Here is a 144179-nt window from a genome sequence, read left to right on the forward strand (position 1 = left end):
ATAACTGTTATGACTTAGACACAACCCACACCATGTGTAAACAGCTGTACTAACTGGAAGACTCTGTTCATTAACAATTCCCAAATTTTCTCCTTTGAACTGTGTAACTAAAGTATTGAAAATTTCATCTTTAATATGTCTATTTGATGAAAATAATTCCTATAAACCTCTCATTTGTTATAAAGATAATATTTTCTTGTAAAACTGCATTTTTATATGAATTCTCCTATTTTTTTGTTCAGGAAGTTCTATTATAGTTGGAATAAATAGTAAGTTGTTTTATGATATAGAGGTAGTAAATCCAAGTAGTGAATACAAAAGTCATGTTTGTTTCTTTTTTATTTAATTTTAGTTTGGTTTAGTTTAGTTTAGCTTAGCTTAACTTATATTTTGCTGAGACAGCGTCACCTATAACCCAGGTGAGAGTCGAGTTCCCTGTGTCACTAAGGCTACTCTTGAGCTCTGATCTTCCTGCGTTGACCTCTCAATTGTAGGGATTACAGGCTTGCGTCATTGCCATCCTGTTTTTTGTTTTTTAGGATTTGTTCTTGCTGGCTCTGCTTTTTTCCTAACCAGCTACATTTCAACTGGAAGAAGATAAAGCTAATCTTTTGGTGCAACAATATCAGCTGATCTTCTAGGCTAGGCTGATTTCGTGTCTGGTTGTGAAATCAAATGTGGAATTTTTGGAATGGACTGGGCCTGATGCACTTTGCAAAAGTGCTCATTAAGGAAGAAAACTTCCAAATACAGAGGACACGCTTATTACCTTCAACTATTGGAAGACATTCCACAAACACAAAGGAGAATTGTTCCGTCACTAAGAGAGTACAATGTGAATTAATTGGTAGAAGTTTTACAAAGTCGGTTTTTTTAGAGAATATTTACGGGATTTCCCGGTAGGAGTGACTTCCCGCTGACAGAGTGAAATTCCTGTCACTTGATGTGCTCAGGTAGAAGTTTAAGGATTATGCGCTCCTGATAACCAAAGAGATCTCTTTGTTGTTCTGAACGTTGACCTGAAAATGTTTAAAGTGGCTTCTGCCTTTGAGACTTTGAGACTCTAGTCTAAATCTTCCCTCAGTGGAATTTGTCCCAAAGGATCAGAAGTTATAGAGTAACACACAACTTGGACAAAGGCTTTTTTTTTTTTTGACTGACTATGATAGACAGGGTTCTTTACTCCTTCTTTAAAATATATGGATACTGCAAGATATGGTACTCATCTGACTCTGAGGCAAATCACTTGTCTTGTGATGAAATTTCAGCAATATTCCTTCTTTTTTCTTTTTCTTTTTTTAATTTTTCCATTCAAAAATTTACATTTCCTCCCTTCCTCCCATTCCCCTCCAGCTACCCCACTCAGCCTCCTCCTCCTCTCTTCCTCCTTAAGAGAGGACAGGGTACCCTGCCCTGTGGGAAGTCCAAGGCCCTCCCCCCTCCATCCAGGTCTAGGAAGGTGTGCATCCATTTGGATAGACTAGGGTCCCAAAAAGCCAGCACATGCAGTAGAAACAGGTCCCAGTGCTATTATCGATGGCTTCTCAGTCTGCCCCCATTGGCAGCCACATTCAGTGAGTCTGGTTTGATCAGAATATCTCCATAGAATCTTCATCCGGTGATGGATGGAGATAGAGATAGAGACCCTCATCAGAGCAACGGACTGAGCTCTCAAGGTCCAGTTGAAGAGCAGAAGGAGGGAGAAGATGAGCAAGGAAGTCAGGACCGTGAGGGGTTGGTCCACCCACTGAGACAGTGTTCCTGACCTAATGGGAGCCCAGCAATATTCCTTCTTAAAACAATTCTGTGTTACCGTTAGTGTTCAAGTACTGTGCAAAGTCAACTCTCCAAACTACACCAGATCAGACATCCTCCCCACCACTGTGAGGTGACGAATGTAAAACTGAAGGACAATTATTTTATTAAGTAGACTTGTAAAACTGACTAGAGACTAGACTTCATCTAAATATTTAATAAGAGTCTTTCTGTTGGGTGGAAGACCCAATCCACCATCTTAGTTACCAACAGGTTACATTAGTTTCAATAGGAAATTGAAGTGCACCTATAATTTTAATACTGTTATGAATTGTAATGTAAATATTGTTGGAGAAAGAAGTTTGGCAAACGGGTTGTAACCCACAAGATGAGAACCACTGACCTAGGGGATGAGGATATGGCTCAGCTCTGACTTTGGTTCCCCAGAACCTACATACAAAGCCAACAAACCAGGTCTACCATGTGCCTGTGGTCTCAGTTCCAAGAAGGCAGAGCCAGGTGGATCTTTGGAGCTCATAGACTATTCAGCCTAGTAGAATTGATAAACTTCAGGCTCAATGGAAAAGCCTATCTCAAAAATTAAAGGGGACATAGTTAACCTGAAGTTGACCTTTGGCCTCCGCATGTATACACATATACACATGCATGTACACATGCACACACATATGCACATACCCACACAATCACAAACATACATGGCATAGGCAAGAATAAAATAAAACTAAAGAAGCTCCATGCATTAATACTTACTAATGGTTTATTTATTTATTTACTTATGGGGGGATTGTTTGTTGTAGACAGTCTCACTTTGTAGCCCATATTGTCCTCAAACTAGCAGCAATCCTCCTGCCCCTGGTCCTAACTGTCGGGCTTTAGGCCTTGAGCCACTATATTTGGCTTATCTGTGATATTTTCATGTATAATCGTCTTATTACATAGCAACCAGTAACCCAATTATTGTGGTAGGTACATTACTTAGTGACAGTTTTATCTGTGGATTATTGTTATGGGTGTTATGTGTGTGCTATTTAAGCATTGTTTTTCTTTCCAGGATGCTGAATAATAAATTAAGAAGGTGTGGAAGTTTCTCTATAAATAATATTTTTAATTTATTACTTGAAAATTTCCCACGATTTTACAGTGTATTTTTATTATGTCCCTCTACAATTACCTCTCTTCAGCTCTCCATAATGCCTGTCCCCTTCTCTCTCAAAGGTGCTGTGTATCTATGTTAGTTCCCTTGGTTTTTTTTCTTTTGTTTTCTTGTACAATGTTTGGGGTTGAACTCAGAGCCTCGTTCATGCTTTGCACGTGCTCTACCACTGAGCTACATCTAGACTGATGTGTTACATTTAATAGAATTGTAATGGTCCTTGTCACAGGGGACATTGCTGTAGATTCTGTGAGCATAGGTGCTTCACTCTAATACAGAGTACTTTCTGATTTTTTGAAAGCACCAAACAGATTTTGATTTATGAGTAACAGTTCAGTCTGGGGTCGTTGCCATGGTGGTTATGAGGTAGTCACTTCTGCCAGAAGAACTGGAAATCTCCAGGGTATAGAAGACTTCAGCATTTAAAAGAAACTTAAATTTTAGGATGTTCATCTTCAAATGCAAAGGCTGATGCGAGTAAGGGAAGTTTTTAATATCATGATAAATATTAAGTGTAAGAGAAACCTAAAATCACAGAAAATGAAATAGTCACTACTTTAAACTTCAATACAAAGCTTCTCTGAGTATGATATGAGAAGAACTTACATTAAATTCACTTGAGTAAACAGCCACTCTATCTAAAAAAATAACAAAACAAATCAACAACAACAAAACAAGACCAAAATGAAAGGACCAGATATGAGAAATCCTTTTTGAAGGTGTTAATTAAGGGAGTCCAACATACTCCCCAAACAATATAGGCTGTTGCCGCTGCCCTTGGTAGCTTTCTAGAACTTGAAGGTAAGCCCCTATTGCTGAAGATATTATGCACTTCAGACATAGGGCTTAAAGAATCCACCTAGATACACCCTGAGGACTAGCTTACAGAGTACCAAAAGGTCCTGTTCTACCAATGAGCTACAACTCTAGTTGGTAAGTGTTGCATTTAATAGAATTATGTAGTGGCATTTAGATCTTGATGGTGACAAACAGCTGTTTAATATAGTTAAGGCTAATTTAATAGGAGAGGATTCATGCTATGTACTGTAAAATCAGTTGGTGAAGCCATAGAACCTGGAGCTAAATCTTGTACTGCCATTTTCCTAAAACTAAATTTTAAAGTATTCCTACTGTATACTCACAGTAAGTGTAACTCTCAACCTTCACATGCAAAACAATTCTTTTTGCAACAGTTGGAGGCCAGACAGAAATCCATACTAGTCAAAATGCCTAGAATTATTGACAACAATACCTCTATACCTAAGGCTCAGGGAACATTGCAGCAAAGGCGCAGAAAGGTGGTAAGAGCCAGACTACACCACCAGTTGACATGCTAAGAGGGTAAATCTCATCAAGGGACCAACCCCTTGATGAAGAACTAAAAGAAATTAATGACTACAGAGAGAGAAGGTCAATCAGTTGTCCCCATGACTGAGATCCCTAATTGGTTATCCAGTACCAGTGATCGTCCCTGAAAATGCATACACATGAGCAATGTGAATTGAATCTTAACAAATTGTATTAACAGATTAATTCATATGTATATGTAATCATATATACTTAATTATATTTACATATACTTAGTTATATTTACATAACTATATATGATTGAATGCATACATAAAATATTTCATATAATTTAAATATTATGTATATAATGAAAGAAAAAGGGCATGAATTTTAAAGATTCAGCAGAGTTCAAGGGAGGAGAGGATGGGAGAGAAATGATGCAAATATGGTAAGTATATGAAATAATAAATAGTAAGTCCTTGCACTGAAAAAAAATTTGGTAAATTTTATTACTGGAGAAAAAAAAAGCACAATAAATTCTAGACAAAGGTTGTCAGAATCTTTAGGAATGAGGTTCAAGATCTGATATTTCAAGTGAACAGCTCCTTACATGATTTCTTTTAAAAATTATTTTACTTTTTGACATTATAATACAATGTAATCTTTTCCCTCTTCCATTTCTGTACTCCAGACCCCCTCCCCTTGCTCTTTTTCAAATTTACAGTCTCTCTTTTTTTCCATTAGTTGTTGTTACATTTGACTTTGAGAATCGTTGCTTTAAAGAGGTAGCTTCTAGCTCAGTAAAGTGCTATTTTGTGATCCAGTATAATGGAAAACACCTGGATCTGGTAGGAGAACCCCAAGGTCTAGTCTTAGTTTCCCCGTCTGTAATCTGGGATACCTTGGGAAAATGCTATCAATATCTCTTTGAGCACCAGTTTCTTTCTTGGTATAATTCTCACAGATTTGATCCAGAAAAACACTAGACTATTTGTCAGTGTTAACACTGTATAAATCTACAAAAAGAAAAATAACCAAACATTCTAAGTCGTCATAGGACTTAGCATCCATCTCTATAACTGGCACATTATATGAACACTGTTATGAACTAGAAACAGGTAGAAATTCAATAGTGTCTAGTGATGAATAAGTAATTATATATAAGTAATTATATAATTATGAACCTAAGGAAAGCTAGTATGTGGACCTTTAAACCTGTGAAGATAATCATAAGTTCAATTCATAACCCCTCTTTGTGGACATCAGTGATTCGTCTGAGTAGCTGTAGTTGAATCCAATCCAATTCAAATTTATATTTTACATCAAGTGACTACCCCTTATTAAGTTTCCCTCCCATTAACTCCCCACCAATCCATTTTAGAAACCAGTCTATAATATAATTTGTTGTATGCATTTTATACATTTTATATTATGTTTTTAACTCTAAATTTCTAAGTTATGTCAAACTCTAGGAGATTAGAGAATATATTCCTTTTTTTTTGTGGCCTCAAAGCCCCTATAGTTTTGACTGCACAGGTGGTCAACTGGTAGTTTTAATCTTTTACATTTGAAAGAGACTTTTAAGTGATAAAGTTCTTTACAACTTGTTTCTTTCATTCCCATAGTCAGTGTGCTAGGCTTCCAGAGGAGGTATTCTTATTACCATTTTATAGATTAAGAAACTGAAGCTTAAAGCATATTCTTACCTGAGATTACAGTTACTTCTTCCTACATGCCCAACCCCTCCCCTAAATTGCATGCAATTCTTCCCCAGGTGCATATGGTTTCATGGTATTGGTAAGTGATAGAGTATATAGTGTGTAGAAGGTTAATTGAAATCGGGACTCCATCTACACAGCTATGGGGAAGTCATCCTTGCTGGAGTAAGAATTTTTAGGAATGCTGCTGTTTTGAGATCACCCATTCTCCTGTAAGTTATCCCCTCTCTCATGTGCTAGTAATTATTTTTGTCAAGTTAACACAAACTAGAGTCACTTGAGAAGAGGGCACCTGAGTTGAAGGATTGCTTCCATTAAATTGTTTTGCAGACATATCTATGGGACATTTTCTAGCCTGATAGTTGATGTGAGATTGCCTAGACCAATGGGGACAGTGCCATGTATACACATATACTACACATGTACCAGGAGTATACAGGTACTCTTGAGCCGTATAGAAAAGCAGGTTGAGAAAGAAATGGGGAACAAGCCAGGAATCCTTGTTCCTCCGTGGCCTCTGTTTTCAGTTCTGGCTTCCAGGTTCTTGTTTTGAGTTCCTATTATTCTGACTTGCTTTCATGATGAACTGTAAGCTCTAAAATGAAATGCCACACTGCCAATTTGAATTTGTTTATGGTATTTATCACAGCAACAGAAAGGAAACTAGGATGCTCAAATTCTGTAAGTAAGCCCAATAAACACATCAGTTCACCAACATACACATGGATGGAATTGTTAGTTTGGTCTGTTATTGCTGCCTTGTCTGGGATCAGTAGACACTTGTTCACATTTTTCCAGGAAGAGTTCATGCAAAAGCACACATACCAACACTCCTCATATCCCCAGCATCCTCATATCCCCAGCAGAGTCCCTGCCTCTTTTTTTTTTTTTTTGGAGACAGACATTAACTCTGTAGCCAGGGTGTCCTGAAAGTCACTATGGACAAGCTGGCCTGAAACTTGAAGCCTTCTGCACTCACCGCTGGTGCTGAGATTACAGGCATGAACAACCATGCTTAGTGCTCCAACGATTTTTGTTATATATAATACCACACCGTATGGATTCTTATTGGAGAAATGATAGGTTGCGGGATTGCTTTTACATTCTAGGAATTTTCCATTATCAGAAATTTCATCCCCTTCTACTAAAAATGTTTGCATCACTTAAAAAAAGAGAGAAAACAAGAATATAGTTTAGATTATTTGCAACATTTGTCCTTAGGTACTGGTTTTATTATTACATTTCAAATGGCATTGTCTTGGTTAAAGGTGTTCTAATTTTATGCACCTGAACTCTTATTTTCTTTTCTGGTTTTTAATGATCATTTGTATTCAACTATATTAATGTTTATTTTGAATGAACTTGGGGGTTCTTAGCCTTTTGTTATTGTTTTTCCAATTAAGATGTCTGATAATTATCTGAAAATAGAAGACACAAAGGTCCGGACATTGAATAAGAATAAATCCTTTAAAGTATTTAATTTATCCAGAGCCTCTTTTATGTCTAGAAAAATAGCTTGTGTACACTAAACAGGCTTTGCAAGTGACCCTTTCTTCTGACCCACTGCGTCAGAGGGGATAACAGGTTGTACAAATCTTCATACGGGGCTGACTATTTGAATGATATGCAATAAGAAAGAACACATTTAGAGAGCAAAGTGTGTGTTTGTGAATAAACTAGAAAGAAGAAAGAGCGTGTAAATATCAAACATGCAGTTAGAAAAACAATGATGCAGATGCCCATGAGAAATAAAACATGCTGAACAAAGTATGCTACTTTGCTTTAGAACCAGTAATAGCTGGGTAAAATTTACTCAGTAGGAAACATAACAAAGTATGACAAAATGACTGCACTCCAATTTCTGTAGGTCATTTAAAAAATCAGTTTCAGAAATTTACCAGCACTTGTACATGCATTAGAGACTAACATTTGATAAAATGAAATTTTAAAGAAATAGCTTTTCTACAGTGAGTCTGATTTATGCAATTTTATTAAAAGTGTACAGATACCTATAGATAATGGAGCAGTAAAAGTGGAGGAAATATGTTACAAGGCATCAATACTTCATTCAGTGCAAAGCAAGAAGCCCATTGACCCTGTTCCTAGCTGCTAGAGGTAAGGAAAACACGGGGAGGAGGGACTCTAAGAGAACCATGCTGCCTTTTGAGCGTGACACCTGTACTAGTGAGATTCTATATGTAGGCGAAGTTTTCCAATTGTGCATAGATCCATTTCTAACCAAGGCCAGATTCTTAGGTCATAGTTGTTCTTTATTTCTGTCTCTCTGTTTTTGGAAAACAAAAAATATTTGTATTGACTAACATCCTAAATGTTTTCTGTGTATGAGGCATTGTGCTAAGTACTATATGATAGGTTATTGCATTCTCATTACTACTTACATACTATCATTATGCTGTCTGCTTTATAGACAGTTCAAATACCTCATCACCTCTGCACTGAACTTTTATTTTTAAAGATTATTTATTTACTATATGTATGAATATTAGCTTTTGAGAATTTATGTGCAACACATGCATACAGGAGCCTACAGTAGATAGAAGGTGTTTGATACCCAGAACTAGAGGTAAGATGATTGTGAACTACCTTGTAGGTGCTAGGAATGGAATCTAGCTAGGTCCTCTGCAAGAACAAGTACTCTTTTTAAAATTCTTTATTGAGCTCTACATTTTTCTCTGCTCCCGTCCTTGACTCTCCCCTCCCCTTTAGCCCTCTTGTCTTTTTCTACTTCCCAAGTCTAAGTTCTCTGGGATTGTGATTTATGGGCTGATTTTCTTTGCTTTATGTTTAAAAAACACGTATGAGTCAGCACATATGATAATTGTCTTTCTGTGTTTGGGTTGCCTCACTTAAAATTATGTTTTCTAGCTCCATCCATTTGCCTGCAAAATTCAAGATGTTGTTATTTTTTCCTGCTGTGTAGTACTCCATTGTTTAAATGTGCTACATTTTCTTTATACATTCTTTAGTCAAGGGGAATTTAGGTTGTTTCCAGGTTCTGGCTATGACAAACAATGCTGCTATGAACATAGTTGAGCACATGTCTTTGTGGCACAATTGAGCATGCTTTGAAAGTGATATTACTGGGTCTCGAGGAAGGTTGTTTCCTAATTTTCTAAGAAATCGCCATACTGACATCCAAAGGGGCTATACCAGCAATGCAGGAGTGTTCTCTTTACCCTACAGCCTGTCCAGCATAAGTTGTCATCAGTGTTTTTGATCTTGGCCATTCTTGGTGTAAGATGGAATCTCAGAGTTTTTTGATTTGCATTTCTCTGATGACTAGGAACATTTCCCTAAGTGTCTTTCAACCATTTTAGATTCCTCTGTTGAGAGTTCTCTGTTTAGGTCTGTACTCCATTTTTTTTTATTGGATTATTTGTTCCTTTGATAACCAATTTCTTGAGTTCTTTGTATATTTTGGAGATCAGATCTCTGTCTGATGTGGGGTTAGTGAAGATATTTTCCCATTCCGTAGGCTGTTGTTTGTCTTGTTGACCATGTCCTTTGCTTAACAGAAGCTTTTCAGTTTCAGGAGGTCCCATTTATTAATTGTTTTTCTCAGTGTCTGTGCTACTGGGGTTATATTTAGGAAATGGTCTTCTGCGCCCATGCATTCAAGTGTACTTCCCACTTTCTCTTCTATGAGGTTCAGTGCGGTTGGCTTTATGTTGAGGTCTTTGATCCATTTGGATTTGAGTTTTGTGCATGGTGATAGATAAGAACAAGTACTCTTAACCACCAAGCCATGTCTCTAGCCTTTTACACTGTTTTAAATTGTGTGTATGTTTGGTAATGTGTACACACGTGTACAGGTTACCCACAGAGTTCAAAGAACTTATCAAATCTCCTACAGCTAAAGTTACAAAGGGTTATAATCCATCCATTGTGGGTGTGGGGACCAAATCCCAGTCTTCTGCAAGAGTAGTACATGCTTTTAACAGCTAAGCTACCTCTGAAGCCCTACATCCTCACATCTTAATTCCTATAATATCTACTCCAAACACTTATTCAATTTTAGCTATCAAGCATTATACACACTATGGATTCTGCATCTTCAATTCCTCTCACTCTTGTGCACCACTCATTTACTGTCTTACTGTCATCTATTACAATGATTCTATCAAGACTTTTTAGGAGTTCTTTATTCAAGCATCTTCAGTTTTAACCACTAACTACCCCAACTATCAATATCTCAGAACCCTAGCCCTTGAGTCAAATAGTGTAGAGAATGCAGTTAATTAAACAAATACCATTATATGAATACCAGATAGGAACCTTTACCTTTGGACAGGGATGACTGCATTATTGCAAACTATCTCCAAAGAATGACAACTAATAAACTTCCCACAGAGGAATGTAGTAGAAAAGAAAATATAAGAGAGCCTTCTCAACATTCAACATTTTATTGATTGAAGTAACATATAAGATTGACTATACTGTCTATTGATCCTATGTGATTAGTGACAGACTATAAGACAAGACCTGAATAGAAATACATTATTGGTGTAGGAGTTCCTTCTGTTTATGTGTTGCTTTCATTGGTTAATGAATAAAGAAACTACCTTGGCCTAGTCAATAGGGCAGAACTTAGGTAGGCAGAGAAAACAGTACTGAATGCTGGAAGGAAAAAAGGCAGAGTCAGAGAAGCCACAGATCCTCCACCTCAGAAGGATGACAGTTAGAATCTTGCTGGTAAGCCACAGCCATGTGGTGATACACAGATTAATGGAGATGGGTTAAACTAATATGTAAGAGTTAGCCAATAAGAATTTATAGCCAATGCCCAAGCAGTGTTTAAATCGATACAGTTTCTGTGTGGTTATTTTGGGTATAAGCAGGCCAGGCAGCTGGGATGAACAAGGGGCCCTTTCCACACAATACATTATGACCCTAAAACATTATAGTAGAGGATTTTTTTTTATTCTTTTTTACTTAAAATTTCCAACTGCTCCCCGTTTCCCATTTCCCTCCCCTCCTCCCACATATTGCCCCCTCCCCCCGCTCCCCTCCCCCTATCCCCACTCCACTTCTCCTCCCCCTAGTCCACTCCCCCTCCCTCTCGATACTGAAGAGCAGTCCAAATTCCCTGCTCTACATGAAGACCAAGGTCCTCCCACTTCTATCTAGGTCCAGGAAGGTGAGCATCCAAACAGGCTCCGCTCCCACAAAGCCAGTTCATGTATTAGGATCGAAACCTAGTGCCATTGTCCTTGGCTTCTCATCAGCCTTCATTGTCCGCCTTGTTCAGAGAGTCCAGTTTCAACCCATGCTTATTCAGTCCCAGTCCAGCTGGCCTTGGAGAGCTCCCAATAGATCAGTTCCACTGTCACAGTGGGTGGGTGCACCCCTCGTGGTCCTGATTTCCTTGCTCATGTTCTCCCTCCTTCTGTTCCTCATTTGGACCTTAAGAGCTCAGACGGTGGATCCAAATTGGGTCTCTGTCTCTCTCTCGATCCATCGCCAGATGAAAGTTCCTGTGCCATTCTCCTTGGCCTCTCGTCAGCTCTCATTGTCCACCACATTAAGAGAGTCCGGTTTTATCCCATGTTTTTTTCAGTAGCAGTCCAGCTGGCCTTGGTGAGCTCCCAATAGATCGGCCCCCCTGTCTCAGTGGTTGGGTGCACCCCTCCTGGTCCTGACTTCCTTGTTCATGTTCTCTCTCCTTCTGCTCCTCATTATAACCTTGGGAGCTCAGTCCGGTGCTCCAGTGTGGGTCTCTGTCTCTATCTCCATCCATCGCTAGATGACGGTTCTTGCTTGATGCAGGCAGGCTGGAGAGACAAAGGAAGTCTCGTCTGTCTACTTGCCCTGAGGATTTGCCCCCAGCGCCAGACAGACTGAGCTGGATGGTGTTATGTGCCCAAAGAGGAAAGGGGGCAGAAGGAAGAAGGGTTCTGGATGCAAGCTGGGTGGGACAAGAAGAGAGAGGCAGTATGCAGGGTGTAGAGCCCCTGCAGGGAACCCAGGGAGTATAGGGTGGGGGATGAGGAACTTCAGAGTTCCCTGTCCAGGGCTGCCGAGGATTTTTTTTTGTATAAAAATATTAAATGATATTCAAAGTTTTGTGCTAGGTATTAGAGCTATGAGCTATACAATTTAACCAAACAAACAATATTGATACAACGTCCAACATTATTGGAGACATGGACAGAGACAGCCTCTTAATAGCTTGAAATAAGTATTTCTAAAGGTATAACACTTTTTGTTTTCATCCCTACAATTTCTATTACATTTGAGCTGGGCATGGTTGTGTTCCTATAATCCCAGAATTTGAGAGAACAAATACCAGCATTGCTATAAATTTGAGGCTCACCAGGACAATAAAGCAAGATCCTGTCTCAAAAACAAAGCAATAGCTGAAGAGATGGCTCAGCAGTTAAGAGTTCCTGCTGCTCTTTCAGAGGACTTTGATTTGATTCTCAGCATCTACATGGTAGCTCACAAGCACCTAAACTCCAGTTCCAGAAAATCTGACACCTTCTTCTGAGCTCTGTGAGTACCAAGTGTACATGCTCTACACAGGCATACAAATAGGCAAAACACACATGTACATAAAGTAAAAGTTAAAAACAAAGTCTGTTTTTATAAACAAGACATTAACAAAAATGTTAAAACTCCTTTAGCTTCAAAGAATGTGAAAAATATCACCCAGTTTAATGAATATATTTAGCCAAAAATTTGTCTTTTAAAGAAATATATGATGATTTTCCTTCATTTTTATGAAATGAAAAAATTTTACCATCTTAATTCTTTTCCAGATTTTGGAAAGACCCAAGTCATTTGAAGTGAATGTTTGTGTGTGCAATTTCTCCTTACAACAGTTTTAAAATTTTATCAGCTGAGAAGGAAAGCTGTGTATGTGCTAATACAAACTCACACTTTGCCCTCCTCTGTTTCTCCAGTAGTTAGGCAACATAAAGTGTTTTAATTGGTACCAGGCTTTAACAAAGGAGTCATAGGTCTATTTCATCCAAATTCAAAGCATGCCAAATTAGTGTCAAAGGGAGACAAGAAAAGTTAGACACCATGCTATTGGGGGCAAACCTGTTGCCTGTTAGAGCACATTCACTTCATTCATTGGTTCTGACTTTGTACTTATATGTAAAGCTCATTAGAATGATATACATGTGAGCTTAAGATGTTAAGCAAATTTTCACTTAAATATTCTGTGAAATCCAAATACCTTGTTGTTTTTATCCTTTCCAGAACCTTATTTGGGAAAAAATTCCACTTTTAAGAAGAAAAGCACAATGCAAAGAAAAATGAACTTTAAAAGAGGTCTGTTAGTTGGAAATCATTTATTGCCTCTATAAAAGTTTAAATAAAAACTCTACAAAAATTCACATTACAATCTGATATGGTTTTAAGGAGATAATATGCTTCAGAGGTAGTACCAGTAAAATGGGATGCAGAATTGCTAGAGCGATTACTCAGTATGTTAATGCAAAATAAAATTTCAATGAGGAACAATATATACCCCGTATACAATTTAATGAAACAATCATAATTATATCAGCATGAAAATATTCCTTTTCTTCTTTCCTCCTTGGCAAATGTGTTCTTAATAAAGATTTGTTTATGTCAACTGCAGGTTCACAAGTTAGTAGGCTATTTTATTAGAGCATTACAAAGCATAGCTTGGTGACGGGCGTGGCACAGTGATATCTGTCAAGGTTAACACAACTTCAGAAAGAAATTAACTATCAATTTGATACACAGCAATGGTAACTCTTCAAAAAAACAATACCTTTTTTTTTTAATTTTGGGAATTTGAATTAAAAAAAAATTGACTATAAGATCACACCATTCCTGGCATTTTATCACTACCTTATGGACAAAAGGCAGCAGATAAAGATTTCAAAATTTCTTTCAAAGGTGAATACAATCAGGCTAAGAGAGGGGCTGAAAATCCCTCCACAAAAAAGGAAACTAGTCATTTTTATCATCCAGTGTCTGTTTATATCTACCACTTAGCTTTTCTCCTATAAACTGATAAGACTGCCCAATGTAAGGGCCTTAAAAGTAGATGTTTCTGTTTTTGCAAAAATGAACTCTTGGTCATCTTTTGAGGTCTGGGTATTAACTGTATACTGAACTGTATACTGTGACTGGGCCAAAGTCTTTTTTCTCCAATAGTAACAAACATTTCTATCACTAATTACAGTTGCAGTGTAAAAGTCCTGTTGGTAGCTGACCTTACAACAAAACATCCCCCAGGTTCTCTAAACAGACCAATTTTCCTTTAACATTTTCTTTGCCTGTGTTAATTTTCCTATTCTCCAGGGCAACTGCAATTCTCATTTTCTTCTAACTAATTTTAGCTTCGCTGAATGGGGAAGGTGCCTTCTTTTTGTTGTTATTGTTGTTTCAGGGTTTGTTTTTAACTAACGTTTTAGAAGGTAAGTGCTCTCAGATATACATTATGTGCTTTGAAATTGCTTGGTATCCTAAGCTTAAAGTAAACATTTAAATGCAGTTCAGTAGGGAAAATATCCCATTTACATTTGCTTCTCTGAATGATACTTCTGATAGTATAATATGCTCTAATATTGTCAAAGCCCTAAAGAAAACAATACTACTTAGATGATTTTCACTATGATCCACAGTCACGTTCATGAAAACAGTCAAAAACTGTCATTTTTCTTGTTTAAAAAATCCCAAAACCAAACATGTATGTGAAAAATGTATGTGAAAAATGTTTCCATTATAGTAGCTTCGTATTGGTCCTCCTGAAGTACTTGGGATTGAACCTGTGGCCCTGTGCAAGTGCCAAGCTAGCTCCCCAGTTTTATAACAGTTTTTTTTTTTTAAAAATACTTCATCTTCTTCAAGGTCTGTGTTATGTCTGTGTTATGTATTCAATCTGCCAAAATATGGTTGTTTTGCCATTGCTGTAACTATTTCTTTTGGGTATGGCTATAGATAACCCCACTAATATTTTTAAAATGTTTTAATTCCTATGTTCATAAAAGATATAATTCTGTGGCTGAGGGAAAAACACCAGGATAAAAGTAGTCCTAAGTAGACTGTTAGGACATATAGCTTCTAGGTTAATGAAACTTTAGGAATAAAAGTATAAGTTAAATGTCTTCCCAAAATTATAGATATAATATTCCTTCTAAGTATCACATCTATTAAAAATTTTAAATCAATTACAACTGATAGTTGAACACCTTTGATTAATATCCATGAAAAGGTGGACAGGGAAACATTTCTTTGTATTTTGAAGCCCAGCTTTCCTTAGTCTACCCAATGTGAGGTTATCAGTGTTGTGCCATTGTACTTAGCTAAAAATCATTCTTTTTGTAATCCATAGATTGATAAGAAATCCACTGTCTGATTCAGTGTCTTTTCTATAGTAAGAGCGCCATGAATGTTTTCTTTTATTTAGTGACAAATCTTTAAGTGTAAAAAATAAAATTACGAGTGTTAAAACACATAGGAAAGACTCACTCTCAATGAAGGCTGACTAAGAAGAGTTTTAAACTCAAGTTCAAAGATAAATTCAACCATACTGAAGAAGATTGTAGTAAAGATTTGAGACTAGAAATTCGTTCATGCTATGGTATAACCATAGCATATCTGACCCCAGAAATTTCTTCATACCAGGATCTCATGGTATAACCTTAGCACACCTGACCCCAGAAACTTGTGCATACTAAAAGAAATAGAATGGTGAAGCTAAAAGAAACTAAAAGAAATCTTATGGTGAAACACAGCTGTCATCCTAGAGTTTTGGAAACAGAAGAAGGAGCAGTAGGATTCAAAAGCATCCTCAGCTACATTGGGAATTAAAGGCTGGCCTGGGCTATAGGAGACCTTGTCTAAATCCTCCATATCACAAAATAATGGTTTCTGTATTTTTTGTATACAGGGGGCGGGGGACTCTTTATCTCCTGAATAAATTTATGTGACTGAAAAATTTAACCCGAATGTTTGAGGTTCAGTTGCTCAATGGTCTTTTCCCTGAATGGAATTTGATTTGTCAGCAAGGAATACCAAAAGTTGTTTGCAAAGAATCACATGACGGTCAGCTAAAGAGCATGTAGCTGACTACTGAAATATTTCTGCTGACAAAGAAGCCATAGAAACTGTGTGGAAGCAATGTAAAATCAAATAGTCGATAAACGAATGACCATCAATGAACTTTACTTGTATATATTGGGGAGAAGGGACATTTCCAAGTTAAAGACATTTGTGACTGCCTTTCTGCATTCCGAAATTGGTATCAGGGAATACTGAGATCAGAATCAGCCACAGTTAAAAAAACTTAAAAATATTTAAAGCTTGACAACTAGAACAGTTATCTAGCTGCTTCAATCATGTAATTTAGTTCCACAAACGAGGTCACAAATATATGACAGTGAGCTTAGGGAGAAACTAGTGTTTTCCCATCTATGAATCTTAGTATTCCCATCTGGTATTCTGGAAGGGAAGATCTGCAAAGGGATGTCTATAGTGTGCTACCATCTGGTTCCAACTAACAGTAACAACTGGGTGTTCATAGAATAGCATCCAGGAAATTCAGAGGACTTTAATTTACAATCAAAGTAGTATAACTCTTTTTTGATATTGTTGTTGGCTGATGGCTCTGTACAGGCCTCGTATGGAAATGAGGTAAATTTTGTGGCAAAGTTGTATGGCTAGAATACAAAAGAAAACCAATATGAGTGGCATACTTTGATTTCCTGCTTCACAAAATTCATGATGTGAAAGAATACTATGAAATTGTTGGTAAACTTGAAGTATTTGTGCAATATTTTCTCTAAATGAATTATATAAATTTACTATATAGTAGAGTGTAAATCATTAATACTGATCATTTTCAGTATACAAGAATTGAGATTAAAACTGTCTTTTATAAAGTACCGTTTTTGTATACTTAAATGTTTTGGCTTTTGTTGGTTAATTTACTTTCCAGAGTATTTTCCACTCTCCCCAGTTTTAGGTTTAGACAGAAGAATACCAATAACTTAAATTACATTCTAGTAATTGTCTCAATTTCTAACCATTATCTTAGGTCAAATTCTCATAGGAGTTAAAAATAAATCCTAGAATTCATCCAGGTTAAACATACATTTAGGTTTTGTTTTTTTAACTTTCAGCCCACTTTCCTGAGTACAAATGTATATGGATGATAAGAAAATGAGAGGAGACGGAAGCTGCAGTGGCTACAAAAGTAAGACTAATAAAGCTTTAGCAACCTAGTAATGTTGAAATATGATTATTTTTATGTCTCTGGTTGAAACTACTACTAATATTCTTCTTAAACAATAAGCAAAAATCTTTCAAAAATCAGATATAATAGATTTCATGGCTGAATTGCTTAAAATTAAATATAAATTTTCTAGGATTTTATAGAAGTTTTAAAAACACATTTCAAGTATTTTTACACTTAACATGCATTTTTATTGTAGCCATTATTTCTTGTCCTTCCTTTACAGAATATGCCTGTTTTAACAATGTGTTTTTCCAGTTGAAGATTATTGGGGAAAAATATAGTTATCTTGAAATGCACACCTGTTAGTCAACCAACAGAATACATCATATCCCCCACCCCTAATCACAAACTGTCTGAGGCATTTTTCTCTGATAATGAAGACACACTGAATGAGGTATCATCAGGATCCGGTGAGGCGTGACTGAAATCCATCTCTTCTAATTCAGGAGGTAAATCTGACAGCAGTGCCTTATCAGAAAAAAAAAATCAATTGTCGTGGATTAGTATGCAGACAGATATTTTTCCAACTTTATGTTAATAGTTGTAATTCTCTTGTTTTAATTTACTCCAATGGATTTAAAGAAAGAAACATTTATTTTTAAGGATCTTACACAATTCCTTATCTAAAACAGTAAGTTTTCATATCATGCTATGAAAGAACTACGTATTAGATGCCAAGTATGTGGATTATGTGGAGTAGAATCTTAAACAAAGGAGAAATCAAGAGGGAAATGAACATGCATTCTGACGAGACCTGCAGCATTCAGAGTGGTTTAGAGTGGCATGGGTGAAGCCATAAGCAACTATCCCAAACCAAGGATTTTTTAACCATAGGCTTTTAAACGGTTGTAGTAAGTGGTTTTCATACTAGTTTTGTGTGTTGACTGCTCACTGCTAAAGGGCTTTAAAATTTCATTTTTTAATTAAAATAGTCATGCCTAGTTATAATATCATTTAACGAAACCCGCATTTCAACAAAGACCTATTTTGTTCTTTGTTAAAAGAATGAATTTAGCAGTTAGGGGGAAACTCTTCTATTGTACTTTAGATAAAATTTTAACAATTTGAAACTATTGTGTGGAGTTTTTGTTTGTTTCCTTTCCTTAGACTATGTCCATACAGGTGACGAAGCACCTAGCAGGGTCTGTTCAATTATGGCTGTTGTAACAAGGTATCTATCTGCTCATTTCTTTGCTGTGACAATTAGGATATGCCAACATTCTTGAGCTAAGCTTGACCATATTCTAATTGTTTCATTTGTATTCGTAGAAAATGTATCTATACTAGAGAAATACACAACCAAGATTTATGTGCTCGACAGTGCTCATGCCCATTTAACTTTAAGAAATCAGAAGTAAAACAGCATAGTCTGTCTGGAAAATTTTCAACAGCATTACTTGTATTGTGGGTTTGGGGAGTATTAGTAAACAAGAACCAAGGCAATAGGAACAAATGTAAGCTGGCCATTGTCCAATTAAGGAACAGAAAGACGGGGTATGCTGGGGAAAAATACACTGTCAAAATAAGACATGATTCTCCTCAAAAAAACAGTGAGTTACACATCCTTTAATTTTTGCCTTGCAGCACACAAATGACAAGAAAACATTTTGTTTTTTGTCAGGCTATGTAATGAAAAACTAACTTATATGTGGAGAAAGTTATTATTTATTTTGTACCACTAAATTACCCATAGATTTCTTGCTGAAACTAAGTGCACTTCCATATGAACGTACCATAAAGATACCACTTGCTTTCTGAGGTACTAAGCTGCAGTAATATGGCCCACGCCATTTTCTTCTAGAACAGTAAGCTACTGCTGATCCAGTTCAGGTACAATGGGGCCTTTGCTAATGTTGGTGTTCAGAATGTGAGTGGGTACATCAATCACTTGATTGAGCTTGCTCTACAATTTTGAACATGCCATATTAAGAATGGAAAGGCGTTCAAATTGACACTCATTGTATATGGGAAATTCAAGTGGCTTAGAAAATTTCATACCGTAAATTCTAGTGGAGAGATGTACAAACTAGAAAAACATTGCTATTTATCTTTTCTTTGTTGTATTGCATATAGTTGGCTGACTAAAATAAGAATAGAATTTAAAATGTTCAGTAAATGAGGTAGTTCATAACACTTTTGATATATAGATTGCACCTCAAAATTCTTTCAATATCTTACTGGACTGCAATATCAGGGCATTAAACAAGTCTCTGCTGATGATTAGAATTGTCTTTTCCACAGAGATATAAGTAAGCACAGTTAAATTTCCTCTATTCTCCCATCCCCCGTGTGGCAGATTGAACCCAGGATCTAATTTACTCTGGAAAAAACACTCTGACAATGACTCACATCTACAGCCTCAATATTTTTTATTGCATGTTCTTCATCAGTAACAACTATTTTCAAGGTCTGACCAAGTGCCATTTTTTCCCAAGAGATCATTAACACTTTTGCCAAATATACGCTCAGTGTCTGTAATACTTATTCTAGGCTGTAAGATGTGAATGTAAAATTGATAATCATTCTTATCCTCCTTGCAGAGTGGAGAAATTGAAGTTTAAGAAAGGCAATCGATCTGGCTAGGATCACACAGTGAATTATCAGGGGAAGAAAGACTATAACTAATGACTTAGAGCAATGTTGGCAACATTATCTGGATGTTAAAATGGCTATTATTGATTTTAAAAAGACAACCTTTAGGTAATCTAATGTTTCAGTAAGAAAGTACCATATCTAGTTTTTAAACCCTGGACTTCTTTATTTGGGCAAAATAGTCCCTAGATCGCTCATCTCATTCAACTTATCCATGTCAAGATTAATGAAAGAAATACTGTATATTTTTTAAAAATAAGAAAGTAAGGCAAATGTTTCTATTTTACTAGGTAGAATATAATATATTTCCAGAAATAAACTTCTGAATATTTCAAAGTTTGAACATAAGAGAAAACTTGGATTATTTTTGTGAATCACTACTAGTATCATATATGTAATCGTATGGATAATTCATTAGTTTTCTGCGTCAGAGGCAGAGTCCAGGCTGTACGCATGACCTTTCTGCTTTAAATTTCCAAGTAATTACAGGTGTCTATCACCACCGTATCCAGTATAATTTATGCTTAGGGAATGTATTTTAAAAATCATTATACTCAATCTTGTGCATGAAAAATAATCACAGGTTCTATTTAAGCTGCTGATTCTATAGGCTGTGGCATTTAGTATTATTTTTGTATCATTCTCTACTTCAGCCCACACTGTGTTCATGTCTTACTTCAGTAGTCTTTTATCAGAAGAAAACTAGAAAAGGAAAAACAAAAGCATGTTAGTTACTTTTCTTATTTGTTAGTAATCATTGGGAAAGACAAGATATCCTGAGTGAATTGGGAGCATGGGGACCTTGTGGGAGGATTGAAGGGGAGGGAAGAGGCAGGGAGGAGAGCGGAGAAAAATGTAGAGCTCAAGAAAGAACCAAAGCAAAGCTATGAGCTTATTTTCAGATGTCAAGATACAAAGACATTTACTAGTTAGCTGGTTATGAAGCTGAATTCAAAATTGATACTGGATTTTTCGGACAAGAAAAACTTTCTAATTTAGCCTAAAGTTGGAGCTGTTTGTGTGTGTTTGTGTGTGTGTGTGTGCGCGTGCGCGCGCGTGCGGGTGTGTATAGTATGTGTTCTACAGTTATTTGAAATCTATTATTCTATTGAAATTGTGCTCAATACTATTGCTCTTATTAATTTAAAAATCTGTATTTTAGGTTCATATAAGTCAAACATACTCTTTTTTTGCTGTCCTTTGCCTGTTTTAAGGTAAGGTCTTAGTTTATGGCCATGCGGAACTCAAACTCAAAACAGTTCACTACCTAAGCTTCACTAGTGCTTGAGTGGTGGCATAAGCCACTGTACCTAGCCTATTAACACATTTTCAATATGCCTTGAAATGTGCAAACCATGCATAATAAAGCAATACACTTAAATAAAGGTATCCAAGGCAACTAAGGTCATTTGTATTGTGCTCTCCATGTATCGTCGGAGTTGAAAGAGTAAATTCATAAATGTGGGCAAATAATACTCATGCTGGTTTTAGTCCCATGAATGAACTCTCCTATTTTAAATTTTGTAGCTCAGTATATCAGTTAAATATATGGAGACCTTGTTCTTTGTAAGAAAGGAGAATTATGGGATGTTCAGACATTAAACTTTTCCCTGGAAATGTCTGAGACGGGCTATATATGCATAACCTTCTTGGAGTACAAGACATCAGTGATTTTATTTTTGACAATTTTTGCTGAATAAAATCTTCTAAGACTATTTACTAAATTATAGTTACCTGTATCTCATACTACTCATGGAACTTTTCTTATAAGGAGTTAGCATGGTGATAAATAACAGCAGCAAATTTGGAATCATTTAGTGTTAAACATAATATTTTATATTGGGCTAAATGAATGTGTGTATTTTTCTTGAGACTATATTTATATAGTCTTGAGACTATACATCAGGTTTTTCTTGAGACTATATGTATATATAGAAAAACCTGAGGGATAAATGCAATTTGGAAGGAATCTATAAACAAATATCCATAGCAAAAACAAGCCATTTCATTTTTGGAGTGGAAGTTTCAAACATTCTTACTTACATTGCAAAATATTATACACCATGCTCACAAAGAATTTCACAAATAATTTCATGCTTTCTCAGTGAGAAGCAACACATCATAGAACAGACTGTCCAAACATTTGTGAGCTCCGGCAGCTGCTACTGAATAAAGAAATGCCCACATTTTCATTCAGAAAAAGCTTCCCAAACATGCTATCTACTTATGGGTCTACAACATTTTTGAGGAATTCTTTAAAATGAACTTTAAAATTTGATTTTCTCTACTTATAGGCTATCCTGAAATTAAGAAAATATTCTAATTAGCTATTTTGACTTTGTACTCTAGTAGCATATAAAAAAATCTGAACACCTATTCTTAAGAAAACTATGTTTTAAAAGATCATAAAAAGAACCATTTGCTCCATGAAACTCCAAGCCAGAATGGAGAATACAAGTGGAGAGATATGAAGCGTCCAATAGGACATGCCATTTTTCAACTTGACACATTGTGGCTTACTGGTCTCTCATGGGACTTACCTGCTGTTGCTCCTTATCATCAGCTTTCATAGCCAGAATCAGGTTTCTAACAAAAGTCTGGAGCTTAAAGTATTTTTGCTTTTGAATCTCAAGCTCATTTTCAATGAATCTGACTTCTTCATTCTAAAGGAGAAAACACCAAACAATAAAATTACCCCATGTAAATTCAAGCCTGTGTATGTTTGATGAATAGGAAAACTAAAAAGCAATCAGAGTATAGAAACATTAAAAAACAACTTTAACCATAAAAGAATATAAAATACAGCAGGAAATTATCGTGGTATTCAAAGGTTGCTGTTTAAACAAACCATCAATAGAAAACAATTTACAAATAGATTCCAGGAAGAGAAAAACAAGAAAGACTTATCTTCTTGGAAACAAATTTCCTATATCAAACTCAATTAGAAGATGCGAGTCATTGGAGACTAGCCTTAATGTGTGATAACTTCTGGTCTTCTATCTGCTTGTGGATGCAATGTGACCAAGCACCTCACACTTCTGCCCTCATGCCTTTCTTGCCCTAAGAGGCTGTGTTCCTTTGAACTTGGAAAGTTCCCAAACAAAACCTTCCGGTAAACTGCTTCTTGTCTGGTATTTGATTACAGCAATGATAAAAGTAATGAATTCATAAATGAATAAAAATATTGTCAATTTTATTTAATTGTACATTAATTTTAAGAGGTGAATTTCACTGTGGAGACTTTTTTACTCTTTGGAAGTTATGTAATATAGTACAACTGATTAAATAAAAACATACACAATATCTCTAATAATAATTATAACAACATTAATAAAATTTAAGCTGGACATTGTGGTACATTCCTATTAATACCAGTACTCGAGAGTTTGAAGCCAGTTTGGGATACATACTGAGATGCTGATTCAAATCCCAACCAAACAAAGGAAACTTAATTCCTTTCATCTAATAGAAGCTTGGCACCATTTGCCCATCAATCATCTCCCAATCCTCTCACCATGCAGCCTTGGGTGGCCACCATTCTATCCTGTTTCTTTGAGTTCAATTGTTTTACATTTCAAATATAAGTGAAAAAATGTCATACTTATGTTTCTATACCTGGTTTATTTCACTTCTAAAATTCTATTTATGCTTCCACAGATGGCAAATAATCACTTTTGTTTAATAGTATATGTGGAAATTATAAATAATGTACATTCCCACAACTATTTGAAAGGCAAAACTTAAGGTTCTTACCATAGAAAATAAGCATTTGAAGTGATGGATATGTTGATTAGGTTGATTTAATTGCTTTCCACTGTATTCATATATCATACCTTAACCTTGTACCTCATGAATATATAAAGCTACAATTGGTCAGTTTACAATTGAAATATACATTATGAAAAAATAAAAATAAATGAAACCAAATATCAATCAGCCTCTTTGACAAGAACTGTAGAAGTAGACAGAATCTTCTTTTTACTGGAGACCTGGTCTCAGAGTACAGGAGGACTTTAAACAGCATTTGTTCAAAGAGCTTCCTAAAGACATATTAAAATTAGTTGATTGTATGGGTATTTTAGAATTTTGGTCAAGTGGATGTTGTGGTATTAATCACATCCAATCTGTGAACATGTTTACTATATCACTTATTAGCTCAATTTAAACCTTAATTTATGTGATGAAACTGCTTCCTTCCAGACCACTTAATAAGTGAAACATCTGTCCAAGCGAAATTTCTATTCAGTCACTAACACAACTAAGTTAAAAGTAAGCATTCTAGAGAAATTCAACATGTTTCTGCCATGATATGGTTTTACTTTTATTAGAAGTCATTGTCAGAGATTTGTATTAATAAAATGCTGGCCAGAAAATGATTTTCTTCTGTTTTGTTTGCTTCATATTTGATGCACATATATGTGGTATATGTATGTGTGGTATTTGTGTGCACATGCACATGTGTGAGTCTTTCTCACTCTGTCTGTGTGTGTGTGTATGTGTGTGAGTGCGTGCGTATAAGTCACAGGTTGATATCAAGCATTTTCTTCAGTTGTGCTCCAACTTCTTTTCTGAAACAGGGTCTCTCGCTGAACATGAAGCCCACTATTTCAGCTAGGCACAGTTAGCCCTTTGTCTCTGCCTTTCCAGCACTGGGCTTCCACGTATGTTTCACAAGCCAGGCTTTTCACATGGGTGCTGGAAATCCCAACTCAGGTATGTACGCTTCCTTAGCAAGCCCTTTACCAATTCAGCCATCTTTCCAGTCCTTGTTTTGCTTTTGCTGTTGTTGAGGTTTTTGAATTGTTATTGTCCTATTTCATTTTCTTCGAGACACAATCTCATATAACTAGGATATCCTTGAACTTGCTGTGCAGTTGAGGGTACCCTTGACTTGCGCTCCACTTCCTAAGTTCTTGGTGTACAGGTGTGTACCAGCACACTAGGCAGAAAGTCATTTGAATACGGGCTCTATGTATCATTATTTAATAATGACTCATTTGCATTCAGTCTGCTTGAGCTGTACTCATAGTCCATCAGAAAACATTTTAGAAACATTAGTTCATATTTGCAAAAGTCACGAAAGCATCTTTTCATAGGAGGATCTCTAATTTTTCATGCAAATATTTCCCTTCTTCAGTATTTATGAAATGTTTGAAAAGCATAAACAACTTTAAGATAATTTAATATTGTAGACATTTTCTTCTCAGAAGTGCTTTTTGCAAGCCTATTAAATGCTTCCTAGATTACAGGCAGTAATTTATGTGTGCGTTAGAGATTTTCTTAAGTCAGTGGAGTACTTAGGAAAGCAACTAATAAGACAATAGCAGACACCAACTTTTACAAAATAAGGCCTAGTTTATTTTTGCTAAAAAGCCTTCTCCACATTTCCAGCAAACTGTTCATAATTTTGCAGAATGATTGCTGTGAGACACAAGGTTGCAAATATGCCAGAGCTTTGATCTCTGGGAAGGCTATTAACAGCTACCATGCCCTATTTTATGATATAGTTACTCATGCCACAGGTATTGCATCCATCAGCTTTCCTCATAAGGATTTGGGATTAGTTAACCCCCAGAAATATGAATTTCTACCGATGCATCTCAATCAGAATGCTATAACAACTAAACTTTATATTAATAAAATGCACTATAGAGAACATTCTTTTAGTTTGTTATAATAAATCCCAAGCACAGAAGATGAATTCAGTATGGGAAAGTTTAAAATGCTGGAGCTTCTAATAGTAATTGAATTTATACAAATAAACACTTGGGAGACTATTAAAATTATTTCCAGAGACAAATTAATTTATTCAATTACTTTCTAAGCAACTGCTTACTAAACATCTATGTGCCAGGGCTCCCCATCCAAATAACACATAGGTGATTAAAATACATTTCTGCCTTCAAGAAACTTATTATGAATATACTTAAGAAATGAAAAAAATAACTTTCACCCCTAAACAAAGAACACTAGTGTGTTTATTTAAATAGAGTATAGCAACTTTATTCAAGGTATTAAATTTCTAAACTGATATGTTTTACAGCAATGCTCAAAATATGCAATGGCAACTCCAGGCCCAAAGTTCACAGATGGTAAATGGAAGCATATGAAAATAATGTATAGAAAAATAGATTTTTGCTATATATGTGTACAAATATTGTGAATTCAAAGAAAGAAGCTTAAATGTGATGGAGGTAATTATAAAGAATGACCCATTATGGGATCTCCTGCTCCCACATTGGAAAACATTGGATTACTAAACTGTCTATTAGAGTTCAATGCAAGCATTCACTGCCTATTCTGCTCTTCCCTCCCCGGTCTTTAGCTGCAAACTTTCTCAAGTGAACTGCCACTGAAAAGGGGAGAGGTATGTCCTGGAAAAGAATCCTCTATGTTTCAGTCCAACCCTGTTTGACCTGTTCAGGAGTGCTAAGTGGGGCACACTTAACAGCTGTGCAATCCAGTCCTCTCGCCTGCACTTTCCACAGCCCGTGCCAAGCAGTGACCTGGTCTGCAAAGTCATTTTAATCCTGAACTCAGTAGTTAGAAGTATTATATGACCACAAGGGAGTATTAGTATGATCTCTTCAAACTGAAAACCAGCAACTTTATAATTCAGCTAGTTGGGAATACAGTTTATTTTTATTGAAAATTTATTTGTTTTTAAGATAAGATCACTTATATATTCTAGGCTGGCCTTGAATTAATGGAGCTCCTCCTGCCTCAGACTGGTGAGCGCTGGGAAAACAAGTAGGACCTACTATATCTACACATAAATACAGTTTAAATACATAATTTTATTGTGTTCTTTGACCACTCAGAAATAAATTTCAAGAGACAATTTCCCTTTGTGTCTATAACACTCAATATTTTAAAGCTTGTAATGCTATGAACATTAGGAAAACAAAATGTACAATGGTCTAAAATTCAGTTAAACTAGTCTAAAACTGCAAGGATTTTTTTTTGATGAAAGTGAAAGCTGTTTTCTAATTAAATGGTGGTCTTTGTTACTATCATAAGCTTTAAATTCTGATTATACTCCACAAAAAGAAACTTGGTATTTAGAAAGAAACACTGTGTGCCAAAATTTCAGAAAACCCAAAGTTTCCTAGCAAGATAGGCTGCTGAGTAACAAGGGGAGAGCACTTGTACACAAAAAACAAATTGACAAACAGATTGATAACTTATGTCAAAATTGAGTAAAAACAAAATTATGCGTGACACGGTATCAGAGGATGCCTTCCAATTTAGTAACAAGTGGCATTAAGAAAAGGTCATCTCTATTCATATTCACCCTGTATTTTCGTTGGGAAGTGTTTTTCAAATTCTTAAAAAATGATATCAGGTATAGTCTTAAAGACAGTCTTGGAAGAAACCGTAATCCAATATAAAATTAGCAATGGACACTGGAAAAGAAATTCTCCCATTTCCTAACATATTCTTGTTACTGTTGTGTTTATTTTGTTTGAGGGAGGGTCTTTCAATGTTGTCCAGCCTGGTTTTAAATTGCTGAGCTAAAGTGATGCTCCTGCTTCATCACCACATATACCTGGGACTTCATGTACACACCACCACCTCTCTCAACTCTACCATAAATTTCACATTTACCCCCACTATATGTTATTCCCACTTGAACACAATCAATGCCAATTTTTAAGCCAGTAAACACTTGTTTTTAAAAACCATTACAACCAAACAAGCCAGCAGTATTAAAATGTCCAACATTTTGACTAATTTTCAAGTTGCCTGAGATAATCAGGACAGAGACTCAGATTGCCTAGTCTATCAGATGGGGAAATCAGAGGCACTATAAATCTTTTCCACTCAATAGCTCCCCTTAATGAGTTCAGAACTTGAAATTCCCTTTACCTTATAATCCAGGAGAGAATTCACTTGTTCTACCTCGGAATTGCTTATCATGTCACTTTCTTCATCATCGATAATTTCTATTTTCTGTAACATAGGCAACAAATATATATCAGATCACTATACACAATGTGTCCATCATACCTATTTAATATTTAGTTTTGGTGACAGAGAGATTTAGGTTATCTGGATTAAACTTTGATGGTTGGCTCCTTGGTGTTACACACAGGACGTGTCTGTGTTACCCCTTATGTCTTTAATTGGTGATTGATACGGCCCTTCTTGGATAAGGAACTAACTTTTAATCTTTCTCTCTCTCTTTTTTTTTTTTTTTGGTTTTTCGAGACAGGGTTTCTCTGTGGTTTTGGAGCCTGTCCTGGAACTAGCTCTTGTAGACCAGGCTGGTCTCGAACTCACAGAGATCCGCCTGCCTCTGCCTCCCGAGTGCTGGGATTAAATAATCTTTCTCTTTCTTTCTTTCTTTCTTTCTTTCTTTCTTTCTTTCTTTCTTTCTTTCTTTCTTTCTTTCTTTCTTTCTTTCTTTCTTTCTCTCTCTCTCTCTCTCTCTCTCTCTCTCTCTCTCTCTCTCTCTCTCTCTCACACACACACACACACACACACACACACACACACTAGAAACGGGTTCCTTTACTGTCTCAACATGACCCTTCCTTCTAATGAAAATGTTAACATATGGCATGTATCCCAAAGGAAAATACAAGGTCTAAAAATTCACATATTTAATGTGCTCCATTAGCTAGACATTTGAAGCAGACATCTATGATAGAATGCTGAAAATTGCATGGGGATTTGTTTTCTTCATTGGACAGTAACAAAGAGAGCAAGGAGAGGACAGAGACAAGAGAGGTTCCCCTAGCTTCAGAATTAAGGCACAACAAAAAAGGCTTGTGAAGTATCTTGTGTACCATAGATAATAAGTAAATATCTGTCAAAAAGTAAACAATACATCTCAGTGCTGATTAAAAGAATTACCAATAAGCTCCAATTGGAAGGATAAAACAAATTATTTAATAAGAAAACCTTTTAAAAAATAAAGAAAAAACCAATAAAAATCAGTTTAAATATTATCCTTTGCATGTAAAACAATGTAGTTAAGGGGAAACAAACTGTACCTTAAAACATTTAAACACTGTTAACCAAAAGTGAGGTTTAAAAAGAGGGAAGATAAACCAGATTTAGTCAGTAGTCAGTATTTTAAGAACAAGCACATTAACAGCAGCATGTCGTAGGCAGAATATGAAATTAGACTTTCTACCTGGAATTTATATTATATATCTATATTCCATATATATGATTAAAATATATGTGATTAAAAGTCACAAACTTCGAATCATCGTACTTGATATACTGCCATTGAGGAAATGATATCATCACAGGGCTTTTGACCTGCTTTCTGTGAGTCAGGGACAGCTGCAGTGAAATTGCCTTCTACCACTGCGTGGAGATGTGTCTAATTCTTTTTTTTCTATTAGAATCAGGATAAAGTTGAGTCTTAATCATATCAGTCTTCTCTAGGCTTTACACTTCATACTTCTTGTTCTAAGGTTTTTAGATTTGCTACCTGTTTGGATTGATTCTGGAAAAATAGAGGTAGGCATTTAAGAAAAGTAGGTACCAACAGCCACTGTATGGAGTTGTGCATATAAGTGGGTCTTATATGTCTCTGGGATTTGTAATCCATGAATAATTGGGGGCACTCAAAAGTTACAGGGAGAGAAGATCAACATTTGAAAGTTTGAAGTTTTGTCTCTGAAAATCAATTGTTCTTGAAAAATTAGGTGCTGAAATGACTGAGTCATAGCATGCCACGACTTCATTTATTATTTTTAGTTGTCTGCTACTGGGGAGATTCAATGTAGAGAAATTCAGGCTAGAAGTGAACATATCTTTGGGGGAAAAGATCTTTCAATTGTAAATAATTATATTTAATATGTTATAATTAAAATCTAGAACAGAAGGAGATATTTGGCAAGATTTAAAATATTAGGAGAGTTCACTGTGGAAAACAATGATTGTAAGTCATTTGATAAAAAAATAAAACTGCCTTAAAATCAAACCTAATTTTTTAATATGTCTGTTGAATTAAAAGTCAATGAAATGCAATCCAGAACTCTATTTTAGAGGTAGAAAATAATGCTAGATATTGTTGGTATTTAACAAATATGAGCCCAAATATATATTGTATGTGTTCTGCTTTTATTAAATAGATGTTTAGGATTATTGGGTCAAAGAAATAATGTCTGTGATAGAAGTTACAATAAATTATGATATCACAACTACTTTGGAACTGAAAACTCCATCATATGTGCGATTTTAATGAAAATTATGCATAGAACATTGATTCAAAAGCAAAAATGAAAATGTAATGGAGTTTCTTTTTGTGTCTGGCATTGTTTAATACTATCTTGATTCCTGTATCATTTTGTGGGGCCAAAATATAAACAAATTCTGCTAAAACAGCTGCTAAGGGAATATCACTATATGTTTACATTTTTTCCAGTCCAGTTTAATCCACACACAGCCTGTTCCTGCTGCTATTCAAATTCTTAAAATATTGTCTTTCTTTCTTTTCTGTGATTTTGAATGCAATTACCAGAGTCCAATTTAACCAGGGAAAAGAAAAGTTTCCAAATACAGTATAGATAGGTACAATCTAAACAGACAAACCCTTGGATGCAAGCACTTGTACTAACAAAGGCTTCCTCCACAGTCGCCACCTAAACTCCATTTCAATTCTGCCATCTGTCAAATGAAATGAATCTGTTTCCTTATCGGTGTGTTTAAGAAAAATAACTTGTTATATGTAAAATATGTCATATTTGAACTAAATTTTAGATTTTCATACTTGGAAATCTCCTAAAGTTAAAAAATGAGAAAGTGTTTAAATTTTACTTATTGAACACTGAAAGATATCCTAAATTCATAGGGAAAAAAGCTCTGCTTTAGTTTACAGAGGGAAACAAAACTTTATTCTGACAATACAGATGGTGTCATCAACTGGCACAGTGTTCTTAAAGTCTATCCTGTAATGAGGAAAGAATTTCAAACTACATACCACATTATCTGCAGATACTGCCTGGTGTTCTTCATCCTTCTGCGTCTTGGTCTCATCAGGGATGATATCACTGGGCTCCTCTATAAGAAAAAAAAGTGAAGATTTCATATCTTGTATCTCAAAACTTTACTGAAGTTTTAAAATAATACTTAAATAATGCCTCCTTTACCAAAAACATACACATGGCAAATCTATTACAAATGTGCTTTGTTGTGAATTTTATTCATATCCAACTCACATATAGTTTAGTTAGTTATGTGGATGGATAGAAATACAAGGATTATCATCACTCTTCTATTTCTAACAGAAAAGATGAGAGAAAACTCTAGCTTTAACAGTGGACAAGTAAAGAAGTCATTTAAGTACTATGAAGTTGCTAAAAATGAAATAAAATGACCTACTAGCAAATGAAAAACTGAAAATGATAAGATCTATGATGTAGGTTTACATAATTTTGTATTTGTAAAAGAAAAAAAGTAGGTTTTTAATGAATTAAAAAAGAATGATACCATTTGTGCTCAAGTTATTATGCCTCGATAGAATTATATATAACTATAATGGTTTTTACTTTAATTTTTAATTTTTTAAATTTTGTTTAGTTAAGCTCTTCCGTAACAATACTTATTTTTGTTTTCTTTTCTTTCCTATTTTTTGTTGATAAGGTCTTATTACATAGCCCTGGCTGACAAAAAACTCAGTGTAGACCATATTAACTTTAGAGTTTCAACAATTTTCCCACCTCTGCATTTTTTTAAGCATAAATAAAGGCTTTATTGGTTAGTTTGGATGAATGACAGACTGGCATGAGGTCAATGCATTGTTTCACACTTACAACCCTTAGGATAACATACAAAGCTAAGCTTATTGGCAATGGGCAATTTGAAGGGAGTGGAAAGGACCTGAAGACTTCTGAAGGTTATTAACAAAGCTACCGGGACCGAAACAAACGTCCAAGGAGCAAATCCAGGATGGAAAAGGGATCATCAAGAGCTGAAGATCTTTCAGAGACTGGATCACTGCTGGAACTGTCATGTGCTTCGTGGTGGGTCACTGTGGTCTCGTTCCGTCCCTCACTGTCCACAACAGTGCGGCACTCCTCCACGGCCCCATCTGGCTTAGTGATCTTGGTCACAGAGATGCTCTTGAAATAGGGTTTGGGTTGGGGTTGAAGAAGTGGACCGAGACCCTCCTGGGAAACCTGGGAGTCAAGATCGTTGTCCTCTCTGGCTCTAGAACGGGGGGTGACAGGCCATATATCATCCAGCCAATAAAAAGGTCCCTGAGACCTCCAATCTGGAGCTGGTTTGGGGGATTCAGGTCTTGCATGACTCTCCAAGACCCCCTCAAAGATCCTGGGTTGGTGACTATCAGGGTACTTAAGCATTGAGTCCCGCAGCGTCTGCCCTTCCCGCAGTCTCTCACTAGGTGTTTCTGAGTCGGGACCTGGAAGTTCAGGAGAGTGGGAAGGCAAGGTCCAGGCCCCCATCTCGCTGAAGATGCTATTGAAATCTCGTACTAGATCATCAAAGCCAAAGTTGTCGTGGAATCGCATCCCTCCTCCTGGACTGAAGCTGAAACCGAATTCCTCCGGAGGTTGAGAACCATCAAACTTATAGCTCCCTCGACCCCACGTGCCTCTGTCTTCCTCCTCTTCGTCGTCATCATCGTCATCATCTTGAGTCATCCCTCCAAAAAAGGGATCTCTGTGGCTCCAAGGTCCACGAAAGCCGAAAAAGCCCCGGAAAAGGTCAAAGAAGCTCATTACCATAGGGGCACTAGAAACTTTAAACTTCTGCAGGACATGAGCGAACACCCTGTCAGATACAGCTCGGGCTCCCCACCTCTGCATTTTAAGTGGTGAATTTACAGGCCTTTTTACTACTCCTGGCTTTGCTCATTGTAATAAAACAAAAACAAAAATTTCTCAATAAATGGCATAAAATTACAAAGGCAGATTTCCAATTTTATGAAAATGCAGGTTTATTTAAGTACTAGTATACACATGCTTACTGTTGTACATACTTGTACATATGCAAAGAGAAAATACTTGCAAAAATATGCCCTTGCTCTTGTTTACACAGAGTTTTTCACCAAGGAGTAAGAGTCTTTCCATTTCCATGGTACTTCCAAATATTTCCTACAATGGAGATGCATTTTTTGAATCAAATTCAATATTTTACAATAATAAAATAGAGAGAAATGATATTAATTTAGAAGATCTAGTCTAATAAAAAGCTCTTTGTGATGAGCTACGGCAAGTGCCTGCTTCAAGGCCTGGGTGAGTCTGTATACATTACCCCTTAACCTCTTTATTTCATAGTACCCTCTCCCAGATGCTTTCAAAACAGAGTAGCAGTGCTTATCTCTGGGTCTCTCTTCTCTTCACAGCAATTTCATGGAGATTATTTGGATAAATACTAGTAAAATTCCTCAGATCCTAGGTAAACAACATTTTAATTCAATTTATAAAGCAGAACAAAAATTTTTATCAGCCCTCCTAAGATTTTCCTAGTCCATTCATTCCCACGTAGAAACATGGAGAAGGATTAGGAGAAATTCACTTAGGAGAATTGCTTATGAGAATTCAAGTGTATGCTATCCAAGAAAACTTCAGCAGAATTTTAATATAATGTTTGGTATAAATTCAATTTAACTTTCTTATCTCTACCATACACTTTAAATTAAATTTTATAGTATGTACGTGTAGTATATAACACAATATACATTTATATAGCAGAAAGACCACTATAATGAACTAAATTAACATATTTATCATTTCACAGTTTCCCATCCCCCAGGCAACAGCTGCTATCATCACATACTGAAAATCCTGACTATACAATACATTATCATTAACTATGGTCTTCACGCTCTTCATTAGGTTTTTCCCCTTATTCATCACACACACTGCAAGTTTGTACCCTCTGAGCTGTATCTCCGTTCTCCCCTCCCCATTCAAAAATCCACTGTTGTATTATATTTGATTTGACCTTCGTTGCCCTGCTATTTGCTGCAACACGGATGAACCCAGGGGATGTTAACTGAGTGAAATAAGCCAGACAGACAGAAAGAAAAAAATTGCATGATCTCATTTATTTGTGAAATGTAAGGCAAGTCAATTTAAAATTTTATAAAAGCAATGAATCCTAGACAAAGAAAAGTTTACCTAGTCATTATTTAGACATTTCAAGTCACAGACATTTCAAGTCCTACATAATCAGTGATGCAATGAAATGGAAAGAGGGAAATTTTTCATTAGCTTTAGCTGCAGATCTGATATTAGATATAGTGGTCTCAGAAGAGGGGTTATATTGCTCATCAACAAGATCATTACTGGTACTATTCCTTACAGGATTGCTGTACACTTCTTCAGATTTACTCATAACTTTATATACAGTTCTGGTTCACTGACAGCTTATTTATGCATGGTTTGATTATTTTAGGAAATTTAAATAAAAGCTATTTTGAGGCTTCTGAAATAAGAAGGTGTAGAGTGATAAACTGAATAGGGGATACTTCCTTCTGCATATAGATACTTGCAGCATCAACGAAAGTTTAAGATCCAGACACTGTCAATGTGTTTTGGTAATTCCTCAAAACAAGCAGCTTTGCTAATTGAAAAATAAAATATAGAATTAATCAGTGAAACTCTAGAGGGCACCCTATGTGGTGGCTATAAGCTCACACTAAGTACCATGGGGAGTTATCTATTAATGCATGCACGCTACACACTCCACACACTAAGATACAGTTGAAAAAGAGGTACTTCTACCAATGTAATGTTGTATCAATTATTTCTATACTTTAAACCATTTGCCTCTCAGGATAGTGAAAAGTCTTTAAATTTCTCAATAATAAATATATTTTGGTAGAAAGCAAAGTTAAAATGAAGGAGGTGAGTTAGCCAAGTATTATTTTTGCTGAAGTTTCCAAGTTGTACATAAAGGGTGGAGCCATGTAGCTTTTCCTTCCTTGCCAGATCAGTCCACCCATGCCTAGCTTCACTCCTCCCAGGAAAACAGAAGAGAAATGGGGAAGAGGAAGGTCAAGCACAAGGTAGAACTGAGTTGAGTCAGAAGGTCTGTGTCAGGGACCGACACGCTTGCTCAGAAACAAAGGATTGCATGTCAAATTGTTAAGGGATCATGAACACTTTTGGTTAGCCAGCAAAGCTAGCCCCTTCTCACAATTTGAAGGAATATATTTTTTCTTGTAAAGACACTGAAAGAAACTGTATGGTTTTTTCATGTGTTTGGTTTAACATGTATTATAATATGCAAGCACCAATTTAAAAGTCTTTCCCCTTTTAGACATTTAAAATACTTTAATCCTTTTTTTTTTTTTTTTTGGTTTTTCAAGACAGGTTTCTCTGTAGCTTTGGAGCCTGTCCTGGAACTCCCTTTGTAGGCCAGGCTGGTCTCGAACTCACAGGGATCCGCCTGCCTCCCGAGTGCTGGGATTAAAGGCGTGCGCCACCACCGCCCGGCCACCTGTTAAATTAACAGTTGTGTACAAGGACTATGAATTCTAGTTGTTAGGTTTTTGAATTATCTTTATAACTCTAATAAGACATCAATGCAAATCTTAATGTAAACATAATCTAGCTACATTTTTCCAAACTGGAAGAGAATATAGGTCAGTGCATTTTAGAGCTAGGGCATTAGTCTCAGCCAGATGATACAATTAGTTCTTACAAAAAGATCACATAGCCAACTCAGTCAGATTAGTATTCTCCATCAGCAAAATGAAGAAATTGTACAGTCCTAGTAGGAAACAGCACCAAAGGGGCTCCTTCCAGTCTTTGAAAATGCTTTTCTGCTGCAATTTCTGATGAGAATGAAAAGGTTACTGTGCAGTTGTGAAAAATAAGCCACCAAGGGAATTGTTTACATCTCATCCTGTGTTTTTTGATTCATACATTAAATTCTTTCTCTTCTTTTTCTCATTAGGTCTTGATTACTATGCCAGCTATCTAGACAGCATACTATTATATGACAAAGGATGCCAGTAGAGGAGCAGTGGTTTATTAAATGCAGACCATTAACACAGACCTTAAAATTAACATGCACTGTTTTTGCATTAAGTGTTTATTTTCTAAAATTCTGTTTCAGGAGGGGAAGTAGCAGTTGGGAATGAAACTCTGCACTCAGGGGCCTATGCCTTTTGATTCCTCAGAGTATGCCCTTACAGCAAGCCTGCCTTTTCAGAGAAACATACAAACCTCTTCTTCCTTACTCACTTCAAATAGCTGTGAGGCATTGGGCTCTTAAAGACCCCATCATGTAATTACTGCTACCCAAGAATCTCCAGGCACATAGAATTTTGGAAAGACTAACAGAAGACAAACACATATTTACTAGACCAACCATATGAGGACAAATGACCTTAGAAATCATAAAACATTTTTTTTCTTAATGATTGTTAAGCCTGCATCAGTTCCTGCCCCTCTAAGTTCTGCTATCATTTGTAGCCTTAGGTAAGAAAGATGGAGGAGGGTAGGAGGGGAAGAAGGAGGGAGAAGGGAGAAGGGAGGAGAGAAAGAGAGAGAAAGAGGTAAAGAGTCAGAGAATATTCACATTCGATAGTCTTCCAAACACCTGGACTTAAAATTCGCTGTCCTCTCAACAGTGACAATTTTTCTCTGTCCCTATCATTATTCTACTTATTACAATTTGCCTGCCTGCCCCCTGGGCATGCAATTAATTGCTTTTGCAAAGAACCTCTTAAAGACTGATTCAATGGTCTCTCCTTTCTACTCAATTTCTATGATATCATTGAGATAATGACCCCTCTTATTTCTGAAATCTCTTTCTTTCCTTGGTTTTAGTAACGGCACACTATCCAGCTCTGTTCTTCCTGAAGATTCTTTCAGCGGCGATTTTTTCCCCCTGGGGCCCAAAAAAGTAAATATTTCTCAACATACAGTCTTTCTCCATTGTCTTGTCTTGTTTTGTTTTGGGATTTTAATTTTCTCAATCAAAACTCTGCTTCTGTGGCAAGGTACTAATTAGCCTCTGTTTGTCAGATTGCTGTTTCTTCTCCCTACTTAAAGCTCTCTTTTGAGTTCCAGACCCATATTACCCAACAGGTCTCTGTGTATTTGCTGCTATTTTCTAAGCCTCAGAACTGCAAACTGAATTAATCTTTATAATGATAGCCTGTCTATTTAATGTGATGGGAGTAAAAATTTTGCATACAATTTGAGGAGGAAATTGTGAGAAGATATAGCTAAAGAATTTTACAGTTCATCTAAAGCTAAAATAAAAATTTTACCAGATAGTAAGAGATTTTATAAAGCCACAGTTAAAAACAGATAAATGTAACATAATAGGAAGTTCAGAATTTTCTCATGTGTTTATGTATGTGTACCTGAATATGCATATGTATAAATATATAATTAATTTTTGAAAGCTCTACTGTAATTAACTGGACAAAGAATGAATTATGCAACAAATAGTGTACAACAGTTGCTGAACTATTTGGAAAAGTAAAATTAGGTATTTTCCTCACACATCTTAAGGCAAAGTAATTCTCAGTGAAGTTAATATAAAATTGTTAAACTAAAGCCATAAGGATGCCAGAAGCGGATATATGAGCTTATTTTCACAACTGTATGCAAGAAGAGACTTTAATTAGGAATGCAAAGGAAGAAACCACAAGGGAAAATATTGCTATGCCTGACAATGTAAAAATTATACCCCAAAATTTTACCATGAAAAATCAGAACCAGGAGGTGTGATAGGAGGATCAGGAGAAATGACAAATTCTAATTCAAAATAATCAAATCCAAACTTCATCACTTCAATAGTACATCTTGTTATCCTACATAATGTCATGTTGATAAAACTATCCCATTAATAATACTTTGATTATTCTCCTAATTCCAAAAAAGAGGAGTTGTTCACCTTGCTCTTCAATCTGGGGTGATAATGTTTTGTAGTCACCCTCCTCTCTACATTGGAGCTTCTGAGGTATCTAAAGTAACTGGTTAACTAACATTCCAGAGCTCACAGAAAGACTCAGTAAGAGCACAAAAGTTATGGATGCTGCCAAATTTATTCTTGATTTAATTGCTAAAAATGATTTTGTATAATTAGTTATTACCCTAACATAAAATTTTATATCACGCAAATAATGCCACTCTTGAAGATGACTAGTATCGATAGGCAAAAAAGCACACGCTACTTATCCAAGCTCCTGGGAGGTAAGGGTTGGGAAGTCCAAGACCAGTCTTTTGCAGCACAGTGAGTGCAAGCCAGTTTTTTTCTCTCTAGCTCTCTCTCCATGCATATGGATATGAATATATATGTGTAGATGAATCATAAAAAGTTAAAAGTCAAGGAAATAAACAAGGGGTTGGTGAGATGGCTCCATGGGCAAAGCACTTGCCACATAACCGTAAGTGGAGACAGTTACCATATAACCATATGGAGTGGAGTGGGGATGGTTGCCCACCAGTAATTCTAGTCCAGTGGATCAGAGAGAGACAGGGAATTCCCAGAACAAGCAAGCTAGAACCAGAAAAGAGATCTCTGGGTTTGTGTGTCCCTACACACATCAAACACATGTATACAAACAAAACAGATAAACCAGAAAATAATTTGCCAATATACTTAACTGATATCGATGAAAAAAAAAAAAACAAGCAAATGAGAGGTTCTTAATTTCTGAAGCACAGATACAAAAGGACTATAGTTTTTATTATCAGATTCTGAGAAAGTGCATAAGAAAGACACACTTACATAGACAGAAACAGAAAGCAGGTTAGTATGCTTGATGCTGAGGACAGAAAAGGCAGTGAGTCAACATGGGGAGTTTCCTTGGTTGATTACAAAAAGATCTAAAAAAAATTTTTAATGGTATAGATCTAAAACCTTTACTAAAAATGGCTGGATTTTATATTTATGAAGAACATTTTTATGATATATAATGTAAATATGATACCAGGACTATTTATATCTGTGCTCGGAGTTAAATCGAATATTCCTCTTAGGTACATGGTATTAATCTTGACTTTAGCATGCAGACTTATTCAGGGAGTCATTGAGAGGTAATACAAAGATGAGCCTGTTTAACTTCCTTTAATAGGCAAAGAAGGGAAGTCTAATGAGCAGAGTTAAATACTTTGCCTGACACTGTACAGTTTGCTAGGGGAAAAGCACTGAGTGGCAACTAGTATCTCAGCTTACAAGCCTATTATTCATCTTAATATACCATACTTGTTGAAATATTTGGAAGCTCTCGCCTAGCTGATTAGAATTCCAAATGTAATCATTTACCTGATTCTAGTATAAGGACTGTTGTAATAGCTAACATTTTTAAAAGTAGGGCATCACTACTGTGATAGATGAATATTCTTTGTGATGACTTGATATGGAAGACTTTTTACATAGAAGCATTAAAAACAAATCTGTTTCTTTCAAACGCTTGGTCATATGTTCTGAACACTCTTTACTTAAAGTGCAGTACACTGAAAAGCAAGTAAAAATACAAGAATTTTCCAAAGACTGTTATTAGAAGGTGCAGTAAAGTACCTTGAGAGCTTGCTTCGGACAAACAGATGGACACTTCATCATTTCTGTCATTATCCTCTCCTACTTCAGGCCCAGCTTCCTCTCCTGGTGTGAGTGCAGACAAAGAACCAGACTCAGGCTGCTCAGAGAAATCAGCAGGGCCTCCTCTTGGAGGTGGAACTTCAATTCCCATTAAACGATATTTTCTTCTTCGATTCCCAATCCAAGTCTTTGTAAGAGAAATATAAGCAATTTTAGACAACCCAGGCATTAGAATAACAAACAAATGAAGCGTAAAATATGATTAGAAAGGACACATAAACACATGAAGCACTAAAACTTTTATGGCACTAAGCAAAACTAAAAAGTTGTTTTTAGCAAAAGAGAGTATCTATTTAAATATTTAGACTTTCAAATGACATGCAGGCTATTAAACATTGCTTTTGTTCCTGTTTTTATTTTTATTTCTAAGGAAAATAATTTACCAAATCCTTAAAATGGATAAATGAATTTAGACTTACAGCTACAACTGTCACTCATGTTCCCTCTCTGTATATCTTTGGCTTCAAAATACCTGCTTCTAGTAGTCTAAATTTTTGTTTTTATTAGATTTAGAACCAATTAAAGATGGTTATTTTTTAAATCAATATTTGGAACCAAACTCAGAGAGCCAAATAAGCTATTACTGAACTATATCATTAGTCTTAATTTTTGTTGCTTTTGTGCAGTCTTAAAGAAAGACTCCCATCCTGTAATCCAGGCTGGCCAGGAGCTCACAACATAGCCTGTGCTACCTTAAACTAAAAGCAATCCTTTTGCCTTCGTCCTCTCAGTGCTAAGATTACAGGTGCAAGAAACCATGGCTAGCTCAAATACATTTTATCAAGATAAAAAATAAATGAAGAGTCACAAATTTTTCAAATTTCAGAGACGTATTTTTTCTATTCTTCACTTTGCTTCTTGTGAATTATGACTTAAAGTATTATAGAACAATATCAAAAACAGTAGGCGAAGTGTGGTGAAGCATGCCTGTAATTCTAGCACTAGGGAGGTTAAAGCATAAAGATTGCTGTGAGTTTAATGTTAACTTGGGATACACAAATAGTACCAGGCCAGTCAGGGCTACTTAGCAAAACACACACACACACACACACACACACACAGAGAGAGAGAGAGAGAGAGAGAGAGAGAGAGAGAGAGAGAGAGAGAGAGAGAGAGAGAGAGAACTGGACATATTTTGTGCCCAGATTTTGGCTATAACATATACTGTTCCTATAAAAAGTCATATATAACTTTTTGTATGGATATAAATTTTCATTTTACATTCTTTTTAACAATGTATGAAAGATCTTTCTAATGTTTAATAATATCAAGATATATGTATATATATTATTCTATTATTCCAGGGTTTAATTATATTGCTATGCTGAGTATTGAACCCAGGGTTATACTTATGCTAAGCAAGACTCAATCACTAAAATTCATGGAATTCATTTTGGTTTTCCTAATGACTAGTAATGTTAAAAATCATTCCACATGTTTATTTGCTATTCCTATAGCCTCTTCAGTAAAATGTGTCTTCTAACTGAAGTATTTAAGGGAGTGTTTTGAGTTTTTTAAATACTCTGTATTAATTCTTTGTTAGATATGTGGTTGACAAATATTTTATCCCAGTGTATAGCCCAAATTTCTATTCTATTTCTGCAGCATAAACATAAAATATCTTTAAAATCCACCTCCCCTAAAGTTGATGATCAGAGGTGTGCCAGATACCCTCAAAATAATGCAGGCTGCTGCCATTGCTCTTGGTTGCCCACCAGAACGTGATGGTAAGACCTTATTGCTGAAGACACTCCACACTATAGTCATAGAACATGGAGGAATTAAGTTAGTACCAAGTAGGAAGCTTCCTCCTGGCTGACTAGCAGTCATGGTACCAGGAGATGTCATGTTGGGTGCTGAGAGCAAAAAGTCCTCAAGAGTCCTAGCGAGCTGTGAATGCGATGAGGTCTACTGCTGATCAGCGTTGGCAAGACGCTGTCGCCAATGAAACAGTGGCACAAATGTTGTGGGAATAATCAACCATTTTCTGATTGGATTAAAGGCCTGCTCTATGAGAGAAAACGCTTACCTAGTTCTGTAAATCCGGTCAAGAACCCGTAGGTCGGGAGATCACAAGCCCCAGAGGGGACATAGTATCACACTGTCTTGAAATTTGTATCCTTTTTGCTGTTCTTATTCATTCATTCGTTTGTTTATTTTTACATCCCGACCAAAGTTTCACTCCTTTCCTTCCAGTTCCTTCTCCTTCCTCCTCTCCTTTCCCACTCACTCCTCCTTCTTTGCTTCTCTTCAGATAGTGGATTTCAGTCAGTCAGTCAGTCATGGTATAACAAGTTGCAGTGAAACTAGCACCTCCTTTCCTATTAAGGAAACCCAGTAGGAGTAACTGGTACCAAAAGGCAACAGAGTCAGCAACAGCCCCTGTTCTCACCGATAGGAGTCTCACAAGAAGACCAAGTTACACAACTGTCACATATACACAGAGTGCCTAGGTCGGTCTCATATGAGCTCATTAGTTGTCAGTTCAGTCTCTGTGAGCCCCTATAAATGCAGGCTAGTTGAGTCTGTGGATTTTCTTGTGATGTTCTTGACTTCTCTGGCTTCTACAGTCCTTCCTCTGAACTTGGCCTAATATTTGGCTCCCATCAATTGCTGGGTGAAGCCTCTCTGATGACAGTTGGGCTAGGCAACAATGTATGATTATAGCTGAATACCCTTAGGAATCATCTCATTAACCTTTTTTCTTTCTTTGCCAGTCATGTTTGGTTCTATCCAATTTGTGTCTTTATACCCACAGATTGGTGCAGTTCCCAGATCTCATTAGAGAAATGTCTTTGTGCAGAGGATGGCAGTTAATGTAGAAACTCACAACTAATGAAAGTATGGAGAATAAGGGTGCACGGTGTGTATACAACAAATGAGACATCTATATTCCACTCTTCTTTCCAAGGCTCAGTCAGTATTTCAGAAGAAGAAACTGAACAATTTTAAGAAGAGAGACATACATAGATCTAATCTACAAGGGAAGTAGAAAAAGACAAGATCTCCTGAGTAAATTGGAAGCGTGGGGACCTTGAGAGAAGGTTGAAGGGGAGGGGAGAGTCAGGGAGGGGAGCAGAGAAAAATGTAGAGCTCAATAAAAATCAATAAAAAATAATTAGAAGTTTGGAAGGAGCAGAATGAAGCAATGTTGTCAGGACATTCAACTGTGGTTCTCATGAATTCACAGCAGATGTGGTTGGCTACACAACTTCAAGCCAATCAACATTTCAACATGGAGGATAAGCGGCTCACTCATAAACCTCTACCCTAAGTTGAATAGGTATTAGCAGTTTCTGAGGCAAGGAAAGTGAGTTTTCTTTAAGGTGTAAGCCACTGGCAGGTTGACAGCTTCCAGTTGATGGCTTTATATCCATGAGTATATGACCAGTATAAACTGGACTTTATTTTTTTTTTTAAAAAAAAAAAAGGGCATGAGAGATAGAAAGGGAGTAGATCAGGATAGAAGAGATGGGAAGGAAGTGGGATGAGTAGATGTAGGGGAAACTGTCTTTAGATATATTACATTTATAGAAAGTAATCTATGTTTAATCAAAGGGGAAAAGACATGAAATTGGGAGGAAGTGGATCTGAGAGAAGTTATAGGGTTGTTGGGGATTAATATGATCAAAATATATCATATATATGAAATTTTCAAATGATTAATAATTTTGGGTTTTTGAGACAGTGTATATTGCTATAGACTTTGTAGATACAAAATAAATAATAAAGGAACTATATAAACAACTCTGTACACACGTTGGATAACTTGGATAAGATGGAGCAGTTCTTTCAAAAGTGCAAATTACCACAGTATGAACAAATTACTTGACTATTAATTAAGACAATTTAGTTCAGCATTAAAAACTATCCTGTAAAGAACTCCGCAGAACTCCACAACCTGCAGATAGTTTCATGCTTAATGGTAAAAAGTAGAAGAATCTAAAAAAAATTCTAATGAGAGTAAACAAGATATCTATTCTGGTTACTTGTACTCAGCATAGAAGTGATTTTAACACACACACCAGTTTATGGACAGTACAGGAGCATACACAGACCAGAAAGGAAGAACTAAAGCTCACCCCATTTGCAGAGTAGAGGATATAGTTTATGATCCCAAGGAATACTCCAACAACTAGTGAGTGAAATTAGCAAGTGAGAATACTAATCATCACAAAGAAACCAATTGGCTTTCTATGATCTACGTAGTAAAAATAAACATACTGACCTGGATATGTTAGTGCACATCTTTAATCCTAACACACTCTGGAGACAGAGGCAGGTAGCTCTCTGTGAGCTTGAGGCCAGCCTGGTCTACAAAGTGAATTCTAGGACACACAGGGCTAAATAGTGAAATCCCGTCTTTAAGAAAAAGTGAGCTTAGCAATCAGGGAAATGCAAATCAAGACAACATTAAGATACCATCTTACACCGGTCAGAATGGCTAAAATCAAAAACACCAATGATAGCCTCTGCTGGAGAGGTTGTGGAGAAAGGGGCACTCTCATCCATTGTTGGTGGGAATGCAAACTTGTGCAACCACTTTGGAAAGCAGTGTGGCGGTTTCTCAGGAAAGTCGGGTTCAACCTACCTCTTGACCCAGCAATACCACTATTGGGAATATACCCAAGAGATGCCCAAACATACAACAAAAGTATATGCTCAACTATGTTCATAGCAGCATTGTTTGTAATTGCCAGAACCTGGAAACAACCTAGATGTCCTTCAATGGAAGAATGGATGAAGAAAGTATGGAATATATACATATTAGAGTACTACTCAGCAGTAAAAAACAATGACTTCTTGAATTTTGCATACAAATGGACGGAAATTGAAAACACTATCCTGAGTGAGGTAAGCCAGACCCAAAAAGAGGAACATGGGATGTACTCACTCATATTTGGTTTCTAGCCATAAATAAAGGACATTGAGACTATAATTCGTGACTCTAGAGAAGCTAAATAAGAAGGTGAACCCAAAGAAAAACATATAAGCATCCCCCTGAATATTAACCTTCATCAGGCGATGAAAGAAGACAGAGACAGAGACCAACATTGGAGCACTGGACTGAAGTCTCACGATCCAAAGGAGGAGCAGAAGGAGAGTGAGCACGAGCAGGGAACTCAGGACGGCGAGGGGTGCACCCACACACTGAGGCAATGGGGATGATCTATCGGGAACTCACCAAGGCCAGCTGGCCGGGGACTGAAAAAGCATGGGACAAAACCGGTCTCGCTGAACATAATGGACAATGAGGACTACTGAGAACTGAAGAACAATGGCAATGGGTTCTTGATCCTATTGCATGTAATGGCTTTGTGGGAGCCCAGGTAGTTTGGATGCTCACCTTAATAGACCTGGATGGAGGTGGGTGGTCCTTGGACCTCCCACAGGGCAGAGAAACCTGCTTACTCTTTGGGCTGAGGAGGAAGGAAGACTTGATTGGGGGAGGGGGAGGGAATGGGAGGTGGTGGCGGGGAAGAGGCAGAAATCTTTAATAATTAAATTAATTAATTAATAAAAAAATAAATTAAAAAAAAGAAAAAGAAATAAAAGGGATACAAATAAAAAAATAAAAAAAAAGAAAAAGTGAACAGACTGAAGTTATAACTAAAAATATTCTCCAAAGCTACAGAGAAACCCTGTCTTGAACAAAGCAAAAAAAAAAAAAGATATTACTTTCTTCCTCCTTTTCATGGTTCTAAGGATTCAACCTTGCAGGAACAGTAGGTAGACTCTTTACCCCTGAGCTATACCCCCAGTCCTCCACTTTATTCAATCCCCCCAAAACAAAATAATTACACAGAAACTTGATACAATATGTATATATAGAACTCATATGCTAGAAGCTACAATAATTTATAAAGGAAACGAATTAGCTAAAATTAAGTAAAAGACATATTTAATACATATTAGATTAAGGGAATGGAATAGAAGACTCAAAAATTGGGTAAGTATGATCGGTTATTTGGCTTCCAACAAAGGTGTACAAAGTATTCAATCAAGCTACAGGGAGTCTTTAAGAGGCAATGTTGGACCAGTTGTACTCCATCAAAAAAATAAAAATAAAAATGGACTTCAACCTAAATCTTTTACCTTATACCAAGATGAATTCAAAATAAATTACAGATTTAAAGTTCAGCCACAAATTGGACAATACTCTGAATATATTCTAAAGTTTAGTTTGTGTGTGATGTATATATGTATAGTGTGTATGTGTATGTGTGTGTGTGTGTGTGTGTGTGTGTGTGTGGTGTGTTTCCATATCTGAATTCAGTACATGTCTTGTTTTGCTGGTGGAGGTCAGAGAAGAACTTTGGGTGTGAGTCTCTGGCTTCTACCATGTTCAAGGCAAGGTCTATCTGCCTGTTGAGCTTCCAGAGATTCTTCTGCTTCTGCCTCGCATTTCACATTAGGAACAGTGTGATTAAAGACATGTACTAACATACCGGCTTTTCATGGATTCTTGGGATTCGAACTCAAGTCCTTAAAATTTGCATGGCAAGTGTTTAATCACTGAACTATGCCCACCAAGCCATTTTTCTATAATTTTTTATGTATATATTAATGTGTGTACACCTATTAAAATATATAAGTATATCACTTTCATGTGCTGTTACTCAGGCATCCTCTGGAAAGTATCTCACTATTTAGTCACACTATGTAAAGCAGGCTGGCTTTATAGTCGTAGAAAAACAAGTGCCTCTGACTCCCATGTTCTACTATAAAAGATTTATGTTACCACACCCAGCCATTTTAGACAGGGTCACTCACTAGTCTGGAGTTTAATGGCTAGGCAAGTCTACTCTGGCAACACTTTGGAAGCCCCAGGAGTTGGCCTGAATACATTTCCCCTGCTCTGGAATTACAAGTGTGAGTTGACACCATGCCCAGATTTTTTAATTTTTATAGTTTACTATATTTTTATTCAGCATTTTATACCATTATAAATGAAATATGGGCATACCCACCTCTCATTTCCACCTTTAAATTCTCTGTAACCCTCCCAACATATTTATCTTACCAGTTTCATGTCTTTTTCGTTATTGTCGTTAACGCACTAAATCTAAATTGTCCTGTTCATGTGCACATGGATGTGGGTCCATTCACTGGAATATGTGGAACCTACTATTGGCCACAACTTCAAGTAATAGTTCTCGTTTTTCCAGTAGCTATCAACTGCCTATACCATCTCAGTAATGGTAGGGCCTGGAAGTCACCTTCCACATTCATGCTTGAATGTTGGCTGGTCAACAGTACCATTCTTGGCCATACACCCACTTAACTGTTTGTTTGTTTGTTTGTCTTGGAATTATCTGGTGGATAGAACTCCAATACTCATGTTTATATACTAAGCATTTTACATTGACAAAGCTATCTAATCAGCCCCTTTATATATTGACGGAACTTACTGCTTACAATAAGGCCTACATAAATACAAAGCCACCATAGACACTTTCCAATATAACTAAAAATGTGATTAAGGTTAGTTTTATACTTGGTAAAATTTTTCAGAAAAAAATACATCTGGCAAAACAGAAGAACTATTCAGTTAGCTCAAGAAGGCTGTTGTTTTATTTGCTAGTAGGGGTAGGGGAGCAAATTCAGGAAATATAGAACTTTAGATGTATTTAGCAGTGTATACTAACTATGAAATTCAAAACAGATTTTCTTAGAGAAAAAGTAATCAAATAGAGAAATACTTATATATGTTATAACAATTTTTCCTAGATTAACTAACTTTCCCACAAAGAAGAAATACAAGTTAAATACTAGTTTAAAAAGTAGTTTCATTTTCCTTTATGTTGCCTCATTGGAAATGAATTACTAGACTTCAGAAACTATTAAGAACTGGCCCTCTCACCAAAGGTCTTTCGAATTGTCATGCTCATTCACTATTTCCTATCTGTGAATACTGCTGCTAATGAAAATATGAGGCAGACCCTTTTCTGCCACAATAATCCTAGCCAAAGATGATGACATAGGGAAAAAGGAGGACACCATTCTTCAGGATGCTTGTCTTATTTAAATCCTAAAACCTGAAGGAAGGAGAAAGAAAAGGAAAGTAAAACAGAAACTAACTTCTACTTATCCTCATCATCTTTTATACCCTTCTTGGTAGTGATGAGTGTCTCATGTACAAAGACAAGATAAAATATGTGGTATGAAAATTGGTAAAGATTTGAGGTTTTTTATTGTATTCTAAGGTTGAAATATTTCTTTCTTTCTTTCTTTTTTCTTTCTCTTTATGCTTAAAACTACATAAAACTAAACAGCAAAACCTGGAGTGGAAGAATGTATGCAAGATGAATTCCCAACCAGCCTGGGCTACATAAGGAGACTGACTTCACTGTACACACTCTAAAAGGCAATGGGAAGCAATTCAAAATATGAATACAATGCTAAAGATTTTATTATATTTTATAGACTCATAGAAGAATGCGGTTATCTTAGAAGCTGTTACAGTCTGAATATTAATTTTCTCTAACGCAATTAGTATGATTAAGTTCTAACCTCTAAGATAGCAGACAGTATTAATCTCTCAAGAATAGATTTACTGCTTTTTAAAAGGAAAACAAAAGAATGCCTTACCTTCCACCATGAAAAGATAGTTGTATAGAAGGGGCCCTAGCAAGACATTAAATATGCTAGGAACTTTATCTTGTCCTCAAAACTATGAGAAATATTTTTAACCTATTTACAACCCATCTAATGTCATTTTGCTCCAGCAATTGTGATGGTCACTATTGACTGAGTGAAGAAATACCCAGATAGCAGATAAATGAAGGCCCTCTGGTAGGCATTAGCATGAGAATAGGTCAATTGAAGAAGATAACCCTTATCTATTCCATTGTGTTTACCTTAAGTACATTGAAGAAACCTTAAGTTTCCAAACAATCTTTCCATGAACACTTCAATGACATCTAATAAGTTGCTCCACTCTAGTTTGGAAGAATGTGGGATCTTTTATTTATATATCCATTTATTCATTTGGTTATTATCTGCTATTCCCCAAAATTATTCTGTATAGAGGAAGGACTGCTCTTGTTTTCTCAATCTGATACCAACTAAAGTCACTTTGGAAGAAGGAACCCCCATTAAAGAACTGTCTCCATCAGGTTGGCCTGGAGGCACATCTATGAAATATTTTCTTGATTAATAATTGCTGTCATATTGGAGAGTCCAGCTCACTGTGTGCAGTGCCTTGCCTGGTCTGGTGGTTCTAGATGGTGTAAGAAAGCAAACTAAGTAGCCAGGGGAAATAATCCAGTAAGCAGTATTCTTCTAGGGGACACATCTCTGTTTCAGTTCCTGTCTCAACATCTCTGGATGATGGGCTGTAACTTATAAACCAAATAAGACTTTCCACCGCCAAGTTGCTTTTTGTCAGTATTAAATCACAGCAACAGAAAGCAAACTAGAACAGTGGATCAACGCCTATTGTTCTTATTTATTGCAAGTATCATTTCTAGTTCTTTGGTCTAGATTTTCTTCAACTCAAACACCCTTACATTTCAATTATTAAATATATATGAAGATATTCTCCCTATTTCATATTAAACTTAATTAGAAATATCCAGTTTTTCAACATTTTTTGAGACAGGTTCTCACTAGTTAGCCTGGCTGGCCTTGAACATACTGTGTAGATAGATCTGGCTGGCCTAACACTCCCAGAAATCTGCCTGCCTCTGCTTCCTGAGTGCTGGGGGTTAAAGCAGTGTTTCAACACACCTGGTTGCTGTTCAACTATTTTATATGACCTGTTAGCAAGTTATTTTATCACTTGGCCTCAGATTCCTTGTGTAAAAAATTAGGGACCTGGTTTCCAAATGCTGTCCTTCTTAGGATAATAAACGTCCCTCCAGGATAGTCATCAGTCTTTAGAACAGTGCTGTGTCTTTTTAACTAGAATACCTATGAATAAGTTCACAAATATAATGACTATGTAAAATTAGGACTCTTAGACCTTATAAATTTCTAATAGTGTTTCTATTAGCAATGTGAAAGCATATTCTAAACTTTTAGTTCAGATGTATGTTATTATATAGTTGGCAGTTTCCATACGACATAAATATGTATGTATATATATAGTATACATTTCTGTTAGATATTTATTTGTTCATACTACAAATATTACTGAATAGTTTATACCAAGCATATATACAATAGTGGAGATAACAAGCATGCTGTATACCCTGAGGGAAATTGAACTTATGATACAGTAGTGGTTACATACATAGAAAAGCAAATAGAAACCAAATTTGTAAACAAGTGTTACAAAGAGAGCAAGCTAGACCATTTAATCAAAATGACATAGTATAGTAAAGACTTTTTCATATTTAACTAAATCTTTCAATTTTATAGAGGGAAAGGAAAAAGACCATGTAATAACAGGGCACTAAATTAATCTCAGGGTGCTTATTCCCTCTACCTCTTTTTCTTTATAGCAATAGTATATCACTATATAGCCCTAGGCTAGCCTAGAACTTACCATGTAGATGAAACTGGCCTAAAAATATGGGAATCCTCCTGCTTCTATCTCCTGAGTGCTAGGCCTAAAGCTATAAATCAAATACTAGCACATAAACTTTATCATTTTAACCATTTTTTTTTCAATGCCAGGGTTAAAGCTATGCATATTAAGCACCCTACCACTGAAATACACTCCCAGTCTCTAAAGACTTGACTTCTTTTTCTCAGTGCTGGGGATTTAACCCTGTGTTTTGCACATGCTAAGCAAGTGCTCTGCCTCAGTGTTCACTGGCGTAAAATTAATGTCTGTGATGGATGTTTGGTGACTTTTGTCATAATTCCACCACTTAGGAGGCTAAAGGGAGGGAACTGTTGTGATACAAGGTTGTTAATCTCAGCTACTTAGCCAAACTACAGAGTGAAATTCTGTTTTAATAAACAAACAAACAAAGATAATAGCTTACTATATAATTGAAAAATATTGGTCTGTTTAAAGATATTTCAAGCCTAGCTATACTACTCCAAAAATAAATATAGTCTTAAATTTTAAAATGTACATTCATTTCCCATGCAATTTATTAAAATTTTACAAAATGTATTTTAAATGTTCAATCATGTATTGTTTATACAAACATATGGCCATAAAAGGGTACATTTGGACCTGTCCCCCATAACCCAAATACAGATGGAAAATACAGGCATTATAAAATAATTGCAGCAAGATGGAGGATTTATAAATACTAAGGGTTTTTGAGTATTTATAAGTACCCCCAAGCAGTGTTCCTATATAGTTTCTCTATAGCCTTGTGAAATATATTTCTGCTTATGACTAACTTAAGGTCCAAGACATTAAAGCACCCGCAAGTTCCTTAAGAAATCTGTAATTGAGCAGGGCAGTGGTAGAATGTGCCTTTAATCCTAGCACTCAGGAGGCAAAGGAGGCAGATCTCTGTGAGTTGAAGGCCCGCCTGGTCTACAAGAGCTAGTTCCATGACAGGCACCAAAGCTATACAGAGAAATCCTGTCTTGAAAAACAAACAAACAAAAAAATGCAATCTTTATACAATACAAAACAGAATGTTCTGGCACATGGTATGTGCTCTGTACACAGTTGTTAAATGAATAAGGTAATGAACAATAGACAGGAATCCAGGAAATAATATTTAAAATTTAAGAGGCACACACATGTAACTAATAATACTTAATAAAAACCCTAGGAATTGTGTGCCAGTAGTCAACTGCAGTCTGTAAATAGAGACATTTGTCTTGACTTTCAGCAGTGAGACCACAATCACATGGCTCTTATCACAGCACAGAGTTATAATTGTTTTATTTGTTATCAGCCATTGCTGTTAATATGTTATTGTACCTAATTTAGAAACCAAACCTTATCACAGACATGTATACACAAGCTAAAACAAGTATACAAAGGGTTTCAGTTTCAGAAATACACTAGAGGTCTTGGAATGCATCTTCCATGAATCAAGGAGATAATATGACATAACAAGAAAAACAAATCTAAAATGTAAAAAATTATACCATAAGTAATGGTTGACTAGGCATCTAGAAGCAAAGCTCACTTTAGCAATCAGTAACATGAAGGTCCTCTGTTCTTAACAATGTATGAGTAGTTTCTTCTGAAATCTCAAGAAGATATTTTTCTGGCAAAAATTCTTTCTCAGAGCAATTTATCAAATATTGCAGAAAAAGTCCATTTGAAACCCATCATGTCTCGAAACTTTCCCTCTGCTGTGAGCATGCCAGCAAGTTAGAAGTTTGTTAGAAAGAACATAATAGGAGATTTTCCCCAATTTCCTCACTATTAGATGTTTTCACTAATTTTAAGGAAAAATAAAATATCACTTCATCATTGTCTTGCATATTATGAGTTTTTGTAGGTACAGTAGATTATGCACACAGTAAAACCTGATTGTGGTCTTCATATCAGTAGCACTTTCTTAAAAAAAAAGGAAAACAAAAAATAGTACATTCCTAAAACTCACTGAGAGAATCCTTGCCAGGAATCCTAGGGCTATATCACCTTGCATTTGGGAAGCATACTTTTTAAAAAAAAAAAAATTTGTCATTATGTTCTTTGTTTGGAAGTACAAAAGGTCTCATGAAGCCCTGAAACACAAAGTGCTTATTATCACTAGTGGCAGATTCAACATAAAATTTGCAGAAGGCACAGTAGAAATAAATGCAGGTTAAAAGGAAGAATCACAGAGGAATAGTTGTGTCCCTGGTAAAGAAAGTAACCAATACAGAGAAGAGTGAGTCATCAGATTCAGAAAACATATCTTCAAGATGACAAAACCGATACTGTGGGGAGGTATTAACAAGGTTTGAAGAAAAATGATCAAGTTTAGAAAACTAAACAAGCAAACATGCAAATATCAAAAGGACAATGTAAGAATGATACTGTGGTAGCACACACTGATAGCGCTAGCACATGAAAGGCTGAGGCTTGCACAAATTCCATGGCAGCCTAGACTACATGATGAGTATTAGCCAGTCAGAGCTACACAGGGAGACCTTGTCTCACAAACCCCAAAGCAAAACCTAAGTAGATTTTAAGTTCCAAGGGAGTAAAGTATATTATCCTTAAAGGAAAACAGAATTGCACCACATCGTTGGAAGGTGTCAAGTATTTACATTCTAATGATGTCAATTTTTTTCAAGTTTGTTTGGAGGGTCTCACAGGAAATGCTACTACTTACCTTTCTCAGAATAATAGTCCACCTCTTTTGAGGATGCTTGCCCTTGTTAATGAATCCTCAGTTTCAGGAGGAAGACATACAGAGCTGTAAGGAAAGAAGGGGACTCCTGCCTAGCTGACTGAACTGGCTGAATCACCCCTGGTTTATCATGCTAGATCACCCTAACAACCTAATGTTCATGTTGAATATTATACTAAATAACATTAAGGGAGGATATTGAGGGAAGATATGAATATAAGTAAATGAAAAGATTAAGGAAGCAATGTCAGAAGATTTTTTTTAAAAGCCTTAAAATTTATAGCAAAAATCTAACAGACACTAACATGGAGAAAAAGCTTCAAAAAGTGGAAAATGTAAACAGATTTGTGAGAGTCAGCTGGATATTCCTCATGTTTGTTCTCCCTTGTCTGAGAGTAATAACAGGTTTATTTAGCTGAGCCCATGATTGACACAGTAAAACTCTATTTGTAGCTTCCCTTACAGTTTGGTTATGACCATGTGACAAATCTTTAGCCAATTTGATGGAAGTGAAAGTGTTTAATGATAGTTTCTACAGTCTCTTTTTGAAAGACTATTGGTATTTTCTCTGCTCTCCGTTGTATTACTAGGAGTTATATATGCCATCATTATGGATCCTGAAGAAGTGTTGTACCACACAAGTGACAGAAAAAAAAGATAGAATGCATTAGTATCTCTAAGGCTCCCCTAGAATTTCTATACTAGCTGAAGACAGCATATGCACTGGACAAAATTGTAAGGGTTTGTCTAAGCCACTTTTATTTTGAGTGTTTCTATAATTCACAGCTAATTCACAGATGGAAGTAAATACCAAAGGAATCATCAATGGAATGAAAAGTGTTTGACTTCAGCTATTGGAAAGATAGGAGGGGAAGTTAGGTAAGTTTTTAAAACAAATTCTACAGAACTTGCAATGTGTATAACTTTACCTTGAAACTATTTAGCTGTTTTATACAAATAACTTAAAGGAAGTTAAAACAAATGGGCTCACAATGTTCCCCACAAGAACCATAGCTTAACAAAACCCCCAGTACCAGGCACAAGAAATTTCCTTTCAAATAGTTGGTCATGTAGTCCCAAGTAACTGCCGAAACAATATAGATTACTGAAAGCAGCCCTTGGTTGCCTCTCAGGGTTTGAAGGGGATTCTGCTGCTGAGGACACCACACACTTAGGACACAGAACTCAGCTGGTTCGAGCTGCATCTGACCCGAAAGCCTCTTTCCTGTGCCCTAGTTTCTATGGTCCCAGAATAGGCTATGAGAACTTTCAAGGGAGGGAAGCAGCTAAATAGTCCTACCCAGCTACGTCATCTAGGAATCATGACACTGACCATGATGGTAAGATATACATAAAAGCACAATAAATGGCACACTCATGTCAATGGCAATCCACAGGTGTCTTAATTGGACTTAAGGCCCACTCAGTAGGAAGGAAATCATGCCTGGTATTGAGAGTACAGCCAGCTTCCCAGGGCCATGAACCTTAGAAAAGAATCTATTTCTGCCACTTTGTTAGACCAACATAATTCTTTACTACATTCTAAATAAAACTTATCCTACCACCCTTCATCAATGAAGCCCCTCCTTACAGCAAACGGAGACTACCATGTTACAAGTGGACACAATGCAAAGATCAACAGACTGTAGGGAGCTCAGCCCTACCAGATACATCTGCACAACATCTCCCCTGTATCTATGTCTCAGGGCATATCATGGAAGAGAGGGCAGAAATAGTGTAAGAGTCAGAATACCAGGAAGTGTGTGGTGAAACAATCCATCCATAAAATGGCGGCATCAACAAGACTGGGACAATTGCATTATCAATGGGTACATTATCATGAAAGGGAAAAATTTTGTGGGGGTCTCATCCCTAGACAAAGAACTAACTATAGGCAACTTTCTGTAGAGAAGGAGAATTAGTCTCTCCTAGGGATGACCCCTACCCATGGGTTGTTTAATGCAGAATGATCAGCCCTGAAGTCATATACATAAACAACAAGGGACTCAGCAAGTTGTATTTATGAATTTGTGAAAGTTTGGGAAAAATTAGTAACAAATAACCCCAAAATGCTGATTCCCTCCATCCCTCTCCCTCCCCCCTCTCCCTGATCTCTCTCTCTATATATAACAGTGATAATCAAAGAAGAAGAGGTTATCAACTTGAGAGTTGGGGAGGACATGAGAGGGTAACTGGGAAGGGTTCAAGGAAAGAAAAGGGAGGGCAAAGTGATAGAATTCTATTTCAATTAACAATATATTTAAACATATATAGTTGCTTTATTTATTATTAGTATTTATGTATATGTGCACATGTACTGTATATGTACGGAGTGTGTGTATTCATGTTCAGATGCACACATGCCACAGTGTGCTTGTGATAATCAGAGGACAATTTTCAGGTGCTAGCTAGTTCTCTTCTATGATGGTAACTGAGGCTTAAGTGTAGGCCATGGCTTAGAGAGCAAGCATCTTTGATTTTTTAAAAATAAAACTGAAAAAAAAACCCACAAGTCCCACATTTCCCTATTTGTGGTCTTTACTTAGGTTCTCCATTCTACAATTCCACATTCATATGGTCTCCGGTAATTTTTTTTCTTTTGGATCGTCCTCTTGCTGTACTCAAAACTCTTTGAAAGCAGGATGTTTCTGATGCATTTCTTTTTCATTGTTAGTATACACTCTCACACAGCAGTGTACTCAGCAACACAGGATTGAAATTGATTTTACACCCAGATCAAAACAAGAAAAAGCGAAGCTCTGACTAGGACAGTACATGTTTTTAGAGTTGTATTTATTTTGAGAGAACTTTGCCCCTCGTCTTCTCTTTATATTTTTGAAAAAAAAGTTATTTCATCTGGAAGAATTTTATGTTTTGTCACTTGTTCTTTAAAAGTACTTCCCTCGGGATCTTCTGAGATGACCCTTAAGTATGGGCTGAAACCATGTAATACCCTTGCACAAAGCCAAATGTTATCTTTTCTTCCTACCTCTAAGCTGAATGAGAGTTGGAAACTCAATTGGGGAAATCTTTGTAACACAGAAACCAGTAAATGGGAAAAAATACAAAAAAAAAAAACCCACAAACAAAAGAAGGCACCAGTTCCTTAAAGAAAGATTATTAAATATTTACAATACCATAATAATCTCAATCTCATATAAATGCCCTTCAAATGGCATACAAACTACTATCCCCACAATTGATTAGTACAATTATTTTCATCAATTATTTATTGTAATACATGAGATTCATTTCAGATCATTTCATGTAATTTTTCTTTTTTCTTTACTCTTCTCTCATATATTATATCCTGACTGCAGTTTCTCCTTCCTCTTCTAACCCCACCTCCCATCTTTCCCATATCCACTACCCTTCAGAAAAGACCAGGTCTTCCAAGATAAACCAAATATGGCATATCAAGTTTCAGTAAGACTAGGCACAAACCCTCATACTATGGCTGGATGAGGAAACCCAGTAGGAGAAAAAGGATCCCAAAAGTAGGAAAAGAGTCAGAGACAACCCCTGCTCGGCCTCTTAGGAGTCCCATGAAAACAGCAAGCTACATAACTGTAACATATATGTAGAGGACCTAGGTCAGAACCATGAAGGCTTCCCGATTGCCAGTTCAGTCTCTGTGAGTCCCTATGAGCTCTGGTTAGTTGATTCTGTGGTCCATGTTCACCTGGTGTCCTTAACTCCTGACTTCTACAATCCTTCCTCCCCAGTCTTCTCAGGGTTCCATAAGCTATACCTAATGTTTGGATGTGGCGGTTTTCTTTTACACAGTATAGTAGTAACACTTTTAAAACAGTTTCAATAAGGAATGTTCGGTATATCATACAATTGACTCATTTAGCATATAAAATTAAGATTTTTCAAGATATTAACAGATATGTGCATCAATAACAACAAATTCTGTAAATAATACATCACGACAAAAAAGAAACTCTATACCCATTACCACTTATTACCTTTATCTCCCGACCCCTAGTTCTTGGCGACCCCAATTTACTTACTGATTCCACATGTATCTGTTCTTCACATTTCATATAAAATTAATCATATACTATGTGAGCTTTCGTCACTAGATTCTTTTCCTTAACAGAATACTTTTAAGGCGTTTACTTCTTGAAGCATGTATCAGCATCAGCTTTCTTTATATGGACCTACTCTAATCTATTATATGCCTATACCATATTTTATCTATTCATTTGAAGGACATTTACCTTATTTTCACTTCAGGGCTACAAGGATAAGACGTATCTGTGTTTGAGTTCTCTTGGAGGACCTACGTTTTCTATTATGTAAGTATAAAGCCAGGAGTAGAATTACTAACACAAGATAAATCTATGTTAAACTTTTGGAGCACAGTTTTCTGAAGTGGAAAGTAAACATTTAACATTTCTATCAACGATGCATAGGGTAACAGTTTCTCCATGTCTTGACCTACCTGTGAGCATCTGTACTTTTAATTATATCCATCATGGTGGATGTTACTATGTCACTGAGTTTTGATTTTAATTTCTATAATTATGTATATGTGTATATATACATATATTAATGTTAAATATGTTTTCATTGGTTTCATGAGAATTTTATACTTTGGGGAAATGTTTATATATAATGTACATAAAATATTTATACATATAACATATACATATAGCTATTTAAAATGCTTTATTTGTCTTTTATCACTCAGTTGTGTTATTGACATACTCTGGACATAATTTCCTTATCAGATACATATTTTGAAAAAGCATGCCTTCCTTTATTCAGGTCTTTTTACTTCATTAATGATATTGTTGGCAATACCCTATGCTGCTAGTTTTCAAGCTTTCATTTACGCTCCTCATCAACTAAGGTATGAAAATTACTGAACATGTCTTACCCGAACTATTTCGCAGTCAACATTTAATTCAGTTGCAACAGCTTCAATCTTCTCTCTACATACAGAGCCCAGGCTGGTCATACCATTGTCCCAGTACTTCTTAAGGGTAGCCAAGTCTCTGTCACTGAACTGAGTACGGTCCTGGAGCTAGAAAACACATTTAAAATTGATTATGATCAAAGGAAGCAATGCTATTGAGAGGGTTCACAGGGTGGGAAGAAGAAGTACCAAGTTAATTTCATTTGCAAAATTAGCAAGTTTAAGGGGAACACAGGAGTAAGGAGTTCAAACTGGCCTCCCCCAAAAAGGCGTTCTCTATCTATCAAAGCAATAGACTTGTAACAAAGAACTTTTATCAGTTCTGGAACAAAGGAGAATCCTATACTCCATAAAATGTTATCTTCCCTTTCAAACTGGTGGATCTTTAAGATCTCATATTCCTCTATCTAGATGTAAATTAAAAAAAAAAAAAAAACAAACTTCCTCAGAGCCAGGTCTCCTTGTAGCAGAAAAGGACCTATTCACCTATCCCACAGTTACCATTATGTATGTTTTAGCCTTTGCTTTATGGATTTCTATGAATTCTGAGATGCCTACCAGCATAGGGAGAGGAAGTTAAACTACCCTCACTTTGGCCAAATTGTAAATTAATTCAGTTGCTTTTGTTAATTTCTATTTATTAAATTGTTTAAAATACAGAGAAACTGAGACTATGAGTTTATGAACCCAAGTTTCCACCAAAATAACAGATAGATTTTTATGAGTTTTACCATTTCCTCATTATGAAAATGGACATTTTCACTGTTTTAAATTTCCATAATACAGTATACTAGTATGAAAGAAATAGAATTCTTTTTAACAGACAGCAATGTAATGTTCTTCACTATGCAAACATGTTCATTACAACAAACAGATAAACAAGAAGATAATTTAAATTAACAGCCTACAATAATACTTAACATTTTAATTCATATTCTTTCAAACTTTTTCCTTTACTGCACACATTCCCATTCATATATTACAAAAAAACAATGATGGGGGCTGGGGATAACACAGCTCACTCAATAAAGCACTCAGTTTGCATGCAGAGGGACCTGCTCTGGGTCCTAGGTACTCATTCAAAAGCCCAATATAATTGTGTGCTTTTGTAATCCTACTGTTTGGGAGACAGAAAAAAAAAAAAAAAACAAAAAAACTTTGGGTCTCATCGGTCAGCCAACCCTAGTCTAACTTATGAACTCCAAGGCAATGAGAAACCCTGTTTCAAAGGAAGTCTATGGAATCCCTGGTGATGACACACTGGCCTCTACACACATGTCTAAACTTGTGCACATATGTATACATCGAACATATATGAATACACACACACACACACACACCAAAAATAGCATCCATCAGTGTGCTGCTTTATAAAGATAATCCAGAGTTGTTGTGCACATAGAAAGAGAAAGATTTAAGGCATCAAAAGTACTTGATTCCTAAGAAGTGATTTCACACATTTCTGACAACTTAAATTAACCTATATATATTTCATAGCTTGTTTCATTTTTTCTATTAAATTCTAGCAATGCTACAGAAAAGTTAGAGAGAAACTATAAATCTTTTTACCCTCCCAGTTGGGCCAAACTGCAAACAATTCCATTTGTTTTATCAATTTGTTTCTTAATTCATTACAATGCAGTAGGTTTATAAACTTAAGGACCCCTAGTAATATATTGAATTTAAAAGGCAAATAAGCAAAATGTAAGAGGACATTTTAATTGTGAAAAATGAATAACATTTATAGCTTCAACATCTTTTGCTTTTAGGCTTTTAAAAAAACACAATATACCACATTCTTTGTATATTGTTTAATTCAATGAGTCTTAGACACACCCCTAGGAAGTAAACTAGGAACTTGATAGAATAATGACTTTCATTTTGCTGATAAGGCAAAATGAAAGGTCAAAGGACTCATTCAGTAGGGCCCAAAGGGTTCATTGCAGAGGTTGAAATAAAAATATATCTAACTTTTATCTATAAGCTTTATCCCTATGATGTATACAATTATATAACAGGGTACTATAAATATCTAAAAATGGGATATATATATATATGTATATGTATCCTGAAATTTTCTATGTGTTTGTGTGATGTGGTAAAGGAGAAGGAAAGAGGAAGTGAGAAGTAGAGGGTAGGGAGAAAGAAGGTGGGGTACAGTGGAGGGAAGGAACAGTGAGTTGGGTGGAGTGACAATGGAAGAGAAAGAGGGAGGGAGCTATGGAGGAAGGCAGAGACAGACAGACAGACATGTAGATAGATAATAGTGATTTAGAAAATGTTTCAAATCATAATGTTTGGATTATGAGATTTTAGCATAGTGTTTTCGTCTGAGCATAATATGACTTTCTCATTGCTACCACAGATAAAAGATAACCCTGATGCCCTCATCAGGTAAGGAAATAAAACACAATACCAGGGACTCTACTAATGGTAGTGGACCCACCAATACTCTCTGGTAGTGCAGACTGAAGGGTATAGGACCTCAACAGGGATTAGAATCAGTGTGCCTCCTCTCCTCACTGTAAGAACCTTCAGGAGTGCTAGCATATACTGCAGATTAATCAAGTGCAGGGCTCTGTGAGGCAGCTCAGTGATTTTCATCCCACGTATTCTGGGATGGGCATTTGTATGGTGCAGGTGGCTTTGAGCCATCCATGCTCCAGTACGTAAACCCAACAAACTCACTGATTCCCCAGGCAGGATTTGGATGGAATCTTTCCTCTGGAGCAAATAGCCATTTGTTTATTTTTCCACAGATAAAGCAATGCAATGGAGGCTCTGGTGCTGCCTTTTGCCTGAGATAAAGTTCACTTAGCTCCACGCTAAAACTACCCTTCGCATACGTCTTACTCATATACCCTTTAGCATTTTATTTCTAACTGAAATTTAACATGGAGGACCTCCTAAATCAGATTCAGATAAAAGTGGGAAATAAAATATGTACTGTGGAGATGGTAACATGAGCAAATGCACTTGCTGTGTAAGGATAAGAACCTGAGTTCAAATCTCCATGTCCCATGTAAAAAGCAGTACAGACCAGGTAACCCCAGAACTGGGAAATGAAGTTAACTGAACCCTTGATGTTTACCAGCTTAGCCAATCTAGGCAAAATGGCAAGCTTCAGGCTTAATGAGATTTTCTTCTTTATGTTTCCGTGTCTTTCCCCCGTGTGTGTGTGTGTGTGTGTGTGCGTGTATACATGTGTATTATTAAATTCAATTACAAGGGGCTAGAAAGATGGCTCAGCAGTTAAGAGCCTATACTGTCCTTTCTTGTCCCAAATTTGGTTCCCAGAATGGATACTGGATACTTCACAACTACCTATAACTCCAGTTCCAAGGGATCTAACCCCTACCATGGTCTTCACAGGCAATTGCAAACATATGTTGCACAAGCACACACTCAAGCAAACACACATACACATAACTTAAAAATAAACGTTAAAAATGATTAGTTAAATCGGTTCCTTCTTTCTTAAAAGGTTAAATAACATTTATTGTAAGTACTATTACTAAATCATACATTTTCTATGAATGAATCCAAACATGTCATCTAAGTTTTTTTTTTCTTGATCAAAGGGTATAACCTTAATTTATTTGTCACCTAGAATTACATTAGATGTTCATTCTACAATGAATGCACAATAGTTGTGTGGTTAAAATTCTCAAAACGGAAAATAAAACCAACTGTTGAAGATTCTAGGGAGATTCAAATAATTCATCACAACTGCTGTTATGAATATTTTCATGAATTTCCATTGCGCCAAATTCTCCAGTGCGAGTTAACCTACATTACTGTCAGAATGGAAGGCATAATGAACAGAACACTGAACACACTCAGCCAATTAATTTGTAATTCATTTAGAAGACATCCAAAGCTGATTCATTCTTTAAATTGAACTAAATAAAACCTGATTTGATTTTCTAGAAATGTGCTGGGGTCTCAGCATTAGTAATGCTAAAGGTGACCTATTATGACAATGCCTATTAAGTAGAAGCTTATGAAAGAGGCACAGTTATTTTTAAAGCTCCTAAGAGCATATTTTAACTAAGAAAATAAATAAGGTAATAAAAATCTATTAGCATTAAAACTGTGAAGACCATTTAGAGAAGGAACAGAGTGTGTGGACATTTAAAGGATAAGGTGAATTCTCCCACAAGGAAGCCTGAAATTGAAGTCAATTTTGTCTTTCTATTGGACTCTCAGGCCAACTTCAATTTATGAGACATACTGAAACCTAAAGTGCTGGCTTAGGTAAAGCACATGGGCAATAATTTGTGTAAAGGGTAGCATTTCAAAAGCTCAGGGCTTTGTACACATGAGAAAAGTACTGTCAGGAAGCTACCCCGAAACATGAAATACAACCAAATAAAAACAGAAAAGTATAAAATCAATTACTATTTCTCCTTTCTTCACCTACAAACCTAAAATTATAACACCAAATATAACAAGTAATAGTAGATTACTCCATAACAGTCTAGAACTAATGCAAATACAGAGCCATGTGCAGTGGCTCATGCCATAATGCCATTATTTCAGAGGCTGAGGCAGGAGAACTGCCTGAATTCCAGCCTTAACTGCACAGCAAGCATTAGGATAGGCATAAGCTACGTGTGAGATTCCCTCTCTTCTTAACACACACATATGTGTGTGTAATTATATGTGTATATATTTATATGTATATACATACTATATATTCTTACCTAAAAACCTATAGATGTAATGTCAAAAAAGCAGTAGTAGTTTCCTTTATATATATACACACATACACAAATATATATATATATAATATAAACAAATTCTAAATAGATGACATGGTACTGTAAATGTAAACTTTTTTACTTAATAGCATATTGTGCAGACTATTACATACACTATAGCCTAAGCTATTCTGAAAATCCCAATTCTCCTTCCTCAGCCTCCTGAATCTTGGGATTGTAGGTATAAACCACTCTACTGGGCACATTTGACTATTTAAAAAGAATCATTCCATATAAAGTTGATTATTGTCTTCTCCAGATCTGTGGGATTTTGATGGGGATTGTATTGAATCTATAGATTGCTTTTGGTAGAATTGCCATTTTTACTATGTTGATCCTCCCAATCCAAGAGCAAGGGAGATCCTTCCATTTTCTGGTGTCCTCTTCAATTTCTTTCTTCAAAGACTTAAAGTTCTTGTCAAATAGATCTTTCACTTCCTTGGTCAGAGTTACCCCAAGATATTTTATGCTATTTGTGGCTATCGTGAAAGGTGATGCTTCTCTGATTTCCCTCTCTGCTTCCTTATCCTTAGTGTATCTTACACCTGTCAGAATGGCTAAAATAAAAAACACCAATGATAGCCTTTGCTGGAGAGGTTGTGGATAAAGGGGTACACTCATCCATTGCTGGTGGGAATGCAAACTTGTGCAACCACTCTGGAAAGCAGTGTGGCGGTTTCTCAGGAAATTCGGGATCAACCTACCCCTGGACCCAGCAATACCACTCTTGGGAATATACCCAAGAGATGCCCTATCATACAACAAAAGTATATGCTCAACTATGTTCATAGCAGCATTGTTTGTAATAGCCAGAACCTGGAAATAACCTAGATGCCCTTCAATGGAAGAATGGATGAAGAAAGTATGGAATATATACATATTAGAATACTACTCAGCAGTAAAAAACAATGACTTCTTGAATTTTGCATGAAAATGGATGGAAATAGAAAACACTATCCTGAGTGAGGTAAGCCAGACCCAAAAAGAGGAACATGAGATGTACTCACTCATATTTGGTTTCTAACCATAAATAAAGGACATTGAACCTATAATTCGTGATCCTAGAGAAACTAAATAAGAAGGTGAACCCAAAGAAAAACATATAGGCATCCTCCTGAATATTAACCTTCATCAGGCGATGAAAGGAGGCAGAGGCAGAGACCCACATTGGAGCACCGGACAGAAATTTCAAGGTCCAAATCAGGAGCAGAAGGAGAGAGAGCACGAGCAAGGAACTCAGGACCGCGAGGGGTGCATGCACACACTGAGACAATGGAGATATTCTAGTGGGAACTCACCAAGGCCAGCTGGCCTGGGTCTGATAAAGCATGGGATAAAACTGGACTCACTGAACATAGTGGACAATGAGGACTACTGAGATATCAAGAACAAAGGCAATGGGTTTTTGATCCTACTGCACGTACTGGCTTTGTGGGAGCCTAGGCAGTTTGGATGCTCACCTTAATAGACCTGGATGGAGGTGGGGGGTTCCTTGGACTTCCCATAGGGCAGGGAACCCTGATTGCTCTTCAGGCTGATGAGGGAGGGGGACTTGATTGGGGGAGGGGGAAGGAAATGGGAGGCGGTGGCGGGGAGGAGGCAGAAATCTTTAATAAATAAATTTAAAAAAATCAAATAAAAATAAAAAGAATCATTCACATACGTAAAATTATGCAGTATCTGTCATTCTTTGCCTAGCGCACATCATTTAGGATGATACTTTTCATGAAAATCCATGAAGTTATAAGTGGCAGTTACCCTTTTAAGTAGGGAAAATAATATTCTATTCTATTCTACATATAATATAGGTGTATATTATGTACATGTATACAGAAGTACTACATTTTTTATTTACTTGTCCCTTTTTAGAATTTAAGTTTTTATCATATTTTGCCTATTTCAAATAAAAATGCTGCAGTGAATACAGTAGGACAGATATCTCTTTGAGATTTTGCTCCCAATTTTTAAGAGAACATATTATTATTATTATTATTATTCTCATAGTTCATGTGTAGGTGACTACCTACAGCAATCAGCTTCCAAAGGGCTGGAGTTACAGTTATGAACCAAGAGTGCTGGAAACTGAACTTGGGTCTTCTAAAAGAACAGCAAGTATTCTTGGTTATTGAGCCATCATTTCCCCCAAATTTAAAATATTTTCATTTATATATCTCAAAATGGTATCTCCTTATCATATAATAGTTCTACTTTTATTTTTTTACCTCAGTCTTTCAAATAACAAATCATAATCAGTCATATGGATACTTCATAATGAGGTTATTTACTGAAAGGCATTTACATAGTAGTATCAGTACTGGTTATTTAAGCAATCCTAAAATATATTATATACAAATTACATATCATATATACTTAAATATATATTAAACATATCATATATTAAATTATATAAAAATATATTGACTATGTGTGTTGTAAAATTCCCAGCAGTGTGTTTTGATTATCTTCTCTTCATATTATTAGAAAGAGATCCCAATACTAAACAGGTGAGGTGGACAATAATACATAAGTCCATTATGTCTATAGTCTCAGATACTATATGCCATGCAAAGACACATTAATATGCATTTGGTAACAAAGTAAACAATCTGAGGTTGTGAGACAATGGTTTTGTAGAAATAAAGGCTGATGTAAACCAATTTCCAGTTTGTTTAAATATTCTGTGAGTTAGTAGAGAACTGAGACCTATTACTCAGAGATCAGGTATTGTTTAAATACTGTAACTGCAGCAACACAGTGGGCAGATCATTTGAGACACTCCCAGGTTTCTACAGATGCTAAGATATGCATAATGAAGCCTTTACATTAGTAAATGTACATTTACAAAATTTTAATGCAGTGCTACAGAGAGCCTTGTTCATCCTTGGCAAATATTTTCTCACCGAGTTATATTCCTAGACCCTAATTTCTAACAATAAATACAGTTGGTCCTCTATGTCTATGGAATCTTCATCCATAGATTCAACCAGACTATGGATTGAAAATTTATGAGAAATAATCACAGAAATATTATAAAACAAGACCAGAATGGACCAGTACTAAACACTGTGCTTCCTCCATAGGGATGAAGTCTATTTCCTAGTTCCTCAGTATCTCCTGCGTATGGTTACCAATTCTTTTGCTTATCTATTCACTCATTGATGGATATTGTGGCTGTGTCTGTCATTTGTTTATTAAGGATAATACTGCCATGAACATGTTAGGGGAGCAGTTTACCAACTGAAACTATATCACTAGCCATAATTCCTCTCTCTCAAAGATACAATGTATGGGGACTTGCTGTCAGCTTTCTTTTATTTCTTCTTTCTTTCCTTCTTTCTTTCTTTCTTTCTTTCTTTCTTTCTTTCTTTCTTTCTTTCTTTCTTTCTTTCTTTCTTTCTTTTTTGCTTACATTTTAGGAACTGAGCCCAAGAGTTTTGCATACAGGTCCCTACTACTGACATAGATCTGCCATTTTGACTTAACTTTTCTTCAAAAACTTATTGTTTCATGGCCTTTTGGCTAATTCTAAGTGAAATGAGTGGTGAGCTAAAAGTGGCATTGCCCAGAAATTTGACATCTCAAAACAGTTTCAAACAGCATGTAAAATACAAAGAGAACACTTTGGACTGATAAGAAGTGGGGCAGAGACCTCTATTACTATAGATCAGCTTAAGATAATGAATATATGCATAACTAGAATTCCACTAAAAACTGTCTTTTTAAATAAAATTAAACATTGTCTTTGAACATAGTGGAAAACAGTTACAATAAAAATAGAGGTATTATGGCTAGTTATATAGTTTCAGTTGGTAAACTGCTTCCCTAACATGCTAAAGACCTGGTTCAATCCTCAATACTTCTTAAACAGGGCATGGTGCTATACAGGGATAATACCAGCACCTGAGTGATGAAGATAGGAGAATCAGAAGTTCAAGCTCATCTACATGCAAGTTTGAGATCAACCATTTTTTTTTAAACTTTAAAAAGGAAAATTATTTGTCCTTCATATATGTATAAGAACAAACTACAACAACAACAAAGCTCCAAAAGTATTACACACTTAGCCCCATCACTTTGATATATACATAAAAGTTCTCCAACAGAATATTAAAAGAGAAAAGTAGCATAGATCCTTCTCATGATGCACGTATATTAAGGACTTAGAATTTTTAATAAAGAGCAAGTCATAATTTTTCTCTTCAGTGACAATTAGTTGGAATCAAGAAAATCCTAAACTTAAATTTAGCTCCTTGTCTTCCTAATTGTGGGCAGGTGATGTAATTTCTGAGGCTTACTTTCTTTATCCTATAATGATGGGATTAAAACTATCTCTTAGCACCACTAAAAGGATTAAAAAAGAAATTCTATGCAAAATAAATCAGGCTCATAATCACAAGGACTTTATAAGTGTTATTCTGACACCTACTTTCTCCACATGCACATCTCCATCCTAAACAAGAAAAAGGTACAAGATGTTTAGAAGTAAACTTAATTCCAGTGAGAATCCCAGCTATGTCTGGGGAATAACCATGAATAGAAAGAGCAGTATTAGCTAAAACTGCCTGGAATTTTCCCAGCCCTTTTGTAAAGGGCACCATACTGTGAATATTGCTTTCATATTTTAGAGAGCATATATTTGCATATATTCAAAGTACTAGGTGTGGCCAAAATGTTTCCTATTTACATTTCAGTCACAATCTTTGCATAGCTTGAATGCCCCTGGATGATTTGTACTATGGAAAGGATCTGATTTCCTTTCTTTTATGCAGCTATAGCTTCATTACATTTTTTTTAGAGATTTTAGGAAATCTCTGTTGACTAATTTAAATATATTAAAATTATATATTTGGAAATATATACTTTACAGGTAAGTTTTGGAGCTGAAGGGAAATCTGCTACAGGGTCATCTAATCAGGCATCTCATCAGCTACCCCATTTCTACCATATTTATTTCTAACTTCTTAGATATTAGACACCGCTTGTGTTTTCCCATTTTTCATTTGCCAATAGATAAAATTAAGATGAGATAAGCTAAAAATAAATTATATTAGAAAATCTACACTATAACATAATTTGCAAAAGTTGCTGTGTTGATAGAATAGAATGAGCATGTAGATGTCTTGTGAATAAAATAACAGGTACTGGGAGAGAAAGAAGAAATGTGTTATAAAATTATAGATCAATGGGTAAGTATAGCAGCAAATTTAGTAGTATAATCATTAAGAAAACTTACACAATTTTATATGTATCACAACCTTAAACAACAGAAAGTGTTGTCACATCTTTCAATAAAATAAATTTTGGCATCATGAATCATTAATCAAATTTAATGCATAATTTAAACACATAATTGAAGAATATAAAATTGTGCATAATCTGAAATAAGAGAAATTGGCAAGCCTTCCATTAGATATTTCATCAGCTAATCAGCATTATACATATGCCATGAATGTACATATATAAATGTAGAATGGGATATACACACACACAAACACACACATAGAGAGAATGAGTGAGAGAGCACAGCACTATTTACAACCTTACACTTCATTTCACTAAAATCTATGTATGACCAAAAATTCTATATAAGAATTTTGAACATTGATAGATTTTTGTTGTAATTCTTCTTTCTTTTAATACCAATTCATTTTATATGCTTTTTTTGGTCTCTGTTGCTTTAAATATGGTATGCAAAGAAAAAATATTTATTTAGTTCACAGTTCTGAAAGTTCAACAGCATAATATGCACAATCTTCTTGGAACTCCCAAGGGTCTTTCTATTGGGCCATAGCATACGGGAAACAAGAGTGCTACAAAGAGCTGTCTTGTATATTATGCTTTAAGCATTTTCAGCTTCACTCAAGTAAAAGTACAATAGAGAGCTAAAAATTAGAATTTGTAAAATGTATTTAAATTTTCAAAGCTTTATCATAGATACGACTTAACTGTGCTCTTATCTACAGTAAGTATGAAATATCAGCTATGATGTAAAAACAAGCAGTTCAATTCAATAAAATCTGTGTGCATCTGGAAATTTCCTTGCCATTCCATCACTTGTCTAAAAGTCCCAGGTGCAAGACAAAACAGTGGTAATTACTTTGACAATATATTTAAAACACTTATTGCTTTGAATTGACAGTGTTAAGATAGCTCCTCTCATTAAATTGCCTGAACTTAGACCTGCATTACTTGCACTAAAAATGTCACTTTGTTCTCTAGCTTCTTGTCTAATCACGTGCTTTTTCCCTCTTGTACTTGCCCACTTAATTATGATGCCACCTGATCATCACTAGAACTGAATTGACATTAGTGCTATTCCCATAAACTTTCAGAAATAAACACATGGATCATAAGGGACTAATATGAACAATTGGGAAATAATGGATAAATGGTTAGTTTTGAGAAATATACAAGCCAACCATGATGAGTTTTTAAAAATTAAAAAAAATTAAGTGGATCAATAACAGGTAATGATGGAATCTACAATAAAAACTTCTCAGTAAACAAAACAACAGCATAAATATGGTATTAGTGGTAAATTCTACAAAACATTTAGAAATCATTGACATCAATTCTTCTGAAACTCTTTGAAAACACCAAATTTCTTAACTTGATTTTTAAGACCAGTATTAACTGATACCCATGCCAGACAAGATATCGTGATTTTATTTTATTCTGCTTTTTTATTACTTTATAAATAATATCAATCAAAATTCCCACTTCCTCCCCTCCTCCCACTTCCCTCCTGCTCCCCCACTCACCCTCCTCTCACCCTTTCAGTCCTAAGAGAGGGCAGGGTACCCTGCCCTGTGGGAAGTCCAAGGCCCTCCCAGCTCCATTCAGGCTTAGGAATGTATACATCCAAATAGACTAGGATCCCAAAAAGCCAGCACATGCAGTAGAGACAAATCCCAGTGCCATTATCATTGAGCCCTCAGTCTGCCCCAATTGTCAGCCACATTCAGAGGGTCCAGTTTGATCCCATGCTCCTTCATTCCCAGTCCAGCTGGAGTTGGTGAGCTCCCATTAGCTCATACACACTGTCTCAGTGGGTGAACCAACCACTCGTGGTCCTGACTTGCTTGCTCATATTCTCTCTTTTTTTGCTCTTCAACTGGACCTTGGGAGCTCAGTCCTGTGCTCCAATGTGGGTCTCTGTCTCTGTCTCCATCTGTTGCCGGATGAAGGTTCTATGGTGATAGTCAAGGCGGGATAAGGCCAGTTCAGGCATACCCAAAAGATGCCCAATCATACTACAAAAGCATTTATTCAACTATGTTCATAGCAGCATTATTTGTAATAGCCAGAACCTGGAAACAACCTAGATGCCCCTCAATGGAAGAATGGATAAAGAAACTGTGGCACATATACACATTAGAGTACTACTTAGCAGTTAAAAAAAAAAGTGATTCTTTAATTTTGCATGCAAATGGATGGAAATAGAAAACACTATCCTGAGTGAGATAACCCAGACCCAAAAATATGAATATGGTATGTACTCACTCATTCGTGGATTCTAGCCATAAACAAAGGCCATTCAGCCTATAGTTCATGATCCTGGAGAAGCTAAGTAATAAGGTGAACCCAAAGAAAAACATATATAGATCCTCCTGGACATTGGAAGCAGACAAGAACGCCAGGCAAAAGTTGGGAGCATGGAGGTGAGGTGGGGTTGAGAAAATGGGAGAGGGGTTGAGGGGGGGGTTGAGAGAATGGGAGAGGGGGAGAGAGAGGGGAGAAGGGGAGGGTTGGGGAGAGCTTGGGGGAGTGGAATGGTTGAGATGGAGGAAGAATGGATATGGGAGTAGGGAAGTCATCATGATTTTTTGCCACTACCTGCTAAGTAAATTTTATCAACACAGATAAAATTATTCAAATCAATAACAGAGAAATGGAGCTAAGCATGTGCGCTATGCATTATGATCAATTGGGATTTATCCAAAAAGAAGTATGAGTTTGGTCCAACACACAGAAATCAATCATACAATATATTAATAGAACTAAGGAGGAAAAAAAATCTTACATGATCATGTTAATTGGCACTGGAAAATTGTGTCAATATTCTACATGTTTTAATACATTTTTTTAAGTAGTTAGTAATAGAGGACACAGGCAGTACTTGTACTTTGTTACTACCAATTTCACTGCTCCTTGAAGTATATTAAATAAATTAGTATTCTGTGCAGAACTCATATATCTTTAATTTTTGAGAGACAGGGTCTCATACAACCTGGCCTGGCCCTAGACTCTCTGCTCTGATTGACCCTGAACTTTGGATCTTCCCATCTTCACCTTTCAAGTCCTTAGATTACAGATACATATCACCACATTCAGCTGTATGTGATATGGGTTGGACTTGTAGTTTTGTACACACTAGGTAAACATTCTTATATCAACTGAGATATACTTCACCCACGGAGAACTCACTTTTAAAGACTTTTCTCATACAATACAACCCAACTGCAGCCTCTTTTCCCTCCGCTCCTCCCAGTCCCCATCCCATAGATTCATTGCTCCTCTGTTTCCATTTAGAAAAAAGCAGGCTTCCCAATGATATCAACCAAATAGGGCATAACAAAATGAAATAAAATAGGCACAAACCCTCATATCAAGGCTCAACGAGGCAATCCAGTAGGAGGGAAAGGGTCTCGGGAGCAGGCAGAAGAGCCAGAGACACTTCCTCTCTCACTGTTAGGAGTCCCCCAAACATTTCAAGCTAAACAACCACAGCATGTTTGCAGAGGACCTAGCACAGACCTATGCAGGCTCTGTGATTGATGTTTCAGTCTCTGTGAGGCCTCATGAGCCCGGCTGCTTAGTGGATTCTGTGGGCCGTGGGAGAACTCAGTTGATTTAAAAACTTATTACCAAACCACACTAATCAATACAGTTCAGTACTTCAGAAAGATGGAGAAACACCAATAGAAAAGATTATGTTTCCATAAAAAAATGCACGCATCTCTGGTAAATTAATTTTTGTTGTTTTTGAGATGGGGCCTCATTTAGCACAGGTTGGTCTTTGTTTTGCTATGTTGTTGAGGATGACCTCAAGTACTGATTCTTTTACCTTGACCTCTCAAAGGTTGTGCTTAAATGTGTGCCCCATTATACCCAGCTTTGGTTAGTGGGTTTATGAAAATTATGCTAAAGATCATTCAATGGAAAGTGCTGGTATGACATCATAGTCACATACATAAAATGAAGCTGGATCTCTACTTTGTGTCATATAAAAATTCTCTTAGAACTGAACAACACCTGAATGTAAAAACTACAACTATAAAATTCTTAAGGAAAATACACAGGTACAATAGATTTTTAGACATGACACCAAAAGCATATGCAACAAAAGAAAAAAAAACAGAAAAACTGAGCTTTATAAGGACTAAAGATTGTAGTAGTTTAATAATTTCAGACCTTATATCAAGGTCTTTGATTGCCTAGGCAACAATTTTCTCAATAGAATTACAATGGAGAAAAAAGACAAGACAAAATAAGTAGGATTACATTAAATTAAAACACTTCTGCATGACAAATCAATTACTAGAGAGAAGAGAGAGTCTATAGAATGGGTGAAAAACCTTTGCTAGCTATCTTCCGACAGGAAATTAAATACCAAAAAACAACAACAACAACAACAACAAAAAACAGATAAACTGTGCTGGGGATGCAGAAGAATATTTGCCTAGCATACACCAAATTGACAACTACAGTCCCAGCACTTGGGAGGTGGAGGCAGGAAGATCAGGCATATAACTCAATACTGAGTCAAACTGGTTACATGAGATCTTGCTTCCCATAAATAAGCAAACAAAAACAAAACAAAAATGGGTGAACGAACTTAATAGTTCACAAACCAAGTATAAATGACCAATAAACTATATGTCTTTAGCTATCAGGTAAATGAAAATCAAATGATATTGATATTTCGTATCACCCATTTGAATAGTTGTCATTGTAATCAAGAAACAAAGAATAAATGCTAGCAATGGTAGAGATCTTTATATAGTGTGTGAATATAAATTAATAACTTACTACAAAAATCATTAGTGACCCCCCTGCCAAATCAACTAAAACTACAACTATCATATGATCTAATTATACCACTCCTAGATATATACTTAAAGGAATTAATGTCAATATACAGCAGAGATGGTCATATATTCAGGTTTGTTGTAGTGTTATTCATAATAATTGGGTTACAGAATCAGCTTAGGTGCCATGGATGGATTACAGATAAAGAAGAATGTAATGATGTTGCTGTAGGGAAAACAATGGAATTGGAGATCATCATGTTAATTGAAATAAGCCAGACTCAGGATGACAAATATCACATGTTTTCTCTCATACTTGAATCTAGATAAAGCAATCAAAAAACTATACACCAGTAAAACAGGGATTATCTGAGTATAAATAAGGGATTTGAAGGAAAAGGGAGGGGAAGCAAGAGGGAGGGAATAATAAAATTGTTATGTATGCATGTATGAAATTGCCACAATAAAATCCATTATTTTTGCTAGATATATGATGCTACAAATAAAAACAGAAAAACATAATCTCTGAAGCAAACAAAACATTAGGCTTTTCACTGTGCTTACTGTCCATCAATGATGAAGAACTTTGACCGCTACAGGCTCCTGCTTCTGTGATGCTCTATCTCACAGAAATATCAAAAACACGGAGACAAGTAACCAATTAAGCCCTCTGGAATTGTACGCAAAAAAAAAAAAAATGACTTTTCAAGTTGCTTATTCAAGTACTCTGCTGCAGAGATGAGAAAAACAACTAATGAAGAGGTTCCAAGGCAAAATGTCATATAAATGGAAGCATAGAATTGCAGCTTGTAGAACTAGATTCTTCTTAATATATATGATTATATTTAAATACGTAAATATTTGTGTGCATGCATGCATGCTTGTGAGTGCATTGAATGTAGAATCCCTCAGAAGTATTGGATTCTTCTGGAGCTATAGTTATAGGCAGTTATAAGCTGCCTAATGTGGGTACTGGGAATCAAAATTGGGTCCTCTATGATAGCAGTATGTGCTCTTATTGCTGAACCATCTTTTCAGCCCATTAGCAATATACATTTAAGATGCACTGTTATTTTTGCTTGTCTTCATTCTCTTATCACAGTCACTGAATACCCATCAATTGTATGGACAAATAGCATTTTGCTTATCTGTCAACTAAATAGCATACTGGTTATTTACAGTTTTTGATGATTAAAAACAAAGATGCTATTAATAATTATATTTGGATGGACATACATTTTCTGATTCATTGAATAAATAACAAGGAATGACGTGTTGGATTATTGGAAAGGCTATTTTTTTTACTTTCTAAGAAACTACCATACAACCTTCCAAATTGGTTACAACACATTTCATTCTTGCTGGCAATAACTATGACTTATTTTTTTTTTAAATCAGTAATTTATATTCCTAGTTTTTGGATATACATTTTCTATTAAGTACATGCCTTTTTAATTGGATACATTTTATCTTTCTTTCTTTCTTTCTTTCTTTCTTTCTTTATTTATTTATTTATTTATTTTTTGTTTTTCGAGACAGGGTTTCTCTGTGGTTTTGGAGCCTGTCCTGGAACTAGCTCTTGTAGACCAGGCTGGTCTCGAACTCACAGAGATTCACCTGCCTCTGCCTCCCAAGTGCTGGGATTAAAGGTGTGCGCCACCACTGCCCGGCTTGGATATGTTTTAAAATAACATGAAATTTCTTTATATGGACCCTTCATAAAATTGCTTTTTTATGAAACTTTCAGATTTTTAAAATATTCTTAAGATGTAATTGTGGTTTTTTATAGCTTAAAATCTATTTGTGCTAAAATATATTCTTTCTTGGGAACTATTTTTTAAAGTCTGGAACTATTCACTCCATTATGATTTTAGTGAAATAAATTATAGTAACTACATCATTTTCATCAATCATCTTAAAATGTGATACACGCTATTAGCATTCATAAAGTGTTAGATTCTGGTTGAACTTTTAGTTGCTGCATTGTTGAAGAATAAAATAATCCAAATCTAAAATAAGGAAATTTAGAAATACTGATACTTAAAATAAGGTTCGAATGGAATATTTTTCACATTTTAAATAACATTTAAAAGGCTCAAACCTGGGTAGAACACTTGCGTAGTACATGTGATGTCCTGGTTTTAAACCACAGAAGTAAAGTAGAAAATCAAAACCCAAATTTATTTTGTTGGCACTGAGAATTAGCTGGGTTGTTTTGTTTTGTTTTGTTTTGTTTTCATATGAGGATGAGACTCGATAGGCAAGGAATTAGATAGGAGCACTTCAGTTGCATCTTGCTAGCTATGTCTTCTGGTTAGGCAGGGAATTTGATGTGAGAGAATCAAGATTAAATGTGTCACTTGGTTAACTGTGTCACTTAAATATTAGAATGTCCCTTGTAGTTAAATATCCTTGAAGGTACAGTTGGGTTTCTCTCACTCCATCAGAAACTCAGGGAGCACGGAACTCTCCCAGTTCTAACACAGGCACACTAACGAAGGTCTCCATTCTCAAAACACCCTCCCTTCACTGTCTCACTTACTTTGTGGTTTTGATACTCCCATTTGAGCTTTTTAAGAGGATCATGGGATATTGTAAACCACCATAATTTTAAAAAATGGAAAAGGGGCAATGCAATACATGACTATATTACTATTCTCATTAATATTCATAAAAATTATTAAAAGTACACAACATAGAACCCAGTGAGGTGTTAGCTACCCCTTGAGGTCAGCCCCTTTCAAGTTCTAATTACTCTCTGAAGTGAAATATTTGCTTTGCTTTCCTAAATAAACTTTTATTTAAACATTCTGTGTCTCTTGGCCAAGTCTTTTCTTTTGAGAAGACAGAAAATGGCAGGGTGGGGGAGACCAGTATAAATACATTGTCAAGGCTGATCATAGTGCTCAAGATCACTTAGAGCCAGTCTGCAAGTATTCAAATCAAAACTGCAAGTGTGCACCATCAAACCTGGCGATTTTTTTTTCCAATTCTTTCTCTAAGACAACATATTGTAAAATTATCGTTAAAATTTTATATAATCATCAAAAGACCAAAATCTATGTCTTACTTCTTTTGAACACATGTAGAAGTACCTAAAAGATTTCACGTTCAAAGTACATTGATTTCAATGTATTGATTTGAATCTGAGGGTGTTTTTTCTTATTTGTGTGTTTTTACTAATTTGAATACACTAGAGTAGAAATGGACAGCATTTAATATAGATATTTGAATTGTCTGATAGGCCAATACTAAGTCATAAATTATAGATTTGGTAATCAGACTAAGTGACATTCTGGTAGGCTACATGGCCACACAGACAATAACCTATTTATAGCCATGTATAACTTTCTTTTAACTAATTTGTTAAACTTAATTTAAACTTTCTAGAAATAAAATTTCTATATACATAATAGAAAATTCAAAATGTTTATCATAAAATGTGAAATGTTAAACATTCAAGTTTTATATAAAAGTTGCCCAATTGCAGTTAAATGTGTTCTACACTTAATATTAAATCAAAAGAAAACCATATTACAGTAAGGGAAAGACAGGAAAAACTGTGTGTGTGTGTGTGTATCTGTGTGTGTGTGTGTTTCTGTTATAGACAGGGTCTCATGTAGCCCAGGTTGTTCTAGAATTCACTATGAAATTGAGGATGGCTCTGAACTTCTAATCCCCCTGCCTGAACTTCTCCCAGTGTTGAGACTGGCAGGCACCACCACATCCAGCTCATGTAATCCTAGGGGTTGAACCAAGGGCTTTGTGCATAAAAGGCAAGTACTCTACCAAGTAATCTACATCCTCAGCCTGTGTGTGTGTGTATTTTGATAGGGTCACATTATTATGCCGCTCTGCCTGGCATGGAACTTACTATGTACAACAAATGACTCAAACTTACAGAGATGAAAAAACCTTTGCTTCTAAAATGTGCTGAGATTCAAGGTATGCACCATTATATCCCACTGTGTGCTTTCTAAAGTCACCTTTAAAGCAAACCAGATTGATAATCTCATTTTAAAAACTTTAGCGCAAAATTCTTAGTTTTCAACTAACCATTTAAAAAGAGCTTGTTTTAATAGGCAGTGAAATATTCTAAACATATGACTCAATAAAAAGAATAAATTTCTTAGATTAGAGAGAATATTTGAATTGTAAACATACTTATAAAACAAATTCATATTATTAAAATCTATAGACCTTTTATGATGCCTATTACAGGCACTTGTGTTTTTCTAATCACAGAGCTATGATACATGTACAGAACACAAAGCAGTCCTATGATTCAGCAAACTTAGAACCAAGTAGCGCAGTTTTTGAAAAACCATCAAGTTAATTTTTGTTCAACAGTTAACTGATACTGTGGTCAAATGAGCAAATCTATTATTTTCAAGTAGAGAATACTATAACATAGATGATGGCTTACTACTTCCAGTATCACCATAGGACTCCAGGGGTTGCTAGAGGGAGTGGCAATGTCTGTCCAGACCACAGGAGCATCCACACTGGGGTAACTGGCTCCCTTGTTTCCTCCTTCTCAAAGCACAATACTTCAAGTATGCAAGAGGAGAAGTCGATTTGTCTCTACAGGAGTCCGGAAGCGTAGGTGGCTGTTTAAGCCAGAGTAGGGCTGCAAACAAATTACATAGAGCAAAAAAGTAGCCACAGGGGTAAGATTGGATGCGGGACCCTCCTGGGATTTCCAAAGTACCTGTCTTGTGTATATTTCCCTGGTGCTGGGGCAAGGCGGGAAATGTGGGAGGCTTTGGAGAGCAAGTTTTTCAGGGATCTGTCCATCCACAGCATGTAACCACTTGAAGACTGCATGTAGGGCAGGGCTGTCTCTACTCCACTTCTGTGGAGCTAAAAACTCCAGTCTTTACATGTTTTCTTCTTGAATGGATTTCCCTCCTCCCATTTCTTTACCTCCTGCCTATGTCTGTGTACTTTGCCTTTCTAACAGTGCTGGGAGTCAGCAGGGGTCTTCTTGCTCATTTTAATTTTCCACTACAATAAAATAAAATAAAAGGCCAAGGGCTGGGTTCGGTTAATCTCAGGAACTCTCAGACAAAAAAAAGAGGTGTGAGTCCTAGGCACCAGAATTGTGCCCACAAAAGAATCCCTCCTCCTAATCCCACAAAAGAATGGTATGCAGTGGGTGTGCCGGCAGCAAAAAGTAGGCAGGGAGCCAGTTTGCTGGCTGGCCGGTAAGAGAAGATCTTTGGGCAGGTCCTGTGGGTTCAGTCACAATGGGTACCAGATGGCCCTGTGTGGGAAGTTAGGTAGTGGATTTCTGAGACATGATGGATTTGGTGGGAAAGTGGAGGCCGGGGTATAGGTGGGGGGTTTCTGGGCAATCCCACAGTTCATCCCCATTGGGGGCCAGCTGTGCTTTAAATGCTGCCACTATGCACAGAGACGAAGAGCTCAGTGGAGTCCCTCCTGAAAGAAAAGGCTTGGTGGTGGTGGTGGCGGGTGGGGGGGTAACAGGCTGTTGAACAGAGATATGACCATTTCTGTCTTTCCGACAGAGGATAAGGCACCTTCTTCCATTTCTTTTATCCAGTCATAGCTGCTGCTTGTTGGAGAGCTGCATAGGGTATAGAAATCATGACGGGGTTCATATCTACGCCTTTTTCCATCAGCTTGGTTGTGGTGCTATTGCCTGCTGTTCATTTTGGTGCTGGCTGGGCTCAAATAATAGGTCAGGTGGTCGCATAATTCTTCTTGCAGCTGGAACATTTGGGTCAGCTCCGTGATGTGGAACACACTGGAAGCAACGAAGCTCAATGGAAATTGGTGCAACAATTTGAGGGGTTCGCTGTTTTTCCGGTTGCCGTCCATTTATGATTCATTGAAGATTGCCACTTTGCTCTGCATAAAACTCTCGCATCAAGTAATTCAGGTACACAGATAGCCATCTCCTTGACTCCCATGGTAATGTGATACAGCCACAAATATAACAAAAGATACATGCATTGTACGGCCGTGGCGTGGTATCTACCCTATGTATTTTCCTGCAGGATGTCCTTAAATATGATACTTAATGATGGTTCAGTGCCAAAAACCTGGCACAGCAGTTGCTGTGCCTTAATTTTGCTACTCTGGTCAGATTGGACAACGTGTTATGCTGCGCCTTCTAGCCTAGTGGACACTCTTTGGACATCTGCTTGACCTTGGCATTCTCTTTATCTCTTCCTAAAACCATAATCCTTGTCCTTGACACTAGTTTTTCCTACTTCTTAAGCTCTGGTGTCTGCCTGACTACAGGTTGAACAGCTGTGTACAATGGCATAGGAAAATGGCCACAGCCCCTTAATAAAATGGCGCAGAGCACCGAGAAAAGCTCCAAGGTGCCCCGTTCCCAGTGAGGAGGCAGAGGGCGCCCACAGGAAGCTGGAGGAGGATTTTTGATTGGTTTGTTTGTTTTCAAACTGTATTTATCTGTGTCTGGAGTTTAAATACTTTTTTTTTTTTTTTTTTTTTGGATTTTTGAGACAGGGTTTCTCTGTAGCTTTGGAGCCTGTCCTGGAACTCCCTTTGTAGACCAGGCTGGCCTCGAACTCACAGAGATCCGCCTGCCTCTGCCTCCCGAGTGCTGGGATTAAAGGCGTGCGCCACCACCTCCCGGCATGGAGTTTAAATACTTTTATTTGCTGCGTGCACAAAGCATTGTCTGCATTACTAGGAGAGCTGAGAGACGATGTGCCCACATCATGATCATATCTCCCAGTTTACCTCACAGGGATTACATCTTAATAGACTAACAGTAACTAGCAGGGAAATTCTAACTACAGGTATGGACACAGCACTCACTTCCCATGGTCCAGGAAAAAATAGAATAATTATGGATGGAGTTGGGGGAGGCAGACATAACAGTGGAATAGGAGAATCAGTATAAGAGCAGTATGAAGAGGACGGATGGGGGTAGGGTAGGGAATACAGGGAGGAGCAGCTAAAACTAAGGGGCATTTGAGGGGTTAGATGAAAACCTAACACAGTAGAAGCTTTCTCAAATATATAACTGTATGAAGACAATCTAAATGAAACTGCCAAATTACAGAGGAAATGGAGCCTCACCTGGACATCTCTTGCCATCAAATGAAGCCTCCAGTTATGGGAATGGATTACATCCAATCCAGTTTGTTGGCTAAAGAGGTCTCATGAGATCCCCAAAACAATCCTGTTCATGACAAGGCTATTTATTGGCTGCTCTCCATAAAGTAACATTAATGCCCTAGTGCTGAACATAGAGGAGCAGAGCTGGTGCCTTCCTATAGCCTTCACCCCTATGGACTAGTGTTCATGGTACTGGAAGTTACTGTTTGCTACCATAGGAAAAAGGTAAACACCAACCCGGCTACAAACCCGTTGACTTGCTTGCAAGATATACTGGATACAATGGTGTCACAAAACTTGTGGAGGCAACCAACCAATGTCTGATTTGATTTAAGGCCTATTCCATGAGATGGAACCCATCCCTGATACTGACTGCTTGGTATGGATTTGAATGGGGGGGAGAAGTGTGAGGGATCTGGGAAGAATTGAAAGAGGGAAAACAGTAATCAGAATATAATGTATGGAAAACAATCAATTTTCAATAAGAGAAACATTGAAATAAACAAATAAGCAATTTTATTTGAGTGGAAAGTTTAAAATTTAAAAGTAAATACAATAAAGGGAATGAAGTACTCATGATAAAAATGTTATGAGATTTTCTTCTTATGGAAAGCACATACCATCATTTATTTTCTAAATAGGTAATTAAAAAGAGAGTGTAGCTCACTTATTTCGTTGGCTTTTCAGTTGTAAAAAAATATATGCACATATATTTATTAGATAAAATTTTACTTTAAAAATATTCATTGATTTGAAATATACTTCATATTTAATTAAATGTGAATATAAAAAAAGAAAAATTCATTTAATGTTTTGTTTATAAAGAGCAGTCCAAAGAGAAAGAGAGCTCAACCAGTAAGAATGTTAAGTCAAGTGTCTGTAATTTTTAGAAAAGCTCAATTCCTATTAAACTTAGCCATTCAACTTTTGAATTATGATTACACATAACTGGGACAACCTATTTTCCCTAAAGTTTTAATATCCTGTTTTTTACATAAATTAAAAACTTCAAACCAGACTAACGCTTTCTGTTTTTCAATTATTTGAACTGTGATTGTATACGTCAGTTTACAACATTTCAAAAGGTACACCAAACCAGAAAAGCTGGTAGACATTTTAAAAATGTTTCAGGGTCCTTTTCAGGTCTGCAGTGTAAGTCAGGCATATGGTGGATGACTCATAGTAAACATAATTCAATCAAGAAATGATAACTAATGTAATCGACACTAGGCCAAGCTAGAAAGTTCAAATATGGCTGGCAGTTAAGAAAAACAGTAAGAAAAACTGATGAATGTGGTATTATTGCCTAATATTAAATACTATAAAGAAATTTAGATAAGGAAATAAGATGAAGAGTGACTTAAGGTGTAGAGTTCGGGGCTATAAGGACCATAAAAGGAAGCTTTTCTCAAAAGAATTATCTTTGAGTCAAGGCCTAGATAATGACATAGACACATACAACGATGTTTCTGATAAAAGATTTAAAAAAATTATTTTTATTTGTGTGTATGTATGTGTATGTGTAAGAGTTTATGTGCACTATGTGTTTTTGGGTAGACAAAAGCCAGAGGGCATCAAATGCCCTGGAACTGGAGTTATAGGCAGTTGTAAGTGTTCAGTGTTTATGCTGAGAACTAAATACAGGTTCTCTGCAAAGGCAGCAGCAAATGTTCTTAATCACTAAGTTATCTCTCCAACCTCCCAATGTAGGTATACTTTTTACATTAATATATCTTCCATTTATAACCTCAAGTTATGAGATGGCTTCACCAAAATCAATATAAAGCAAACTAAACAAAATTCTAGTAAGCAATTCTCTCTCATGACTGTGTTTTTGTAAGAATTTTACAATTCTATTCTAATGACTGAACTTATGTTATCAAATCAGAATTCTTTTGCCCTATATCTCAAATTAACAGTGCTGATTTGTATGGAAATTAAGAAGAAATACGAAATTAAAATTTTTGTGAGACAATCTGTTTATAATTTGCCTCTAGATACAGAGGATAGAGGTGTAAGGATATAAAATATTTAGGAAAGGTTGACATCACTTCTTATTAAAAAATATTACTGTTACTTTTTCTTTGTTTAAGACAGTGTCTCATTGTGCACACTTGGCTGACCTGAAACTCACTATGTAAACTAGGCTGGCCTCAAATTCCCAGTGGTCTGCTTGCCTCTGCCTTCCGAGTTTTTCATTTAAAAATCAGATTACAAAGTAGCAGGTTTATGTCATACTTACAAATATTCTAAAAATTAAATTTGTTTTACAACATATTTCTATCATTTTGCTAAATACTTTTTAAGTTACTTTGATTTTTAGGAACATAATATTTGTACATACTTATGAGGTGATTAGAAAATTTTTACTATATGTTTATGGTAAATAGGTTCAAAATACTCTATGAACTATTTGAGATATAGAAAGAATTATTTTTAATGATATCAACTCCACTGTGCCATAGACTACTAGAACTCATTGCACTTGTGTGGCTATTCTTCAAAGAGAGTAAAACCAGAAATTGAAATTTTTACTTTAATGACGAATTTGTATGGTACTATTACATTGCTTTTTTTTTTCTGAAGAAGAATCACCTGTGCGAGTTTAAATTATTCCAAGCTATGGGCAATGGTACACACCTATGATCCCAGTACTTGAAAGGTGGAGGCAGAGGATCGGGAGTTTAAGATTATCCTCAGCTACAGTGAGCCTGGAGCTAGCCAGAGCCACATGAGACTCAATCTCAAAACTACCTAAAAGTAATATTCAGTATCTAAAATATTGCAAACATTTAGCACTTTACTATGATTCTCAAAAGTCTGGAAATAGTGTGAATTTTCAAAAAGAGTTTCAGTTCACTAGGAATGCATATAATTAAATGTGACTTCAAGCTTTAAAATTTTCTCCTGTCTTACTATTTTCCTGAGTAAATTATCTATAACATAAACTACAATTTTAAGAAAATGTCAGTGTACCTATAGAAGTGAAAATATTAGAAAGAGAATCATTAAAACTGTAAATAAATTAATGAAGGCTTCATAGTCCTGTTCTTTTTTGAAAAAGTCATCTAAATTTTTAGTAAGATTAATTTGGTTCAATTAATGCCAGTCAGTGAAATCTGATTACTGTACTCCAATCAGTAGAGTCAGGAGAGTAATCCACAAGATTGCATCATCATAAGAAACACATGGAACATATATTAAGAACACATTTTCCAGATTTCCCCCTAGAGAATCAGGGGGTGGAGTTCAAACACGTACTATTCTTTTTAACAAGCCCGTAGACTCCACCATCCTAACATACATATTTCAGTGATTCTTATAGTCAGACAGTGTTGTAAACAATGTGCTTACTAACTGAATCTTCCAGTTATTGACTGCTTTCTCTAGGTTTGTCCTGAATTCCAGAAGCAAAAAGAGATCGTCATTCATTTTCAGTTGGCTAGATAAAAGTATACCTTCCTTATACCTCCAAACTTGAATGAGACAGACACGTACATGCCTTCATTATTCCATATTTCTTTTACACAAGCCTACGGAAACCCTGAAGGAACAAAAATTAAAACTAAACATGTTTCTACAAAAAAGAAAAGAAGATACAGGGACTAATGCCCAAAGGAGACTGTAGTTTTTCCCTTTTCCTGATTATACTACAAGGAAAAACAGTAAGATTGTACAATGTAAATAAGAAATAACCTGAATGCTTAGTCAGTTCAATCATGTCAAATGTATATAATATCTTTGCCATTATGATTTTGTTTTTTTTTTCATTTGCCAAATCAACATAAATGCTTATCCTGTTTCTCACACTATTTTTTTTACAAGGATTAGAGTGGGACAATCTATGCAATTATTAAAACGAATCATGGGAGAGCTTCAGAACATTTCTCATGGAGTATCCTTTGGACTATTGCCTCAAAAGCACTAGCACCAAAAGAAATAGTTTTAAAATGCTGTTAAATAAAAATAAATCTATTAACAAGAAAGAAAAAAATTCACTGAATGATGAGATGGTATAAAAGCTTGAAGTAAATATATGCAAACACATGACAAGTGACTAATATGCAGATAGTATTAAGAAACTGAAACAACTCAAAAGCAAAGAAATAAATTAATTTTTAAGAGCAAGTGGTCTTAAAAGATTTTTTTAAAAGAAGATGTACAAGTGACCAGTAAATTGCTGCATACTCTTATCTAGGGAGAAGTAAATAGACAACTATGTACTTCAGACAGGGTATCAAGGATACATTACATTTAGAATTTTAGCAAAGCCAAACCCTGGTGAACTAATAAGACTATTGGTGAAAATGGGTGAAGAGTAACTTAAAAGACCCTAAGTGACCCCCAAATACCTGCATCACTACAGAGGCTCATTTTATTATAGATAACGACTTCATGTAAGATGAATCCTAGAACCCTCCATTCAGCAAACTTTCTACTTCCTATCTACTCTAGTGCCTCTCAAGATTCATTGCAGGTGGGGGAGCAGTAGAAGGGTAGACTGGACAGAATCTCAGGTGAAGTTCTTGTAACCCTACCCCCACCTCCTTCTTCTAAGGAGTGATAACAACTCCATTATTACCACAGACCTATCACTACATTGTTTAGCTTAATGAGTTTTCATGGTTACCAAGCCGAGATAATCTCTACTCCAATATGGTGATGAGATCATGGTATATCCACTGAAAAAAGTCATACTACAATACATTTTTTTTTTACCAAAAAAGAAAACTAGCTATCACTAATCATTAAGGAAATGCTAACCAAAACCAGTCATTCTGGCTCTTCAATAAATTAAATAGAACTACAATGTTGTATCATCACTTCACATAGTCAGGAAACTTGTCCCTCCTAGAAAAAAAAATGCCTTCCTGATAACAAGGCTTTGAACAGAGTCGGCTTTCCGTAGGACGAGAATGCACATCACTTCCCTAGCCCTGGGTCATAAGAAGCCTGAGCACTATCCTAGCTCACAAGTCATGTACTAGCCAGACCCACATACCCCACATGCCATGTCCCACAGGTTAACTGTTAACCAAGTTAACTGTTCTGAAAAAGTCTCCATTTGAAATTTTACCCAAAATTATGCTAAGGACTTTCCAGGCACCTGACCCAACCCAACAGCCCAACATGTAGGGCCTTTCAACGTAATTTGGTAACGGCAAGGAAAGTTTACCTACTTCTTTGTGGGTCAGCATGTTCCCCCAATCTCCCACTGCTATGGAACCTTAAAAGAATACTTTTCTTTGTCCAGGTGGGCTGGCACTTTGCTTTAGATCCGGCTGTGCTGCCAGATCTAAAAACCTTTCACCTAAAAAGCAACCATGCCTTCCTTGAACTGCACTCTGCTGGCTTCTCTTCTAAAATTTAACATCGCTTCTCTTTTAAATTCTAACATTTTGGTGCCCAAGCTTGAGGTAGGTATTACTGAGGTGGATTGTTCTGTGGGGCTGCTAAATCTCTGCCATTGTTCCTTGTTGTCTTTGCATCTAACAGATGTCCTTTTAGTATCCAGAACTCCTCGTCTATCTGTTCCAGAAATCTTAAAAACAGGTCAGGGGTTACTCCAGCCTTGGAGTTGTTTTCTCAACAAGGCCTGTTGAGTCCAGGGACACCAATGCTTGGTTTTCATTAACTGGCCGTAAGTAGCCTGGCCACAAATCTAGAAGGGAAGCTGAGGGACACAGGGATATTTTCTCCTTTGTACCCTTTCTTCTAGTCCTGTTTAACTCACTGACTTCTTAATGAGTACCACCAAATCTCATCTAAGGAAAGATTCTCCACTTTGCTGCCTTTTGCATAACCTCAAAGCATTTTATCGTGTAGGAGATACCAAAAGCTGATTTTCTTTGAGTGCTCTGTCTGGCCACAAATAAAATGGCTAATAGGAGTCCAGTGACCTGAAAATGGTGCCTTTGGTTATAAGGTTCTTACAGGTTTGGAGAACTTCATATTGTAATTTGTCTGCAGTTCCTTACATGCAGGCTTTCTTCTCCCTCTGTCACTGACCTTTTCTCTGTCAATCTTTTACCACCTTCCACATCCTGCTACTAAATGAAAAACATGTTGTTTTGGAAAAATGTACTCATTCCAAGAGACCCTTAGTTGACTTTGGCCCTGCTGACCATGCTGATCATGCTGACCCTCCTTCTCCTTTTGTACATTGAGCCCCAGCCCCTCCCCAAGTCAGCTTCCTTTCCTACCCCTTCAGAACTGCATTCTTCTTCCTCTTTGTCTTGCACCTCTGACTGATTATCCCAAGCCACCATGCTCCATTTCCCTGCCATGTGGCACTAACTAAACTACCCATTTATTTTTGAAGACCTGGGACTGTGTGGAGCGAATTCTTAACTAGGAACTCCAAGTAGCAACTTGCAGAGCCAGTCCATGGACTCGGACTGAGTGGAGCCCCACAATCATCATTAGAGATTCCCAGAACCAGTCTCCTCTGCTCCTATCTGTCTGCCTAATAAACCACCCCATCCATCACTCCATCCTGTGATTACTGGAGGCCCAACCCAGACCTCAGAGTGTTCACACGATTGAAAACCAGGCATCATCCAGCTGGTGCATAACCCACACAACAAAGGGGAGAGAAGATAGGCATATCACAAAACACCACAAAATCACCCACAGATGCTTAGCGCTACTGCAAAAACAAAAACATAAAAAACAAAGACAATATTCTTCCTCGTGAAAACAACACCCTAATCATAATAATCCTTGAGAAAAGCAACTTAGCTGATATACAAGACTTACATAATTTTAAATATGTTCAATGAGTTTAAAGAGGATATGAATAAATACCAGAGTGAAGACTGAAAAAATATTGTCGAGTGAAATAATAAGAACAATTCACTATACAAAAACAGAATTAAACAAAAACAATCACTGAAGAAAAGCCAAAGTGCAATAAAACTTTAAATGAAAGATTCAGTAAGTCGAACAAAAACCTCACCCACAGAGCAGAGATGGAAGTGACAGTCTCGGGCACTGAAGACAAAATAGAAGAAATGGAAATTTCAGTCAAAGAGAACGTTAAATAGTAACAATAATAAAAGAGAAGAACAAAAGAGTCAGGAAATCTGGGACACTATGAAAGTACAAAATCTGCGAATAATAGGACTAGAGGAAGAAGAAAACCAGGTCAAAGGCATAAAGAATATTTTTCAACAAAATCACAAATGAAGATTTCTCAAATTTAAGGAAAGAGATGCCTACCAAGGTGCAAAAGGCGCCCAGAACACCAAATAAACAGAACCAAGAAAGAAACTCCCTGTAGAACACAATAATTAAAACACCAATGTAAAGAATAAAGGATATTAAAAGCTGTGACAGAGAAACAAAATCACATATAAAAGCAGGCCTATCAGAATAACAGGCTTTAAAAAATGAATAACTTTTCTTTGTATGAATGTTGCCTGCACTTATCTTTGTAACACCATATGTGTGTCTGGTGCCTGTGGGGTCCAGATTAGGGACCTGGATTCAATGGAAGTGGAGTTACAGACTTTGATGAACTACACATGAGTCCTGGGAATCACACTTGGGTCCGTTGGAAGAAAAGGCAATGCATTTATCTGCTGAGCCTTCTTTCCCACTCTAATACCTGACTTTTGAATCACACATTGAAAGTTAGAAGGGCCTGGACTGACATACTGCAAGTTCTGAAAGACCATAGCTGCCGGCTCAGACAAACACTATTAGATCTAAAATCATATATTAACCATAGTGCAGTGATAGTGGGTGACTTCGTTCTCATCAATAGACAGGTCATCTGGGCAAAAACTAGAGAACCTCTGGAGTCAAAGACATCATAAATCAAATAGACCTAACAGATATCTGCACAAAACCCAAACATCCAAGAATATACTCTCTTCTAGCAGTCCATGGATTTTTTTGTTAAAAGTGACCACATAAAAATGTGTCCTGGACCTGGATGGAGGGGGGAGGACCTTGGACTTCTCACAGGGCAGGGAATCCGGACTGCATGTCAGATTCGAGAGGGAGGGGGAATGGAGTGGGGGGAGGGGGAGAGGAGTGGGGTTAGGGGGAGAGGAGTGGGAAAAGGAGCAGAGAAATGGGAGGCAGGGAGGAGGCAGAAATTGTTTCAACAAAAAAAAAATGACAGACACAAAAAAGTGACACAAAAAGAGTCTCAACAAATATAGAAAAACTGAACTAGCATCCTGTCTCCTATCTGACTACCATGGATTAATGACAAAAACCTGCACAATCTCATGGAAACTACACAACACACAACTAAATGAAAATTGGATCAAGGGAAAATATAAGAAGGAAAATTCTTCCTAGAACAGAATGAAACTGAAAACACAACCTATTGAAACCTATGGGACACAATGAACGCAGTCCTAGGAAAAAGTTTTATATAGCACTGAAGTTTACATACTACTACACAAAAACCCTGAAGAGATTACACATTAATAACAATACACTTGAAAACTATAGAGAATCAGCAGCAACAACAAAACACTAGAATCGATATATGTGAAGAATCAAACCTAGGGCTTTAAATAATGAAGTAGTAAAACAAAATAAAATGAACCAATGAAAGAGTTGATTCCTTAAAAGGACTGACAAGATTGACAAGATTTTTTGACAAATTCAAAAAAAAGAGGATCCAAATGAATAACATTAGAGATGAAAATTATAACACACTGAGGAAATTTAGAAAAATCACAATGGCATGCTTTAAAATTTTATATTCCACAAGACTGGAAAATCTCTAAGAAATGGGCAAATTTCTAGATGTGTATGACCTACCAAAGTTAAATAAAGGTGAACTAAATAATATAAGAAGATTCATATTAATGATAGAGATCAAAACATTAATAAAACATTCCCGATTAAAAAGAAAAACTAACAGCAATACTCGTCAGAATATTCCATAAACTAGAAACTAGTGTTTTCAAATTCTTTTAATAATCTAGTATTATCCTAATATCAAACCAAAGACTCAACAAAAAATAAAATTGTAGAGCAAGATCTCTGATGAACATAGTTACAGAAATTCTCAGTAAAATGCTTGCAAACTGAATCTAGAAACATCATCCACCATGATCAAGTCGGCTTCTTCTCAAAATGCAGGGATGATTCAACAATATATGTAATCCATAGGCTAAAGTACAGACCACATAATCATCTCATTAGATGCAGAAAAGGCCTTTGAAAATATCCAACATCCTATGCATTGTGAGTTCTGATACGTGAGTAGTTGAGTACTTTTCCAATCCATAGAATGATCTTCCTGTTCATGGGTTCTAGTAGTTATTGATCTCCTGATCCAAGAGACAATACTCCTAAATGGTAGAGGTTCCTTAGGTTTCCATCTTTACATCTGTTTCATTACCTATAGCCTTTCTTAACCCACCAGACAGTCTCGATCTCCCGCTTTTGACTCCAAGCTATGCAAGCCCCTCTCCTACAAACTCTTGTCATATCCCTATATAGATGTCTTTCTCTAAACACAACTACACTTCTCTTTTCTTCCTCTCCCTGTACCCCAGCTCTGCTCCACCCCCTCAAAAAAAAACCACTTCTCATGATTTCTCTGAGGTATTAGGCAATATCCTTAATCATTTTCATAATGTTTCTGACTCTACCTGCTCTAGTTCCTACACAGTTTATAGATGGGATCATAACCAAAATATATGAACCTCCTAGCAGGGTACACTATGGTTATCTCAGTCTTAGTTCTGGAGTTGGGGGGTCCCTCCAACCTGGTATCATTTTACAACCCAACCTTTGAGCTTCTTGCAATAACCTGGCATAACCCTAGCAAAGGGATTACCAATAAAGTATCTACACATAAACCTTCCATATTATCCACAACCACATTCCCATTTTGGAAGGAGAGGGGCTTCTTATCTTCCAAAGGGTTCCTCATAATTAGAAAACCCTAATGCCAAAACTATTATAAACTATCTCCTTACTACAGCAGGCAGCTATCCTTCATCTTATATAACACCAAAACCAAGATTCTCCTATAAGACTGGAAGACAAGAAGACTGATAGGGAGGCTAAATTTCAGATCCTGTATTTCCCCCCCTCTCCTCACTGCCTTGTCCTTTAATCTAATCCTTGCTCACCTAAATTTGGGGAAGGGGGCTACCCCAGGAAGGTGCTACCTTATATCAACGCTGGTTTACAAAACAGGTCAAAATAATTTAATCTAAGTGAGATACACTTAAAAATGTTGCAGCCCTTTTTGTTGTCTGCAGTTCCTCTTGTTCATCCACCTGGACATACCTTCCATTCATCTCAGTGTCTCTGCCCTTTCACCTCTGTAGCTAGCTAGACTTAAGTCAGCAGTTTCCCCCTCAAACCTTTGACGTGCAGCTGCCTGACTCATATCAGAAAATCCTTCCCTGAAGGTCCCTTCTGGTTTATTATCTTATCTACTCAGAGACTCGCACATCTCCACTTGTTTCTCAATATCAGCTTCTCAGTCCTCTTCAAAATTCCTTGCCCCTTTGAACACTGTAGTCATTGTGCAACGTTCATACATTCTCACGTAGACAGACAGAGACAGACAGACAGATTACATTTACTGTATGGTATGTAATGTGTGACCTGAAAGTAAATATTATTAATATTAGAACAGAAGAACCTGTGTTCCTTTCACGAGGGTTACCAATTGGGAATGTCTGGCAAGTAGTTGACATTGAAACTGCCAAGTCTTGTGAAATTATTTTAGTTCAATAAATTCTGACATTGGAGAAAAACACAAACACATTCTTCTATATTTCTGACACAGCATGGAACACAAGTTAGATTTTAGTGGAATCATACTTGGTTCTGTTGGTGGTGTCCTATATAGGGTAAATGAACATTTATTCACAATTCCCCTAGAAAAGTTTTGTGACAATGTGACACAGTCAGAGAGCAGAAGACACAAGTTATCAGCTTTTGGAGAGCAGCTTGTGCAATGGGAAAGATAACAAACACCTGGAGTCTTTAGCCAGGTCTGCAGATAAAGATGGGTCATTCAAGTTGGCCTACAAAGAGGAGAGGGCTGTTTTTCCAAATGCAGACACAAACCGAAATGTATAAAGATCATAACAACAAGAAAAGGAAAAAAATTCAAACTAATCTCCAGAAAGGAACCTTAAAGAAATGAAAGCTATGAATTACCTGAAAAAGAAGCTCAAAACATTATAAAATTCATAGGTGACTACTGAATTTGAACCAGGAACATGATGTATGATTAAAAGAAAAACATTAGCAAGATGAATGTGATAGAGAAGTATCAACTAGATTCTAGCTACTAGAAATTAAGGAGAGGAGTCATGAAATAACAGAATTAAAAAATTAACAGAATAGTTAACCTGAAGTCCTAAGCAGAAGAAAGGATCCATGAACTTGGAGATATGAGTTTAAATTATGCAGTACATAGATAGAAAGGAAAGAAATATTAGCAAAGGATGAAGAAAGAGCAAGGGAACTATGGGGTATCATCCAGTAAACAAATGTATATGTGAAAGAAGTCTCACAAAGGCAAGAATATATAATAAAGATTATTTAAACTTTTAAAATACCACTATTATATGTCAGGATTGGGCATGCCATAGACTTTGTGTGAACAATCTGTAGTAGTAGCTTCTCTCCTTCCACAAAGTGGGTTCTAGGAATCAAACTTAAATGCTCAAGCATGTCAGCAAGTATCTTTATCTGCTAAGACATCTTGCAGGCCCAAGATCATTTAAATATGTACAGTTTCAAAAATTGTATTTTACATATATATATATATATATATATATATATATGGAATTTACTTAGAGAATAGACTGTAGATGTTATCACCTTAGGGAAAAAAATGACCAGCAAAGTACATATTAGAGCATTTGCTTACAGTCTTTGTAAGTTCTAAGATTCAATTTGCAATTCTGAAACAAACAATGCTAAGAATGATAAATATGAGCTGGATAAGCTAACTCTCTTCAATGTACAAGTTTATAAAAACTATATTGCAAAATGTAAGTGTAATAATTTCCTTTAAAAGTAAAGTTATTTAAAATACCTAAAATTTGTAAGCTCTGGAAGCATGCTGTGCCTATTTTTATAATACTTCATTGTGCACTTAAACTATTCAAAGATACCAAAGATGGAGGAAAGGTCTTAGAACATGTTAGGGAAATACTTTACCAGGGAGACACATACCCTGTTTACATACATTCTTTAAGAGATAATATCTCATGCTGTATTTTTGCAATTTAACAAAATCATCATAAAATTATTTAGATATTTCTGCCTTACTTACCACACCAGATCTTTGATATCTAATGTATAATTTATGTTTACTTCACAGGCCATTTTGGAGCTACAGTTTTATTACATGTACTATGACTGCATCTAAATTTCATGAGATTTAGAGTTTTCAAAGTATACTAAAATATCCAGGTGTACCAGTAACTGAATGGAATATTAGTTAAAAATTTATTGAGGTATTTATTAAGTTTATTTTATTAAATTTATTAAGTTGCATTATTAATTTACTTAATAATTTCAGTCTATCTACTGAAGTTTTCATTTTTTTTGTTGTCTTAAATTCTACTTATCTGCACTCAAGTTCACATAGTATATATTCTTTTATCTCCATGTCAATACTGAGCCAACTACCAAATTTTTTATAGATGTATTTTTCAGTACTATACTTTTATTTATTCCACTACAATAATGTCTAATGTTTTCTTTATATTATTTTATTAAGTAGGAGGATTGAAGCCAGTGCCCAGTGCATGGCAAACAAGCCAACTCAGCTAGCCCCCCACCATTCCTTTCCTGTTTTTAAAGATGATTTGTACCTGCTTACTGAAGTTTTTCCACGATCTATGTTCTAACTTGTTTGTCTGATAATACCAGCATCTGACTCACCTCCATGTTTGTGTCAGTAAATTGCCTTTTATCGCTCATGTCGCAACATTCCTGTTTTTCTGTCTACTGAGGAATTTCCACCAGGCCCTGGACTTTCTGACCATTATCTTCCTAGGCTTTCGGGCTTATCTTTTATTTTAATAGTTTCCCATTCACTGAAGTTTGGCATAGAGATTCTGAAGGTTTATACAAGTTTATCACATCACAAGAATGGGGAGCCCATGCCTCTAGAAACAAGCCTTCCAGGCAACCAAGTTCCAAACCTTTGCTGCCCCCCAACAGGCCGATCACTGTCACGCTGGTAAGTCATATGTTATCTAGGACCTTTGTTCTGTGTAAATTTCCACTCACCCCTTAACCGGAGATGTGGTTGGAACTTTGCAAACATCTGCCTTAGCCCCAAACCATAGAGAGCACAGTGTGTTTTAACCTAATATGGTCATGTTGACTGACCTAAGGTCTACTTCTTGTGGTGCAACATTTACCATTCCCTAAGAAAACTTTCAAAAACAGCACCCTTAGGTTTCTCAAAGTCATCTGTAACTTTACCTCAGACATTGCCTCAAGGTTGACTTCAATTAACCTTTTTCCTGTCTTGAGACATCTCTGGAACTACTGTGTTTTTATAATCTGGAAACTTAAGAGACTTATAGTTTCAGTGATTCTTTAATTTCTATGTTCTTTAATGCTATTTTCATGTGATCTGACACTATTGGTGCTTCCACTAATCTTGTTAATGCCCCCGAAAGCAATGGAGACTCAGACACTTGTGAGGCTATCTTTCCTACTAATGCCACTCAGTAGCCCCATATCAATAGAAAACAAAATGGATTCACCATGTTTCAGGGAATTCCTGTTATGACTTGATTCTTCTTGATGGCGCTGACTATCAACCTTGTTTGATACATGGAACACAGAACTATGTAGTGTATGGGACACAAAGAGAGGCTCCCCAAGCAAGTCTGTTGAGTGTTCTCTGTTAGCATTTTAAGTAGGTGTCTCTGGGAGAGAAGGAGAGGTCTGCCCCAGTTAGGAAGGCAAGCACTTCCGTGGCTGCAAACTGTCAGTAAAAGTTTCTTTCCAGATAATAGTCCTAGACAAGTCACCAAACTTATTTGTGGAACCCCTGGGGTGGGGTGAGGGTATTGGTGCTTTTTTTCTATTGCTGGCTTGAATGTTATATGTCATTTAGATTGGGTGCCTTTCTACTGTTAAGTAAATGACAAGTACCTTATGGTTTCTCCGTGCCCTGGATTCTACAACCCTGTCACCTTCTCTCCACTTTTCTGAAATCTCTTACATTATTGTCAGCATTGTGTCTCTACTTTATGGGGAAGAAAAGGAAGTAAAGCATCTGAACAGTCTTGTCTCAAATCCGAAGTCATAGATCTAATTTCATTTGTCCTCAAATTCATCAGTCATTTGCAACTTCAGTTACATTTCTAAATGTCTACTTATTTCTTTTTCATGGTTTAATAGTTTTCTGCATACCAGTTACAGTTAAGTATTTTTGGTACTTGATGAAATATAGTTTTATGGGTCCTACAGAGAGTCCATAAGAAAACAATCTTAATGATTTTTTATATTACAGTTCCAAGCCCAGAGTAGTTATAAACATCACTTACAAATTCCTTCTAAATACTGAATTGTATTCATTGGTAAGGTGGTGTGGGACCATGGTCTGAATTCTGTCAATTATATTTTAAATAAATGCTGATTGACCAGTAGCCAGACAGGAAGTATAAGTAGGACAACCAGACAGGAAGTAGAGGTGGGTCAAGGAGAATAGGAGAATTCTAAGAAGGAGGAAGCCCATTCCTCCCCAGTCCTGTCCCAACCACAGAAGAAGGAAGATGTGATTGCCCTGTTGAAAAAGGTACTGAGCCATGTGGCTAACACAGATAAGAATAATGGGCTAATAAAAGTTATAGGAGCTAATAAGAAGCCTGAGCCATTGGGCCAATCAGTTTATCATTAATATAGACCTCTGTGTGATTTCTTTGGGGCTAATCATCTGTGGAACCTGGTGGGAGGACAGAAACCAGAAAGGGAAAAAATACTCAGACAACAAATGGTGCCTATGTGAACAACTGCATCCACATAAAGCCTGACAGAGCTTGTGAAGTAATTCTAGACAGAAAAGAATAGAGTAAATCATGGCTTCTTGGTAGCAGCAATTTCTCAGGTCTGATCTGCTTGCTACAAGGCAAGCAAGCATTCTCATTTAAGAGAGGCTTCCTGACTCAGCTTTTGCTGCAAAACTTTGCAGCCCTTTAAAAAGGTCCTGCAACAAAACACTTAAATGGTGTTGATGAAAAGCTGACCGCATGCTTTCTTTCGGTGGCAGGGACTTGAAACGCCATAGAGTTGTGGCAATAAACATGGCCAGTACCTCAGCCATGAGGCTAAAATCTCAGAAAGCTAAGAAATGTACTGGATCCAGCCAACAAAGCCATGGCTTTAATCCTACCCATACTGCTTAGCAAATTAAAGACTCATGTGGTCAGAAAAAACGAGATATACATTAAAGAGAGAGTCAAAGATGAAGAAAACCTCTAATTGGTTTTCAATGTGTTAAGAATATATGTAGGCTTGGGAGAGAAAAGAAAAAGGTTAAAGTCCTTAAAATAAAAAAGAAAGAAAGAGTATTTGGGTGTGGAGGCACACGCCTTCAATCCCAACACTTGGGAGACAGAGGCAGGCAGACCTCTATGAGTTCAAGGTGCAGTGGCACATGCATTTAATCCCAATGCCTGGGAGGCAGAGGCAGACAGACCTCTGTGAGTTCAAGGTGTGGTAGCACACATCTTTAATCCCAATACTTAGAAGACAGAGGCAGAGAGACCACTGTGAAGTCAAGGAGGTGTGGTGGCATACACCTTTAATCCTAGCACTTGGGAGGCAGAGGCAGGTGGATCTCTGTGAGTTCGAAGACAGCCTGGTCTACACAGAGAGTTCCAGGACAGCCAAAGATATACAGAGAACCTGTCTCAAAAAGTAAAAGTAAAAATAAAAGAAATAGAGGTTAAAATAAAGTCATGTAAAGATGAAAATTACAGGCCGGGCGGTGGTGGCGTACGCCTTTAATCCCAGCACTCGGGAGGCAGAGGCAGGTGGATCTCTGTGAGTTCGAGGCCAGCCTGGTCTACAAGAGCTAGTTCCAGGACAGGAACCAAAAGCTATGGAAAAATCCTGTCTCGAAAAATCAAAAAAAAAAAAGATGAAAATTACACAGAGAATCTTAATACTGTGTTATTATGCTCTCTTTGAATTGTTTGAATGCTGAGCAAGGAGCAATAGCTGCTAAAAGATATTTGCTTATAAATGCTGCTGAATTAATCCAAGATAGATATTTTGAAAATACCTTGATTTCAAAATTGAAGTCAAAAGGTATGTTACTTTGGAGAAGAGATTTTGCTTTTGTTTCCACAGGAAATAAGAGGATGTGGATTCATTCTGAGTTAAGAAAAATCAGCTTTGATCAAGAAAGACTACCTGAGAAATCTCCAGTAGAAACAGATGGCCCAGATGTCAGAGTTCTACATCCAGAACAGATTCAAGATGCTGTCTGAGATGATCAAGCCTCACAGGATCAGGACTTGATCACAATTCTAAATTTTGTTTAGGTCCCCATAAGATTATCAGCACCCCCAACCAGCAGGAAGTAGCCTGGAATACTACACCCACATTCCCCAAAATTGGACTATGGATGTTCTCGGGTTTTGTTTTTTAAAGAGGGGGAAGTGGTGTGGGGACCATGGTCTATATTCTATCAATTATATTTTAAATAAATGCTAATTGGCCAGTAACCAGGCAGGAAATATAGGCAGGAAAACCAGAAAAGAAATAGAGGTGAGTCAAGGAGAACAGGAGAATTCTGGGAAGAAGGAAGCCCATTCCTCCCCAGTCCTGTCCCAACCACAGAAGAAGGAAGATGTGATTACCCTGCTGAAAAAGGTACCAAGCCATGTGGCTAACACAAATAAGAATAATTGGCTAATATAAGTTACAAGAGCTAATAAGAATCCTGAGCCAATGGGCCAATCAGTTTATTATTAATATAGACCTCTGTGTGATTTCTTTGGGGCTAAACAACTGTGGGACCAGGCAGGACAGAAACCTCAGACAACAGTAAGGCATATTTGTAATATTTATTATCCTTTAAGATTAAACTTATGATCAACTAAATAGTAGGAAACTGAGATTTTATGAGTTTCTTTAAATGTTTTCTTTAGTTATAAATCCATTTTCTTTAATTTGTGTTAGATTTTTCTTTGTTATAAACTGCATTATGAAAAACTTGCAAATAAAGATATAAATTTGTTTTTAAACAGAAGTCCTGGCCACAGAATACTCAGTACATTGATTTCTGCACTTTAATTAATGCTGTCTTTGCAGATTAAATAGCATGAGCTGGAAATACATTCTTCTGAGATAATTCAGTTTTATCAAAGGTAAGTTTTACTAGTTCTTTAAAAAATCACCAACATTTCAAAGGCATTCCACTAAGAATATGAGAGGCAATGCATTTGCTGCTTGAAAGCAAAGGTTACTTACTGCTCTTTTCCTAGAACACCCTGTAATCCAAGGCACAGTAAGGGTTCCTGAAATCTGTGGAAACAACAAATGGAATCTTAGTAAAGTATGGATTCACATTGCTTGTAATGTTGATAAACACTAAAAAACACAGTGCATGCTGTGAAGATAAATAGATAGATCTGTATTCAAATTATATTCCAAATCAAAGGTATTTTTTCCTTACCAATTTAAAGGGCCTTCCCTTGCACAAAAAGAAGAAAAATAAAAATGGTATAAAATTCCCTCAGAAATTAAAAAATAAATGTTTTTTGGGTCCCGTAAAGGATATGAAAGTGTATGGAAAATAAAATTATTTTAAAAATGTAATGCTTTATGGATTAAATGGAAAATGGAACTTCTTAAAAAGCACATCATCACAAACAAGAGATGATATTATAAATGAAACATATTAAGTATTTACTTCGAACACTCGGCAGTTGCTAACATAAATATTGTTATAGTCATCTTCTTAATGTAAATCTTAGGGATTCAGTGCAAATCACTGAATCACTGTTTCTCTAAATTGTGTCCTCACTAGTTATCTATCTTGTTATGCATTCCACTCTTTATCTACCCTTATAATAGAATGATAAAATGTAGATTGTAAAAGACCACTGAATTAAAGGACAATATTTCTGTATAAATAAAATATGGCTGTAAAAGGTAGTAAGGTGAACTTTTAAGCCACATCAACCACATCAAGACTATCAAGATAAGAATGTGTCCAGCAAATCTGTTCTTTTTGAGTCACAGTTCAGTATTCAGTGTTGAAGTTGTGCAATGTTGCAATCATGAACAGATAGGTACATCTTCCAGAGTCTACAATTATTTCATATCTTGGCAAACACTTGCCAATATTGTCTCCAAATGTTAAGAGATTTTAACTTTTACAAATGGAACAGAGTAATGGTCATAGTTAAGAACACACTTGCTTCAATTCCTTGTATAAAGGAGATGGGAATTTGGCTTCACATAGTAAAAGTATTTTTCTTCATTGTAAAATATTTTTACTCAGTGTACAATAAAATGGTGATTAGCTGAATGCTGAAGGTCATGACAGAGTTGCATAATTGACTTTTTATTTTAAAATAAGTAGGGTAAATCAACTAAAAAAATCACATTCTGTGTTCCATAAAATAGAAAATTCAATTATTTCGAATTATCGCTTTACATAGTCCTATTAGTGAGAATAATTCAAGAGAAGCTTCACAGAACTTCTACAAAACAAGTATGCTATCACAAAAAAATATGGCTAAAACAGAACTGTAAAACAGCAACTACTAAAGAGTTGGGTAAAACTAAAATTTTATAATCAACTAACATCTACTGTAATATATTCTTTATTCCCTTACATTTCTAGCACAATCTAAAGAACAGCTAGCCAGAGTAGCTAGATTTGTTTTGTTTTACAAAATTGAAGGATACCATAAATAAACATTTATTTAACTTTGGGGAGTCTTGTTTGGTACAAAATCGAAGGCAGGATTCTCTTTCACTAGAACCTAAAAAGCATAGTACTCAAGTGAAATGGACAATAAGTTTTAATGTTTTACATAAACAGCTTGGTTTTAAAAATTATGAAATGAATTTACAAGGAGTGAGTCAAGGAGGATCTTACATATATTTCAAAACTTACACAGCCAAATGAGTGCTCTATATTTTAAAGTAGGAAATTTAGGATATTATAGACTCATTACAATAATGTTGTCATTGTTGAAAGCATCTGGGAAACTTGGAAATGTCAGTTCATGCCTCATCCAGAGATTCTGTCTCATTACTTCACACACCTTTTATTGTAACTAAAAAATACACCCTAGATTAAACATTCATACTATTCACTAAATGTGGCTCAGAATGAATTCTATTTTCCAAAATCAAATTTTAGTGATGATTTGTCATCACTAAAAGCATTTAAAAGAATCCCACAGGTACTTAAAACAATTGTAAAAGACTTCAAAAACTTTTTGACAAATTGAACATTATTGAAATAAGTAGATATAACTTTCCAAGGTATCTAATTTAAATTCTGTTCAAATGTCTATCAGGTATCTCTCCTATATGAGATCGTTACAGGAAATAAAAAGATAGGTAAAAAACCTAATTTCCTGGAGGGCAAGAACTATGATTTGAAAGGAAGAGATAAGAAAGGTACATGAAAGACTTTAATACAAAGAAAGCTATAGTAAGAGTTCTAATGGATGTCCAATAAATAAAGCAGTACAAGTTCAAAGTATGGCAAAATTACACCCACTTGTGGATAGGTATCTCAGCTGCATCTTAAAAAGTGAGTAGAATATTGATAAAACTAGAAAGAGATATTCCAAGAAAAAAAAGAACTGTATCACCACTGTGGCATAACAGCATAGCTGTGTCCAAGGAAATGTCGGTTCAACTCATACTACAATGGTAGGTTAAAGTCACTTTGTTGAAGTAAGGAATGCCATCTACACTTCAATCTAATTCTATAGAAAATATGGAGCTATTGAAATGTCTTTGGTACATCTGTTATGTGGCAGAACTATATTTTTGTAGATTAGGAAGTTTAATATGCCTCAGCATGTATAAGAAGTACACAAACTTTTCTAAATATTCGTGCAAGAGGCAATACAGACTTGACTAAGATAGAAGTATGAAAGGTAAAGAGATATGCAAAAAATCAATACATTAAAAGACAGATATTATGTATGGGACAAAAAAATAAATGAATGCTTGGGAGATGACAATGGGCTTTGTTTAATGAACATCATAAAGCTACTTCCTAGACAGGCCAACCCGTTCAATCCAACCAAGAATCATAAGTTTAATACAAGGATATGTCTTATGGTGAAAGTCTGTGTCTTATGACTAAGCGTGGATATATTTGGAAAAAAACGCAATTGCTTGGATGTAAATTAGAATTACATTGTGTGTGTAGTTGTGGATAGTAATTCACATGTTTCATGTAAAATCATGCTTATACTTTGAACTGATGATACAAATCAATATATGATTTTTAAATCATTTTGAAAATTAGAATTATTTTCTTTCAGAGAATTTATATCCTACAAATGTCACACAGGAATTCCATTAAAGTATTAACCTGATTCAAAAAGTAATTTAGTTATTTTGTTTGTTAGTGTTTTGTCAGCTTGACACAGGCTAGTCATCTGAAAAGAAGAAAGTTCAATTGAGAAAATGTCTACAAAAGATTGGCCTGTGTGAAAGACTATGGAGCATTTACTTGATTAATGGTTGGTATGGGAGGGCCCAGCTCACTGTGAGCAATGCCACTCCTGGGCCAGTGGTCCTGAGTTGTATAACAAAACAAATATTGGAGAGCAATTTAGTACGCAATATTCCTTCATGGTCTCTATTTCAGTTCCTGTCTTGAGACTTCTTGTGTTCCTGGCCAAAACTTCCTCAATGATGGATTGTGATGTGGACGTGTAAGTCAAATAAACCTTTTCTTCTGAAGTTGCTTTGGCCATGGTGTTTTTTAATGGGGTATTATTGTGGCAGACCTGACCATGTCATTTCTGGGAGGGTTGTGATATATTTTGTGATGCTGGGCTGGAAAAAGCCATTGACAACTCAGAGCTTAATGAGCTGTTCTGTGGTAACTTGAAAGATAATGCTGAAAAAGATGCAGAGAATGGAAGCCTGGCTTGTTATATGTTTTAGAGGGAAGCTTTTGAGAATCCTGCAGACTTTATCCAGATCATTCAAGTAATATTTTAAGTTACAAATATATGATGTTTGCTCAGCTGAGGCTGAAATATCAATTATGATTAACAAGAGACCAGCACCATTACAATGAAACCTTTGCTTCACTGGGACAATTGAGCTGTTGGCTTTGGCTGAGAGATAACTATGATTAATAAGATACCAGAATCATTGAGGAAAAAATAATTGAGAAAGTGTTCTCTCAGGTTCTGCACACAGAAACTGTGGTCCTGAAGGGGACAAAATTGCACCTCATATTGGCAGCCAAACTTAGTAATGTGTATGAATCTCTCACATGGTACTTTTTTTTGAAGTCATGAAGTGGTCCTGGAAAGCACTGAGGCTCCACACTATGAATGGTCAGGAGAGGCCATTCATGAAGGTAAATCCTCAGTTGTAGAGGAAAACCCAGGATTGAAGTGATCATGGGGAAATGCCAAGGCTTGGAACCAAGTAACAGGGTTGTAGTCCCTGAAGAGAGGCTGGGAGTTCATTGGTCAAGGTGCAACATATGGAGACCCCGGCATTTTGGAAAAGTCAGTAATATGGGATGACCAACAAAGTCAGCAGCAGATTTAGAATGGAGCCCATCTGAAACTATGAAATGAACCATGTGCCTTGTGGATAGCAGAACTAGAGAAGCAGAACTGCCCAGGTTCTGCGGCGCCCAGAAGATCTTGAGTAAAGTCTAGATGTGGGACATTCAGTTACAAAATTTGATCTACACTGCTGGATGTTGGTTTTGTGTTGCTTTGATGGTGACTATACATTTGTTCTTTCTTGGAGCAATAAAGTATTTAGATTGTTTCATTATGAACCCACAGTTATAACAACTTGAATATTTTAGAAACTTCAAAACTTTAACAAGACACTAAGTTTTCAAAGACAACTTGGCTTTTAAATTACTGATTATTTTTGAAGACTGTGAAACTTTAAAAGTTATACTATGTTTTATATTGTACTATTAATAGTACTATGACATTTTGAAGACAAGAAAGAAAAGATTATGGCTTAATGGTGATGTGTTTTTTTGTGTCAAGCTGACAAGGGTCAGTTGCATTAGTTTTGTCAACTTGACACAAGCTAGAGTCATCTAAGAAGAGGAAATCTCAATTAAGAAAATGCTCCATAAGATCAGCCTATAAGCAAGTTTGTAGGCAAATCTATAGGACATTTTTCTTGATTAATATTTGATGTAGGGGAACCCAGCTCATTGTGGGTGAGGCCATCAATGGGAAGACAGTTCTGTGGTATATAAGAAAGAAAGAACAAGTCAAAAAGAACAAGCCAGTAAGCAGCATCCCCCCATGCTCTCTGCTTCAGTTTCTACATCTAGGTCCTTGCTTGATCTCCTGTCTTGACTATCCTTAGTAATGGATTGTGATGTGGAAGTGTAAGCCAAATAAATTCTTTCTTTCCCAAGGTGCTTTTGGTCATGGGCTTTATCACAGCAACAGAAACCTATGACATCTATAAAGAATTCTACATACAATGTCATAGTACTATTAATAGTACAATAAACACCCTTTTTTAAAAAAATTCAAATCATTTTATGAGTATACTGAAGTTACAACCTGAAATATGTTTAATTTTATCTGAGTTATGAAAATTGAATTTTCATTAATTAGCCTTTTAGGCAATAACTGTCTCTCAACTGTAAGAAATTCATAAATCAATGTTTTAGCTTTCCTTCAATTGTTCCTGTATTAGGTGAGCATTAATGCCTGACAATCACAGTGCTTAATTGACAGAGTTCTAGTTTTTTTTAATTATAAGGTGCATAGCATGAGAATACTGTTAGGCATATGATAAGTCTATAAATATTTTTCATTTAATTGAATTGGTTACAACCTTCACTGTTCACTTGTTATAATTTTCTGAAACAATAAAAAGACAAACATGATAATATGCAAAAGACTCTTTTCAGAATAAGAACATTGGAATAGAAGAGGAACTTCCTTCTGGTTAAAAAGAATGTTTATTTTATATGTATTTTAAATTAACTAAAAACAGGTTTCCATATGACATTTTATATATATTTAATTTTTGTTGATTATTCTCCTACCCACTCCTTTTCTTCCTACCCTCCCATTTCTCTTGTATACTCTCGTTCCCAGTATTTCCTCTTCCATTTTATTTTATTATCTTCCTCACCCCCTTCCTTAAAGCCCTACTTTTCCCAAGTTTCATGGGGTCCTTTCTAACTTCCTAAATTTAACTAACACTTACGCAATCCTGCTTACACATATTTAACAGATAGAAGCTAGGGATCACACATCAGAAAAAGTACTAAGTATTTGTCTTTTTGAGCTTCGGTTGACTGGAAGCAAGAAAAAAAAAGATGTCCTGATGCACACATAAAATTTTTTCACTCTTCTCCATATAAAGTCTCCGTCAAGGCTCTGAGAAGTAGATTAGCTTGACAAATCACTTTTTGGTAGTAGCATTTTGGGATAATCAACTAACACATTTTGGGTATATCAATTTTTTTCATTAAGTGACAGTAAAATGGTATTTAGGAATGTTTATGAGCCCACCAAAATCCTTGCAACTGACAAGTAAGTTAATTTTGACTTTATTTCTATATAATTTTTAGTAATTAAATTTTATAAGTCACAAAAATGAAGAACAAGAAAATTGGAATTCTAAGATATGTAAATTAAATTAGAAAAAGTCTTCAGATATTGCATAAAAGCTAATTTTATTTTCAATTCTTAAGATACTGGCTGCAAAATAGTGCCAATTTATAAATTAAATGATATTAATTTGTATCTGGAAATATCATTTTCTGATTCAAAGGCACTAGGTGGCATACAATTATAAATCTGAAAATAAGACCTCCAAAATACTTGAATATATTATCTAAATTTGTTCACATAAAATAATATTTGAGAAAAATATAAACATTTGATGTGGGATGGTCTTCTGCATGCTGTGAATATGTTTTATTACCACTGGTTAACAATGAAGTTGATTTGGCCAATAACCAGGTAGAATAGAGCCAGGTGGGAAATCCAAGCAGTAAGATAGGGAAAAAGAATGCAGAGTCAGGGAGATGCCATTGCTGGAGAAACAAGATGTAAGGTAATGCCATGCCCACATGGCTATACATAGATTAATAGAAATGGGTTAATTTAAGATGTAAAGGCTAGTTAGTTATAAACAAAGCCATTGGCCAAACAGTTTGGAAATATTAAGCCTCAGAGTGAATATTCAGGAACTGGCAGGCTGGAGAGAAACCTCCAGCTACAAATGGCACCAACATGTAGCATGAGTTCTAATAGGTCTTAATAATAATAGCCTAGAGTTAGATATTGGGGAAAATGCTGAGAAATCAGAGAGATGAAGGAGCAAAACCACAGCCACTCAACTTCCTAGTCAAGAGACTACTGAGTTCCTGTCTCTTTCCACCTTATCACTTTGTTGCAAGGAGGGCCTGTTTGTTTGTCCCCTTGCAACATCACTTCCTGTCTGTCTCTATAGACTTCCAGACCTCTATGGTGAACTATTCTGCCCTCTGATCTTCAGGTCACTTTTATTTGTACAAACAAGACATCACCATAAACATCATTACTAATTCAGAAAATATAGTTGTCAAATGTTAATACTAAGTTTTCCATACATTTTTATAACTGAAATGAGGTAATTTTATATCATGACTAGTAACAGATCAGAACTCAAGGCAGAAATAGAAGATTCATTGTTGTTAGTAAACTACTACTTTTGGAGGGCTGGACTTGTGCTTTTACCACAAATTATCTTTGCATACAACTCTGTTGAAGCAAACTATGGTTTGTTTATTTTTTTAAAAAACACCATAGCTGTTCATTGTACTAACCTTATGTGGTCTAATGTAATATCTCTGTAATTTGAAAAACAATAATAGATTGAAGTTAGCAACAAAAAAACTAAGAATTTCTAGAAACTTGTTCTGTCAAGATGATAGTAAATAAATAACTAGTTGGATGGAAGTGAGAATACATAACCAGAACTTGGCAGTCTGAGGTAGGAGGATTGCAAGACAAAGACAAGCCTTTATAGGCAGTTCCAAGCCAGCAAAGACTAAATATTGGGTCTCTATGTCAAAACAAAGAAAAAAGAAAAACAAATGGTAAAGGACTAAAACAGCATTATGGCAGTTCTGAAAACCTGTCAAAACCTACAGAAACAAAGCAAATGACTAAGAAACTGTCCTGGTCAATGTAGTTATAAAATGTATGGCATTTTATTGAGCCATTTTGGACAAATATTTTTTAGTGTGACATGACATGACTTGAAGGCAGTTTTGGCCCAATACATAGTTTTCTTCTGTGAACAAGAAGCAGACTTAATCTGATTGTATTTTTCATTACTGTAATGTGTCTCAGGCCATCTGAGGGATCGGTCTCTTTATCTATGAATTGGAAGTTCGGAGAGACAAACGTAGTGCAGGTGAGCTCACAGGCTAGAGGAAATGGTGGAAAACAATGGACAAGGGTTGTGAAAATCTTATGGAGAATGATGATCCACAGAAATGTGGAGAAAGATAATAGTAATTGTGATATAGAATAGAATAACTAATGGTTCCTCAAGAAGCTAGAGTGAGGCTCAGACAACTTAAAATATTTTAACATAGCTACTAAAACAGAGGAATTGTTAAATATGCATAAGTACTCAGTGGAAACCTATGAACGGACTAAAAGACCTGAAAACACTATGCTAGACTGACCAGTGAATGTCTCCATAAAGCCAGGATGCTAAAACTAGAAAAGTTTGTTGCTCCCCAAATTATCAATATAAAAAGTAGTGTCCATTCAGAGAAAGAAAATAAATCTAACAAAATATTCCAAGAGAATCTCTAAGTAGTGGGCCTATTAGAAAAAAACCTAAGCTTTAAGAAATAATTTTCACATTTTATTCAGACTTAATGATAATCATTAAGCAAAAAAAAAAAACCTTTTGGTAGTTATACAAAAGACAAAAATGGAATAAAAACAAATTATTAACAAAACAATTTAAAATTATGAATTAAGACATCCAAACAGGAATAAAAGAAAAAAGGAACTGCAAACTAACAAATAAGAATAGTAAGTCCTTACCTGTCATTAATTACTTTAAATGTAAATGGATTTTATTCTCTAGTCAAATATAGAATGGCTGAATAGAGAAAACAAAAACAAGATTCAATAATCCTTTGGCTACAAAGTACTCATTTTAGATTCAAGAACACCCATATTCTGCATGGCATGAAAAATATACTCTGTACAATAAGCAAAAGAGAACCAGGGTATTTACATTTAATATATGTTAGTTTACATTTAAGATAGGACCTAATTATGTAGCCCAGATTAGCCTGAGACATTTGGATGTCCTTCAGCAAATGGTAAACATTATTATTATTAGAATTAATAGCACTGTCAGGAAATGGTGACACATGCCTATAATTGCAACACTCAGAAGGCAGAAGTAAGAGGATAACAAGCTTTAGTCCAGATCAGACCAAGCACAGCTATGTATCAAGTCCTTATGGTAAATCAATCATTCAATAAATAATTAAATAAAACACCAAAAGAGTAAAAAAAAATAAAGATGCATAAGGTGTTGAGGATATTAACGATATCATTCAACATTATATTAAATATGCATTTTGGTAAAGAACAAATAGAAAAATGAGGTAACTCCTAATCACCAACTTCCTCTTTGTTAGGGGCATATGCTAGGAAGGGTGCTTTCAGCTCTATGTCATTGGGTTTTTTTTTTTTTTAATTTTCCTTCCCCCACTCTCATTGTGTCTATTGTTTTTACTTTGAGATGAGCCTCACTATGTAGCTCTGGCTGGGTTGGAACTTGTATGTAAATTAGGATGACCAGGAGCTTGTGATGCTTAGGGACTTATACCACTACAGTCATCTATTGCTTTCCAGTTTGAATTATAAAACCATAAGGTAGAGAGGCTTAGGAGAAAATGGTGTCTTAAATTTGGAACATCCTGGGAGCATCTTTCCTTCAATATTGTGGTTGAAGAGCTAAGGATGTATGGCCAGTTGCAAGGAAAAATAACAAGCATCCACACCCTCTTATTTAAATTCTCAAAATCATATATTTTAAGGCAGAAGATCTTAAGAAAGCTTCTGAGGTAGACTTATACTTCACAGTTAAAGAGATTATCTGAAACATACCTAAACAATTGAATATGTAAAACAGTAAAGAAATAATACTGTTTTGTTTCCAGGTCTAAAGCTTCCTAAAGACTTACTCTGGATATAGCTTTCCAAATAAGTGTCATACAAAAAGATTATTTGATTAATGGTCAACTTAGCATTTAAATTAGGCACCTACTTTTAGACAAATCAGTTGGCTAAACTGCCACAAACTCTAAGTTCTTAGCCATTGACATCTAAAGAGCTGATTGACTCGCTTGCCTATGTATTCAAGGAAGGCAATTGGGTACATAACCAATTTAATTTTATTTTAGATGTGTGAAATGCTATACTTTATATAAAGGTACCATTTCTTGAACAAAAAAAATTTTTTTGATGTCAGCAGTAAGATGCTATTAAATGACTATATTTCTTATATATTTTTTAAAGACTTCACCATTTTAAAACTTGATATGCACAGTATTCTTCAAGGTATTGAAAACAATCCACCATTTTCAAATAAAATCTCAAATTGCTTAAAAATATGAGTTGTGACTTAGGCTATGATCTAACTGTACACAAACATTGTTTTTCAATCAAGCATGCCTTTAAAAATCTTCATAAAACAACTTAATACCTTACCTGGTAGTTATTTTGGTTTTGTGATAACCTCAATTGGTTTGATGATACAAAATGTGGAGAAAAATTACTCCGGGATGGATTAGTATTACTGTACATAGTACTAGGTGCTGTATGTAATGAGGTCCGTGGTGTCAAATGGTAGTCTCTATTTTGATACAGTACATTGTCTGACAAATCTCTAACATTCACCATTTGTGAATTTGGCAGGTTTCTTCCTGGTCCAGGCAAACTTGTACTTTGGTTCTCAGCTCGAAGAGAATTGCCACTTTCATAAAACCTTGAGTAGCTTGTTATCTGTGCTCCCATTGATGCCAGCTCTTCTTCTCTAGCATACTCATCCTCTGCATCACCAGTCTCCATCGCAATGGACAAACAAGTTCCTTCTGCTGAACCAGGCTTCTGTGTGGTATTTCCTCCCAGAATTCTCTGAGGGTAATCACTGACTGCCAATGAAAACACTTCACGAATTTCCAAGTTTTGTGTTCTACAGTAAGGGTCTCTAACAGTTGGCTTTTGCCCACATAAGTTATGTGATGCCAGACCTGCATGTTCAGGTTTATTTGACCTTTGAATGCCAACTGGTTCAATTTTGCAAGGTCGGTGGCACACAGATGGCTTTTGAGGTACTGTCATTTCAGAAGCTTGCACCGGAGAGCTTCCATAGTTTTTCTTTGTGTGGTTGTACATCGAGTTTCCAGCATTTAGTACGCTTGTCTGTCTTGACAAAATAATTGTCTTTTCCCCTAGGAGCACAGAAGCATTTTTACAGTGTGCTATTTGTCTTTGAACAGGAATGTGCAATTGAAATTCAGTGTCATTTTTACTGGCTGGTTTCTGAAGAGGAATTTTATGTGCTTCTGTAATTTGTGTATTTGCATTCTTTGTTGTCCCTTGCTTACTCAATGAGCTTGCTGGACTGTATATACCAGTTAAAATGACATCATTATTGGTAGAAGTCCAAGAAGATTGCTGGCTTGAAGGCCGGGCAATATTAACCACATTTCTGACTGTAATGTCTGGAGCTGCCAATGAGGTACCAGTAACGGTTCCTGCTGTTCCTGATTCAGACTTCTTACTACTCATTTTTCTTCGCTTATTGCCAACCCACGTCTGAAAGGATAAAAGAAAAAAAAAACAATGGCAATATAATAAAAGGTAAAAATGAACTTAGAAAAATCCATTTCCATGTAATAAATTATATTCTTGTAATAGAAACAGAGCTTAGACATGGGCGAAAGGAAAAGATCCAATAAAAGACAAAGTAACAAAAGTCTAACAGCAAACATGATTAAGTACTTACTCAATAAATACATGAGAACATCAGTAAGAACATATTTCTCTCTGCCATATGATCCACCAAATTAATATGTCCCAAGAATTGCAAAAATATTTAAGAATTCTAAACGTGTTTATATCCTATGGCCTATTAAATACATTGCCAAAAATATATCTTTAAAACATAATTACAGTTTGACCAGTTATAAGTCTCTGCACTTAGCACTTCCCACAGCAAGAAAAAACTTCTCTGACCAAAGATGATAGGGGCACTAATTTGAGTATAAACACAGTTATTTAGATGGCAATTTGATGTGCACATAGTGTCCGTTTTGCAAAACAGTAGCAGTAGCTTCCCCACTAGGGCTGATGACCTTCCCAACCATGTGATTTTCACAAGGTTTATAGTACCAGTAGTGGATTCCTTCCTGTAGATCAGGACTTATATCTGAGATGAGAGTAGTTGGTTATCCTTTTAACCTACTTGAGCCCACCCCTTACTCCCCAATCTATCAACAGATAGCTGATAGTTGATATAATAATAGCCATGAGGAAGACTCACCATGCCCCAACCATTCCTGTGAATCTATAGGAAATTAATAATTTCTGGGGTAAAGGAAACACATTTTTTCTTCAGTGTCATTAGCTTCCAGTAATGAGCTCATGCTCCTGTAAACAATTCCTCCCCTAGAACCCTGTAAACAGCCCTGATATGAAACTCAAAGTAATCACAAACTGATACAAAGACAGAAAGAGAAAGACACACTGGAAGGAGAAATGTGACTAGGTTGCGAAGAGAAAGGGGATCATCAGGAGTGGGAGGTGAAGAGTAGAGAAATGGAGGTGAAGATGACCAAATACGGTATATATGATATAGATATGAATAATTTGCATTGGTGTGGATTTTAAGGTCAATTTTGTTATATGTATATGTATTTCTGATCTTGATTAAGGTATTGTGATTGTGTAGTTCATTTAAAAAATGTAATGTATAATTAGGAAATATAGGTTGCTAATGGATAATCATCAATAATATTCAAATTTGTAGTCATGTTAGATTTTCTAGATATATAGAGATATATTTCAGTTAGATAGGCATTCTTCATATCTTTCAAAGACTGCAGAATATGGCATTTAAATGTTTTAATAACTTGAGACTTTTCATGACAGTGAGACACGTCTGCTCCTGGTAGCACCAATCTACTTCAAGAGGAAGATGGGCATCGAAGAGGCTCCTTATGGAGTTTGATAGCCATTTGTGCAAGAAACTGCACTTGCCTGGACTTTTGCATAAACTGGACATAAAGAACCCGCAGAAAGAGGACTGTTAAACTTGCCTAAAGGTGAGATGGTCTTTCGGGGTTCCTGACTCATGAAAGACTTTGCGAGACATTCTGCAGGACACAAAAGAAAGTGACTAAACTATCTTTGAAATTTCCTGCTTCATGGAAATGTCTGCTGGATACTATGACCTGTAAGCTGAAGATGGATGCCCCAACGGTACAAAAGAACTTTGGGTGCTGTACGGGCAGCAAGATGTCTCTGTCATTTCTAGAATTTTAGAAGTTACTTACTTCTTGTTTACTTAGTTAGTATTATATCCATCTGGAATCTTTGATGGAGTTGAAGAATGGTTAGTTATAGTTATAGTTCTCCTTAGTTATGATAAAGGATAAAATAGATATAAATATTGTAACTATAATTCTTGCTTGATAACTGTTTTGTTATATGTAATTTTACTATGTCAAAGTGAACGCCTTTCTTTTTTGTTTAAACAGAAAAAGGGGAAATGATGGAGGTGGGTCTTGTATCTATCTGTTGCTTTCATTGGTTAACTAATAAAGAAACTGCCTAGGCCCATTTGATAGGCCAACCCTTAGGTGGGTGGAGTAAACAGAACAGAATACTGGGCGAAAGAAGCAGATTCAGGGAGTCGCCATGATTCTCCCACTCCAGACAGAAGCAGGTTAAGATCTTTCCTGGTAAGCCAGCTTGCGGTGCTACACAGAATATTAGAAATGGGTTAGATCAATATGTAAGAGCTAGCCAATAAGAGGCTGGAGCTAATGGGCCAAGCAGTGTTTAAAAGAATACAGTTTCCGTGTAATTATTTCGGATAAAGCCATGCGGGCGGCCGGGTGCTGGGGATGCAGCCTGCAGCCGCTTCCTACAAGATATATAAATGCATGAAAATGCCATGATGCAATTCATTATTATGCATAATTCATATATGCTAATAACCATTAAAATGTAGGCACAGGTATAGACAAAGCTTATAGCTGATCACATTTATTATTTATTTTTAATATCAAAAAAATGAAAGAACACTAAAGTCAGCTCTTTAACTCATTAGAAAATACTCATTCATTATTAATCAAATGTGAATTCATAATCTTCAGATTTAATGACATCTGTTGGATGGATATATATAATGTGGTTAATATCGTACTACTATTTATATTATTTTTAGAAATATTCATTATTATATACTTCATTTTGCATACATCTTTGTGTTGGTGGTTCCTTGTCATGCAATTCTAGAAAAGAAATAGCAAAAATCTATTATTTTCTAAGTACCCTCCAAAATATGAAATTTTTTACCTCAAACCTCCAGTTTAAATCTTCTGTAGTTTTTGCTAATCTGATAAAAGGTACATGATTATTGCTTTGATTGGATTTCAATGGTTATTATATTATTTTGATAGATCTTATCATGCATTATATATACCTATTTTCATATTGGGATATTTGCCCTTTTAACTGATTTGTGAGAGAAGTTTTCTATAAAGGTAGTAACTTGGTTATATTATACCATTCTTTGGTTTATCCTTAATTTATAGTAGTCATTTACTTTTTTGTACTTAAAAAGTTTCATGCAATAAATTTATTACTTTTAAAAACAGAAAAAAGTAATGCATAAAGGTAATACAATAGGTTGGCATTTAGAATTTAATTATAAAATACATTCTTCTACATAAGTAATTTATTATAATTACCTTAGTATAATTTCCCTGAATCATAGTTCTTCTTAAAATATGCAATAAATATATTGCATTCCATAATGTGATTATGCAACTTTATATTAAAAAATTCATGCCATATGATAAACTACTAAAACATGGTAATCTTTTAGGGATTAAACAAAATAAATGAATAAATGAAAATATTAAATAAACTAATCTCACAATAAATGATGTAAGATTTATTTTTTTGCAAGTTTTTAATGATGTGCATCTGAAAACCTCAAAAAATACCCAATTTGCAGTGTTTACACAATGTATAGACAACATTAATTTTGCTATAGTATTGCATATACTAGATTCTACAATGACTATTCTTTATATATTTTAGTTATATTAGTAGGTGCTACATTTTAAATTATATAGATGAAAAAGCTGAAGTCCAAAAATAATAACTTTGGGGAAGATACCTTGTCAGCAAGTAGCAAAAATCTGCTTGCACTCGAATGGATTCTTCTTTCCTTACCTCATATGAAGTGACTAGAACCTCCTGAACCAGTTACCCATCGACTATCTTACTTTTATGAGTTTATTTTTAATAAAGAAAGTATTCCAGAAACTGTGGTGTTCCCCTTTGCTTCACATGACATAGTGGGAATTTGAAAGTCACTCTGACTTCCTTGAACAGGAGGAGCAGGATCTACAAGCAAGATCTGAAATATGTGTAAGTACAAATATCACAAGGGAAGAAAACAGAGGAAAAACTCTTTGGAAAAATACCATTTCCCAAAAGGTGAATTTCATAAACATTTAAAACGTTTCCAGCTTTTCAATTTAAAAATGCATAAGAAGAATTATGTATACTTACATTATAAAATATATATAACTAAGCTTACAAAATATTGAGGAAAAGCATGATGAATTGGTAAGCTTGATTCTAGGAACTAGTATATCTAGAGGCATCTTTCATAATATGTCATACTTACATAATTTTGTTGTTTACAAATATAACTGCATATTATACATAATAGCACATATAGTTTGATATATTATGTACACATCAAAATTAAAATGCAGTAAAATATCATGTACATATGAAATGCAGCTATCTAGTTATCCAGAAACCTCATTTGTCTGAAACACAGTCTACACAGATTAATTTAGTCCATTAATAGAGTGACTACTAAACTCGTAGCCTACTTTCTCTGATTTTACACATACTTTGAACAAATACAGTATCATACTTTCCTACAGATAAAAAACAAAAACATAGAAATGGAATTGGGAGTAATAGAAGTTCTTATAGGGCTCCCTGATAATACTTAAAATTATTCACTAAACATTGCTCATTAAAAAGGAGGGAGAAAGGATGCAGGCTCAGACTCTGAGCAACTACTAACGTTATATATATATGTGCATGGACAAGGAAAGGGAGGTATCCAAGTTAAGATTTCTCACTCCCTGGATTCCATTTTATATTCTTGTTCCTCAAATCCCAGTTAGTGGCAGGAGGAGTTTATATTTACAGTTCTTTTTATTCATTTCCAAATCATTAAAATAATTTATGGTTCAGGTTAGTGTGAAATACAGAAAAATAAGTAGAAAAGAAAAAATACTAGCAGACTGGTAGGAGGAGGACATGAAGCTGAAGAATATTGACCTTGCATTAAGGAATAGAGTCTAAGTAGGTATGGTAGTTACTCTTGATAACTGCTTTTATGTCAATGAGTAGACTGAAAGCGTGGATGATACTTTAAATAACTATAGTTCTGAGTAAGGTTAACATAGAATTAGTGGTCCAGATTCCCCAATTACATATAGAAAATAAGAATTTAGTGCCAGCAAAATTTCTGGAGGTTTGGAAGTCCTGATAGAGAAATGTCCACATCTAATGTTAATCTAATCTCAGTTTGAATAGTAACAGAATTCAAGACCACAATATAGTAGCTCTTCCTTGACTTGTAAAACGGGGAGATTATAAAATATTTTTGAACTGTTACAACAAACCATACATTTAGATGGATTTGCTAGTATTCCTACATGTGTAAAACAGTGATCACATATTGTTTCTTTATGTATGACTTCATGTATCCTTAGGAATGACACTATGTAGCTAGCTGTTCATTTAGCTCCCATTGTGAAATTCTCACAATGCTTTAAGAATTTAAATTTTCGGAGGACCTTGGACTTCCCACAGGGCAGTCCTGACTGCTCTTCGGACTGGAGAGGGAGGGGGAAAGGAGTGGGAGGGGGAGGGAAATGGGAGGCGGGGAGAAGGCGGAAATTTTTTTCAATAATAATAATAAAGAAAAAAAAGAATTTAAATTTTCTCATTCATACTATTTTAAGGAAGCTCTGTTTACTAATTGCTTTGTTGGGTAATAATATGTGATTAGTAGGATAAAGAAAGCAGCATCATTAGTCTGTTTCAGAGGCCAAATCATTGACCAATATTAATTAATATGATGTTCAACTCAAAGTTTTCAGTTTGTTTCCCAAATGATTTATTTGTATACCATTCCCATGGAGTGTTATATTTCTGAGTAGAACCTTTAATTATCCTTCTTATAGTTTTAGAACATTAATAAATATAAGATTTAAGTGGCATGTAGTAAGCAGTTAGAAGAATAGTTAAAAGCAAGCAGTATTGAAGTTTAGATTTAATTTCAATAGATCACTACTAAAATAGAAAATCATCTGGAGTAGTATATGTGCTTGCTTATATGGCTACTAAATAAAATACAAATATCTCACTTGTCATGTTGACTCCGTATACAAGGCTTTGTTAATCTTGGACATATGGTTTTTCTCTGTTAGCTTACATAGTTGTAAATTTCGTTTATATAGAGCTTTTAGCCCAAGTTAGACTATGTAGCAAAGGATAATATTAAAGTTGTATGGATTTGCTACAAATCCCCAGCTTCCCTTACTTCCATACCACCCAACAAAATTTACACGGTGCTGAGAATAGAACCCAGGGTTTTGTACATGTCAGGCAAGTAGTCTATCAATCTCCAGCCCAATTTTTAAAAGTACCAATAAATTAATTGTACTTATGCATCCAAGATAATTTAAATTACATATAGAACTACTAATTTCTATTAGTTTGTTTTTGGTTTAGATATATAATTTCTTTTTCTTTTGAGACAGGGTATCATATAGTCAGACTATCCATGAACTTACTAATATAGTTTTTCTTTAGTTTTTTTTACTCTATGGGAACCCACCAACCAGCTCCCAAGTCACATGGAGACTTTCTTTCTTATGAATACCCAGCCTTAGCATGGCTTGTTTCTAGCCAGTTTTCTTAAATTATCCATCTACCTGTTGCCTCTGGGCTTTTATCTTTCTCTATTCTATATGTCTGTCTTCCCTTCTTACTCAGTAGCTGGCTGTGTAGCTGGGTGGCTGGCCCTTGGCGTCCTCCTCTCCTTCTACTTTTCTTGTTTCTCTCTCATCCTTCTTTCTCCTCCTATTTATTCTCTCTTCTTCCCAGCCCCGCCTAGCCTCTCTTCTGCCTAGCTATTGGCCATTCAGCTCTTTATTAAACCAATCAGATGTCCAGGCAAAGTACAACAACTTTACAGAGTTAAACAAATACAACATAAAAGAATGCAACACATCTTTGCATCATTAAACAAATGTTCCACAGCATAAACGAAAGGAACACATCTTAAACTGCATCCCACTGCATACTATGTACTACAGGGTGAGCACAAATTTCTAAACACCCTGGTTCCACCTCCCTAGCACTATTATCACAGGTCTGCCTAATCAGGCTTTGCTGCTTGAATGGGCGCTTTAAAATAAGACTTGTATAGTAGAGACAGCAAAATTGTTTCACAACTGACTGAAATAAAATACTTGGGATACATTTTGTCAGAGGATTATAAACTCAAAAGAAAAAAATTCTCACTTAATATTAGCAATAAAGTTCCTCTTTAAGTCCTGAAGAATTCTCATTGCACACTAATCCTTGTGTTTCTCTGACAGGGGCTCATGAAGGTCAGAATGGCACCAGCATGCTATGAGCCCAAACGTGAACTTGAACTCCTGATTCTCCACAGCCATTTTCTCTCCAGTGCTCTGACTACAGGTGTGCCCCCAGGACATCTGATTTTAGAGTGCTTATTTTAAAATATGAGGCCTTAACCCTATACAAAGAATTATAGGCAGCTGAGGAAATCTGAGAGTAGGAGAAATAGTCTTCCCCAGGGAAGAACACACCAACTGGTGGTCCATTGCCAAAGGGTCAGCCCTGAAAGCATACATACAAGTAACATATAGATTGAACAGGTTATTTCTCAGGAATATATGTCTATACATATGCATATATGTGTACAGAAAATATTAGTGAAAAAAGAGGCTGTGAATTTGAGGGATAATGGGAAGTGATGTATGAGAAAGCTTAGAGGGAGGAAAAAGAAGGAAGAAATGTGAATATATTATAACTTCAATAAAAATCTATATCTTGACCTTTTTATCAATCATTTTACTGATATAATCAAATTATTGTCCTTTGGCTTATAAACACTTAAATTATCCACATAACCTTAAAGACTTGTTCATTTTTGTGGATGGTATTTTCCTGCAAAAGTGGATTCTATATTAGATAGAACTTTGTGGTTTGTTTTAATGCTTTTTTATGGCAATATCTATTTTCTTAAATCTTTGAGGTTAACACTTTCGTGCAACCTCTTTTTTGAGACAAGGTTTGGCTATGTAGATAGGCTGGCCATGAATTTATAAGGACCCTCCAGCCTCTGCCTCCCCTATGCTGCAATTATGCTCCCCTAGCTCAACAGTCCATTGAAAAAGCCACAAAATATTTTCAAAAATTACAACACTCCTGATCCAGGAGAGAGAGAGAGAGAGAGAGAGAGAGAGAGAGAGAGAGAGAGAGAGAGAGAGAGAGAGAGAAAGATTGAGAGAGAGAGAGAGAGAGAGAGAGATATCCCCAAAACAATGTAATGAAATGCATTAAGCATAACTGACATATCCTATGGCGCACGCCTTTAATACCAACACTCTGGAGGCAGAGGCAGGCAGATCTCTGTGAGTTTGAGGCCAGCCTGGTCTACAAGAGCTAGTCCCAGGACAGCTTCCAAAGCTACAGAGAAACCCTGTCTCAAAAAATGAAAATAATAAGAATAAGAATAAGAAGAAATCATGAAACACCAATCAAAAACTAAGAGTTCAATTATTTTCCAAGTTCTCTATTAAAAAAAGGAAAAATTATATACTTAAGAAATACTTGTACTTAAAATGCTGAAAATAAAACCCATTGTTCATGAAGTACAATAATTAAACTTTACCCTAAACTGCTCAGGAGTAGGATCTAAAATTTATGCCTACCAGATATAAGCGCCCATCTCTTGCAAATGCCTAATTCATGAAAAAGAAAAAGTATGCCATATAAAATCGGTATAATGAAAATTTAAGGCGATGATCTAGCAAACAGAGTATATATGGGGAAAAATGAAATGGATTTGAGTTGCCAACATTTGGAGGTCATAAAATTCTCTTTCAGCTCTATCTTAAAAATAAACTATCTTTAAATTTCTTCTTTCCATACACTGTTTATTAAAATACCATCAGCAGTATATAATCATTATCATTACTTAATGTCAGAATATTTTTATTATTTTTTGTGGGGGAGATTAGCATGCAAAATAATGGGTTTCTTATAGAACTTATAGTATTTTCATTATCTCCATGTTTTACATTTTATACCTTTTTCTATATCTCACTGTTTGTTTCATTTTGATTGTTTTTGTTGAATGTTTTATTCACTGTTTTAAATTCATTTTACATTTAGAGTAAATATTTAATATAATGGACTTAAGTTCTTCTGAGGAAAAACAATAACTTTATATTAAAATAATGAAGATCTCTTTTCAAGTTGGACATATAACAGCAAAAGATGGGGGAGATCATAGATTTACAAATCTACAAACTACCCTGCTGAGCTTTTGTTTGAATGAAAAAATAATGAAAATTATGTTGGGATTTAGTTTCAAAACAAAGCATTTTTGTACCACTGATGCTTTCCTGGAATGAAGAGAACTGACTGCTTTACACAATTCCTTTTATCTTACACAGTGCTAGACTCACAACCTTGCATTCTAAAAACTGAAATCTACTACTCTCACTGTTTTATGTTTTCACTCCATACTCAGTATAAATATAAATATCTATATTTCTATAATCTCTATATTTAAAAGCAATAAAATTAGCTTTAAGGGAAAGAGTGCAATGACAACTATGAACTCTGAGGGACGAGCCACATCACTGCTGCCTGGGAAGACAATTTAGTTTAAAGTAATGTTAAGACAAAAGGGAAGAAAAGTCCAAAGAAATTACAGTCGGAAAAAAGTCATTGTATAAAGTGCAATCTCAACAACTTGAAATATCTTATTATTTTAATAAAGCTATTAAATACTTTTCTTTGAGATTCAGTGGTTAATTTAAATGTGCATTTAGAGCTATCAATAAAAGATGTTTCTGTTTTTTAGAGAAATGTGAATGTTATAGCTGATCTCAAGCAATATGAATACTTCTCCCTATAATAAATGGCACAACTTTCTATTTGAATGTGAATATAACTTTAGTTCTTCAGAAGAACTTTTGAAACAGTTCCATCCACAGATCTTTTCTCTGGAATCTTTGAAAATATGGCAAAACAAACTGGAAAAAGATATATCATTCCTCCCCCACCCCAAATTAGCCGAGTGACTGCCATGGATGGGAAAGTTATGAAACGTTGAGTCACTAAGGATCCACACCAAAAGGATTTGTAGAATGTTTAGATAAGCATGAAAGGACCAATGCATTCAATAAAATCGGTCCTTAGTTCTGTTAGATTTATCACTTGCTATCACCTCATTGCTGTTCAGTTGATTGTAGCAGCTCTGATTTTTTTAACAACAGAATAAGAATGGTTTCTTCCCTTGGGAATCCCTGTCTCTCATTCACCAACCACTAAATATTTACATTTTACTTAGAAAGAAATAGTTATCTGTAAAAAACTATTGTACTTTCCAGAAAAGAGAAAAAAAATGCTCAAATCCTAAATGTCTGAGGAAAATTCTAAATACAACAAAGTGAGGAACATGGAATTGCCTCGAAAAATCTGCTTCACCATCAATATGGAGGCTCTAAGTAGATTAAATGAGCATTTCAAAAAAGCATATAACCAACAACCCAAAATTAATGCTACTGGTATTTATTGGTTTGAAGATTATGTAAGAGGTATGTCCACACTGCAAGGGTTTTAGTGTTCTCAAAGTATTTATGAAAACAAGTATGACTGTGTTAGGTATCTCTATTTATCAAAATAGTATTCTTACACCAGGGAAATGAAGCTGTGTATAAAGTTAGGACTTCATACCCTGAATACCTTCTCTTATATTAAGCAGATATCATTTGTAATAAAAAGCTATAAATTCAAGTGCAAGACCTCAATACTTACCCTGACTACACTGAAGTCCAGCTTAGTCTCCTGTGCACACTGTAATATGAGCTGAAAGCAATTTTTACTTTGATTTGTCATTCCATTTTCATAATAACGCTGTAAAATCCTTTGTTGTTCTACAGTAAATACAGAACGTAGATTCATCTAAAAATAAAAGAAGATACTCTGAAAATTGGAATCAAAATTTGGAAGGTGTAGAATTTGAACACTTTTGTTTTCTTGATACAATTTCAGTGCTTCTGAGCTGAACAACTTATTTAAGTAAATTAATCATCAGGAATGGGCAGTAATTTGTATCCTAGAGGGAGACAGCTTCTCCCTGAAAAAAAAATACAAACATTTAATTTGCTTAGAAAAGCACAAACTTCAAAGTCAGAAATATAGAAAATGAAAAAAAGCAAAAAAAAAAAAAAGAGGCATGCTCTTATCTGGTTAGTGTCAGTTCATGGGGAAAAACGGTTTTCGCTGAAATAAATATTTATGGCTAGTAAAGCCAGAGATGGTGTTAGCCATACACAGTCAATTATCAACAGGGACTCTCACTGTTCTTCGTCAAAAAAAGCATCTGGCATATGTCTTAACAGTCAGAAGCCATGCTTGCAAACAAGGGGACTCTACTCTTTTTTTTTCTGAGATAAAAGGAGTTTCTGTATATATTAAAACAAAACCTCTGTTTAATTTTGTTTGTTTGTTTGTTTTTGCTCTTGAGATAGGATTTCATGTAGCTCAGGTTGGCCTCCAATTCCTCATCTTCCTGCTTCAACCAAATTCTAGAATTATAAGGGTTCACAAACACCTTCAGATCAACAAAACATTTCAGTAAAGATTAGAAAAAAAGAGGAGGTTAATAACCATGAATGTTCCTTTGCTGTATGTAACCAAACTATTTTAATAACTATAGTATCTAAATGAATATTCAAAATCAGTATAACTTACTAAAACAATGTGGAAACTCTGTCTTGTTCAATTAAACTGATACCATAGTAATTAGACAATGTAAGTTTACTTTTGTTGCCAATAGATGAGATGTTTAATATGAAGGAATAAGAACTTTGTGTATTTCACAAATAAATGGCAAGTCAAACTTTATTTTTGAAAGGATGAATTACAGTAGTGTATTTTTATAAGGAACACTTGTAATCTGATTAACTGAGTTTTAGGTTTTTATTTAAAAATCTGTCACACAGAAAGACTTTCTGAGGAAAAGGTTCTTTAGAATTAGGAAAACTGCCACAACAAAACAACCTCAGTCAAACTAAGCATTCTTCCTAGTATAGAGTGTATTGAATAATCAAGTTTATTAATATGGAAATACAAATTATTTTACTCTACTCAGAGTACATATAATAGTAAATCTATCCAACAAAAATTAATGAATTATAAAGTGTAACCCTATACTACTATGTATGTTATTGCTATTTTGTTTTAACTTTTTTCCTTGCTCACACAAGTACATCTCTAACTGTTAAGAGATTTGATTAGAGAAAATTAAATGTAAGAGAGGCCACAAGAGAGATGAGAGTAGAGTTTCTTTCAGGAACATTCAGAAATAAAGACCTCCATTAGCTTTCTGCAGGAGAGCTCTGAAGGATGTTCAGTAATGTAGATGTCAACTTGACCAAACCCTCAAGGATGATTGCGACAGTAGGCAGGGACAGTGTCCATCAAAACAATTTTGACTATTATGGCTTCCAACTCTGAGTTTACCTAAATGGTTCAACCAAAAGCAGAAGAAGAAGATCCAGACATTGGAAGTCAAATACCTGAAATATCTCAACTGACTTAGAAGCCAGGTATCATGGGATGAATTCTGAGGTTTGAAAACTGCAAATTATGAATGCATAACTAGGATAATCACTCTTTTTCCTGTGCAGTTGTACCTACAGCAAAAAGCCTATACCGCAGGAATCAGGTGATAGCAAGTGTGAGGATACCTCCCTCTACATATAGGATGGACTATATTCCTATTGGCTAGCTGCAATCATTACACTTACCTAAATACAATAAGACCCTTATAAAGAACAACAAGACTTCTCCACTGATAATCAATATTCAATTGTAAGCAGCTGAGCACCAAACACATCTATAATACTGATAAAAGGAAATGCTAAGAAATGTTTAGTCTTTCTCTTAAATTCATCACTAGTAGCAAAAAAGATGCTGCTCAAATGAGCTATTTTTGCTGTAACAACTTGACAAGCATTCAGAACAAGATGTCATTACATCTACCCATCCTAGCTATGTTTATTTACATTAAATGAACACACATCCAAATTTGCTAACCATTTACAAAGCAATAATAATTAGAAAGATCTTTTTAAAAATAATCACTTTATGTAAAAAATAAAACAGCATGCTATTGGTTCCATGGAATCATCGACATTGGCTTAACATGGAAATATGGTGTGAATTGGATGACTAATCATTGAAACCACAAGTCATTTAGCCATATCGCAATACTCTATGCATCTCCCATACAACCAGCATTCACAAGACCATAGAAATAAGACAGTCTTAATGCTACCTAGGCTGAAATGCTTACTATTCAATAAAAAATTTAATTTCCTTGAGCATACTGTTCCTGGTGCGTAAAATGCTGGATTGCAAAATTTCACTTGCCTACTAATTAATCTCAGTTCCTACAAAACAGAAATTTGAGGACACTTTTTCCAAATTCTCAACAATGTAATATTTATACTATTATCATAAATAACGACTTAAATTATTAATTTCAGGGATTAAATTTCTCATGTCCTTTTTTGGGTTTAAGATTCATTGTTTTAATGTGTTAATAAAAAAGATAAATTATGCTCAGTATTTCATACTCAAGTAACCAGAGCAATGGTTAAATATTTTAAAATTTTTGCTTTAGAAGTACTTAAAACATACAGTTTCTAGAAATGACTGCTTCTTTAGATGTACCCAATAGCCAAGGCTATAGATTCATGTGGAAATATTTCAGATAAATTCTGATATGACAGTGCACTTATATATCTGACGCCACACTTAAATTTAGACCAGGGTCCTCACTACTTAAGCTATTTGAAAATTCACTCACAGCTACTCATTCTTTGAAACTTTTATTTTACAAATGGGACCAGGTACACAAATCCATCCCTAATTCACATATGATACTTCCCAATATTAAAATTTTGAATTTTACGTCAGCCATTGGTGCTTTTGTTTACAAAATGGAGAGTTGAGTCTAGTAAAAACCACATACATCTTTGACAATTATGTCTGCATTTACATTGTCCTCTTTATACATCATTATTATCATTCAGTTTTAAATCTCATGCAGTAAAACTAAGTCTTTTGTAAATATGGTATTAGTAAGGCAAATTCATGTAGTCATAAACCTATCATTTCAGTCAAGACATAGAATATTACAAGCTCCCACAAGCAATTTCTTTATGCTGCCTCTTTGTCATCAATGCTTCCAGTGACCTCAGTTTGTGTCACCCACTAATCTATCTGTTCAGATAATTTTGACATGTAAACAATCCCACATATATTGTATCATACAGTATGCTCTCCTGAGCTTTGCTCTTTTCATTCAGCATGTTTTATTTCATATTAATTAGGGTGTTCAAAAGTTTGCTTTCTTTTCTTTCAAAGTGTATGTGTACAAATAAGTGTACTTTTGCATAAATATCTAGGAGTGGGATTGCTGGGTCATATGCTTAAGTGTGTGTTAAACTCTAAGTCATATGCTTTCAAACACAATATTCAATGAAAGGTAACATTACTTCATTTCTTCATCTGTACTTATTACTGTCAAGACCACTGAAAATGTGGTCAATAGGTGTGTCATTTGTACATTTTTATAGTTACATTACTTTTCATTTTTCTTGTGGCTAATAATGCTGAACATTACTCATAGACTCATTTGCCATCTGTGTATTTTATGTGTGTATCTTGTTCAAATATTTTAGCTATTTTTTTAAGTCATCATTGAATTTTTAGTGTTCATTACATATACCGAATTTTGTATGCTTTATTGTCTTAAAGGCTGCCTTTCTATCTGATAATGTTTTTTAAATTAGTATTTTAATATTATTTTATTTTACTGTTATTTTTAGATTATTGCTTTTTCATGAATGAGAGAAAGAAAGGAAGTGGATTTGGATAGGAGGGGAGGTAGGAAAGATCTTGGAGGAGTTAGAGAATAGAAAACAATAATCAAAATATATTGTATGAAAAAATCTTTCAATTTAAAATTTAAAAAACAAATAAAAGAACTTGAGAGGGAGTAAGGTGCTGGGCTTGCAGAGGGGAGGGCCTTGGTTGCCGGGAAGAAATGTGGAACAGGTTGGTGGGAGAAAAGGGAAGGGGGATAATTTAGTTATAATTTTATATTTTAATTGACATTTGAATATATATTTCACAGAGCAGGAGTTTTAATTTTGTTAAAGTCTATTTATATTTCCCCTTTTATTAATTGGGCTTTTTTATATTAATTACACCTAAAATGGACTATTCTATATCCTTTACCTTTCCACATGAATTTTAGAATTAGTTTGGAATCCTGTTGTGATGTATTTGTGATTATACTGAACCAATAGATCAGCTTAATGGAATTCATAGGTCAGCACTATTATGTCTCTTAATTCATTAATATATTTAGTTACAATTTGATTTCTTGTTTGTCAGTACACGTTTCAAACACATGTAATATTAAATTTATAGTAATGTGTTTCTTATTTGCTAGTAGGGCATTACAATAAATGTTATTAATTTTTGTATATCCAGTTGTTTACTGTTATTTTATTGACACACAGTAATTTTAGTACTTTGCACAGTTCATATATCACTTCTAGAAGCTTTTTTTCTGCCATTTACACAGATAGACTTACTTCTTCTTTTTCAATATTTATGGCTCTTATTTCTCTATGTTGCCTTACTACACTGGGTAGGAGCTACAGCGTGATTTTTTTTTTTTTACTAAATAACAGTAACATTTCCTCCTTGTGTTTCATTTTAGAGGGAAGAATTAAAATTTTCACCATTCAATTCAATGTTATTTGTAGATTTATCAACACTACCCTTATTAGGTTAATAAAAATATCCTGTATTTTTATCAAATGGAACATCATAATCAATGGGTACCTAATTTTTTCATGTCTTTTGCATATCTATTGAGATGACAATATTTTTGTCCTATAATATTTTGACATGGTAAATTATGCTATTTGATTTTGAAATGGTAAACCTGACCTCCATTCCTAGCATAAAACCCAGTTGTGACTCATGCATTTATTTTTTATATATCACTTGAGGTAATTTTTAAATATTATCACAACTTTAGAGTCTATATGTTCAGGGATATTTGTGGTTCCCTCGTACTCTATTTAGTGTGGGTTTTAAGCTAATGAGTGATAAAACAGATATTTTATATATATTCAAAAAAGATAGTATATAGATGATGGAGGAGGTTCATCTGTCTATCTGTAGTTTCATTGGTTAATTAATAAAGAAAACTGCTTGGCCTGATAGGACAGAAAATTAGGTAGGCAGAGTAGACCAAACAGAATGCTGGGAAGAAGGGAAGTGAGACAGAAGCTATAGCTCTCCTCTCCAAGATGGACGCAGGTTAAGATCCTTTCTGGTAAGCCACCACCTTGTGGTGCTACACAGATTATTAGAAATGGGTTAATCAAGATGTGAGAATTAGCCAGTAAGAGGCTAGAGCTAATGGGCCAAGCAGTGTTTAAAAGAATACCGTTTCCGTGTAATTATTTCAGGTAAAGCTAGCCAGGTGTCAGGAAGCGGCCCGCCACTCCTATTTCTACATATAGTACTGCCATATTTTATCTTAAATAAAATGTTTAAAAACTACCAAGTTTAATTATACAGGGTCAACAAGATAACTCAGAAGATAAAGGTGTTTGTCAACCAGCTGAAAGATCTGAGTTAGAGCCCCAGGACCCACACTGTGCAAGCAGAGAACTGACTCCTGAAAACTGTCCTTTAAGTTCCACATATATTCACACACACTCACACACACACACACACACACACTCACACACATACACACACTCACACACAAATACACACACACACATACACACACATACTCACACACACAAATGTGAAAAATAATACCATGGTTGTCATATTGTGAAGTGGTAAACTACAAATTACATTTCTTTAAGTTTGCATGAGTTTTGGTACTCTCTATCTTTCAGGCATTTGGTTCATTTAATATAAATTGCTAAATTCAAAAGTGTGAATTTTTTATTCCATTTCCTTTATACTTGTCTAATGATTATAGAATCTGCAGTGATTTACCTTTTCCCTTCTTAGTATTGGTAATGTGCTTCATTCCTCTTGTGAGCATGGCAAGAAGTTTATCACTTACATCGATCTGAAAGAACTAGTTTTTCATTTCACTGATTTTTCTCAACATTTTTATCTTAATTTCCATTTATGCTTAATTTCTGCTCTGTCTCTTTCCTGTTTATCCTTCCCTTTATTCTGGTTTGTTTGGACTCAATACCACTTTACACAGATTCTTAAGAAAGATCTTATACTATTGCTTTGAGATTTATTTTTCACAAATATATGCAATTATTGTTATACACTTTTATTTCTAAGTAGCATTTCACTCATGTCCTGCAAATTGTGGAAACAATTTAAAGTTACCATTCAGTTCAAGGTACTTTCAAAGCCCCTTTGTTTACAGTTTAGTATTATATTTTTCTGGGTTTGATTTCTCCTTTGTAAGTAGAGAAAGTACTTAAGAATTACATAGAAAGGAGGAAACTTGTCCATGTGTGGTCATTTTTTAAAATTCTGCTTTCCTTACTAATCTTCTTGCCTTTGTTTATTTCTGAAATTACTTAGGAAATTAATTTTTATGTTCTCTCTTGCTAAATGTTCCATGTACACTTAAATGACTACGCATTGTACTGCTGCATGAATGTTATTTAGAAATGTCAATTAGGTTACATTGGCTCATAGTATTGTTTGAACCTTCTATATATTTACTGATTTTTCTGACTACCCTTTGAAACAGTTACTGAATTAATCAAGTCACCAAGTATAATTATGGAATTGTTCTGTTTTTATTTACATCAGGTTTGGCCATATATATTTTAGAAACCTGTTTTTCAGCACATGGACCTTTTAGCATTGTCACATATTTTGGTATAGTGAACTTTCATTTAATAGTCATTTTCTAAAAGTCATCTTACTTCCTTGTGTTATGCCTTGACCTGCATTCAACTGTGCTTGATATTAATCCGTACAGCTCAGTTTTCTTTATATAACTGTGTCACAATATGATATTTTCTGCCCTTTTACTTGTAATCTGTGACTATAATGTAAAGTGGATCCTTTGTATTTTATTTTTTATTTATTTTACATAAAAACCTCCTCCTTTCACTCCCTCCCCCATTCACTTCTCAGATAGAGGAAAGTTTCCCATGGGTTTCAACAAAACCTGGCATATTAAGTTGAGGAAGGACCAAGGCCCTTCTTTCTGCATCAAGGCTGAACAAGGCATCCCACCATAGAGAATGCGCTTCAAAAATCCAGCTCATGCATCATGGATAAATCCTGGTCCCACTGCCAGAAGCCCCTCAAACAGTGGATACCTTTTTATAAAGCAGATAGTTGAGATTTTTTTTTAAAAAGCAATCAATGCCTTTAGAGTGATTTGTATACTGATAATCAATATATTGAGATAATTAAACATATATACTACTTAATTAACTACTGTTTGACACTGACATTTTGTTTTTTGATACCTCCTTTACAACTTGTTGACTTAATTACGTAGAAACATGGTATTGTAACATTTGATAAAATTTATGTATGTTTTTCCCTCAGGCTGGCTTCAAAATCACATGTATCTGAGAGTGACTTTGGACTCCAGATCTTCCTACATCTACCTCTCTGTGTTCACACTATTATAGGTCTGGGAAAACAATCCGGAGTATTTCCCAACTTACTTTGGATTATTTTAATAGTTATGTTTAATTCATTGAATTTCTGGCTAAAAGTCCTATATACATTTACATATAATACGGTCTTTTTTAAAAGATAGCAATTTGTCTTCTTAAATTCTTTCTTTTCTGTTCTAAGTTTAATACATTTCTGCCTTTAAATGTTAATTCCTTCTTTTTTCCTTGTAGTGAGGGCAATGTTTTTTTTCAAAATTTTAGAGCTCTCTCACATATTTCAGCTATTGATTTTCAGTGTTATGACCAGAGAACATCCTTTGTATGAGTTCATTTTTTTCTTCATGACAGTTTTATATCCCCAAATATGGTCCACTTTGATCAAATTTCTGTGTGTATCTTAGAATAGTATGTATTTTGCTATTGTTTCTTGGACTGTATTAGTCAACTAAGTAATCAATTTTTGACTCAGTTTGTAGCAAATACTAAGAAAATGTGTTAGGCTCAGAATACAATTGTGTTATTGCCTATTTCTTTTTTATGTTTTTGTTTCAAATTTTAGAGTACTATTATTTGATAAAAAGCATTTAAGATTTTTATGTTCTTTTAATCAACTGATCCCTTTATGAGACTGGCTATCTTTATTCCTAAAAATATATATATTTTTGATTCTTTTTACCTAATATATTGATATAAGTACGCCTTCCTTTTTTTTTTTTTTTTTTTTTTGGTTTTTCAAGACAGGGTTTCTCTGTGGTTTTGGAGCCTGTCCTGGAACTAGCTCTTGTAGACCAGGCTAGTCTCGAACTCACAGAGATCCACCTGCCTCTGCCTCCCAAGTGCTGGGATTAAAGGCTTGCACCACCACCGCCCAACACTACGCCTTCCTTTTCATGGTACATTTTTCATTCATTTATATTCAATTGTCTGTGTCTTGTTATTTTAAGTGAGTTACTTGTAGGCAGTTTATGTCTTTTAGATGGCATATTTTGACAGTTTTCAACTGACAAAATATCAATATGGTTGAACTTAAGTGTTTAATATTTCTAATTATTTCCTATTTCTCTCCTATTTGTCCTACCTATTCTTTGTTTTTTTATGTTTTTTAATCATTAAATGTTTTTGTGATTCTAACTTATTGGCTCATCACTTTGTTTCCTTATTTTAGTTAATTACTTGGAGACAATGGTATATCTTTTTAACTTATTTCCTTGTTCAGTTATATGATATAACTTCACACAAAATAATCTTCCATTGATATACTTCAATTTCTTCCCTCACTAGCATTTATTCTATTCTTAAAACAATTTCTTCTTATATAGCTTTTAAATCTTCCAATAAATCTTCATTAAAAACATAGAGTGCTCTTTTACTATGATTTTGAAAAGTTTGTTCATTTTTACCCGCAGATGTATTTCCAGCATTATTTTTACTACTACGAACTCCATATTTCAATTCGCTATCATTTTCTTCTTCTTGATAAAGGACTTTCTTTAATATTTTTGTTAGTATACATCTGCTGCTGCAACATTTCTGAAATATTTTCCTTTTGCATAAGGAGAACTGTATTTTGCTTTGACATTTTTGATAAGGAAGTTTTCAAAACAGATTCTCATGTATCCCAGGCTAACCTTGTACACACTCTGTAAGTAAGGACTCACTTTGTAGCCAAGGACTACATTGCATTACACTTGTATGTATTTATTTACTTATCTTAATTAAACGTTTAGTTTTTAATTTATTTATTTATTTTACATCCCTCCCGAAGTTACCCCTCCTTATTCTCCCCCATTCCCTATCCCCACCTCCCCTCCACCCCCTCAATCCACTCGACTGTTTTTTTTGTAATTCTTTCTCTAGCCCTTTCTCCCTCCCTCCTCCCCTCCCCACCCTACCCCTATGTGCCTGGAGATTAGAGGACAGTTCTCTGGAGTTGGTTCTCTCCTGCCACCTTGTGGGATCCAGAAAGAGATGGTCAGGTCTGTGAACAAAGCCAGCAAGCTAAGTCATCTTGTAGGCCACCATTTCTGGGTTTTGAGACAGTTTCAAACTTGTTACATATTGGAGGCTGACCTTGAACTTATATCCTCCTGCCTTGATCTCCTGAGTGTTGGGATTTAAAATGTTCTCTACCATACATGGTTTATGTACTTCTGGACATCGAACACAGGGCCTCATGCATGCTGGACAAGTGCTCTATTAACATCCCCAGTACAGAGATTACATTTTCTCTTTAATTGCTTAAAAGGTGTGGCTTCACTGATTTGTATCTTGTTTTCATTGAAGTCACTCATTCTTGCTGAATTCCCTGTATATAAAATGTAGTCCCCCAACCCTATTTCTGTTTTTCATACATTCTATTTCTCTGGATTTTGGCAATTGGATAATCCCCAATGCTGAGATTACAGGTATATGACACCACATTCAACCTTCATTCATATACTCTTACATTTCTAGAATTTCAATATGAACCATTAAAAATAGCTTCTATTTCTAGTCTCATCCTGTTGCTTTCTTATCTTCATGGATATATATCGTAGTAACAGCAGTGGTTTAAATAGTCTTTTAAAACTATCCTGCATTCTGGCACCTTAATTATATCCTCCTTGAAATATGAGGAATGGCATTTATTAAATTATTCACAATCTGGATGACTAGATGGTGACATAAACATTAACAGAAGACTATTAACACCATTTCACTGGGCGTGGTGGTATACACCTTTAACTCCATCACTTAGGAGGCAAAGGCAAGTGGATCTCTGTGAGTTCAAGGACAGCCGTTTCTGCAGAGCTACTTCCAGGACAGAAATCCTGCCTTGAAAAATTAAAATAAATAATTTAATTCTTTTAAGTTTAGAAAACACCCTTTACATACCACATTATAGGTTAGCAAGTATTTTTGTGAAGAAAACTCATTAGGAGACATGTCTTATAACCCCACTATCCAGCTGAGGATGTTCATGTCTAAGAGTTCGGTTATCTGTTCCAAGACTGTGGAACTAGCAAGTAGTTCTAAAGCCCAATGAATACAAAGATGTCTTGACTTAAATTCTGTGTAATCATTCATGTTTACCAGCTTCATAAAGCTACATTTACATTCATCATGGCACAGGAACAAATTGTAAGACAATTTTATGTAATGATCTACAAAATATATAAGAAAATACAAATAACTACAGAGATACCCACATTTATAGTTTAATTTCCAATATTTGAGTCTTTTTGTTTTTAGAAGATAGAGTCTCACTTTGTAACCCAGACTAGCCTAGAACTCACTATATATCCCAACCTAGCTTAAAATTCATGACATTACTCATGCCTTAACCTCCTGAGTGCTGAGATTACCAAAATAAGCCACTATATCCAGTTCTAATGTTTAATTTCTGAAGAATTTAGGAAATGTTTATTCCAAAGGAAAAAAATGTATCAGCAAGTAAATGCCCTTGATCTCAGAATGATCTGTAAATAATAATAAATCAGCCTTTAAGACATTTGCCTTTATCATGTGTTAATGATAAAATTAAACTGCCTATAAACTATAAAGATATTTCATATATTTGGATAACAATATTCAACTTATTATAAAAAAGAAGAAAGATTATTTCAAACAGACACTCCAGCACAAGGTAGAAACATAAATAAGTTTCCAATGTATGACTATTTCCCTGTATCTTTAGCTCTGATTTCACACAATAAATCTATATAGGAAACTAATCTCTTGTGGTTCGTAGTACAGCCTGATAAATTAATCAAGCCCCTTAATTTATACATTTTTCATGACTAAATTATACTTCTTTCTATATCGTTATACCTAAACAAACACTGCAAGTAAAGCCTTTCTACCTTCTATTATACTGAGACTATGTTCTTAATTATCCCCTCTCAAACTGGTTTATCATATAACTCCATCCAATTTCTCTTCTTACTCTATTCTGAGAAAAAAAATGTTATTGGTGGATAAAATTTGTTCTAAAAAGATCATGTCATATTTCTTTCCTTAAACACTCTTTCAATGTTTACTAAATCCTGTTTTCACAGCTTACATTAAGAGTTAAGGGTAATTCTGTCTTGATAGGAAGAACTGGACTATCCAAATCTTTACTCCAGATTTCTTATATCTCCTGTTCCTCCTCCTATAATCCTACAAAATCCTAGAGGGAAAAACTTTTCAGTACATAAGCTGTTCTTTAGGATTTAGGAAGAATACCTCAAAGCACACCATCTAGTGGTTAGTAAGTAACATTGTATACAAACAAATATATAGTGGACGAACAATATACAAATAGACACTTTTTTTTTACCTAAATACTGGAAACAGATTTATTTCCCTCAAAGAAAAAAAGAACTCAAGCAAACTGTTGGTAAAGAGCTAGAATTGTATGGCCATTATAAAATACAGTATGGAGGTCCCTCAAAAAAAAAATAAAAATAGAACTCTTATATCATTCAGCAATGCCATTACTAAGCATATATACAAGAAAATGAAATTAATATATGCACTTCCTTGTCATTATACACCTATTCACAGTAGCCAAGATATGGTGGATTCAATCTAAGTGTCTGTAAATGAATGTCTAAATAAAGGAAGTATGTCATAGCTATGCAATGACATACTATTCATACTTAACACAGAATGAAATCTCACCATTTGCAACAACATAGTTAGCACTGAGGGACATTATGCTAAGTGAAATAAACCAAGAAGAGGAAAACCAATACTTCATGATTTTGCTTATACATGCTTATATTTGAGGTTGTAGATGAAATTGATATTAGTTGTCAGTAACCATAAAAAATTATTCTACATTATCTGAATGGGATAAATGTAATAATCACAAAAGTCCTAAAATGTGAAGTTGGAGTCATATAATGATGACAAAAAATGATGAACTGTCAAAGAACTAATCAAACATTGCCACCTCTGAAGATAGAAAGTTGTAAGACAAGAAATGTGGATAACTTCCAACAGTTGAGAGAAACAAGGAAATGAGTTCTTCTCTAGAGATGTCAAAAATAGAAATTATATGGACAAAATTATTTTAATCCAGTGAGAATCATTTGAAAATTATTTATTTCAAAGCACAATGCATTTATGTTATTATTTTTTTCCAGGCAAGATCTTGCTAAGAAGCCAGTACTGGCCTCAAATTTGTGATTCTTCAGCCTCTCCTTCTGCCTTACAAGTGCTGGGGTTATACTATTCTCCACAGTTTCAAATTTATATTATCTTAAACCACAAAATTTATGGCACTACACCTAAGCAACAAGAGGAAAACTGTTTAGTTTCTCCATTGAATAAAGCTTGGAAAACCCCAATACATCTATCTACATGCTTTTTGTGACACTCTTTTGATTCTGTTTGTGAGTCAAGTAATAAGGATAAGTATCATTTAAACAGTGAGGCCATTGCTATTATCAAAGTAAGTGGATTCATCCAGACTCAACAATTTAATTTACTATATAATTATAGCTATCCTTCTAATGAAATAATATCAACTTTGTGATAGAAGGAAGCTGACATACATTCGCCAGGCAATACACAATTGAAAATATTTTGATTACATGTTTCTTTGAATTTCTGAAAGTGGACAAAAAGAAATGGTTGTCTATGATAACCAGTTCTCAAAAGTCTAGGTAATGAAGGAAATCTGATTTTGATTTCCAGGTGTTAACTTGAATATAGACCACCTGGGGGATCTAGCTAAACTACAGAGGTTGAGCCAGTTGTCTGTAGTTGGGTGAGGGATTTGCAGTTTCTAAGACTTTTCCATGTAATTCCCATATTTTCATTCCATGGAGCATTCTTTGACTATCACATAGTTAGTAGACACAAATACACTAAACACAACTAGAAAAGTAAATTTAAGAATAAATGACTTAATGATGTTGGAGGTAAGTCTGAAGCATTTTATTCCCTAACTAGAAATAATGTAAACACAGACTTTTTCAATACATTCATGATTGTGATACCATATGTCAGTAATACATTTAAGGGTGGAAAGTCTAAATGAAATAAATAACATATATTAAAAACTAACTCAAGTGGTTATATTGTCATCTTAGACTAGGAGAGATGAGTCAAGGCTGAAAATTCAGATATCTAATGTAATACTTCCCACTAATACAGAACATATTTCTTCTTCCACATTTTACAGGCTCCTAGGTCTCTACCAATCATCCTCTTTCATGAAGACTTTGACACAGAAATTTGTTAGTCTACAAAAGGGCAAAGCTACCTTGAAGATAGAACTCAGATAATTACTTTCTCAAATGTTGCAGCTATTCTACCATAAAACATACAACAGGTAGATCCAGTTAACCAAATAGGAAATTATTAAAGCAATAAATTAGTGCAGTTGAAAGTATATAATCTTCTAATACATTGTTTCATAAACTCAATGAAAAAGTGTATTCACCATTGGTTGTTTTGACATAGTAAAGAATATGAATCTATGCCATTTAAAGTCATTAAAGGGTCATACAATGACTTCTTTTTCATAAGTCTCAGCTTTATGTATATGTAAGAAAAATGTATTCACTGGGAAAAACATAGAAATGCCATAGACTTTACAGACTCAGAAAGAGAGAATTTAGTGGACATATACTTGTATAAACATTTGAAAAATAAAGTAGGTTTCAACATTGAAGTGCATAGTTTAGAATAACACCCTACTTTATGCTCGAGGTATGCCACTTAGCAATTGCAAGACCTTGCACAAACAGCACCCCCAAAATACTTGTCTACATGGGGAAAATGCCTTCTGGGTTATGTATGTCACATATACTCAAGACATATAGCAAAGGAAAATTTCTCCAGTTCAAGAAGAAGAGAAACTAAGGAAATAAGTTTCCTGAATTTTTGGCATGCTGACAAATAAAGGGAGTAAAGATCCTAGAACAATTCAGTTGGTCATAAAATCAGCTGTGAAACAACAAGGACCAACGAAGTAGTGCAACTACTCTTGTACACCTTTACATAAGGCAGACATAAACGTAGTCTTAGATTGACTGACACGGTACAATACCCTGTATCCAACTTCAGTGTATTTACATTTGTGGTTTAATCCAGGCAGTTTTTCTACTAGCTGGCACAAGAAAGACTATTTATACAGATGAGTTTTACCTTATTGCCTTGTATTACTGATGACTGGAAAGGTTCCAAGATGCCTGTAACAGTTTCTGAATACGCTACACTTTCCAGCTGTGTGTGTGTGTGTGTGTGTGCGTGCACATACGTGTGCATGTGTGTTTGTATGTGTAATGTTGGGGATCAAACCTGGGGTCTAACTTTACTAGGCTACTGTCAAGTACTCTAATCCTATAGCTGTTACAGCAGTGTTCATTTTAAGGTATAAATAAATCTTTTTGTTTGTTTGTTTCTGAGATTGTAATTTAATTACAACATTTCTCATTTCCTTTCCTCTCTCCAAACCCTCCCATATACTTATCCTTGCTCTACTTCAATTTCATGGCCTCTTTTTTCATTAATTGCAATTGCATATATATATGTATTTGTACCACTCTAGATTCGTTACCTATTACCTTTTACTTCCAAGAGCAGTGTGTCTAAATATAGTGTACTCAATGGGATTATATACCATCACTAATTTCAATTTTAAGTGATTCCATTATTAAATCAACATCAGCAATTCAATTTTTTATCATGTTGAGGATTCCATTGTTTAAAAATATCTTTTCTGCAAGACAATTTTTAAAGTGAATGAATTCAGTCGTTTTAAAAAAATAATTTTATGCAAAATCTCATATCATCTTTCATGATTAAAACACTGTATTTCTTAAAGATTTATTGATGTTTTATTTTATGTGTGTTTTGCCTGCATGTATATACTTGTGTACTTTGCAATTGTCTGGTATTGATAAAAATCAAAAGAAGTCACTGAATAACTTGAGAATGGAGTTATGGACTGTTGACCACCATGTTGGTGCTTTAAACCAAATCTGGGTCCTCTACATGAACAGAAATGCTCTTAACCACTTAACCACTGAGCCATCTCTGCAGATCAAGACTTTATTTTAAGAAAATACTTAATACAAATATAAGCATACATCACTCAGTCAAGCTTATACCTGACTGACTTCACACACGTATTATGGTTCATGGAAAATATACAACACAAACACACACACACACCACAATGGGCCAGGATACCAGAGACCTGGATCTTCATTATGTCTCCACTAAGAATTCATTATGGTACCTTTCTAATGGATAAATTAATGATCATGGAGTCAAACGGATAGACACATGGGTACTGACGGTGACATTGGAGTCCTAGATGTATGTTCCATAGGCAAGTCAACTACTTTGAGCCTCCAGTGTTTCAATTTTAAAATGGAAAATAATATTAGAAGCTGTTTTCATGGAAAGTTAAACGGTTTAAAAAACGATAAACTGCTTAAGATTAGGATAATGTAGAGAAAATGCACAATGTTTGGTACTAGTTTGGCAGAATACTTTACATCTCTGGGCCTCAGACTCCTGACATGTAAGATGAGAGAACAGGTTTATCACTAGGAAGTCCCTCCTAGTTCAAATTTTACAACTCAAAGGAAAAAGAAAACAATCTGTTTTTTCTACATATAAGAACCATACGATAACCTTAAAGCACAAATGACACATTCATCTTTGATCTTTTAAGCTATGTAAAATAAAGAGCATTTTCAACCCTAAGCCTTATATTTTATTCAAAGTTGCCTAACTGAATCATTCTGTCCACTGGCATGCAAATAAATGTCTAATGGAATCATATTAATTACTATAGTTGTTGTCTATAAACTAAAACTGTTTTGAAAGAACTTGTATAATATATGTAATAGAAGAAAAGATCAAGGAGAAAGGAAATTCCCTAATAATAAACAACATTCATAGTTCACTTTTAAAAACATATCATAATGATTTTTAAAAGTTTAAATTATAATAACAATTGTAATGTCCTTCTGAATTGTTTTTAAGCTATATTCTCAAACCACAAACACTCAAAACATTAGAATGGTGCTCAAAAGAAGCAGGAATTGAAAAAAGAAAACCGTTAAAAACAAAAACAAACAAAAAACCTCTATACTAAACTATGACTACACTGTCATTCAAGCAAAAGTACTGCTCTGTGGAACAATGAAGGTTTAATACCAAGAGATATAACATGCATATACAACTGTGATGACCATCATGGTGTTCAACTATCAAATGGAAACTATCAAGGGTAGTCAATTTAATAAATCAATTAAAAGTACAATGCAATAAACAGTGATTAATAATAGATTTCAAGAAAGGATGCATGATACGTTGTGATCAGAAAGAAGCACAGAGAGATAGAATATCTTTAGTGTCTTTTCGATGAAAAGAATTGCAAACTAAACTACTTCTGAGGCAATGTTCCTTTGGTTGTGTTTCTGAGGGGACATGGCATATTTGAAAAGCACTCATGTAGCAGGTATCTCTATTATTCTTTTGCTGTGACTCACAGTCAGGCTTGTTTAGTCACCAGAGGAGTCCTTGCCTGACTAATGATGACTAAAATGCTACGTGTGTACAGTTCTGTACAAAGCAATATTACTTAACTCCCCAGGGGATTGTTTTCTAAGGAAAAAAAGACGTTAAATGTCTATAGCTGTTTTCGTTAGTCAGCTAGGTGTGTGGGAAGATGGTAAAGAACTGGCTGGTCTGTTCCCAACCCCTAAAGATATAAAGTGCAGTTAAAGAGTACATAATAACACAGAGAGAGAGAGAGAGAGAGAGAGAGAGAGAGAGAGAGAGAGAGAGAGAGAGAGAGAGAGAGAGAGACAGCAGGGTAAAAGAAAGTTATAAATAAAAGAACAGAAATGAAAATTTTTAGGAAAGGTGATCTATATAGTCACACTTGAAAGGTGTTTATAGAAGGTGTTTTGATTAGAGCTTCAAAGATGGACAATATTTAAATTATGTCGAATAAAAGGTAAGCTAGGTAAAAGGGGTGACAATGATGTGAGAAGCAAAAGTAAAGAAGCAATTGTTCAAGCAAAATTGTTCAAGAAACATTAAGCGATATATAGTGAAGAATAAAGTAAAATAGGTGCTGCCATTCCAAAGGGCTAGATTTTTGCCATTTATGTGGAGTCTGAATTGGAATAACAGATAAGAAGAAGAAGAGAATATTCTTGATAGAGGAAATAATATTGAAGTAGTATTCACAGACAAGCAGTCTTGTTGGGAGAATCAAGTATTTGGAGCAAAGGTGCACACTGGTTAGGAAGCTCCTTCAGTTAGTAGAGAGAAGAGATGAAACCAAGGAGTAAGCGAGGAATGGTCGTGAGATGACAGTTGAAGGAAAATTTGCCAGCAAACTCTTCATTTTAAAAACTGGAGAAAAATCCAGATTTCCCTGTAAAATGGGAACAAATGATGAGATCATGGTAGGGGACTAATAACCCTACTTTACAATCTTTCACCAAAGACAGATGGGCAGATTGTTCCTCGAAACAGCTGACTGACATACGCCCTTCCCAATGAAGGAAGGAGAGACAAAGTCTCTTAAAATAACATTTGCCTTAGATATTTCTAGCAGAAACATACAGGAAAAAGAGAGAAGGAAAGGATCTGAGATGAAGGCTAAAGATTTATGAGATGGAGCTAAGATGAAGAAAAGACAGGTGGATAAAATGTATTTCTTTGAATCTCCTAAGCGATGTGCAAAATTACTGAATGTCAAATCAAATCAAAACTCTTTTAAGGTTGAGAGTTGAAATTCTTTGAAAAATTGGTGTGCTCCCCAACACAAACAGTTTCTTATCTGAGAACTTTAGTCTACAAAATCTTCAGATTCCTTCCTTTACATAGAACCTAAGTTTCTGGAAATTAAGTATTTTGCTCTCTCAAATTTACCAGGTTCATTTTGGTGCTGAGTGCACTCAGTAGGCCAGATGCAAAGACCAATGGCAGATCCTCGCACTTCAAAGTGCACCTGAAACATCTCAAGGCCAAATCCCTAACCTTTCCCTTGTTCAGTTCTGACAGAGCTCAGCCCCACCCCCTCCAGCTAAAGGGAAAAAAAGGCGCCTGCGCAATCTCCTTGCCCATTCTCCCTGCAGTGAGCCGCCCCCTCCCTCTCATCAGAGTGCTTATGCGCAGGCGCAGCGTCCTCGGTGCGTTTGAGTGGGGCTATGAGAAATCTACTGTCCAGTGAAATCTAGAAGTGGTAGAATTCAATCTTGTCCTTTCTTCAGAAGCAGAGGCACCAGTTTCTCTCACTATCAGGCCAATAGTATGTCCCAGCCATCGCCCTCTTTCAGAGCAAGGTCCTGCACTGTGTGGCAATGCCCACAGTATCCTCATCCTCAGCTCCTTTCTAATTCCACGCTCTTGCTGGGCTTTGCTGGGAGGGTAGAGGCAGTTGGCTTCCAAGAAGCCGCACCAATTTATTGGCTGTTTCTTTAGGCCACAGACCCAAGGGCCCCCTACTGGGTACATTATCCCAGTGTCTTGAAAGTCCTCCTTTGCCCTTCACCGTCACCCAGGTTAGGCGCTTACCTCGGGCGTGGTGCGGTCACGGAAGAGTTCAGAGGATCCAAGATGAAACCAGGGCCAGAGCAGACGGATTCCGCGAGATTTTTCCTGGGTCTCCACTGCCGCCTCAGACAATGAAATCAGCGTGTCCGATCATCAATTCTCATCATGATCGTGACGTCACAAAAGACAGCGGCCAATGGGAGCCCGAGATCAGCTCCGGACAGTCCCTGGCCTCAGACCAGAACCCAAGAGTGGGGAAGAGGGGGGTGGGGAGAGGGCTTCCTGTAGTGGTGCTGCCTCTTCTTGGCACTTATCTGCTGGATCTATGGAGAGGCCTCTCAGTACTTCTCTCCATCGATAGCTGTGAACATCCAGCATCCCTGTGCCAATGGTAGTTTCATGACAATCATTTGAGTCAAGTGATGACTGGTCTTGAAACTTGAGATTTGCTTTGAGCAAAATTGTTCCCCATTACCAAAACTAAATGATAACATAAGGGTTTAACTGATAGGTATATAAACAATGTAATCAAAATCAATAAGGTCCCCAAGGACTCTTTGGAATTTTTCCAATAAGAATAAGTGTACTCATTTGTGACTGATTGACAGTGATGACTAAGGCAAGAAATGGAATCCCTTCATTTTTAAGCCATTTTAACAGAAAAACTTATTTGGATGATCACTGTTACAGGGAGAAGCAAAAAAAATCAAGACTCATGGTATATATCAGCAACATTCACTTGAAGCATTAACCAAATTTTCTGCGTGTCATGAGAGATAGAATTTATTGGTTATTTGCTGTTACATAATTTGCAACATCATTTGGAAGAATTAGGATGTAATAAATATTGACAATAATAAAATAAAATACATGATCATATGTTCTGTCATTAAACTAAAGACAGGATCTACATTGTTTTATGAATGAAGGCATCAGAAAGTTGGGAAAGAATTGTATGTTAATATTGTAATTTGACTGTTGGTTAAGAGAAGATATAAGCAACAGTCTTAAAGGGGAAAAATGAATAGGCAAGAGTAGAAAAGTATATATATGAAACCACCTTGACTAACTCAGAGTTTAAGCTGAGAATAGTGTGAAGATGGATAGGCTGATAATAAAAAACCTTTGAAAATAGACAGAAAGCTTTGAGTTAAAAAGCCACCAAAAGCTATGGTTCAAGGGACCTCAATCTCTTTAATCAAGGATTTGCAAAATGCTTTGACTTTTTTTTTATCAAACACCCAACTCTAGATTTCCCAATGTCTTCCATTCTCATATACACTCTAAAATGAAATTATTATCAACCATAAAGGAATGTTTTTGTAGCATTTTACCATATTGGAGCAGACTTGCATATTTACCTTGATTTCCTTCAGGTAGCACATTGAATATTATTACTATTGAAAAGGAAATATATCAGTTGGTAAGGTTTATTAATGTTTGTTTGAATTCTAAAGTGATTTTCAACAAGATGGAGAACTGTGGACAATTTTGATAATCTGACAAATATACTTTCTCCAGATACATGTACCATGGGAATTGAATAGTGTCAGTTACAGAAAGGAAGACGCTAAAGATTTCCTATAAACTTTCTAGAGTGAGTAGATTCTAATAGAATAATTCTCATGTTAAATGACTTGAGATTTTATACATAGTGAATTATTTAGTCATAAGACTGTTGTTGGCACATAGAAATTGTCTGGGAAGTAACTGGTTACTTATTAAGCACTCTGAAGTATAGGGCATCTCAGAAGACTTAAATAATTCTCTTTAATCCACACCAACATATAAGACAAATATTTGTAATTTGTTCTGGCAGACCATCTATTCATAAAGGAACTAAATCTCAAGTATTTAGGGGGACCAGTAGTTCTCATTTCAAAATAAAAGTATTTTAGTTGACATACTTTTGGCCAAAGATAAAAATATATCTGAAGAAGCATCCAAACTGATACTTTGTCATTTAAATGGATAGCAAAGAAAATAACAAGATGCTACAGTGATGGCTCAGTGATTAAAAGTGCTGGCCTCTTTTCCTTAAGATAAAATTTTGAGTTCCATCACCCACACAATGACTCACAAATGTCTGTTATTCTGGTTCCAGGGGATATGAGGCCCTTCTCTGTGGGCACCAGACACACAAATGGTATACAGATACACATGCAGGCAAAACACCCACACATATAAAATAAATTAAATATGAAAACCAGAAGATCGAAAAGCAAATTGTGCTAAACTGTATGTAGAATTCAGACAAGGTTGGAGACAGAAAAGAAACATATAAATAAATTTTTATCCAGTGCTGAGAATATCGAACACAGGGCCCTCCACACGTTAGACAAGTGCCCTATCAGCTATCTACACAACTAGTTTTTCTTTTGAGATAGGTTCTCTCTACGTATCCCAGACTGCCCTTGAACTCTCAGTTCTTCTGCCTCCACCTCCCAAATGATATGATTAGAAGCATCTTAACCAGTTAAAATAAACGTCCTGAGTCATTCACACTTTTGAATGGGCCAAATATATGTGTTGAAGTACAAACCATCACATCCATCACATCTTTTGTACCCCTTTTGCATCAATATTTGCAAGTGGGGGAAAGTACAAGAAAGTACAAAGTAAATTAATTATGGATTAATAATATACCAAGTTGTATCTTTCAATCAGATAGAGTTGATGATCATTTAAAAATGACTTTTAACAATCATGTTATTTCCAGCTAACAGGTAGTAATATTCAGGATTGTGAATCAAGAAATATTCAGGTTGGGTTACAAGACATAAGATCTTAGTTAAAGAAGATCTTAGTTAAAGAGAGAAAGGATTAGGTAGTAGACAAATTCCTGAGAGGACAGACAGCATTAGCATCTAGATTTATAGGAAAAAGTTAGGCAGACACAAAGGTTAATCTAAAATGACAGGAATCAGAGACCCAAGAAAATAAATACAGATAAGGTCAGTTCGATATATCAAACATGGAAATGATTAGGAGTCAAGACAAATAAGAAATAGAGAAATAATAGGAAATTTAATAACAGGTTGTGGGAAAGGAAAAGGAACTTATTAATTCCAATATGGATCTAACAACTAAGGGAAGTTAGTCAGATATAGGGTTCAATTTTACTAATCCCAATGTGGTCAGACTGAGAGAAGGTGGGAGGACATAGCCAGAAACATCTCCCTACAAGGAAAGTCATGTGGGCAAAAAGGAGAAGCTTGTAGCACTCAGATTTCAACAAGAAAATAAGGAGTGTTTTTAGATGTTTCCTAAGAATTAATAACAAGAATCTTTCAAACTCAAGCATCATTTTTTTTCCATTAGAGTAAATTTTCTAAATGACATGTAGCAAAATTATCTGGCAATCAAATTTTCAATAATGCATTTTAGAACTTTGTATGACATTATTATGCTATCAGTTGCATTACACAGACCATGTGAAAATGTTATATTACCATTTTATAAACTAGCCCTATGTAATTGTTTTAATTATTTTTCTTCAATAAAAACTCCTATTCACCTTCAGACTATTGATGTCTATTGTGCCGTCTAAATAAACAACCTTTTTTGATCACTTTACTATGGTTCCATTTTATCAACCCAGTATTTTTGGTAGCACAATGTGTAGGAAGGGAATAACAATGAGTTAAAGCTCTTAGTCAAGATAATCAAACATTTTTCAAGGGAGCACTCTGTAAGTTTAAGACTTCCAAATCTCAGTGGTAATAGCATAGATTTCAATTTAGGATTCAGAAACTATTGTAATAAGATGGGGGCTGGAGAGATGGCTCAGAGGTTAAGAGCATTGCCTGCTCTTCCAAGAGTCCTGGGTTCAATTCCCAGCAACCACATGGTGGCTCACAACCATCTGTAATGGGGTCTGGTGCCCTCTTCTGGCCTGCAGGCATACACACAGACAGAATATTGTATACATAATAAATAAATATTTCTTTTAAAAAAGAGGAATTTTAGCCTACCTTTGCTACTGATGGAACCTCTCCATCATTTTTGCCCATTGTAATCAAGGCTTCATACTAAGATCTGCATAACCTTGGAGAAAAGGCAACATCTTCAATTAATGGTGCTCAAAAAAACTGGGTTTCTACTCCTAGAAGAGGGAAACTAGATTTTTTTCACTTGATATAAACAAAAGTTAATTCTATATGGATCAAAGACCTCAGTGTAAAACCCAAAGCACTGAGACTACTAGGGGAAAAGGTATGCAGTATACTACAAGATAGAGATATAGGACAATAGTTTCTAAATAGTGTTCTAGCTGTGCAGTAAGTAAGAGAAACAACTACAACTGGGACCTCATGAAATGAAAAAGCATCTGCTCATCAAAGGAAATTGTCAGCAAAGTGAACAGCAGCCTACAAAATAAGAAAGGATCATTGATACTGTCCACCTGACAGAGGATTAATATCTAGAGTGCACAGAGGACTAAAAGATCCAAACATCAAGAATACAAACAACCCAAGACAGATAGCCTCAGAAGATAAAAAGTAAATAGCTAATAAATATCTATAAATGTTTCAACCTCACTAGCCACCAGGGAAATTCAAATTAAAACTTCATTGAGATTCTGTCTCACCCCAGTCAGAATGGTTGCTCTCAAGAAAACAAAGGATAACAAAGACCAGCAAGTGTGTGGGGAAAGGCAAACCTTTACTCACTTTTGGGGGTTGTAAAGCCTTAAAAAACTTGTGTGGTGATTTCTCAAAAAGAAATCTTAAAATAAAACTACATTATGATCCAGACATTCCAGTAGCAGCCAAAGAATGTAACACTGCACAACAGAGATATCGTCATATACATATTCATTGCTCTCTATTTGTAACAGCTAGGAAATTGATTCAGACTTGATGTCCATCAACTAATGAATAGTAATGAAAATGTGGTACATGTACAAAACGTAAATCTATTTAATATTAAATAAAAATAAATTATGAAATTTTCAGATGAATAAGTGGAATGGGATAATATTATACTGGGTGAGGTGATCAAAGCCCAGAGAAACAAACACCACTCATTCATATACGTATCCTAACTACAAATTTTTTTGAATTCTGTGTTTAAGTTGGAATGAGTACTTAGAGATGCCAGGAACCAATAAAAGGAACATAAGAGGTGTGTGTAGGTAAAGGTCTTTGACAGCAGAGTGAAAGGAAATAAAACATATTTAATAAATGCATATGATAGGCAAGTGGCGAGGAGGAAATGCTAGGGTTGGTTTAAATAGGGAGGAGGGTGCAGAGCATGAGGAAAAGTGGAAGTCAGAGGAAGAATCAAGAAAAAAATAAGTGTATATGAAAAAACATATGAAAATTGCTCTTGTATAAGTCAAGTGAAAAACAAAGTACTCTCCATGGGTTGATAACACTGTTCCCTGAAACTACAGATTTTTAAACAAAAAATCCAGTGCCGTGTGTGGCACTTCTCTATATGAGTTGCTGACTATAGAGACCCTGGAAGCCCCCAAAACAACACAAACTATTGCCCTTGCTCTTGGTTACCCACTGGAAATAAATAGGAAAATTCTATTGCTGGAAACAGGTGGAACCGAGCTGGGAGCTTCCTCTTTGCTGGCTAGTGTTCATGGTGTTGAAATGTGCAGTGCAGGCTGCTGGGAGAGAAATGTCATCAATAGTTTTTCACATCTGTGGACCCTTCATGCTATAATTCTAACCTGCCATACATTTGCTACATTCTCACCAGAAAAATTTCAACATACAAGGTGGGAAAGTAGC

The 144179-nt window shown here is 35.6% G+C and overlaps 2 protein-coding genes across 2 annotated transcripts; both read right to left on the bottom strand.

Moving 5' to 3' along the window:
- Positions 1–17202: 17202 nt before the first annotated feature.
- On the bottom strand, positions 17203–119167 carry Hdx (highly divergent homeobox). Its single transcript, XM_057759890.1, has 9 exons — positions 119021–119167; positions 107315–108424; positions 96831–96884; positions 57428–57574; positions 39248–39455; positions 30714–30793; positions 27641–27724; positions 22312–22434; positions 17203–17647 (listed from the first exon to the last, which is right to left on the bottom strand). Exons 1-9 carry the CDS (start codon positions 119165–119167, stop codon positions 17522–17524), a joined length of 2079 nt encoding a protein of 692 aa, XP_057615873.1. The 3' UTR covers positions 17203–17521.
- Positions 31477–32537, bottom strand: LOC130867741 (HCLS1-associated protein X-1-like). The gene has a single exon (XM_057759891.1). The coding sequence runs from the start codon at positions 32479–32481 to the stop codon at positions 31642–31644; it is 840 nt and encodes a 279-aa protein (XP_057615874.1). The 5' UTR covers positions 32482–32537; the 3' UTR covers positions 31477–31641.
- Positions 119168–144179: the final 25012 nt, after the last annotated feature.

The sequence above is a fragment of the Chionomys nivalis genome, chromosome X, assembly GCF_950005125.1.
Source record: "Chionomys nivalis chromosome X, mChiNiv1.1, whole genome shotgun sequence".
In the NCBI taxonomy this organism is placed as follows: Eukaryota; Metazoa; Chordata; class Mammalia; order Rodentia; family Cricetidae; genus Chionomys; species Chionomys nivalis.

Excerpts from the sequence above, each read along its gene's own strand:
- LOC130867741 (XM_057759891.1), bottom strand. The coding sequence starts at position 32,481 with ATGGTAATGAGCTTCTTTGACCTTTTCCGGGGCTTTTTCGGCTTTCGT.
- Hdx (XM_057759890.1), bottom strand. The coding sequence starts at position 119,167 with ATGAATCTACGTTCTGTATTTACTGTAGAACAACAAAGGATTTTACAG. Across the intron at positions 57,575-96,830 it reads GGTGTTCTAGGAAAAGAGCA|CTCCAGGACCGTACTCAGTT; the intron begins GTAAGTAACCTT and ends TGTGTTTTCTAG. Across the intron at positions 39,456-57,427 it reads TTGACTGCGAAATAGTTCGG|ACTTGGATTGGGAATCGAAG; the intron begins GTAAGACATGTT and ends TCTCTTACAAAG.